The following is a 144179-nucleotide window of genomic DNA, read 5'->3' on the forward strand; positions in this document are numbered from 1 at the left end:
ACTACACTAGGGGGTGGGTGACCCAGCCGGAATGGGACTTGCGCATCTCCTCTTCTCTCTCACACACAAAGCACACGCCGGTGGAGGGAGCGCATCAATGCAGATGATTAGCACCAGACTTAGCCGCGGTTCTGTCCGGCAGGATCGACCGGCCCAAACCAGAGACTCGCGCCCACATTCTCGGCATTTGTGGATTACGGGGGGGGGGGGGGGGGGGAGGAGTGTGTCTGTTGTTGCTTAGGAGGAATGAAAGCTGACATTTTTCACTTTTACGAGAGGATGCAGGAGAAGCCTCCCCATGGGGGGGGAGGGGTCAACCTCCAGCCGCAGACCCCAGCATTCCTGCATGAGACAGAAACACCCCCCCCCCCTTCACCTCCATCCACAGGCGTTTCATTAGGCCTATCATCCCCCTCCAGATGGTCATCGAAACAGCCTGGCCGATGGAGATTCGCGGGGATGGGGGGTCTGATGATGGAGGGGGGTCTTCGCCTTGCCCCCCCCCCCCATTCATATTTATTTTCATCATCCATTTATCTGCATGCATCCATTCATCTTCTAACCGCTTATCCAGGTCAGGGCCATGCAGATGGATGGAGATCAGGAACAGCACAGGGCACATCATGGACATGATCATCCAGAGCGGTGACTCATCTCGACTGCACTGAAACTGCATTTCAGAAAAGGGGTGGATGTCCTACAGGTGACTGTATCTCAGCACTGGCTGACCCTCACTGCTCAAGCATGCTGCAGAGAAGTCCTCCTTCGCAGTGATGGGAGAAATGATGCTTTAGACTGCAGTGGGCAGGATCACCAATCACTGCCACCTTCAAACCAATGGCAGCCAATAAGCACTGGGGTTAAAGCTGTGAATGACAACCTTTATCCCACCCACTGCGGGATACGAACAGGGAAAGGGAGGTAGGGTCACATAGAGAACCTTTAGTGTCTATTTTGTGCAGTACGGTTTGGTTACATGTTGAAAATACTGGGATTTTTTACGAGTAATGATCATGGGATTTAAATGTGCTGTTTACTAGCGTTAGGATCAACAGAGTAATAACCATTGAGTAGAAGACTTACAGTTTAAACTGTAACATTAGGGGCGGTTCCCAGAATTATTTTAACCACGCCTGGACTAACGTTACCTATTATCTTCAGTACGAGCCTTTTTACGGACTGACCTCATCTCCGGCCCCCCTCCCGACGAGGCCGCACGGTTTGGCATCTCCGTGTTTATGACAGGCGAAAGCTGAGAGCGTGACGCCGGCTCGTGTTGAGGGCGGCTCCCTCGCCATCGGGCAGAGGAGCATGATGGGACTGAATCGGCGCTGGTGAACCTGGTGGTTTTTAATTAAAAGTATGAACTGAGGGTGAAACGTAGCTGAAGGCTAAGCCGCCAAACTTCAGCGAGGATTAAAAAAAAAAAAAACGAGAATTAATCATCGACAGTGTGGCTTTTATCTCAGTCCTGGCAACGTGCTGTTTATGTTTTGTTGTGAAACTCAAGGCTAAAAGAAGCAAAGGTGGGCGTATTTTGGCTTGGCATTGTTCTGTGCTTTTGATACATGATCGATAGCCGGCCTGGTCTGACAGTGATGCGGAGGTCAGGCAGATACCAGGCAGGTCACAGAGACGGGGGCGCCGGGGAAGGGGGGTTTACAAAGAGTCTCGTGTTTGAGTGACAAAAATAAAGACAACAGAGAACAAGACACGCTGGTTTATTTAATAGTCTCACTTCTGGCAAAAGAGTTGGCTGTTTTAGAGCAATGACAGGCTGTCAGGCCCACATGACTGAAGTCTGTTGCTATATTTTTAAAAAATTTTACAACACCTTCCCCTAACAACGCAGCCTCAAGCGGGGAGTTCAGGCACTTCGAGGACTTCGGACGTGATATCCCGATTATGTCAGTGCTGTCACTGAAAGGCCGTAACAACTGGAGGCGTGATAAATCATTTCACCCAGTTATGGGCTGGCTGCTTACTTTATGAGAAAGGTTGCGGGGAAAGACCGGGCTTTGATTTTGGAGGAAAACAAGCCTGCGTGGATCTCAGTGAGTGAGAAACTGTGTCGGCATGAGGCATTACAAAGTAGTCCGTCTCTTTTCAGCTACAGTTAGGGAAAAATAAGTGTTTCGATACACGTATGTAAAAAGTATAAAATGCCCCCGAACAGGATATTTACATACGTGGTTTTAAAAAACATGAAAACTCTTCACCGAGCCCTGACACAGATAAGAGACAACACAGTATGTAAACAAATCACCACTTCAAAGCTGAGCCGCTAAAGGTTAATGTGGAATTTGCATATTTTTTTTGGGTAGTAGTTATGGAATTAAAGCGATATGCTGAGCTTTAGTGTGCAAATTATACCTCTGCCCTGAATGGTCATATAAATGCTTAATCAAACGATATAGCTTGGTCTTGCTGGTGTTATTATAAGGGATGCATATGTTACGTTTAAGTGCAAATAACCACATTGTTGTTTAATGCATTCTTAACCAGCTGCTTCATTCTTATTGTATCTGTAAGCAGCAGATGATAGCTAATAGCTAATACTGGTCTCTGTCCCCTGTGTGTTCAGTCATATAGGGAGAGTAGCAGCCTGCGCCATCCACCCATCTGCACTGGGGGGCGCCAGTGCTCCCTCCGGCGCTGTGACGGGAGGGACGGGTTATGCATCTGAGATGCACGTCTGAATGCGATCCACCCACTGCTGGGCACTAGACGCATCCGCGGCGCAGAAGTTGTAGGTGCGCCTGGTGGTCTTCAGCTGAAACGACAGAGACTGTCTCAGAGACTGTCTATGCAAATGACAGCAAATAAGCGGAGCAGGGCTGAGGGCGGGGCCTCACGTCGAAGAAGGCCTTCTCGCTGATGTGCTTGGGTGCCCCCATGGTGGGCGTGGCCATCAGGACAGACTCCACCTCCGCCAGGTCAATGTGGCCCCTGCAGGTCGTGTCCTCGCCCGTGTCGTAATACCGCATCTGCTCGGCACCGCAAAGGACCATCAGCGCCCCCCAAACGGGCGTAAATTAACCCCCCCTCCCAATAATCAAAACTGGTCAATACAACTCCCCCCTCCCCCATATCACAAATGGGTAGAGACCTCAATCCCCACAGTGTTCAGCCCAATGTTACTGTCTTCACCCCACCCACAGCAAGCTGTCCGGAGGTGGAATCCTCCCCACCTGATGCTTAGTGACGTCCAGCACGAACCACCGCGGCTTCCAGCCCTTCAGCAGGGCCCCCCGCTTTAAGAGGACGCCCTCGTACGACCTGTGACCGCGAGAGCACACAGCTGACATGCGGTGACCTGGTGACCCTTCATTTCCCACCAACCCATTATAACCACACCGTCAGGAGCAGACAGTCTGTGGGTGGGAGCTGCTGTAGATCCCAGCGCTCCCTCCTATCGGAGACTCGACGCGTCTCGGGTTCCCGACAGCATACCGGTTCTCCTCGGTCCTGGGGGTGAACTGGCTGTAGAGCGTGGCTGCCCGCCGGTGCACCCCATTGGGGGCGGAGTGTCCCCCATCCTCGGCCAGGTTGTCATCAGCTAGGTGCAGCAGGGGCCAGTGCTGGGAGATGGGTGGGGCAGAGGCGGAGGCCAGGCCCGAGATGGGGAGGGATGCCTTGCGGATCTGTGGAGGGATGGGGCGTCGGGGAAGGGGGGATGGATGGGCGGGGGACAGAGGGGAAGGAGGGACGGGAGAGGGGGGAAGAAGGGGTGGGGCATGGGGGTAGGAGGGGCGGGGCATTGAGAGGTGGGCGGGGCATTGTGGAAGGAGGGGCGGGGCACAGTGAAGGGGGGCAGGGCATGGGGGAGGAGGGGCGGGGGACAGAGAGGAAGGGGGGACAGGAGAGGGGGGAAGAAGGGGTGGGGCATGGGGGTAGGAGGGGCGGGGCATTGGGAGGTGGGCGGGGCATTGTGGAAGGAGGGGCGGGGCACAGTGAAGGGGGGCAGGGCATGGGGGAGGAGGGGCGGGGCATGGGGGAATAGGTGCAATGGACAGAGGGGTGAGGGGGCAACAGGAGGGATGGAAAGGTGGGGCACCGGGGAGACACCACTCAATACAATGTATCTGTAAGCTAATCTCACAGCAAACCTACAAAAGCCGAAATTTTCAAGGTGAGAGAAACATTTTAAAAGCTGTTTATGCAATGACTACCTAACAAGGGGGGCAAATAAATACCCTTCCAAACACGACTACCTTCTCTGCCAAAAAAATAGTGTAAAGGAATAAAAAATGGCATCAGTTCATCTGCCTGGTTTCCAGACCTTTTAAAAATGCTTTCTAAACTGTGCATGACTCTACTGTCATAGCCAAAAATTTCATTTCCCTATCAAATACATCTAGTTTGAGGTTGCATTTATTACGTTACATTTATTTAGCAAATAATTTTGTCTAAAGTACAGGTGAGGACCAGCCAATGCCGTATTAGGGCCCAATCACATCAATCACGTCAATCACATCAAACACCTCACCATGTAATTGTGTTTTATGGCGCATGCACAATAATCACCAGGTCTTCAGATAACGGGTGAGACATTTGTCCGGACGCCGGCTTTTCGGTACTTATCAGACATTTACTCACACCCCACAATTTGGTTAGCAGGTTAGTAATATGCCTAAAATATTCATGAGATAAGTATCGTGAAGCCCAAAAGTCAGTAGTCTGTACAAATTCAGCATGTCCTTATGCTTATTAACGTCAGTGAGCGAAGCCCCATGCTGTTGTTTCAGTAAATCATTGTGGATATAGAAGGTCAGTGGTGTGACGGTGCTTTCTGCCCTGGCCATGACTACGCATGTGACATGTAACCCCGATTACATCCTGACGTGATCCCGAAAGCCCTGGGCCCAATACTGATTTTTGTATTTTGCCAGACATGGGATATGAACCTGTGACCTTCCGGGCAGGAGCGCAAAGCTGCAGTTTTTTAAGCTACACTCTGTTAGCATATTTTACAACATTAATGGATAACAGTGAAAAAAAAAAATTGCACACTAATGCTACCTTTAGTTCCTGTACAGAGCTGCCGTTTATTTCCATTTAACATTTTGATTTCATCCCAGACCAAACCCTTAAAATCATGAAGAAGGCTTAGTTTTATCAGTTCGGACAACTTAAGGGCAATATTTCATTGCTTCATCCGTTAAAAGACAATGCATAGCTATGCCAAGCAGAGAGCCTGGCGGAGGTGGAGTCTCTTTTTAAGTATATTAATGTTTTGGATTCTAGTATGACACTTTTAAGACCTTCTGTGACGTCTGAGATTCCAGAGCCTTCTAATGTATTACATTACACGCTTCAACACGGAACACCGCTATCGTCACAGAGGCTGAAGCACCGCTACGTGTTTAGGCACCGGGCTGCTATTGTTTATATGTTACTCCATTGTTTACATATTTTTGCCCACAGCTGGCAGAGAAACGCTCGACTATCATTGCCCCTTAGTCACAAACTCATGACCTTAACGTACTGGCTGAATGTTGCTAAGTTCCAAGTTGTATCTCTGTTAGTGAAACTCTTGCGTCTAGCTGAGTATCCTGCTAACTGAGCTGACTAGCTTTAAACAGGGTGATAATGTCTATAAAGAATAAATGCCTTTCACGTAGAAACACATCAAGATCCATCTGTCCCAGAAGCACATCGACTATCCTACACCGCTCCAACTCGCTGAATGCTCTTAACGTTACTCTGTGTCTGCTGATTGGAACAGTGGTCTTATTAGGTTCTTGCTTTGTTTGGGAGATGTTGTGTCCCTCTTACTCCAATCCAGCTTACACTCGTACCTGGGCATTCACTGGAAGCTCAGTCTAGCTGCGCTTATGCCTAGCTGACATCTTGACAGCTGTATGTTTGTCGTGTGCTATCTGTACGTCACTTTGCACAATAGTGTCTACAAAATAAAGCAAATGTAAAGTACTTTAAGTGCACCATGAGAGTCTGGACTCACCCTGCTCACCTCACGCAGTTCGTCCATGGCGGCCACCCTTGCCCTCTCCAGCGTGCTCTGCCAGCGCTCTGACGCCTGATGCAGCCGGTGCTCCAGCTTCTCCACTTCCTAAGCAGGGAGTCAGAGTCAGAGCAGGGCTTTGCGGAGTACAACTCCTTCCAAAGCAGGGAGTCGGAGTCAGAGCAGGGCTTTGCGGAGTACAACTCCTTCCTAAGCAGGGAGTCGGAGTCACGGCGGGGCTTTGCTGAGTACTACTCCTTCCTAAGCAAGGAGTCAGAGTCAGAGCAGGGCTTTGCGGAGTACAACTCCTTCCTAAGCAGGGAGTCGGAGTCAGAGCAGGGCTTTGCGGAGTACAACTCCTTCCTAAGCAGGGAGTCGGAGTCACGGCGGGGCTTTTCTGAGTACTACTCCTTCCTAAGCAAGGAGTCAGAGTCAGGGTGGGGCTTTGCTGAGTACTGCCCCCTCCTAAAGAAGGATTCTGAATCAGAGTGGGGCTTTGTTGAGTACTGCCCTTTACTAAGCAGGGAGTCGGAGTCAGAGTGGGGAATGAAAGAGCGTCGCGTGGCATATGGAGGATGGAAGCCTCCAGCAGAGGCCGCACTTACAGCCAGCAGCCTGCTGATGGCGTCTGGCTGGGCCCGGCTCACGCTGCTGTAGCAGGGCCACACGATCCTTCTGCGCCCCCCACTGGCCGCCAGCGTGTTCTCGCTCTGGGCATCACCCTCCAGGCTGTGAGCCGCCACCCTCCAGTCGTAGGACGGCCCTGTGGACAAGGTCTCCCCCGTGAAGTACTCCCAGCGAATGAGGCTGGGGATGCCCACACAGGGCCTTAGCACTGGCTGGATGGAGAAGTGGAGAGGGAGGGGGAGCCTTCAAACATCATGCAGAAAAGAACGGATGCCAGCTGACTTATACATGAAGGAAAGTAAGAAACATCTCCGATGTCACCCTGAAGCATGAATGTCCCTGGATGCTGATTTATGAGCCTGAACCCGCTGTTCACCTATCATTACAGACACCTTGTCCATGAGGAGCAAACATCTGAAAAAATCTTTCTTTACAGCTAAAGCTTCTCAGAAGCTCCTACAGAGGCGCTAATGTGTTTCAGGATTTATTTTAGAAATCTTTATTGAGCTGAGACAGAAATTTGCCCGGGTCAAGATCAGACGATGTTCTGATTTCATGAATGGTGAGAGCACGTGCAGCAGGGGAGGGGCGGGGCATGTGCGGCAGGGGAGGGGCGGGGCATGTGCAGCAGGGGAGGGGCGGGGCATGTGCGGCAGGGGAGGGGCGGGGCATGTGCAGCAAGGGAGGGGCAGGGCATGTGCAGCAGGGGAGAGGCGGGGCATGTGTAGCACGGGAGGGGCGGGGCATGTGCAGCAGGGGAGGGGCGGGGCATGTGCAGCAGGGGAGGGGCGGGGCATGTGCGGCAGGGGAGGGGCAGGGCATGTGCGGCAGGGGAGGGGCGGGGCATGTGCAGCAAGGGAGGGGCGGGGCATGTGCAGCAGGGGAGGGGCGGGGCATGTGCAGCAAGGGAGGGGCAGCGCATAGTGAGGCTCCATCCCACCTCAGTCTGCTTGGGGCTGTACAGGTAGTTGAAGAACACGGGGGATCTCCGGTGAATCCGGGAGATGCAGTCCCAGATGCAGATCCCAGTCTTAGCCTGTTTGGCTCCTTTGTCCTCCAACAGTGTCCCTTTAAGGACAAAAAGCAAGCAGCTGGGAATCAGAAAGTCTAAGTGAGGAAGAAATCATGGACGGCAGCCTACAGCAGCTTTTATGAAGGATATGCCACAGACACAGATAAAGGCGTTTTTGTTCACCAGACGGAACAATTCAAAATATACACAAGAACTGTATCACCTGCATGTTTATGAGAGCACTTGCTCTTTGTTCTCCTGAAAAATTTTACTTTCCTGCGTCATCAGGAAATTTGCACTGGAAAGCAAGCATTGCACCATAAATATTTTTTCTGTCATGTCCCACCATATGTATTCCCTGATTGACTTTTCTCTATAAATGTTCTAAACGGAGCAGTTATACAGCGGTGGGGCTATGGAGGCGGGGCCACAGGCCCCAACTGAATTGTGATTGGTCCCTGGAATGTCTCCTCCCCTGTCACTGATTCAAGACATTATTAGCCAATTATAAGATTGACCCCTATGTATGAATCATGGCCCTTCTTGTGCCTTAAGAAAAAAATCCTGCAATAGTCCCTCCCAGTATGTTATGATATCTATAAGGCACCTGGACTCTGCCCCTTTTTCTGAAGAAATGTCTATAAAAGTGGTAACGCTGACTTTCATCGGCCATTTAAATAACCATACACGCCTCTCCGACACTCACCGTGCTCCAGCCGCTCGTAGTCGGAGTCCAGGAGGAAGTTCTTGAAGCGGCTGGAGACGTGGTGATATGCTAGGAACTTCAGGTAATACTGGTTGAACTCAAACTCCCAGGGGTACTGGTGGTGGATCTGGATCGAGAGATGGAAGGAACAAATAGCACAGCTTTTCATGTTTCACTGGACCTGGCTTTGTGCTACGGCTAAAGTGAATTTGGCATGTCCGCTAAATGCCAAAATAAATAAGGAGAGTAATAATATGGTGTAAGACCAGGACGGCTTAGCCTCTGACATCATTATTCATAAGACATGCCCAGAAGACTCTCTTCAATAAGGCCACCTGGCTTTGCTTGCAAATGCAAAAGAAGTTTACAGAGAAACACAGGTCCTGTAGATGTCCTGCTTTCAAAACAACACTGGCTGTTGGTATGGGTTTGTATGGTGTCTTAACCCTCTGGGGAGTAGGGGTGGGGAACACACTCTCACTGACTGGGGCATCGTCACACATTTTATTCAATATCATAAACTTAATTCATGGCAAATAAATTATTTCTTATATATTTGTTTTGCCATTACACTCATCTTTATTTTAATGTATATTGTAAATATGTCAGATTTATGTTAAGTTTGTAATTTCACATCAAAGTATAGACATTACAAAATGCAGTTTGGAACACTTGCAGAAACATAATCAAAGTACACAGTAAGCAATGGTGGCAGTTTGTTTTGATCCCAGATATCTGATCACCAAAGTCTTGGCTACATGAAGATGACTAAACAGCGTAGTTGCAACATTCAGTTGGATAAATAAATAAGAAAAACCTAACTCCTGTCACTATTTCTGGCTCCTTTCATTGAATATGTAGCAACTCTCATGTGTATGCATCAGCCATTGACACCTGGCCACATCCCCCCCCCCCCCTTTTATGGCGCTGATGGGGATGTTTCTGGATCGCGCTTCACCCTTGCGCTGTTCAGCAAGTTACTATGCGAATGCGATTTGAATGCGCGCTAATGCGGCTATTTATAATGCGAATAGCGATCTTCAAGGTGACTACATGCCCCCGTAGCAGGTAAAACAAAGAAAGGTGACATGGTTTACTTTTTTGCGTATTTAATCTAATTTTAAAAACTGTAATTCTTCTGACAATAGACGGATTACGGATTTAGTCAGCGTTTTTTTCATATTTCTGCAATTTGATTTCAGTGAGCTATGAACTGAAATACACGAGAAAATTACACAGCCAGACCAGAGGAGCACAGGAATGGGTGGAAGGTAACAGTAACCACCCTAATATTGTGTATGAAGCTGCTAATCATCGCCTGTTTGATTTCGCACTGCTAAGTAACGCTTCATGCCTTAACAAAGCTAATCCCAGAGCAATGCGCTAACAAACACAACGACGGCGCTAACTTGAGTCCTGTTCCTGTAAGCTTAGGGTAGTTTTATTTTTGGTCCTCTTTTGAGCAGAAGGGGATTAACAGTTTGAAAACCACAAAATACCACAGCTATCTGTCACCCAAAATAATGGCCACAAGCCTGAGCACAACCTCTCGTCAAGAAACCGGCACGCCGATTGGAAAATGAAACTGAAGTGTGAAGTCGAGGACAGCTGTGGTTGTAGAGCGACACCCCTCCCGACCCCCCAGCCCTGTGGCGGGACGGCGATGGGGCATGCCTGGTGTACGCAGTCCAGAAACTGCAGGAAGATGGGCGTGAAGCCGCTGCCTTGGGTATTGGGGGCCAGGTTGCTCCGTTGGCTGAACTTGTGCCCAAAGGACAGCCATTCCTTCTCCAGTAGTGTCTGGAAGCCCTCCAGGGTTCGGTAGAAGGGGTCACTGAACAGCTGTGCCAGGGATGCCACCTGGGATTTGGGGGAAGACGGATGTTGTGTAACTCCAACTGGAGTTTACCGGAGATGGATTTACCCTGAGAGTATTGCGGCAGGTTGCGGTAGCCATGGCGATGCGGTCACCTGGGTGGTGAGGTCCCAGCCATCTTCCAGACCCAGCAGCACCGATGAGCCGATATCTAGTAGGGTCACTACAGCCAAAGCCAGCTGCAAGATCCGGTGGAGCTGCAGAGGATGGATAATGTTGGGCGACTGCCTAAGCATAGCTAGTGACAGTCTATCCGGGACGTCATGGATGCTGACCAAATATACATCCATTATGGTCAGTCCCTCTCACCCCCTGCAGTGAGGACATTACGAAGCTCCTTCAGCAACAGATGCATCCAACATGCACGAAGGAACGCTTCCACAGGTCCTTCATTCCATCTGCCATCAGACTTTATAACACCTCAGTCACCTTAAGTTCATAAATTGTGTCACAATCCTGTATATTTACATCACTCGGTGCAATCGGTATGTATGTGTATCTGTATGCATGTGTATTTTGGGTCTGTGCGATATGTGTAACTGTGTGCACTAATTTTATTACTTATTGTATTTATTTTTTGGTCTGTTTCTTTTCTATTGATTTTTATTTACTGGCTGTTGCAACAAGTAAATTATCCCAGTGTGGGATCAATACAGACTTATCACATCATGGACATGAACACTGACCCTCCACATTTCTGGTGGTGTCCAGCTTGGCGTGTAACGAAAATGATAAATGCCCTCTTACATCCTTCTGGTTGACGTCGCAGTCTAATACGACCATTTTGAATGCTACCAGGGAGGGTTTTACTGTGAAATGAAACCCTGCTTTTGCCATGGGTCTAGTGCGACAACAGTGTCCAGATGTGATCCATCTGCTAGCTTTTCAAAACAGAAAGTAGACAAAAAAAAAATCTTCCATAAAAACTCGGAATACTAAAACCGACTTTTCCTGTAAATTCTGAGATGTCCCCATCTGCTTTTAAAGACGCAAAAAACACACTGTCCTATCAAACCTTGGTGTAAAGCACCGTTAATGTGTTAAAGTACCACGGTAAGCCAGTGCCAGTCTCCTCGCTGAAGTGGAAAGTATTCGGGCTATCAGAGGAAGGTCATAACAGCGACCAGCGCTTTCTAATAAACACTGGGAAGTCTTCCACAATGCACTGGAGCAGTCACTGGGGACAATGGAGAGCCAGCATGGCAATAATTTCTTGGAAGGAAGGCTTTAGAATTAGTGATGGAATATTTGTGTGAGATTATAACTACTTAACACATACTCCTGATTATCCTCACACAGCTACAGAGTTAGGGTTAGAGTTAGCTAGAGTTAACTCCCGAGAAGGACTCACCTGGGAAAACCACTCTGACTCCTCTAGGGTCTTAAGGAATCCTTCAGGGGAGTCAGAGGGTGTAGAACTGGGAAGGCAAGCCCGCAGAAGCTTCTTGAAGGAAGCTTTTACCTGCCGCGTGTCCGCCAGGTCGACCGGAACCAACTCACAGGCCAGGGCTGTGTCTGGTTTGAAGCCCTGTGCCAAGTGACGATAAAAAAGTCACATAACCGCAGCCCTCGGAACCGTAAGCTTCTGGACAACCTGAGTCAGCTAATGCTCAGTTTCAACTTTTAAATTTGCCCCGAAGTTTATCTCGTAATATTCCGTTGGTATTTTTGATATTATGTAAGTCTTGGCAACTGGCACAAGCACGAGCACATTTAAGCTGCCCGATCTCATCATCGGCAAACGGATTTCCAAGCACATCACTGTCCGCTTGGTCCCTGCAACTAATTTGCGGAGACGTACATGTTTCAGAGATGCCAGTGGAACTGAAGCCTGTGGCTTTGGAGGGGGTGGGGTGGGGGGGGGGGGGCGGCTGGGGAGTTCTTCACCCATTTATTATATACAGGCACTGACAACTGAATAGTGTTTGCAACGCAGTGCTTTTCAACAAATACAAAGTGTGCTAACGCCTACAGCAGCCGATGACACACATTACTCCAGATGGGGCTTCCTCAGTCACTAGCTACCTGGCTAACATTTGGCAATGTAATATTTGACCCAGTTACATCTTTACATTTTATTTAGTGGCAGATATTTCAATCCAACGTTTTTTTTTGTGTGTGTGAAAGCAGGGTCAGACAGTCCTCGGATCAATTAGAGGCTTAAGGTCTAGCAGTGACATCACTTTGCCAAGCTGTAATTTCATCTGGCGACCTTCTCAGTACAGATACAGTGTCCTAATCTGCTGAACTCACTCAAGTGAGATGCTGGTGAAAATGGGCCCTATACAGACCATCCCAGGTCCTTGCTGGTTTGGAGGAAAGGGGGGTAATAAGGTAGTAAGGCATTTCCTGTACCTTTAGGTGTGATTTCTCCCCGAACACGTAGAGAGATGCCTGGCGGCTTGCGAGGCGTGCATGTGACGGGGGCAGCCCATGCAAATAGTCCTTCCCGGCGAGTCTGGCGCCAACCTCGGCCGTGGTCGGGTGCAGGCTGATCCGGTTGCTAGAGCGGAGGCTGGACCAAACACCTGCAGGGGGGGTCGTGGGTTATAGGAGAAGCATACAAGGGGCGGGGCGGTCGCGGAGAACTGCCTGATGATGATCTACTGAGCCAGCAAGCTTTCAGCTGGATAAACATGCTCATGCAGGCTCTATCAAATGAGTTTCATTTGCACCTGTTCCAGGCTACTCAGCTTAGTGAGAATGACGCAGCGCCCCAGGTATGCTCAACAACACAGCGTCCCCCCCTCCCAGCTCCACCCGATGACACACAGTAGGCCTTTGTGTGTTAAGGGGCTTAACTGCGGCACGCCAACACCCGCTACGAGTAGGCCGACACGTTCCCCAACACAGGCTGCGAGCAGGCCGACACGCTCCCCAGCACAGGCTGCGAGCAGGTCGACACGCTCCCCAGCACAGGCTGCGAGCAGGTCGACACGCTCCCCAGCACAGGCTGCGAGCAGGTCGACACGCTCCCCAGCACAGGCTGCGAGCAGGCCGACACGCCCCCCAGCACAGGCTGCGAGTAGGCCGACACGCTCCCCAGCACAGGCTGCGAGCAGGCCGACACGCCCCCCAGCACAGGCTGCGAGCAGGCCGACACGCTCCCCAACTCAGGCTGCGAGCAGGCCGACACGCCCCCCAGCACAGGCTGCTAGTATACAGACAAGAGGGACGATAAAGAGAGAAAGAGCACAGCGCACCCTGGTTGTGGATTCTCCCTTTCGAAGCTGCTTTCAGGTTGGAGTGAGTGAATAGTTTGTCCTTGTATCCAAGCACTAGGAGGAAGAAGGAGCAAGTGAGGATAGAAACAGAGAGAATAGGAATCTAAGGCAGGGGTAGGCAATCATATCCAGAATGGGCCATTGTCTATGCAGGTTTTTAAAAAGTAACAATAATAACAGTTAACAGTGAACTATACTGGAAATTACTATAAAATCCAAACACAGTAATTGTACACAGTGAGATTTAAGCCTAGAACTATGAACAGAGAAAAAGGTTCAGCAAATCACCAACACAGACAATAAACCAACCAAACGATCTCTATCTGTAAGTGGTTTACTCAGGCAATAGTTGCTCAGCCTCCTTGAGTGGAGGACATCAAGTAGTACACCTTGATCAAAATGAAAATCCCAAGATTATCACGAGGGATTCTACTCTAAGTCAATGGCTATGATCCTTGTTTCAAAACAAACTTCTCATCTAGAGGCCACCTGGTCAGATTATGGCTTGGTCTGGGATATTGCTTTAGATAAAGGGCCCGTGCCAAATAAATAAAAATGTAAGTATTCAACTGGGGTAAAAACATTAAAGAAAAAACGGAGGATCAAACATAACTGTTGATTCTATTGACAAAACGGAATTATTCCTCCGGTGTGAACTGTGTTTAATGTGTATTATAGTACATTTGTACTCCATGTACTTGTCTAGGAGGTACCATTGTTTGGGAATCATATGTCACTTTATCATAAAGCAAGAGTTTGAATTGGGCCCAGGTTGTCCACCTTCCAGTAGCTGCACAAATTGGGTTTCAGTGCCAGGGTGCATTGGCCAGGCTCAGATCACACGAACCTGGAAGGGCGATGGGGTTTGGGGGGGGTGGGGGGTGGTGGTTGATTCCCAGCCTCCATGCCCCCAGCTAGTCTGAGATCCATAAACAGTGCAACCAAACACTTTTCAGACTCCCTCCATCCATGTTCTGTAACTGCTTGTCCTACTCAGGGTCATGGGGGGTCCGAAACCTATTCCGGAGGCTATGGGTTAGGGTTTGGGTTGGGGTTGGGGTTAGGGTTAGGGTTGGGGTTAGGGTTGGGGTGCCAACTCATCGCAGGGCACAGTCACACACCATTCACACATACGCACACACACACACAGGCTTGTAATTATATCTTTGTGATGACCATAACCCCTACCCAGCCCTAACCTTAACCATAAGTAACCAACCAAAATACGACACTTTTGGCATTTTCCTTTTTTGATTGCATTCACAAATGTTTGTGGGGACCTGAAAAATTATCCCCACAATGTCAAAATAACAGGTTTTTATTACATTGTGGGGGACATTTGGTCCCCACAAAGTAATATAAACCTAATCCACCCACACACACACACACATGCACTCCTATGGGCAATTTGGAAACTCCAAGGAACCTCAGCATGTTTTTGGACTGTGGGAGGGAAACCGGAGTACCCACAATAGTAATAGTAACCAGAGTAAACCCCACAATGACATGGGGAGAACATCCAAGCTCCACACACACTGTGCCACCATACCGCTCACTCAGACTTTGGCCTGATATTTAGATGACAGTCTCATCCAGAGTCACATACGAGGCCACTATGGAAAAAAAAAGAGTCAACACCATGTTCTACTTGAAAACCAGCCAGCCTGGCACAGCAGAACACCGATACCCTACTCTAAATCAGCTTCCTGCCAAATGTGATCCTGGAGGTCCATCAGCGTTCATTTGGACCAGTACAGTGCTGGAAAGCAGTGCACCATTATCCATGGCATCTCAAGCATGAAGAACATCTGGTGGAGTCTCACATCTCAGAAGCGTCTGACATCTTTGAAGTCATTGTTGTGAATCCCTGATGCGATAAAAATGGACAGTAGCCCGTGCGTGCGAGACCCAAGCTAGCGCGGCACGCTGCACATATTAGATATTTACACAGCCACGGTTCCTGAGAGCTGAAGCAGCTTGACCCAGAGCCGGCTGGCTACGCTCACTTGACGGAATGCGATCTTCCTAGACCTGGCCGTCGTGGCAGATCATGCACCGGGCCAAAACAGGCAGGGATTGGAGTGTAATGTGACCCATGGGGTGGCAAGAGAGAGTTACATCCTTCACACGACATGCCAAACTGGATCAAGAATGCTAGAGAGAACAATGAGCTGCTCGTAAAAGCCCCATTTCAGCTTTTCTCTGTTTCCAGCTACTGGCCGTAGTGTAATATCTCCAGCGATACCCCTGGACGGCATGCACGAATCTCCACTCACCTCCTTTGGCAAAGCTGTTGGAGAATGGAGCCTCCAGGTGAACGGGAGTGACCTTGGGGATTCTTGACACTCGCCTCTCACTGGCTGGATTAATGCCATTGAGGGATGGGAGGGGAAAACAACAGACAATGAGGCTCAAATTGGAGACAACAGCATGTTTGATAAATGGTACAGGCCAGATGACGGATCCTATTACCGACACCCCACATTCTCCAGGCAAGCCTTTGCATCTCCTATCAGGCGAAACACTATCGCCATGGAGATGGCGTCACCAGCTCCTACATGGACCTTTGAAGTTAAGCTCAGCTTAGGTCAGCCTTGTGCAACTGAAGGTTTTTTTTTAGCTGGATGAGTCAGGTACAGGTTAAGTTACACTGCCAGGAAAGTACAGAACAGGTTCTATAAATTAAGGCATCACCCCTGCAAGTGCTCTCAATGTCCGGGATCACTATTTCTGCTATTCCACTTTACCCTTGCTCCTTCACTGATCTAAATGAGTGCGTTAGTGGGAGGCAGAATGATTCCATGACATAAGATGCTAGCAGCAGTGGTGGCATGAGGTTTTGGGTGAGACCAGTGGTCACCAACTGGTGGAAACTGGACTGATATGTAATTGAATCTGGAGCATGTGATCGATCTCCCCTCGGGCAGAAGTGCCCGTGGCTTTGTGTTGCTGATGGAATTTAGCCCACTGGGAAAAATAGCTGGGGAACCCCCGGGCTAGATAAAGGCATATTGAGCCTTTATCACCTCTACCCTACCCCCCACGCCAAGAGAACAAGGAAATAAGACTGCCCACATGGCAAGGAAACTTAAGGAGCTGCACAACAAAGCAGGAGACGAGAAAAGTGCGAGCCCGGTGAAAGAGCAGAAGGTGCCGTGGTGACTGACAACAAGCTGTACCTGGAGAAAGACCAGCTAGGGAGCGTGAACTCAGGACGCTGTGACCACTCGCTTTCGGCTGATTCGGGATGGCGCTCAAGATGGCCTGGAGGTACTTCTCCTGTTCTAGGCTGGAGGACTCGGACGATGAGGTTGGCGCTGGAGAGCAGGAGCAAATTATCCTGATCTAACGCCAACACATGCCATACACCCAGCAGCATTGATTTTCCACCTCTGAAACCACACTTTGCTTGGGGCCCCCAAGGCACCCCCCTGCTGGCCACAAACAGCCACTACACTAGGAGGGGGCCCTAAAAGTGGCTTAAGTGGTGCCCCAGAAACAACAAACCGGCCCCTGCCAGCACCTAGGCTGCATGGCGGAGTCGGGCACCTATACCTACAGAGGTACACACCTGCGGAGGAGGGGTTCTGGGACTTGAAGAGGCTGACCACACCCTTGCCGTGGAAGCCACCGGAGCGCATTAGCAGGGCCTTGGTCTGAGGGTGCTTCCAGCTCACCACGGGCAGCCGGTTGTGACGGTAGCAGCGGGCCACCTTCTGCAGACTGCTGTCCGGTACGGTCTGCGGCACCACGAGCAGTGCGGGATAGCTGTGTAACATGGGGCGTTTCTCAATACCAACAACACAAAGATTGCACTTGTGGTCGTGGCAAGACCGGTCTTGCTAACGTGTCTACCAAGAATGAACTTGGGGCGCAATGAATCAGGGGCTTGGTCCCGTTTGGTGAGGATGCAACCAGTGTATCCTTGATATTTGAAGCAGGGCAAGAACGACGTCTGGGGAGTTTTACCATCCTCCGTACTTCTGTTCTTAGCACTGGAACTGGTCTTTGGCATTGGAAGATGATGTAAAATGGGTACAAGTATGGTCAAGTACACATATCAAGAAGTACCCATGGACACCACGCTAAACACTTAGACTAGAACCTTGCAGCTCCTGTCAGACTTCCAACAACTAACATGTGCACTGTGATGAGAATGCAGTAGAAGTAATATATCTGTGAGGACTGTCCCACAGTGATTACTGGAGAAGTTGTGTCACAGCTGTTAGACCTTCCAACACGATGATTAGAGAGTACAGACTATATAATGTGGTGATCCCTGCTTATCTGATGCTAACTGGTGGTCACGTGATCTGGTGACACAGAAACAGGAGCGGCGTTCCTGGGGCTGACCTGCGACAGAGCGAGTACATCCTGTTGACAGCAGTGGTGCGGAATTGCTCGCCACTCTTGGAGCGCGTCGAGCTGCCGGTGATGGTGCCAAGGCCCAGGCGCTGGTAGTCCCGGAAGCAGGCGTGCTCCACCAGCTCCTCCATGGTGGACTTCTCCGAGGCCCTCAGCGTGGTGGCTGAGGGCACCTCCCCGTCGTCTGACACTGCAACATACAACGAATGGGACTGGAAAGTTCCAGAAAGGGCGGCGGCCCCTTTAGCCCCACCCTCTGCCTTGCGTCCCCACCTGAGACGTCATCGTCCTCGTTCCACGTCGACCGGCTCCCTCGCTCGTTTCGCCTGATCACACTCTGACGGCCGATGGTTATCTTTCCGGCCTTCTTGGCTCCTTTGACAATGGTCTTCGAAATAGTGCTTTGGATGCATAATTAAATAACGAAATCATTTTATTTGCTTTTTGCACAAATACAGACACAGGCACACTGGATCACCACTGGAGCATTTCGGGGGGTTACGGGTCTTGCCCGCGCCCACGACTCACCGAAAGCCCGTGTTCCTCTCCTTATGCTTGGTGGGGAGCTGGGGTGTGGCCTGGCCAGCAGCAAAGGCGAAGGTGCTGAAGATAGACTGCGGGAATCGCATGTGCTGAAGGTGTTTCTTGAAGATCTCCACCATCTCTGAGCTCACCTCCTCATCGAAGGCCACCTTGATCAGCTTGATCACACAAACATGTCGAGGTGATAGTGAAGCTTGGGGTCTGGTTGAGGGTCAGCCATTTATCCAGCAGCCCAGAAGTTTGTTTCGGGGGGGTTATGGGCCTTGCTCACGGGCCCAATGGACATGTGAGTCTTCTGCCGAGGAAGGGATGCATCCCACCAAACAACACTGGTGCATCATTCGAGGTAAAGATGACTAGTCCATCATAAAAAATGGGACCATTTGGCACAATTCCCCTATACCCTACGCTACCTCTATCAGCTCCACAGCTCAGTGTCTCAAAACAATGTCCAAACAGGACAGGTGGCCCAGCACAGACTGCATAAAACACAACCGCCCTCTCTTGAATATGTTTTTATCACCAGTTTCGCAAAAAAGTTAGGAATGTACTATAAAATCTTCACAACGCTATATCTTTGTGAGTCCCGGCACATGTGTTAGCTGGGAAATTTCCTTCCTCTGTTTAAAATCTTTTTTTCTAATCCTTATGTGTATTCCACTCTACCCTTCCTGCAAAATAACACACAACAGATTCATTTTCAGAATGTCATGAAAGTGGATTTATTAAGACGAGGCTGCATTGAAACCCAAGCTGGTTGATACACTTTATTTTGGACCCTTTGCCATTTTTAAACAAATTCCACAATTTTTACTATTCATTTATTTGAGTTGCTTACCAGATGTTTTTTATCTGAGTGGACTTTCGTGCCTTATGTACCTAGCTAAACATCCATCCAGAAGTAACTGGTGTTAAATACCCCACCTGAAGGTACAACAGCTAGTCCCACCTGTGGACCGAACCCAGCAGGACCCAGCAGGCACAGCAAAGGCACTACCTGGAATGAGGCGGACCGCATCTGCAGGCCCTCTTGCATGTTTTGCTGCAGCTGGTTTTGGACGGTGATCTTCTTCTCCTTGGTCAGGGTGCAGATGGGGAAGCTCCTGATGACCACCTGCTCTCCCACTGCCCCAAGAAGCAGAGAAACGCAGAGCTAGTTGTGTGACAATCTAAAGGACGGACTTCATTTTTAAAGGGTAGAAATACCATTTTAAAAGCCAGAATCTGAGGAATTCAAAACTAAAGAGACGCGGCCGTTTAAGGAAGCGAACTTGCAAACCAGGCCAATCACTCCAGGTGCATAGAAAACCCTATAGTGCATGAGGGAGGTTTTCCTGCATAAACACTCTGCAAAGTCTGCCTTTGGCATCACTTCCCTAGCAGATGCAGTACTATATAATTACACATTGCACCAAAATATGCATGAAGTGGCCTGCACTAAGCAGGCTTACCCCAAGAGCTGATGTGTATTTTACATAATTTAATATCTGGCCTTTACACAGAGCGTCTATTTACCTGTTTATACCATCACACTTAAACAAGTTCAGCTTCTTAAGTACCAGGCAACCTGCCGGCCGTATCGAACCAGGCAGGGTATTAGGACATACCCAGCGGGTCGTGAGGGCTGCCCTTGAAGATGACACGGTAGCTGGTGAGGAAAAGCGCCCCCTCAGCGGGCAGGATGTGTGGACCCCCCATGGCCCCTTCCCGTCCATCGGGATCCAGCACTGCACGCAGCCCCTCCGACACAAACTCCTCCCCCGGAAGCAACATTGGCTTAAGGATCTTGGGCTGCAGGGCAGAGGAGAGTCCTACCTGTCTGATTGGTCCCATGAGAATATCACATGACCTAGACCACACCCCCTCCCACACTGCAAGACACGTGACACACACACCATCACTGTCACGGATGCCAGTGCTGGTGTAAATGTCCTGTCAGTTAAAATAACCTCAAATATTATGCGGCTCTTAAAACTATACTTCTAACAGCAGCATCTTGCGCTGTTTTCCTGAAGGGTAACACTTAAGGAGTGAACAGTAAGGGATTTTCCTCTCTTTGCTGCATTCAATCTGAAACACATGAACTTCAGTGCTGTTAAATTTCCTTTCGGTGAACCCTGAAATGACTGTTTATGCAAGAAATTAAAGACCACCGTGGAAATTCCAAAAGCCAGAAGACTGACAGCCAGCGACCACGCCAAGGCAAACATCATTCTGGCACCTCACGGCCGGACGGGTAGAGGGATTATACTCCGGATCAGCGCCGGCGGAACAAAGGAACACAGACGGGCTGTAAGAGTTGACCCTTGCCCTCTCCCTAGCGGCATTAGCATGGTGCTAACACTGCTCTACCGATGGCTTGGCCACATCTCCCCACTAATCCCCAAGCTAGCATAACCACATTAGCACAGTGCTAAAATGTGTCTTTAGCCAAGTGGCCAAGCTGCACAAGTATGATCGCACTATAATTAACAGTGGGCCAGTCCCTAGGTGGGGGGCCCTTACCTTCTGGATGGGGGGAAGTCTCCTGCTTTCCCCGTGAACAGCCTCCACCGCCTCCATCTGCATGGCCACAATTCCTGCATGACGCGAGTTACATAACTGAGTGCACGTGACAAGAGATGCGGGCTCTGCATGATTACAGGAGCTGGGGCTCGAACCTGGGATCATGCTGTGCAGGGTCTTGATGTGCTCCTGAGTGACGGAGCTCTCCGTGCACACCTTGTCCACGAAGCGGGCCACGAAGCGCGTCACCGCGTTGGCCGTGTCGCTGCCCTCCGCATCCTCGAAGCCACTCTCTGCGTCGAAGCTGTCTGCCACGCTTCCGGCGATGCTGTGGGGCAGGGAGGGGGGGTCGGATGAGGCCGCAGGCGGCACACGTTGGTCAAACTCCCCGGCTCACTGGCAGCGCGTCCGGCCTGATCTCAAGGTCGCCCTCACATGGTGGAGCACACAAAAGTGTTGCAGATCGTAGAATCTTTTCTGAATCTTAAATCAAGTCAAAATGCTGTTACTGGCAACCAAAGTAAAGCCCTCAGTAACTCAGCAACATTCCCCTAAATTCCGTGTTGTTTTCAACTCCGGGCCAGGATTATGATGTCATCAATATGCTGTTCTGGGGGCTCCCTGACCCGCTTGGTTTCGTAGACGGTGCCTCCCAGACAGCATCCAACAGGCAGCCCTGTTCCCTCCTGAGTTAGACGCACTCATTCCTGCAGTCACACTGCACTTTAGTTGGACTAATACAAAAGTTCCCAATTTTTTCTACCCACGACTCCCAAAATAACCGTTCCAGAGATTCACAAGTCCCATTAGCTCTACATCAATGGTTTCTAACCGTTTTCTTTGCAGTATGAGCTACTTTTACAAAGGAAATAATCTGGGGAGCTGCTGACAGTTGGTTGTATGAGTAATTGAAAAATGAGGCTATAGCAACCATGATGGGGAGAGTTGGGTAATTCAGGTCCAGACCAACCAGTTGAGCTTAAAGAGCCACAGTCACAGAATACTCAACTGGTTGGTTTAAACAAAATCTCGGTCTGGATTTTTACTCTCCGGACCTGAATTACCCAACTCTGATAATAGAAAAAACTCCCTCTGTCTTTCACTTAATGGTTTAACCCATTTTCTATTGGTAGAGACTGACAGTCCAAGGTAAGTAAATAATGCCTTTTGTAGCCTTTGTAGCCTGATTTTTAACATAACTATATATAATCTACTTAACGGTACTTAGAGTCGAAAATTCCCACCACCCCATCATACTGTGAGTCCTCCTGGCCTCTAGGTGGCACTTGCCTGTTGGTGATGATGCTATTGCTGCCACTCTCCCAATCAGCTCCGGGCCCAGAGCGTAGCAGCTTGTTCTTGCTGGCATCCAAAGGCACCAGCAGGTAGACCATGAGGCTGGCATAATGTATAGCCTGGCTGAAGACTGTGCTCTCCTCATTCTTGACCAGTTCCTGCTGTTTCTCCTTGCTGAGGCTTGACCAGGCACGCAGCTGTTCTGCCGCCAGGTCCATGGCAGTGGGCTCTGAGTCAACACTTGCAGCTGGGACAGAGGAACCCCCATCCTGATGGAGAAGGTGCAAGAGCATTAAACTTACAGATCTTTCCATAATATCTGGAGGAACATAATGAATACCCAGCATCAGGGTGCAATACATGATGTTCAAAAACTACAATGATCAGGAGGTGCACTGTCACCTTCGTCTTGGAAATCATGCCCAGCTTCTCCTCAGGTGAATTAAGATAGAGGGCACGGATTTGATTCTGGACTTCATGGTAGAAGGTGGCCTCCCAGAACTGCTGGTTTGTCCAAATGGGATGGTCTTGTACACAAGTGTAGGCGAACTGGTTCACCCCTGGCGCCAGTTTCTTGTTGATGACAGATGGAGTGGAAGATGAATAGAGACACGGTGATATCTACTACACAAAGCTTTATATTCCATTCCAACCCCCCACTAGAGAGATTAACTAAGCCAGTATGGAAAGATCCAGACTGTGGAACAGGTCTAGCCACAAGGCAGCTAAATGTTAACAGTCCCTGAAAATCGCAATTTGTTTTTGTATTCTGCTCTGGCCACCCAGGCCCCAGACCGCCAGACTCACTCCCTAGAACAGCTCTGACAGAACGCTCCAATTTTCCAAGAGCTGGAATACCGGTACGTTGCTGTTGGTACACCAAAGGGGGTAAACCCATGTAGGTCTGACAAACAGGGATATGTGCCAGGACTCTTTACTGCAGTGTTCAGTAGGAGCAAATCACAGAGGCCAACCAAAACAGAGGTGAGGCATCATGTGAATCCCAGAATCCCCTGCTAATTGGCTATTAGAACGGCCCAATAGTACCTTATAAAGTAACCAGTGGGAATCAGGATTATTTATCGGGTGAATGACAGTAACACAATAACACTACCTGCTGTGTTTGGACACACCACCAGCACTGATCACAGGCACAAAGGGCTATGACACGTTCTGCAGCTACCCTCCCACTAGGGGGCAACGTCGGACCGCCTGAGGCCACTGGCTGTCATCCTCGCTATGTAAGCTATGCTCACAAGGGCATTATAGGCCAAGTGTGATATAAGCAGGGAATTAAAGGGGTAACATTAACCCCAATGCCTGACATCCTGTGGGCTTTACAGAATGCATATAAATTATCAGCTTAAAGATCAGACAAGGTGACAAACCAACCCCATAATGTCAGAACAAAAACATGTAGGGCCAGGTTCTCCACTTTCATTTTATGGTGTAACTGTCTGTTTAACATGCATATGACAGATTTATTAATCTTAATCTAAGGCCAGATTTAGGAGGCCTGTGCTCTACACAAGCTTTCACACAGCGAACACACCACACACATGCTTCTATACAGTGAACACACCACGCACAAGCTTCTACACAGTGAACACACCACACACAAGCTTCTACACAGTGAACACACCACGCACACGCTTTCACACAGTGAACACACCACGCACAAGCTTCCACACAGCGAACACACCACGCACACGCTTTCACACAGCGAACACACCACGCACACGCTTTCACACAGCGAACACACCACACACATGCTTCCACACGGTGAACACGCCACACACACGCTTGCACAGAGTGAACACATGCTTACACATGAACACACCACACACGTTTCCACACGGTGAATATACCACACACACTAGCACACCGTGATTTCACTGTGCACATGCCATACACGTGGCACCAGAATGGGCTGCCCTGAATACTCAGCAGATCTTAGGCATCTTCCTGGGATGGTGATGGAACTGGAGGTATAACCAAAGTAGCAGGTTTAGCTCCTAAGAGGAAAATCGCCGGTACACCTTTGATGCTGTCATTCAGAAAGTGTTCTTTCATTATACATAAGAAGTTTCTTCCATACGGTAGACAGTCCACAGGCAATCTCAGGGGGTGGCAAAGGGGGGTTAGTGAGGGCCCAACAACCTTTGCCATTTCCCGGAAACCAGAGGACTGAAACAGTGTCTATCCTTGGTCTCTTAGGAATCAGCTAAAATTAAATTAGCTGAATGCTTCTGTTAGGGAAGTAAATGCCCTAAAATGTTTCAAACAAAAAGTGCATGAATATATATATATTTTTTTATTTTTTTATTTTTTTTTATGTAACTATCAGATATCAGGAAGCACAATCAAAAAGATCTTTAAAAACCGCATACTCTGCACAAAAGTTGCAGGTCACTGAGTGATGGGGCATATTTTGAAATTGAAAATAAACACGTAAAGGAGGAATGAGACTCTTAGCATCTTACATAAGATGACGGTCAGCTCAAGCACTCCTATTTAATGTGAAACAGTTAGTCTGTGTAGCTCGCCAAAAGTCTAGTTTCCCCTGCTGAACAAACTGGAAGAAAGAATGCAACTCCTCCTCAGCCTGAGTCAAATTCGGACCTCGACTGCAAGTCCCATGGGCAATATATGTACTTCAGAGTGCCGAGGCCAAGTAAACTGCACTGATAAGGCATCCCACGCATGGCTGTTCCAATCCAGGGACACGAGATGCTGAGTCCAGTCAGACGGGAAGACAAGTATGACTCTATGTAGAAGGGCACAGCAACACCTAAAGGATCAACCTTTTCAGAAAAACTAAAACCAATACGTTAATTAGAACATTCTTCATGGATAATTTCAGACGTCAGACAGATTTTTTAAATAATTAAAAGCAGATTCAAGTTGATTTTAAGGTTCAAGATGGTTCCTAGCTGTTAGGATCCGTGTCGGGCGAGCAAGAAGGAAGCGGGGAATTAGGAATCGAGCCGACTGAGATCCAGAATACAGGATTTTAATAGGGAAAGCACGAAATACACAGACCACACGGTACAAACGTCAATGACAGACCTGGCGAAACAGACTTGAACGCGGACTAAATACAGGATGTGACCTCAGAATAAACGCAAGACAGCTGATACAATGGGACTTGACACGGGGTTAACGAGGAGGGCGTGGCACACACGAGGACTGGACGCGCAGGTCATGACACTAGCTATCTTTTTTGACAAGTCAGATTAAACTCATCACAGGTCACATGACAGTGGAGCGAATGGGGGAGAACTAATCTGACATCACAAAAAGCTCAATGCCCTCTCTCAATCTGTCCAGTTAAGAACTGGCCACTGCTCCCCCACAGCAAAGTCCTGCAGTGGAACGTCTAGAAGAGCAGGATGCAGTCACACAGTGTACCTACTGATGGGATTTACAACTGCTAGGTTACAAAGATGCTAAGGTGCAAAGATGCTAAGAATGAACAAATACAGGAAAACCAAACCACAAGATGATCTTGTTATGTGATCTGGATCCTAGAGAAGGTTTACGCTAAGAAAAAGGAATGAGGAAGGGCAAGTACACAGCAGTCAGCGAGGTGTTGAACAAGATAGGGTTGGCCGTGGTGGGGATGCATTGACTAGTTCCTTCAATGCATATTCAATATTCTCCATGGCTCCCTTCCAGGTGAGCTAACCAATGGAGGAGAAGGTGATCTCCCATTGTGATCAATCAGCAACTGTGGTTGGTAGCAGACCTTTACCCCCATGATTCTGGAATCCTATGCTCTTCCTCATTGAGTCATTTTTGTAATATAATTGTGAAACCCAGGAATTACTGAAAAAAATATTATCATTATCATTGTTATTATTAAATGCCGTCAACTGGTTGGACTTGGCGACCACAGAGATGGCGTTCCTACAGAATGTCCTGTCTAGTGCCTGGGTCTTCAAGCTGCCCAAATGGCATGTTCAGTATTTTATCATACTGAAAGAAAATATATCAACCATATAAACCACTTTATTTATCAACAGGGAGTTTTGTCGGCTGGAGGAATCCTGCTGGATAAGATCTGAAGTATGACTAAACTACTTCCGATGATGTTAGTGAAAGGGAGACTGATGTAGAGGGTTTCATATCGGCACTCGAAGCCTCTGGATAAGCCAAGTGCTCAATGCGGTTTAATGCCTTCAGAGTGCAGGCGGCCAACATGCTCCAGCAAAGACCCTAGTCATCAATCTCAAGTTAGACTGTCGAAACATTTTCCTTTCCATCCGCTTTGACAAACAAAGGCCAGTGAACGCCGTCCTCATGATTCTGCAGTCCATATGCAAGACGGCTGTGAGATTCACCCAGGAGGTGAGGAAGAGTGGGACGTCATCAGCCTGACTAAACAAGGAGAGTACACAAACCAACACATACAGCCATTCTCAAGGGATCATGAGCCACCGCGCATCCTGTCTCTGTCAAGCCCCTCCCACAGCTCTGTGTGCTGTGATGCTTTCCTAGACATGGACATCTGTGCATCCTAAGACTCAACATCTGTTGACCCTTGCGCCATTGGAGCATGTGCCTATCGACAAACCAGGACAACTGATCTGCTGCGGGAGCTTGTTTAATGGGTTTTGGTCCTGCTCCGGTCCTTCTCTACTATGTGACCTACGTACAACCGACTAGCCCAGCTACTTGTGGACTTGTGGATCTCATCATCATCATCATCATCATCATCATCATCATCATCATCATCATCATCCTCTTGAAGCAGCAGCCGCATGGTGAGCCACTACCCAGCAATCTAAGACTCAACCAGCACCATGTTCTGGAGGGGTACTGGCCCAGATCATCCTGAGGGAGCCAAAAGCCCAGTCTAGTTTCAATCACAAAACTGGGGGAGGGGTTTTCTTCTCAGTAACACAACACTCTTATCCCCAGTGCCTGTTGAAGCCCATACGGAGCTCTAAACAAGCTTCACCGCCAGTTTGCTATGTTGGCACCCCCTCGGAAGATGGGCTGTCTGTGTCGTTAAATGGGTTGACTGGCACTTCAATCCCCCAAGGAACTCTGTCAGCTGTGTGAAGGTCTTTGCTGTCTGTCAATTGTGTTCCATCAAGATGCACGGAGAAGTTCAGGCTGCATGTTTATCTCAGCCGAGCTCCATTGTCCTCCACCAAATACACGTCTGGAGACATTCTCTTAATACCCAACGCCACTTATCGTTTTCATCCGTTTTCTTTGTTGCCAGGCAACCTTCCTGCCACATCTAAAAATCAGGAGGCTACACAGGCCTAATGGCCAGCAATATGAAGGAGTGCTGCCCCTCCCTCACTCTCAGAGAATGCCCCGACCTACCCAGGCAGGATGCCCCCAACACCACAGACTCACCGGGGCACTGAACGCCACCATGAACGCCACCCTGAACACCACCCTGAACACCATCCAGAACCATACAAAAATGCTCCGTCTGAATGCCACAGACTTGGGCAACATACTTATCATGTGAAAATTACCCAGAATTGATAATTAGCAAGCAGAAAGAATAATTGACTCATCGTATTACACAGGATGAATAAACAAGGATGAAAAGAGGACATTATGAGCTAAACAGAGGAAGAAAAAACAAAAGCTTAATTCATACACAAATCACATCAGCGGAACATTCTGTAATCTGTGTCTACACCCAGACCCTTCAGGCTAAGCTCGTATAGGTGGGTGGATGCAATAAATCCTATCCTTTATATTCCGTATTTTATCTGTACTGCTATGTTTAAGTCTGTAGTAGACTGGTATGAAACATAATTACAAAATTAAATAACATAATCTGGCTGCATTTTTAAGCACAGTTGACTGATGTTCTTATGAGTGAAATTGTGCGTTTTAATGGGTGATTTTTAACATAATAAAAATGCAATACACATATAAATATCCCCTGGGGGGATGGGGTGCATAGTTCCCTTGACAGATCAGCACCAACAGGACCCCGCTGTCTGTTTCCGTAGGCATAGGTTAACTGGTTATACACTTACCCGGTAAAAGGCGGTCGTCAGGGGCAACAGCGCTGCGGCAACACTGAACTCCTCCGAGCTGGAACAGTCCTGTGGGGAAGGCCAGGAACTGCATCGGAACGGCAATAGCAGGACTGCCCCCCCCCAACCCGTACCGGTCACCATGAAGGTCTGCATTAAAAGCCCTTCATCACAGGTCGACTGATTTCTTTCTGCCAGTGTTACATTTTACATTTATTTTTATTTAACAGATGCTTTTCTCCAAAACACTGTACGACTGAGGCAAATAGCACATTACAAGCATTCATGCTGTCAAGGAGTGGACTAGGTTTAAGTGCAGCTAGGTTGAGCTTCAGTCAATTTCCCAGGTACGAGTGTAAGCAGAACTGGAGCGGGAGCTACACAACAACTCCCAGCACGAAGCAAGAACCTAAAAACCATATTCAGTGACTTTTAGTTTCACACACCTCACAGACCACAATGCTAAAAACGCCCATTCACCATCTCTGCAAGGAAAATGGAATTTTTCATTTAAAAATCTGATAGATCAGTTTCTACCCACAAGCCATCACTCTCAGGAACAGCTGACCCTCATGCACTCTTACCCCAGCTATGATATCTCACTCTTATATATAACTCACTGTACTTATTGTATTGTATTGTGCTTGCTTGCTGAATTTATTCCAAAATTCCTTGCATTAACATGCACTGTTGCAATTCTTTATGTTCTTATCAACCACAGATGCATGTTGCATATATACAGTATATACACAGGACTGCAGGCGACCACTGTCTTCTTCTAACTGTGTATGTATCTGCTGTGTTTGAGAGCCACTGACCACTGGAGACAGTTTCCCCGTTTGTCTGTGTGAACACACTTGGCCATTAAACCTTATTCTGATTCAGGCCCAATCAGAAAACACTTTCGAAGACTCAATTACTGGTAAAACGCCACCGGCAAATAAACGTCATAGGATATAAGGTAACCTCAGTACCCCCTGGACACAGACGGCACCTCCCGTTTAAATCAACCATGCGTCTCATCGTTTGGCGTCTGCTGCGCCACAGCGCCCCCACACTGGCGTCTAGCGCACCCACATGTGCTTTCAATAAGCTTATATAATCGCCGCTCTGAAATCGTCACCCGAGTGTTACAACCTACAAGCGATCCGCAAGCGTGTGCATTCCGAGCAGGTCGTAAGATCTGGAATGTCAATGAGGCTCGACGGGGGGAAAAAAAAAAAACGGCGAAACGTTCAGGATTCGCACGTCCTCCATGTCCTCCAGCGAAGAGTCGAGATAAACAAGTATATTTTTCATATTTGCACCAGGATAGCCATGCAACTTATTAAAACCAATTAAGTAATACATATTTCCCCGCATCTTCACACGGGGGGAGGGCAGCTTTTCATGGCGTCCTCGAGGAAGCATGGCGCTCTTCAGGTCCATGGAGGAGACCGGCAGCCAAAATCTCAGGACCCTCCTGAAGGAAAAAGGGTCCCTAATTATAAAGCAAAAAAGACTTTGCGGGGACTGCAGAAAACCTAATGGCTTCCGGAGTGTGCCAGATCTACGACAGTGGGAAATGGCCGCTAATCTCGAGCATTGACGACAGGAAATGAGCGCTAATCCTCAGGACAGGGGGGCACAAACTTTGGTCAAGTCAAGAAGCAGAAGGGGACAAAGGAAACGTAAATCAGCATCAGAGGCACACCAGGACCTATATTGTTACAGGGTCCAGAGTTGCTGACGCATTCCTGCACACGTATGCATGCGCACACATGCAAGCATGCGCACACACAGATATGCATGCACATGCACAAAAACACACACATATACATGCATACGCACACAAAGACACATACGCAAGCAAACACATACACACAGAAAAACTCAAATGCACGCAAACCACATGTAGAGTCACATGCACCAGTGTGCGTACGCAGACACTTGTGGCAGTGCACTGATTCCAGAGATTTCCGCACACGTTGAGGTGCACAGGGAGTTAATCGCATGCCATATCCTTCTCCCCACCTTCCTCACAGATGGAGCAGAATGAACGCAAAGCAGATGCAGGACATACTCGCCTCAGCGAAAATGAACCACCCCCCCCACCCCCGCCCCCCCGCAGAAACCCCCCATGAACTGCACAGCATTCCTGTCATTTTCAAGGGTTAATCCCCCCCATGAGACGCCTGTGCTCCCGCTGTACAAACCGCTGTGAGGTGAATAAATCCAGCGGCTTGTTTACGCGCTTCACGCCCCAGATGAGGGGGGCTGATATTTCCCTTCGCTCTCCAGGTGAAAGGTCATAGATCACTCAGTCACACCTATCTCACCCTTCAGCCTAATTGTGTCAGGCCCCCTCCCCTGGCATAGCAGGAGTCTGAGTCAGGCCAGCATGATCTCTTTCCAGCAGTTAAACACGCCAGTTTAGGGGGAGTGGCTCGATGGCATCAAGTCCCGACCTGACAGTACCGCTTGTTTTTCTCCTGAGATGCCGTGACTATCAGCTAGAACCGCGGGCCGGCCCAGTGCCAGGGCCATGCGACATATCTCCCACTCCGGCAGCCAAGCTCGGCATTGTTTCTGACAATCAGACATATCTTTGTGGTGTCGCTAAGTCGCCTTGGGATCCAGCCTGGAACGGCTCCACTCTGCCGAACAGCCCGTGATGGTTCTTTTTTCCAAAGCCGAGGAATTTGAAAAGGTCAAACATCTGTACAACAGCAAATCTGGTTATCACTACAGTGGTAGATCTAGACAATTGTTTTTTTTTTTTTTTCTTTTTTTTCTAGACAATCTAGACAATTGTACCTGCAGATCTGGATATCAGTACAGTGGCGGATCTATACATCATTTCAGTAGTAGATCTGGGCATCAGTAGAGTGGCAGATCTAGACATCACTTCAGCAGCAGATCTGGGCATCCATAGAGTGGCAGATCTAGGCATCATTTCAGCAGCAGATCTGGGCATCGAATCCTTGGGAGACTGAGCTTCTCCTCAGCTCCGATCCACAATGCTCAGGCTCAGGTGATTTGCTACATCACTCTTACTGATACTTACTGAGCTCCTCTCGAAAGCCACTGAAACAGCAGGAGCAGCACTAACACAGCAGGCTGTGAAGCCATGTGACTGTGCTCCTGGTCACGGTAGTCAGTGTTAACAGGACTCATTCCTCTGCCCAGCTGCCTGTCCATATCCTCAACTCCAGGAACTCTCGCTCTACTTGGGAGTTCCTTCCATGGAACAGCTGACACAGACCCCAAAGCCATCTCTTGTCAGTGTCACAGCTGCCTGCAAACGTTTTTCATTTCTAACTGGCCCTTCGAACCAAAAAAGGTTTTGGAGATATTCTAGCTGAGATAAAACCATGAATTTCCATGTAGACAGTTTCACCATCAAATTGAGTTACAAAAATGCCAAGTGGAAGTTCAGATAGATGGAGACTGAAGAGGTATTAACTTCGAACCTAGAACATTCTCCAAAGCATATAACTTAACAAGCACTACGAGAGGTCCATTGGGGGCTGATAATTAGTGACGGTGGTAATTTCCCACTCCCTGGTCACACCCCCGCAGTCTGTGCCAGGGGCTTTAATTGACATGCCGAGCGTGTTTCCAACCAAGATCATGGGCCCCCCGGCAACAGTAAACAAGAAATCGCTTTGGCCACTAAACCTTCTGACAGGAAATGGCTAACATGCTAGGGTGGTCTCTGTCTTCATGCCCCTCCTGCATCTAGAGCCACAAAATGGCAACAGCTGGGGGTACCGGCGCTCCACATGGAATGAGACGACAAACAAACAACCATGGGGAAATTCCAGAGACGGCAGCACGGATGCGGCGCCTCCGAGCGTGTCACAGGCCGGAACGTCCGGCTCCTGGGGCAGGGAGGAACTCAGGGGAACGACTCAGAACACAAGTATCTCACACGAGACACAGTGGGATCTTCACACATTAGTGTGACATCACTGTGACATCACTGTGCCTTCATGTAAACATCTATCATATCAAGTCAAGTGGGATTTATGAACTAAATAATAATAATAATAATTGACACTTTTATTAATCCCCGTGGGGAAATTCTTTTTACGCCTCCCTCAACTTGCGCTTTGTAGAGCAAGCTGTCCGCGAAGGGCAGCCACCTGTAGCGGCGCCCAGGGAGCTGGGGGTTGAGGGTCTTGCTCAAGGACCCGCAGACGTGCTGAGGCTGGGCTTGAACTGGCGACCTTGTGATTACAGGCACACGGCTTAGCCCATTGAGCCACACGCTGCCCCCCAACTAGGACTGTATGAGAAGAAAAAAAAAAAATTAATAACTATTCAGAAACATTCTATTTGGTATCCCTTCTCAGTGAACCACAAACAAAAGTGAAAAATTCACAGGTTCTTTCAATTCTTGCATGTACTTTCAACAAAAGTAAAAATCTAACAACTCCTGTAATGTAGCCTTGATGGAACAAAATCATAATTACAGCATGGATGACATGGTGAAGCTCAGATCAGGCCTCCACAAAAAATAACTGCCCAGGCCTCGTCGAGATAAATGTAGAAGGATCTAGATGAGCTGCTTTAAACGGAAGGCCAGACAGCACACGCTACAGTACACCCCCAAAAGGTGCTTTACTCCATGTGACCTCTGCGTCACATATAGAAACATCCTCACCAGTGGCTCCAGCTAGCAGGTAAGCGCAGTGGGTTGACCCTCCCTATAATAATGCTGTGGGTTGATGGACTGAACTGACCTCACAATTGGCGTGTTGGTCTCACAGTCATGGAAGAGCTATCATTTCTGAAAGATGAACACTGATGATCGATCGTGCTGTTTGTAAACGCTGCAAAGCAGCACAAAGCCGTCGCAGAGTAATCTTCCCTATGTCCTTGTGAATGAGTGCAGCTCCTGTTATTTATTTGACTAACTCCTGTCTCTTCACGTCTCTCCACCTTCCACACACCTTTTAATGAAGCAGCAGGTCTCCCGATACCCTGAGCTCCAGAAACACTAAATAAACCGGTCCCCACTGAGCCGCTCTGTCATCGCAGGAATGAGCGGTGTCTGCTATCCTATGGCCTGACTTCACGCTAACATGGCACAGAAGATCATCTCATCACTTTGTTCCAGGTTCACTCACTGTGGGGAGGGAGGGGGGTTCTGGCCTGGGTCCATACCCTGGGGCAGTTACAAGCACCACCAACCTGTCGACAGCATGCAAACACCCCCCCCCCCCACTCCATCTGGTTGGGGTGCTGAGGACCAGAAATAGCAGGAATGTGTAAGTAATGGAATACGATCTGGAAATTAGCAAAGCCTCCAGCATCGATGGCATGTTAATGCGGATGTTTACGCCTCGCCCCCGGTTTTACCAGACCATCACTCACACTGCTGGATGTGCAGCTTAAAACCCCCACCCCTCCTGGGCCTGGAACAGACAACCCTCCGGGTACGAGTCCAGGTCTGTAACCCGCCAGCCAAAAGCCCGCAGCAGGAACCAAAGGAACAGTGTGGGGGCACTCCACACAAAGCAGGCTGGGGGGTTCTGCCACACTGCAAATCAACACAACAATAAAAATCCGACATGCACTTAAGTCAAAAAAACACGTAGCTGTTCCCTTTCTTCCCCACTTACACTTATTGCCCATTTACTTAGGTCTGAGCTTTAATGCATGCTTAGGCTAGATACGCGCTTTCTGTGAAGAAACACCAAAATATGTATGTGTCGCATATTTTGCCGCATTCTGCCACTGACTTAAGTGTACTTAATTGCATTATTAACTACGTACAGAACTACCTGAGCAAGACAACCACATAATTGGTGACCGTTCTACACTTAATGAGGAAGATGTGTGGGTTTTTAGTGGCAATGACTAGCAACTGGTTTGAAATAATATATCAGTCCACACTGTAGCGTATATGCTTGTTTGCTCTATGCAGTTGATTGCATTATTATTTCATTAGCAATGCACTCTAACCATTCAGTCCCTGTTACTAACATGTACATCATATCTGTTGGTTAGGCATATTTGCTTGTTTACAGAATTGTTCTGAATGAAGAGCGGAAAAAGTATATGGATTCATTTTTAACCAATACTGGTCATTCTTGCAAACTTAATACCGTATCAGCTTTCTCAATTTTTTTAAAACTAGTTCGACGACAGAATCACATTGTATTAGTGTCCAAAATTTCAATTTTGCCCCTGGGGTAGTTAATCAGTTGCGGAGTAGAACAACTGACAATACAAAACAAGTGAAGAAATGAACATACTTCTTATTGTATTAATTGACTGTCTGTTGCAATGAAGTTGAAAGACTTATATAGTCTGTGCTGTTTGCTACGGTAGAGCCTATTTGGGGAAAATGGTTGAGGGCTTGATGGGCCGAATAGCCTCCTCTCATTTGTAAATTTCTTATGTTCTTATGAGGGATCATTAAATAAGAGCAATAAATGACATAATTTTAATATACCTAATAAGGAAATGTCAATTGCTCTGCACAAAATTCTAACGCTGTAACATTTCTTGTCAACAGATTCTCATGATGACCAAAAATAAGTGTAGCAGGTTTCCACCATGCTTTCAGGTTCAGTATAAAAGGGTTTCTGCGGACTTCAATTTGGTTCACAGTGTAAATTGTAAATGTTCCACATTTTGCTTGTTGCCAAAATCGAGGGCGTAACCCCCTTTTTTTGCTTGAATTAAATATCCTTCCTTTTCTCCTTCTTTTTTGGGTTAAGCACAGCTGACGAGGGGAGAATATGCTTAACTCAAAAGTGCGTAACTTTTTAAGGGATTTTTTTGACTTAAGTGATTAATGGGAGAATAGAGCTATGGGTGTGTGTTCATAAACACGAATGATCAAACTGGATACCTGTCTTTCAGCTTTTGGAGTCTTCAGTGGCTGTATTAAACTCAAAAGGTATCAAATACTAAGGTGGCAAGGATCAGCTGGAGGAAATGCTGTTAGTATTTCAGCACATTATAAAAATACAACAAAAACCAACCACAAACGGTGTGAAAATATTGGGCATCACTTGTTAGTAGTTATAAACAGAGATGGAGATTTCAGGTCCAGAGAGTACAAATCCAGACCAAGATTTTGTTTTAACCAACCAGTTGAGTACTCTGTGACTGTGATTCCTTATACTCAACTGGTTGGTTGAAACAAAGTCTTGGTCTCGATTTATACTCTCTGGACTTGAAACCTCCACATCTGCTTATTAAACCCAGGAAGTACCAGTAAGAGGCAGCAGAGGTTCTGAAGGATCCCAATTGGCCAGAACAGTAAGCCACATAATCACCACATTACTGCCACCCAGCCACAAATACCACAAATATACAAGTACTTACAAGTACTACTGCAAAAACATGCCCATATCAACATTGGCAAAACCAGCTGACAGATTAGATTTTTCTACATGTGTTCAAATCATGGAATCAATGTAATACGCATAGGCCAATTGATAGCTTCATTTCATTCCGTTTATATGTAAAGATGAGGTATAAAGGTTTAACCTACAGGTGCATTATGTAGAATGCGTGTGTATTAAATTAAGAATCAATAATTAAGAAATTGAAGGTGATTCAAATAATCAAAATCACATTTTGTCATAATTTATTGAAATTATCCTCTTACACAAAACTGAATCAGAATTTTATGTACTGAACTATCATTGGATAGAGTTAATGGTATTAATAAATTAGTCCACGGTTAAATATCACAGCTTTAAGTGCCATTTGGAAGAATAGTGGCTGCCTACATGTATTCAGATACTCGACATAAATGGAATATAAACACATAAACATGAATTTGAGTGAAGTCTAATTAATTAAGGTAAATCTGAATATGCCTGTTTATAAAAGCTGCTGGGTCTTTGGTGTTTTATTGACTTTCAGGGCAATGGCCTACCTGCAAAGCACAGTTCATCATGCGCACAACATAGTCGAACTGCTGGTGGTTCAAGATGACCCGGTTCTGCTGTACATGCTGGCCCAGCTCATCAGTCAGGCACTGGCAAGCCACCTTACCCTTCAGGGCACGGAGAGCTGCAGGAAGGATCTGCAGGAGGAGATACAGTCACACACCTACACACTAAGGACAACGTGAAACTTGTTTATTCCCTGTCTCTGAACTCTGGTCAGTAGGGGTCCTGTAGGTGCTCATCAGCCATTACTGCCATCACACTGTGACACCAGCCAAATGTCCAAATGTGGAGAACATCCATGAAAAGGGGAATGGAGAACTCAAATACTCAGTAACACAGTGCTAGGCGAGGACTTCACCTTCTCCGTCTCCAGAGTCTTGTTGTCGAAGATGGACGTGATGCAGGTTCTCACCACCTCCAGTCTTCGGGCACTGTTGAAGACAGAACCCGCCTTGCCAAGGATTGGCACTGTGCAAAGAAGACAAGAAAAGGTTAACAGTGACAAACTGGTCTCCTTGGAAACTAGTGCCATTCTTAGGTAGCCAATAAATCCATTTCACACCAAGCTTCTGCAGCCTGAGAACAACCACTGAAAGGATGAACTGAACTCAATGTAGATGGAACAAATCCATTATGGATTGGACCTGACACCCCATTAAAAGAACTGAAAAGATCGACCTTCAAGAAGATGGTAGTTACCTGTCATACGCAGGTGGAGGACTTACCCACAGGTTGGCCAGCAGGTACTACACACTTCCTCATAGGACGACTACAGGGAACAGGGGCACCTTGATTCTTGACCAATCCCTGCTGTAGAAAAGCCTCAACACGCTCTGGGTCCAGCCTAGGGAAGGGTACCACGTGAACCCGCAAGTGTGATCCCTCGGAGGGTCGCGGAACCTTCTGGAAAGCTGTATGGGGGCTGGGGTTCTCCTGTAAGGTAGAAAAATATTCACAGCTATTCAATGAGCCTCAATGAAATTTGAATGGAAGTTGGGTGCTCTCAGTAGACCACAAGCAATATGACATTAAGAGGACATTCTCCCTATCACTCACGTTCTTGTACAGATGCTCAGCGAGTTCACGGATGTGCTTCTGAAGCTTAACTGGGCTCTCCTCATCCTCCTTAAACCGCTCAAAGTCAAAGGCGACCAGCTGCATGGAGAAAGAGAAGCATTTATTCTAGTCTTCTGACCTTCGACTAATGAGAACCTTGCAAGGACCATCTTAAGATGGACAAAAAAGCAAACCCGTCTCTTTCTGAACAGGGGAAGTGTGTATACCTCATCAAAAATGTCGCACGCCCTGTAGGGGGAGCCCCTCTCTGAAATGAAGCCACTGAAGGCCATGCTATCAAGCACTTTGGTGAGTAGATCATTCTCGATCAAGCCCCTTTGGCACAGGAAGGCCGTCTGTGAGAACGGGCATGGAGGAAACAGAAGAGACACATGGGTTATCACAGAGGCATAGCTGGAAGACAGGAAGGTTGAGATCAAGTAAAGATAGGTACTGTAGATGGATTCTTCATTAATGCCAAAGAAAACTGCAGAGGTCAAGTGAGAGCTCATATTACAGCTCAATTAAACCATCGAGGACCAAAGTACTGAGTCCATGCAAAAAAGCCGAATAAGTAGCTTTCTAAAATCCATCCATCGAAATGTGTATCCTGGACAGGGATGGCGGGGTATTCCAGGCAGCATAGAGCATAAGTCAGTTCCAAATCCAGTTTTCCATTGTTTATACCACAGAAAAGCTCTGTATCTACTCACTATGGAAAAAAACATGGACATACTTCTACTTTACAATCTATCACCGGCACAGAACCAGCTTTATTCCACACAAGAATCTCAATCAGCTAAGAAAAATACAAACAGCAATTAGCAAATCCTTCCCATTAAGCCGGACCACAAAAGCAGACAAATGCCACATCAAAGCCTCGTGCATGTGCTAAAATAGGCAAGGCTGGGGGCCGTGGCAGCAAGCAGCCGGATCTCGAGCTCTGCCCAGAGCCCCCGCCAGACCTGGGGGGTGACTTGCGTGTGCACACAGACATTACCAAGGATGTGCTCACATAAACAAAGGGAAACAAACACGTCGCTGGGGGAAAAGGCCAGCCCCGTCCAAGAACATCCATGAGACGTGTGTGTCTTACCTTGTGGAAGTGGATGACAGGCTCAGCGTGGATGCGGGTGAGCTGCAGGCAGGACCTGTAGCCCTGGAAGAGCTGCGCAAACAGTCTGAGGAAGACGGCACGTACCTCCTTGTCCTGTAAAACACAGGGCAGAAATTTAGACAGTCCCAGAAGGGAGAGCGGGAACCTAGTAAGGTCAGAGGGGCAGAAACTGATGTATCTGTCTGTCTTTGAGTGACTAGGTAGAGATGGATGGATGGATGGATGGATGGATGGATGGATGGAGAGATAAACAGTGACAGTGCAAAGAATGTTAGAATAGTACACAACATTTAATTTTTTAATAAACAGAAAAGTCTAACAGAACTCACAAAACAAAAACACAACAGAGGTTAATGTTCGGGTTTTTAACCTGTGTACTGAGCAACAAACAACGTGTTACATGCCACCAGAAGCCAAACTGTAGATCTTAAAAGGGCCAGCATGGAGGCACATTTGTCCTGCAGTGTCTTTTGTTTGTTTTTTTTAAGGCCAATCACATCCACATCATTAGCTCTGGATGCAAGTGTGATCATGACCTACCAGAAGTTTCATATTGGAGGAGGCCGCTGGAGGTGGGGGGAAAGCCTTATCAGCCATCTCGAGGTCTGGGTGCAAAACCTTGCAGGACAGGAGAAACATTCAAATGGTAACACTCAACAAATTCACATGTTGGAACAGCACGATGCCTTGGAGATAGAGACTGCATGTTGGGAGGCAAACACCTGGGATCTTTCTGGGGTTCCAGCCAGCAAATATTTATTCTTGCCATTGACTGTCATGCTACCTGCTGACACCTCCGAAAGAGGAGTGAAATGCATGCTGGGACATTACCATCGACAGGGCCGCCTGGGTCTGATTCAGCAGGGGCTCAGGGAGGTGGGACAAGTGGATGCACTCGGGGATCTTGATCGTCCCTCCATCCAGGTCAGCAATGATGACATCCAGCTGAGAATAACACAGAAGGACACATCTGAGTAACATCTCAAAATCCATGCAAATTACTGTCAACTTTTCCATTTTTCTACATTACATTTCACTGTATACTCAGGTCATAATGAGAAACAGCACAAGACCTGCATCAGATATAAACATGAACTGAAATACATCCAATTCAACTCAACCCAACTCAACTCAACTCAAATCTAATCCAACTAAATCCAACCCAACCCAGCTATAATGAATCCAACCAGTACCAAAATAAAATGTTTTTTATAGGAAGTTGGATCACAACAACGTGGAATAATAACTTCAACAGGCAAACCTTCAAAATGACTTTTTACTTTTTGCTGTTAGTCTTGCGCTCTAATGACTCAAGGGAACCTAGGAATGCATTTGACACTGTAACAAAGCTGTCTGAGGCCCTGTAACAAAAGCCATCAAGCCTATAGGCTTATTTTGGTACATGGACATATCTGCTTGTGGAAAAAAAAAGGAGAAGGGTGATTCATCTGAGCATATTCTTCCAGTGCGGTCAGGTCATTTTGAGTTGTGTGTTCGGCCTTGATTAGCCAGTGCTCAGATACCACTGGCTTTTGCCCACAGTTGCCCAAAATTCCAACATCATCGTTTCCACTGCTTCTTGTGAGGCATTAGCAGCCCAAGCAGTCCTGGTCACTAAAGCTCCTGCCAAACATGGTGCTCTATGTAAGCCTCTCTCAAAGTCACTAAGATGCTTCTAGGCATGATGGAATATTCACTGCTTCATCAACTCAGATTTGTGAAAGTGCCTGATTTAACGTTACAGTTTCTATCTCACCATGTACTGAAATGTTTTGCTCAAGTTGAGTTACCTGTAGGCAGAGGTGTAAATTGCAGGTCCAGAAAGTAAAAATCCAGACCAAAATTTTGATTCAACCAACTAGTTGAGTACTCTGCGACTGTCACTTTGTATGCTCAACTGGTTGGTTGACACAAAATCTTGGTCTGGATTTTTACTTTCTTGACCTGAAATGTACACCTCTGCCTATAAGTTAACCCAGTACATCAATGACACTACAATGGAACAAAGCCTGCACTGCTCCAGGAGGTCTTACCAGGTCCTGGATCTCACTCTGGAAGACAGAGTGCACCCCAATGATGAAGGGTGTGGGTGAGCTGAGCATCTCCAGCAGGCAGGAAGGGAGAATGGGAATGTAGGGGTAACTGGGTGCACAAATCAGAGAGAGAGCACATTCAGGCCCCATGTCAATGAACAAATTCTCTCCAAGGCCTTAGCAAACCTACAGACATGCAAATGCAAAATACACAAAAATCTATTTATACATTTCAATATATATTGACTAATACTGACAGTAGCAATAATAAAAGCTTAGGTCTCATACGCGAATAAAGAGACCACAAACTTTCGTTTTGGCTCAGGGTAAAGTTTTACATAAATCCTGAACAGATCGGGGAAGAGCCAAAGATGGATTAATGAAGTATTTTCGAGCTCCACTCATGCCACATGGGTATAGCAGGTTTGCCTAATAACACAGTCAGATCTCGACTGATGCAAGTAATCCGTTCCACAGACGATTACGTAAGTCAAAAATGTCGGATTTACCCCCCATACCATTGAAGACTCATAGCAAAAAATACATTAGCTAAAAATATATATTAAACAACACATATTAAATCAATAAAAAGATAAAGTGTGAATTTAGTTATATGTGTTTATCGTCTTTTTACATCTATGATGCCATGATCTCTTTGAATCTTGGATCTTTTTTTGTCTAAGTTCACATTTAAGATAGTCGGTTTTATATAAGTCGAGAGCTACTTGTATTCCATTTGGGTCATCTGAACTGAGGTGGCCCTCTGTAACACAGAACCAGGTCTAGCCTTAAACCTAACCACTAGGGGGCGATATGCTGAGTCTCAGACTTTATAAATGGGCCACTCACCTGTACTTGAGTGGGAACATGAGGGATTCCAGAGCCCTACAGGCGTCGCTAAGGCGCTGCGAGCTGGTGGAGTGAAACAGAACCCGGTGTTCCGTCAGGACAGCGGAAAAGAGGCTGAGAACATTCTGGATCCCTGACATGTGGAAGAGGCGGAGGAGCAGCGGTTGAGCAACAGACGCTGTTATTGCACACGATTTTATCAAGAACATTCTCCGATGGAGAATACAGAATGACACAATGTTTATTTTTAACATCAATGTAAAATTTCACTTTCGCCAAATTCAAAGACCCGGGGCTGGAAATCCGTGCAGAGATCATCAGTATCAACTTGAAAGGTAAACAGATAATACAATAAAGATATTAAACAAAACACGCTAGACTAACCAACATCCCAGGCATTAGTTTGGATAAAGTTCGCTTCATACAGGAAGCACACATGAGAGAGTCTCTCAAAATATTTCTCACATTCTTTCGATACAAAATAAACCTTGAAAAAAAGAAAATACCAAAACGGCAATGAAAATAAGTTTCAGGTCTCCTAGTTCTTCCCTTTTATCATACTGTCAGTGGGATAATTAGCGAACAAAAATACAGAAGAATACAGGAGATTACAAACAGAGAAATATCTGTACAATTACTGTGTTTCTAGGCCACATTATATCTGTGTCAGGCTTGACATTTACAATACAAATAAATTGGGACTTTTGTGTTCATTTGAGAACTAGGGGATAATTAGCCTAACAAGACCCCTGCCTTTATTCTGCTGTCAATAGGTCAAGGCTTTAGAACTAAGCTAACAAAACATTCTGAGGGTACAGAAGAACGTAAATATTGCTAACAAGAGCACTACTAAGCTCCCCAAAACCCTTGAGGGAGAGAATGTTTTCATTGTTCTGATCTAAAGTGGTCCATATGTGGCTTTGTGTTCATGAATCAGTGCTACTGGAAAACCAGTCAAAAGGCTTGACTTTCTCTTGTTTTTTTGTTTTTTTTTTACTTTCTCTTGTCATGGACATGTTGTATGCTTGGATTACATCACATCCTTTTCGCAGGGACCTATCAGCTCTCAGGAGGATGGTCGATGCTATACACACCACTCCACGTGAAGTTTTCGTTTGCAAGCACTTTGGTCTTTAAACCAATTTGTTGTGCAGAAATTGAATCCATTGCGTAAACATTGAAATCTTCCTCAGTATGTGAACATTACTACTTCCATCATTAATAACTTTGAATTCATCCTTCTTGAGCTTCCGCTTCCACTAGTCTGTCCAGTTTCATTTCAGGCCTTTTCATGGCTGATACTGGAAATTTGAAAAATTCTAATTGTTTAGCACGACTCATTTCATGTCCTCGTTTTTGTGGTTTCTGGTCATATTTATTGTTTTCTAATCTAATGTCCACTTTGAAAGATAAATACTACACAGCTCAACATTTAGCTAGACAACTTCCATCTCCAACCAGTGACCCAGATTTCGTTGCTTGCCGAATCCTTTATTTCATCACTCCAATATTAATCAACAGACAGTTTGCTAAATTGCATTACTGTCTGATTTAAAGCAACAACGATGTATGAAATTAAAGTAGCAACAACTGATTCTAAAGACTTAAACAGTAACTTGAGGTTGCACCAGACAGGTTGGTTAATGGTAACTGTGCCTGTTCTGCCTGTCCCGTGAAGCATTTTGTATAAGGTAAAAAAAAAAAAAGCTATTCAATGGAGTTCATATGTTTTTAGTGTCCTGGAGATTATTTCAAAGTAAGGGAAGCAGATCTATGTGGTTTGCTGAAAAGAATGAGGGCTATTGGGGGGCGGGGGGCGGGGCGGGGCGGGGGGGCATTAACATACAGGTGAAAGAGACACTCGTTCAGTTCACCAGTCGCTCCTAATGGCTATGCTGGTGTCCCTTCTTTGATTTGTTTAGATTAGCTGGATCTGTGTATATCAGGGGGTCTCAAACTCAGATGACCTAGTGGCCATTGGCCAGAAGGGCTTCAGCTCAAGCGGGCCACTTGAGGTCTTTCTGAACCAAAAGAGGAACGAAGGAATTAAATAATGTTACACCGGTGATCCGTTAATTGGTGGCACTGCTGCCGGCGGTGAAACTTGCGGGGGAGGGGGGTGGGGGGGGGTGTGTCAGCACTGATTAGTGAAATGACGTTACATCGCTTTATATTCTCCATGGATAACAAAAGATCGATCTGCAGGCCAAGTTTAATAATGGATTAAAAACATGTCGCGGTCTGTATGGAACCATCTGACGGGCCGGATCTGGCCTGAAGGCTGATACTTCGAGGCCTTCGGATCTATATTACGCACAGCACCAGTGAACGGCAGTGAAACTATGAACTTGAGCCATCTTGCAAAGGAAAGTGATGGACAACTTGTTTGGGATGGACTGAAGAGAACAGTCGAGCGATCACTGCACATGAGCTGGGAGGGCGTGTGAGGTGATTACACTGCTTAAAATGGCAGTGGTAGACTAATGGTTAGGGAAGCACACTTATAACTGAAAGATTACAGGTTTGAATCCCTGACCAGCAAGGCACCCCTCCCTGGGTACTGAATTAGCATTTTGTTGTGTGTCAACAATGACAACTAATCACTTTCACTTCACTAAACTCAAACGCCTTGTGTCTGTGATGTCTCGATCGACGATGGCTATTTCGAGGAATTAGGAGGCTTTTCTTGAACACTGCTTCAGTACGTAGGCTGTGTAAATCGTAATGCGTTTTATCAAATTAAGGTTTTCACAGAAAAAAAAAATTAGCTTTCAGAAAGTGTACTCAACCTGAATACTGTATATATCTGTACATTTATGTATGTTATTTAAAAATCCAATCAAATATTGTGATTTTTAAGATAGCAGACCAAGTAAACCAAATTATGCAGACACTGTCCAAATACAGTAAAGTCTACATGTCTGCATCACCCCGGGCTTGTAACAGAACACAGTCTTGCTATTTACTACAAACTAATGATGAACGTCTGAAGATGGGCAGATGGATTAAAGCAATGATCAAAGATTATAAAGTGGCCAGAGTTCTGTTAAGTAATAACATTCTAAGCCAAATATTTAACCATTAATCACTCTGTGGAGAAGAAAAGGATCCCCGCTTTCATGATGGAGTTAAACCCTCTTCAGCAGGCCTGCCCCCGTGCCTGTACTGGTTGCCATGGAGCCCAAAGTAAGGTAGAGAAAGCATGGCATGTGGCCAGGCGACCAGAACCCTTTATTTCACACATTCCTTCCTGTGCTACCTTATACTGCATAAGAATCATTAATTCCATGAAATTACTAAATTTCGCTCTGAGCTGTTGTGGGATTAAAAACAATCGAGTTCTGGATGCTGAGGAATGAAGGAGGTATCAGCTGAAGAGCCAGTAGGTGCAGAGGCACGGACCTCCTGCAGGAGGTACGGGACATGGCGGGCCTCACGGATCTCCTGCAGGAGGTACGGATGCCTGGTAAGGTGGGCTGCCCTGCATCCTGTCCAACCAATCACAGGCTTCACACGGGGCTAATCGCGGATCCAGCGAGGGGTCGCAGCCAAATCTATCACACATACATGTGTAGTTAGGGGTGGAACTACTAGCCAACTGGGCTACTTCAGTAAAAAAGTATGCAGCCCCTGTGCAAATACAGCAAAGTCTATGTCTGCATCACACCGAACTTCTAACAAAGCTGCGACCTCTTCACCACGCCGGTTGACCAAGATGGGGGGAATCCAAGAAGGAAATTAACTTCCAGCATTATTCCGTGCACCTCATCCCAACCTGGCCAAAATGACCAGCCACAGCTTATTAGCAGCATGTGGCTCAGTGGGCTAAGCCTCTGTATCTGTGATCGGAAGGTTGCTGGTTCAAGCCCAGCCTTGGCACATCTATGGGTCTTTGAGCAAGGCCGTTAACCCCCAGCTCCCTAGGTGCTGCTATGGGTGGCTGCCCTTCACAGCCAGCTTGCTCTGACCTACAGAGAGCAAGTGGGGGAGGTATAAAGAGACTTATCCATGGGGATCAATAAAAGTATCTATTAACAGCATTTACACAGCACCATGTTCCCATGTGGGTTTACCGCTCTTTTTGACCGGCGTTTACAGTGAAGCTATTGCCTGCAAGACCCTGACGACAAGGACCAATTAAATCGTGAGGTAAGAGCAATTCACAAATGCACCAAATCCATCAGAACAACAAAACAACACACTTTCAAAAATCAAAACAAAACAAAAAAAACCACAAAGTTACAATCCAAAGAAAATGAAAAACTTGATACTTGAAAAACTTAAGTCTTTTTCTATGGAAATGCTGACAGATCTATGACTAAATAAACACATTACTGTTGCCTGGCTCCAACCTGCATACAGTCCCACCACAGCGGCAAGAAAAATGAAATCCAGCCTTCGCTGCACTACTGCAGTTAGAAATATTCATTTGAAAACCGCAGATCACCACAACCCAGCGACGGGTGAGTGGTTATGGAAAATGGACAGATTGGTGTACATCTGAAACTATTCAGTAAGAGACAATAGACACAACATACAGCTATTTAAAATACGATACAAAGACACTCACTGTAAACCATGTCAAATCTTTAGCATCCGATGGAGAAGTGTATCTTTGTTTCAGTACTCTGTGAGTACGTTTCAGTACTCCATGGGCATGTTTCAGTACTCTGCGTGACCATGTTTCAGTACTCTGTAAGTATGTTTCAGTACTCCATGGGCATGTTACAGTACTCTGCGTGACCTGATTTCCTTTGAAGAAATGTTTTCTTGTAGTTTTTAGTTTTCGTTAACAATAATCCTGCTCTGCTTGAGCTTGTTTCAGTACTCTATGTAAGTGTGTTTGTGGTCTGTGTGTGTTTCTGTACTCTGCGTGAGCATGTTTCAGTTCTCTGTGTGCAATGTCTCAGTACTCTGTCTGTTTCAGTACTCTGTCTGAGTATGGTTCAGTATTCTGCATGAGCATGTTCCAGTCCTCTGAACATGTGTCCGTGGGTTGCAGACCCACCTAGCTGCTGGAAGAGCAGGCTGACAGTCCTACCGCTGACCGGCAGGTTGCAGTTCTGTGGCGTCTGGATCAGCTGCCGGTCTCCCGCCCCCAGGGAGAAGAGTTTCTGTGATGAGAGACCCAGCAGCATCCATTAGAAAGCAGGCAGTCTGCGGAGGTCCCCGTGATAGCGGTGCTTGGTTAGAGTAACACTGCACGCAAACACCAAGAGTTTTGTTCCCTGTCCATAATCAATCAGTACAGCTGTGTACTGGGTACTGCTCCCTCCGTCTTACGCGCAGGGGTTGATCTCATTCTTAAAGGAGATGGGTTAATGTGTGAATGCCTCCCAAGTCCACTACTGTCCAGATCAGACACAAAAGTACAGTGAAAATAATGACTCATCTTTGAGTGAAAGGCAGAAGATCAGTGGACAAGGAAGACCCGACTAATGGACAACTCTGTTTCTGAAAAACGCAAGAACTAGTAATATATTAATATAGAGTCTACTGCTTCACTCAAATAAAAAAAAATGTATAGCACCACTTATGGGTTCAACTGTAGTTAATTATACCAACTTTGAGCAAAGTGCAACCAAACACATATTTGAGAACTGTTGTCTGAGTCGAATCATTTAAATTATTTCAGTAGCAACCCATGGCAGATAATCGGAGCCATTCTTGATTAGTTAGTCATGAATGTGTTTTTGGTAGGTGGTTTAGAAACAGAGTTTAAGAGTTTGCAAACTAATTACAGAATGCTAAATCCAAGATGGCGGCCATATATTACTCAGCCGTACCTGGAACAGTGTACAAGACCATTCTTGAGTTTACACATGACCACACATGTTTACACTTCCCGAACGGTTTACCAGTTACATGATGTCTCGTGGCGTAATGCTGAGGGTATGATTCACACCCATTTCATTAAGTAGAACACAGTGAAATTAACTTTGCAGTTTAAGGTTCTCATTTTTGGTAAGTTCAGTGGCCCAGGAAAAGACATGCATAAACTCATTTGCATATCATGCTCCAGGGATGTAAGATAAATGGCTGTGTGTGTGTGTGTGTGTGACCCTGAACTCAGAACCCAAGCTTCACTATCTATGTGTGTGTGCACTTTAGAAAAGAGAGCATTATGGGATATGTGAAAGCTACAGCACTTCAATGTACTTATGCAAATAAAGAGTCATAATTTAATTTTTTAATTATTTAATGAAGGTTTCATGCCTGCAGAGTAAAACCACCAAGAAGGAGGAACAGTGGAACACTGGAGTTCAGGGTGACAGCCATAGCATGTGACCTACAAAACACCAGATTGACCGGAGACTGCAACCCATACAGACCAAGGGAGAGGGAGGTCAGAAAAGGTGACCTGAGGTGGAGACAGGGGGTCCCCACCCTCAAATGCCTCTTTCACATGGTCAGCAAAACCCTGCATGGTTCAGCTGGAAAGAATCGAGGTCCCCAGGGCGATGCAATAAGACGGACTGAACAGCTGGGCTGCACGCCACCATCACTAGCGGATGACACATTCTTTCAGAAAGGCCAGTCCTAACCAGAACTGGCCCTTTTTCAAAGAATCTTGGCTCTGGGGGGTGAAGGGGGGCGGGGGTGTTTGGTTTAGAAGAAGTAACTGATGTGGCTGCAGGACATTCTTCCCATCCAGCAATCAGAGCTAATTTTAGAGTCAAGCACCCCCCCCTTCCCCCCCAAACTACATGATTGACTCGAGGGAGACGTGCTCAGACAAAGAAAACAAAGGAGAAGTGCCGGATACATTAACACCATGTTTGTGCTGCATTAAGAGTAACCTGCCCGAGTGTGGAATTAACCCAGGTCAGTGGGGGGCGCCACCGGAGCACGTGGGCCTCGGGGAATCATGGGTCAGGCCAACAAGGAGGGGTCAGAGGTCAGGTATTCTTGGAATGGTGTCGGGGGACTCACCTGGGACCCGGCGGCCAGGGGGACAAGGCACGTGAGGAGAGAGGCCACCAGCGCCTCCAGTGGAGGGCTAAGGCTGTCGATGTAGACAGTGTACAGGAGACCCAAGCAGCCCTGCAGAGACACACAGAGCCAGTGCTGGACAACCCACAGTGCAAGTACTGTACAACTGATAGAGCAAGTACTGTACAACCCACAGTGCAAGTACTGTACAACTGATAGAGCAAGTACTGTACAACTGATAGAGCAAGTACTGTACAACACACACAGAACAGGTACTGGACAACCCACAGAGCAGGTACTGTACAACCCATAGAGCAAGCATTGTACAACACACACAGAGTGAGTACTGTACAACCCACAGAGCAAGTACTGTACAACTGATAGAGCAAGTACTGTACAACACACACAGAACAGGTACTGGACAACCCACAGAGCAGGTACTGTACAACCCATAGAGCAAGCATTGTACAACACACACAGAGTGGGTACTGAACAACCCACAGAGCAAGTACTGTCCAACACACACACAGAGCGAGTACTGTACAACACATACAGAATGAATACTGTACAGCCCATACAGACTGAGTAATGTACAACACATACAGTGAATACTGCATAACACAAACACAAGTACTATATATCAAGCATCAACTACAGCCGTCCCTGGGCAGACATGCGAGTGTTGCCACAGCGGCCCTGTAACTACTTAATAGTTGGAATCACAGGAATCACAAAGGAGATGCAGACAGCCCTGCTGGGAAGCTCTGACTGCATTAAGTGGCCACTATCAGCAGCAATTCCAACAAACAACGAGCTCGTTCTGTGAAAAGGCTTCAGTGACGGGCTGTCGTTTGGGGCTCGGCGAGTTACCCGAAATACTTCAGGGAAATCCAGCCGGGAGACGAGGACGAGGCTTTTGGGTGCAAACAGCACGGCCGGCTGGATTAAACCGTCTTCCTCTGGCTCCTCGTCTTCTTGGTCAGCTGAGGACATGGCCTTTGTTCCCTGCAGGAGGAAGCATAGAAAAAGAAGAACTTAAACCCATCAGAAAGACTCAAGAGGCCTGCTAATAAACAGCCCAACATACAGCACCGGGTTCTGAGCATCACAACAGATCAAGAAATGTCCAGGTTCTGGCCGAGAATGTGACTGTCTGGAAAGACCTAGATGTCCAGTTAGACTGAAAATCATCACAGAAAATGCATGTTCCGGGTAGAGCGGGGAGAGGTCCAGCTTTCCTCCAGTGGAACAAATGCATCTGCCCCACCAGGAGCAGGCAGCAGAGGGGCAGTGATATACCCCGGATAGGATGCCAGTCCATCGCAGGGCACGGGGCTCAGATACATCCTGGATGGGATGCCAGTCCATCACAGGGCACGGGGCTCAGATACATCCTGGATGGCATGCCAGTCCATCACAGGGCACGGGGCTGATACACCCCAGATAGGATGCCAGTCCATTACAGGGCACGGGGCTAAGACACACCCTGGATGGGATGCCTGTCCATCGCAGGGCAGTTACATGTACTACGGGAGAGAACCGGAGTCTCCGGAAGAAACCTATATGACTGAGAAGAAACCATATCAGATTCTCTTCCAAAAAGAAAACAAAATTGCCCAGGACATCACTGAAGGACATTCTGTTTGACCCATCTTCCACCAGAAGTTCTGAGATCAGGGATTCCTGCAGAAACTGCTGTAGGGTCGGTGGTAGCAGATATTTCAGTGCGTGTGTGTGTGTGTGTGTGTGTATGTGTGTGTGGGGTGGGGGGGGGGCGTTATCACAGCAGGGGGTTATATTAAAGACCAGGCATTCCAGGGAGAACACAACCTCATCTGAAAACTATGATGCTGCTCATTAAATCAAACCGTAGGCTCGGCGACACGGTTTCCAGGCCAGACCCTGTAACGCTCTGGCACGAGCCCTGGAGTATAACTGCGCGTCCACACACTGCATCGCCAAGAGCCCTTGGCTTCTGACAGTCCAGTGTGTCTTCCATCGGTCGATGAGTTAATGCACCTCAAAGCAACATTCCCGCCTCGTGCCAGTTATCCTAAACCCTGGTCCAGTCAAGGGAAATCCGCAAAAAGTCTAGGAAGGGCAGTAAAAAAAAAACATACAAACCACACACTTCCGGCTATCAGCCACACTGCAGTAATGGTCATAAGAAGAATCTCATATCATTACAGAGCGTAGGTAAGCATTATTCCATGTAGGAACACCACGGGAAGCGATCAAATTCCAGGAAAATTCCCAGTTAAGTACCAGTCTGAGTACTGAGAAGCGTAAGTCGATGCTGCCAGACTGTTGGGTCCCCGCTGAGTCCACGCTGGCCGAGGGCCCCCAGACAGACCCTCCTGAGCTTAAACCCAGCCTTGAGAGCAAGGAAAAAAATGTGTTTATTAAAGCTTGGAACAGATTATAATCTGTTTAACTTAATTTCCTGAAAAACTGTGTCAGAAGATGCAATCGTAATGCAATAATGACCGAGCTGGAACCCAAGTCCACGATCTAAGCCGACAGAAACCGAAATAAGCAGCTGGGTTTCCAAGAGCCGCACGGGCCGGAACACCGGGAAGAGCCAAAACGGGCTGCGAGGGTTTGGGGATGCTGAGACTCGGGAGGGTCTCTCCTGGAACGGGACATGGGAAAGGCAGCAGCCAGCCAGCAATGTTCACTCTGCTGGATTACAGGACTCTCCAGATCCTCCCGTCACTTATAAAAAGGAAAAAGCAAACATCATGTGTTTCCACTTTATTTTATAACAAAAATATTATATATAAAAGCTTCTGATCTGAGTATAGAATTAAATACTTCAGCGGGGCCTGAGAGGTTAAGCCACGCAGCACGAGAGCATGCTGGCGCTCGTACACCTTGCCGACTCACAGGGCCAGGCGGAATCCCTCTGCTGGCCACTGGCGGTACTGCAGGCAGCACAGTGCCGTCCATGTGCCTGGACTCTCCAATCTGGCTCCTATTACGCCATCCGGGAATGATCATTCAGACAGCAAAGATATGCACCTTTCAAGCCCCCCAGCTGAGACAATTTATATACAAAAAAAAAAAAACACAGACTAACGACAAACATGCTGCTGTTACGTGCAGGATATGGTCAGTAACACAAATACAGAGTATTGTGTTTAACATAAAACCATGACTAGTTTAGCTCCATTATCACCCAGCATCATACTTATCAATGTCGCACATTTACTCCATTTTCCACGCTGCATGTTTTTAGGTTGTGCCCAATGGCTCAGCATCAGTGTTGATGCCTTAGATGTGTTCTGTATTCATGCACAATTCAGTCATTCTGTGGTTTTTAGTCAAGTCAGGCATTTCAAGCATCTATGCCAAAGCTACAAATCTGGAGAAGCCTTAGGGCTGTGAACTGACAACCTTCTGGCATCCTCCACCTACAAGCACGAGCTAATGATGTCACTGGAACTTCAGCCTACCAACACATATAAATTTAAGCATAAAAGACTTGCAAGGCATTGTGGGACTTCTGCACACTGGTGACTACTGCCTACAGGACTCTGGCATTTCTTGGTGGTCAGTAACTCCAATTCCAACATAAAGAATCACAAACAAAATGTTTACGCGGCGTTTGAATCAGGCCGGATGTTTAACAACACTGTGAAACAACGAAGTAAATGATGCAAATTCCACCTCACATTCGCTCAGCACTGCTGAATAGATGAGCCTAGACCCGTAAACTGGGAAGACGATCAACACCGCGCCACGCTTATGCGCCTTCTGCCAGCCACAGGTCGACTCTTTAAAAATAATTGGATGCACCCCCTGTGGAGAAACTTGGCATTGCATTTCTGACAGCTGAGAGATAACTTAAGGACAAAGCCTGACCTGAACTCTCAGACTTGCTGGGAAGGGTGATACCAAGGCACGTGTTCCTCATCATGCCCCCCCCCCCGCGACACTCAATGTAGAAGTATGCGTTCGTTATACATACTGAAGCCCCCGCTGCTGACCAGGTACGTGTGGGGTCTTCTTCCTTGGTGATGTCTGTTGTTTCTGGGTCCCACTCAAAAATATCACCCCCCCCCCCCCCGCAGAAGATTCAAAAACAAAATAAACAGGTAAACCGTAGAAAGAGAACCATAGCTAGTTAGCGGATTAGCGTAGCATATTGCTTCTAAATAAGGAATGCATTTATGTGATATTTAGTGACTGTTTTGATCTGACTAGCTTATCTGATGCCGGGCTGTAACAATTCTCAGCGCCTGCTGGAGAGCTTCCTCGCACTGGCTACTGTTCACGCAGTGGAAGCTCAGGCTTACAGCACTTGTACCTGAGTTGGCTCCTCGACAGCCATATGTCTGCGGTGCATTATGTGCCCCCACTCAAATGTAGCTTTGAACTGCAGTCAAACCAGCTACCAAATAAATATCCCCCAAAGTGAATCCTTCAGTGGTGTAATTCTTAATTTACAGAGTGTCAGAGATGGACTAAGTATATATTTTATGGGGGGGGGGGGGGGGGCTTTGTGCAAGAGAACGAAACAGACGCAGGAGATGAGGCAGTTGCACAATATCTGTGTGCTAACACCTGGGGGGGGGGGGGGGGGGGGAGATGTAAAAAAATGGGCAACCGTGTGCTGCTATGTTGCCATGGTGACACTTACAGGTCCTATGTGGTCCAGGTCATCTGGGCCAAATGTTCACTTAAAGCCAGTCAACCATCTCTTATGGCCAATGACATTTATTTTTTATTTTTGTTTTTTTCATTCACACCCCCCCCCCCCCCTGCTTGCTTTAACTACCCAACAATGGCGGGAAATGAGATATCAGCCACTTAACAGCACATATTTCACCAAGCAGTGTCTCGAGGACGTTCCTGACTCATCCCTATTGCTATGTGTGCTCTTTCTCATGTTCTGGGAAATACCTCTTGGCTTGCATCCTTCTCCCTGTCGATGGCGTACGTGTACCTGCCGCACCCACCTGAAGGTTTATGTCGGCCTCATAGAAGGTCAGGCAGGAGCAGTAGTGGCGGTCGGAGTCGCTGTCGGTCAGCACCGTGGTGAAGAAGGAGGGCTGCTGCCTCTCACGGGAGAGCCTCCAACCACTGGGCTGGCAGAACTGGAACCAGAGAGACAGAGAGGCGTCAGTGAGGGTGCGCAGAACACCTGTTTTTGCGTGGGGCCCCCAAGGTTTGGGGCCCCCTGTTGGCCACAAGCAGTCACTACACTGAATATTAAATGCAGACATTCCTTGTTTAGGAGATGCTGAAGCAGCATGTTCTGCTAAGCAGCTAGCTAGCTATGATCTTCTGACTCTACTCAATGGCTATTTATTTAGTTTTTTAAACATCTGGGGGGCGGGGGGGGGAAAACTGAGTTTTTGAGAGGGGTCCTAGAAACAACATACGTGCCCTGGTCCACGCACACGGATATGGGTTTATAGCCTGTGCTGTACTGCTGAACATCATCTATGCCTGTTAACGGCACAATAAAACATCCAGCTGTATAAATGGGTCAAGCAAAAAGTTGATGAGTGAAGGACAAAACAACGAAAGGAATGCAGCACAGTGACACGGCACTTTAAGGAACGAATCAAATGACCTGGCAGGAGCAAATGGCGTGTGACATCTGCGAGCGCGGCACACCGCCTGCGAATGTGACATCAGGAATCTGCACAGTGAATTCTGGGAAACAAAGGGTTCGACCGGGAGGACGGCGCAGCCAGAGCACATGTTACCCTTCCGCATTTCGACTTCCTCCCGGGGACTCCGGAATGCCACCCTCTGACGCAGAGCTCTGTGGCACTTGCCATAAAGACAAAACAAAGTTTTACGACATTCTGGGAACTGGACAAAAAGAAAAACAAAACCATCCGCCGTGTGCAATTAACCGGACAATCCCTGAGGGGCCTTCAAATGGACGCCCCTTGTCCTCTGACAAAGAAGGTTAAGAGATGGAAGGTTACTCACCACATCATTCTGGTAAAAACTTTCAGACAGTCACTGACAGTCTGTACATCACTGTGCATCATCTCACATGCCTAAAAAGGACCCCTGCTCTACACCAGCAGTCCACTTCAGTATATTTCAGTCTCACGTTTTCATACTTCTATACTGTTAGTTTCATATTTAAAAGAGAGATGCACGATCAGTTTACATATCGGTATCAGGCCTTCTTCATTCAAAATCAAGACATCAGCATAGGCCCAATGTGTAGGTCGTGATCGATATTGCCGGCTGATATTTAGAGTTTAGTTAATGGGGTCCTATTATCCTTTTCTGGTTTTTCCCTTCCCTTCGGTGTGTTATATGGCCTTATGTGCACGTAAAGCCTGCAAAGCCTTAAGACCCAAAGTACATGCCACAGGGAGTAACACTCACTTCTAAGCTGCCTAAAAAGCCTCATTCGATTTCCGGCCCTTTTTTCCATGACATGGTGAGGTCACCTCGTAACACAGATATCAGCAGGCTAAATTAAGCCCTGAGCCAATGGGAGCGAATGGGAGGAGCCTCATTCCTTCTGCCGCCTACCCACAAGGATCTGTCTGCAGACTGCATGAAAGGGGTGGAACGTGTAGAGCAGGGTTATGCAAATCACGGTCCTCGAGATCCGAGCCCTGCTGGTTTTCCAGCCTTCCTTTACCTGTGAGCTGGGTGTGAAAAGCCTCTGACCAATCAGAATCAGTAATTATTAAACTAACTACCTGGGAGAACTGAAAACAAGGCCTGGATATGGAATCGAGGTCCAGATTTGAAGAGCCCTGATGTAGACCAATCAGAACACACTGGGCTCATCGGGAGTGGGACTTAAAGCTTTAACAAACAGTTTGAAAGTTATAGACAGAGTGAATAGAGATGTACACCCCACAAATAACATTATCAACAGTGAAAGCATAATAGGATCCCTTCGATATTCAAAGTTAACAGCACTAGACCTAAAGACATAAATACTAAAATAATGCAAAAGTCTGCAATGGATGATCAGCCATTTTCCGTAATGGAGGATGAGGGATTCTGTCACCTCGTTCACCACTTAGAACCTTCCTACAGGCTCCCAGGTCAACACTGTCTCACTGGCGTCTCACTGCCTGCAGTGTATGATGTGGGAGCTAAACACAATCACAGTAACATCACTGACTTCAGTTTCACTGCAGAACCACAGAGCTCAGAGGTTGGCCAGTTATCGGTATTAGTAATATCAGATGAAAATATATTCGTTTTCTGTATCAGCCAGAATTTCAGTGCATCCCTATTCTAACTATAGTGGATCTGTTGGTTCTGTTTGCTTTTATGTGCTCTTCCTCCCATTGTCTTCCTCAAACCACGCAGCTGATCTGCTGGTGTCAAGCACAACACTGAATGACTAAAACCGGGTGCCTTACAACTCGGCTGCTCTTACAACGTGAGCAGCGCCCAGGAGGAATGAGGCTCCTCCCACTGGTTCCCATTGGCTCAGGGCTCAATTTAGCCCGCCGGCATCTGTAAATTTGTTTCTGTGAAACCCGGATCCTGCCGGTCTGATGGAGTGTCTTTGACCCGTGTTGTGTATGTTGGTTAGCAAAGGCAGGAGATGATGCACCTACAGTCACCCATCAGGAATGCCAGAGTTTACTCCTTGTGATGTTTTTTAGGCTGAAGAAAGAGACCAAGAGACCGAGCGAGACAGGAAAGCACATTAGGACCACAAGCTGGAGTGGCGTGCGGCCCAGCAGGTCCGGTCTTCGCGTCTATGATCGGAAGGCTGCTGGAGTCCTAAGTAGAATAGTCACATCTAAGTCCCTTAAGCCTCTAAAACACTCCAGGGATGCCTGTATTCCCACCCCAAGCTTCAATCTCATCTGTGTGTATGTGTGTGTCTCAAAGGAGAGCATGATGGGAAATCGGAGGCATTCCACTGTAACTGCGCTACCATGCGAAAAATAGCTATCAATTACTCTGGAAAGACAGTGAAAGCCAGGACAGCAGCTCCCCACTTGGATCATGATCAACCAGGCTGAAGGTCTTTGGGCAGGTCTGGATAGCCAAGCCTCATGGCTGAGCAACTATGATTCTAGAGAGAAGAATGTCTCAATGAAGGCCTGTGTGCAGCACAAGCAGGTCCGGCAGGACACAAGCAGGTGTTCGGCAAGTCAAGAATCGCACAGGTGTCTTTGACGACGTAGTTCCAAAATGAGCCAATAAAGCAGATTCATGCCCAGACAAGTCTCTCTAAGTGTGATATTTCCTGGGGGGGGCAGACTAGCAAGGTAATGAAGTACACTTGGCATGGTGCACCAGACACAGGAGAGCTTTGATGAACAGGCTTACCCAGGCTAAAGCACTATGGACAAACCTTGTTTGATACAACTTTTACCACCCTCACCCCCATTTGCTGCACGACAATGACACCATCATAGAGTTTAACAGCTCAAACAGCCCAGGGGCCTCCGACCATTTTAATGTGCCTCTGCATGAACATCTGGAACCAGCAAACTAGCACGCTGTGTCCAGAAGAGGGTGGGTTTAGCAAGACTGATCCAATCAGAACCAGATTGAGACAGGTGGGGTTTTTAAAACCGGGAGCCTGACCCCTGACCCCCAAGCCTGACCCGCCAGGTCCACGCCGCTCCAGGTGTGACCCATTTTGTGCTTACTCAGGCCCTGACCAGCAGAACAACACTGCACATGCCAGCACAGATGAAAGGTCAGGAAACACTGAGGGAAAGACCGTGAACAGTTTGCGTCATCTTGTAGAAATGGCACGCTTGTAGAAATGGGTTTTTTATAAAAAATGATGATGCGTACTTCGGGGGAATCCATCCTAATTACACTGGGATATCCGGATAAACGATCAGGAGTCCTAAGCCATCATTGACCTTGGTGACAGCTGAGAGTCACACCTCCAAACCAAGGAGAGGTCATCAATCCAGGGCAAAAACTGACTGTCTGCTGAAGAACAAGATGCTGCTTCAGAACCGATGGCGAACGGCATGCGCACAGCACATGGGGGGGGGCACACGGGCCATCCGGATCGAAGGAAAGTCCGGGGAATATCCGTGGAATGCTGTTCATGATTATGCACAATCCACAAGGCGACTGGAACTGCAGAGGCTTACTAAATACCAGTCACGGACAGGAAGTGGGAATGGAATGCGTTTACAAGGCAAAGAAATAAATTGTGAAAACGTGAAAGGAAATACGATGGGAGTAGGGGGGCATTCAATTAATCAGAGGTAAACAGCGATGAGCAGACATGTAATCGTGATGGGGGGGGGGGGGGGGGAATTTCCCACAATACTCACAAAACCTCCCAAAAACCTATTCCCACTCATCACAAAAGCATTTAGCACAGCCCAGAGGCCCGAAACCAGTCCCAAAGTCATTCACCCCCTTCCCCACCCCTCAGTACACCAGAGATCCTGACAGGACAAAATAACTATTTATGGATTATCCATGTTGACAAGAGCCTATCTACCTTCAGGAGACAGAGAAGCTCCTCACCAACAGGCCTTGCTGTTTACCAAGCCCCGCACACGAGCCGCGATATTTGGTTCAGCATAACAGCATAATTACAGGTAACAGAAGGATCGTCTGACATGGGCCTAAAACATCGCCGTTGTAACAGACAGGCCCGATAAAAGTGTGAGAACAACACAGCCGTCTGTGCACTGTGCTCTGAAGACTCTGGCTCCAGCCTCCTTCCAGTCCTCATCCCAATCTACATCGGCCCTTTCCCATGTTACCACATCAGCAGCACCATCATAATGGGGGGGGGGGGTGCCATGGCTCAGCGTACTCCAGGCGACCCCTAAAACTGTAATTCATTCGGGAAATACTTTATAGGGGGAAAGCACCAATATCGATGTCCCAATAAGACATCTGAGAGTGTTGGATGGTGAGCTGGTCCGGAAGAGACTGTGATTCAGAGGAGAGGCATGCAGGGGAGGACAACTCAAAGCCCCCCCCCCACCACCCAGGACCATCAGTCATGCTGGGGAGCCGAAGAGATGGAAGCCAGCCAATCAGGGCGGCCGAACCCCCCCCCAAGATTGGCGGGAGCTGGCACATACCGACCATAAAGAGGAAGGGAGCTGGGGGTCTATTCTGGGACTGGGGGGGGGGGGGGACGACCACTGATGCGATGTTGCTTCTTTAAAACGCCTCCGCAATCTGCAGGAAATCTGCAAGATTCGGAGGACGCAGCAAAACAAAAACAAACCAAAAAACCAGCTGCAAGAGAAGCATCACCTCCTGAAGTTCAGGGCCTGGACGTCATAGAAAAAAAGTAACTGGCACATTGAGTCCTCGCCCCAACCTGCCCCCTCCACAATCCCTACCAAACTGTTTCTACCACCAGCCCAAGGCGTGCCTATTTCTCCCAAAGCTCACCCATCACACTCAGGACTAGCATATTCTTTACAGGACCCATCTCTCACAGAATGTTCAATGTTCAATGTTCCACTTATCCATCACAGAACCCATCCATCCCTCACAGGGTCCACACTCGACTCACAGGACCTGCCCATTCCCTACAGGGCCTGCCCATCACTCACAGGACTGGCTCATCCTCACAGAACCTGCCCATCACACACAGAACTCACCTATCATTTACAAGACAGACCCAGCCTTCACAGGGCTTGCCTTCGGAGGACCCCGATCATCACTCACAGGTCCTACCCATCTTTCTCAGACTCCCCCCCACAAAGCTCATTGTGCAAATTCGTTCCCACCCTCGAATATCAAGCAGCCAATTAAAATGGAGAAGATGGGTCAACTCCATTCCCTCTAACTCTCCAAATGCTTCGATCTGGAGTTCATAAACTGGCAATAATAAATATAAACTTTAACATTTAATTTGAGAAAGCACTTCTTTACACAGCGTGTAGTTAGAATATGGAATAGTCTCTCTATTAGCAAGCTAAACCCTTGGGTTCCTCTAAATCAGAGCTACATAAGATTTTAACAACTATGAGCTATTGGTTGAGTTCTCCTCAAACAAGCTTCGTGGCCCGAATGGCCTCCTCTCGCTTGTAAATTTCTTTTGTTCTTATGTTTAGTGCATTCTGTGAATAACCCATCCTCCACAGGACAGCTCAGAGTAGCCAGCCACAGAAACCACCAGGACGTGAATTCACACACAACCAGGGCTGGAACCCAAAAGATCAAGAACACGACGTAGGAGGGTCAGGAGCCCGGAAAGGGGTCGATCTCCTTCGGTACCTCTAGACGGTAACTTCGCAATCATGTCCAGCTTGCATGGACTCACTGAGGTCCACCACAGTGGATCATCACAAAAGCTCTTTAGATTCTGATGATGCACAACTTGACCGACATTAGAACATTAGCATTAGGAAATGTGACTTTAACGCGGATGGGTCAGTGCACCAGAGGACAGCGTGGATTTTATCAAGTGGTGTATCTGTGCCCTTACAGACAATAATAATAATCATGGGCGACATTTGACTCTTGAGTCAGGGGGGGCAAGAAAAACATTTTAACGAGTAGGTATCAAAACAACATCCTACCTTAGTGAAGGGCTAAACGTCGTCCACCAGGCGCGGCATCAAAGCGATTAACGGTCTTATCCAAATCTACGTGAATGGTCCGTTCAATGTTAAGTACTGCAATGTCCGAGAGTCTTTCCTGGCACATCAATAAAGTTTGCAGACATTTTTGGTCCGTGAACCGGGTCTCGCTCTGGATGCGTGCTGTCTGTGGAGGCTTGGCTAACTGCTCCAAATTTCAGCGGGTTTGTCATCTGCTCAATTAACGTTACCTGTCTGTCATCAGCATTATCTGTTTTTGTTTTTTTGGAAAAGTACTTATCCAGCGTATTGGGACGCTTAGCCATTTTGCCCGATCGATTGTCTAGTTTTCTCTAATTTTCATACCAACAACAAACTAACTTAAAAAATAAAGACGCAACCTATTGCTTAATTTGCTGTGTCGCCCCCTATCAACACGGAGACCTACAACACATAAAATACATATTCTGAAACAGTATTTTAACAGTGAATTCTAAAATTCCATGATCGGGATATAGGGGGGGCACATGCCCCCCCTTGCCCCCCCCTAATGTCGCCCATGATAATAATAATAACAGGTTTCACACGCATTTAACATTACATTTACATATACCTCACACTTTCATCCAAAGTAGTTATTACAGTACAAGGTTACAATTTATAAGTGTTCCCTGGGACACACACACACACACACACACACACATACACACACAGTCATACATTTTCTGTAAATTAGAGACATCAATTAGACTGGATGCCTTTCAACTACAGGAGGAAACTGGAGAACCTGGAGGAAACCCACATGACACGGGGAGGACATGAAAATTCCACACATAACAGTAATACCCCCGCCCCCCCCCCCCAATGCCCAATGACCCCCCTTCATCTGGCACACACACACACTGCTGCCCAACAGCAGCCGTCCCTGGTTCCTCCCTCTGGGCTTCCAGGAAAAAAAAAAGAGGAAAAATTCCTCAAATATCCTGATCTTCACAGTTTAATCACCATTTTCCAGAGAGCCATAAAACTCAAGGCAAAGGGGTCTGTTTATCACCTGCAAACATGTTACATAATTCCATGCCTGTAAGACAATATTACTGTATAATATGGATTCATCATAAAATCAGTGTTAATGTCTCACAGAAGCAGTTTTGACCAAAACTACAGAATTTTCCTTCGACCCCAAGGGGATATTTGCAAAATTTTGGATAGTAGGGAATTGGAGAATTGAGGTGGCCAAAACAGAGTACTCACCATTTCATGTATACTCTAAACAACTACATGATGAACGGATAGTTGGAGCATAGTTAGAGTATGGCCAAGCTGACCTTCGACAGCGGAGATCACTGATACTTTAAAGGCTGCGTCAGAAATTTGTTCAAAGTCTTCCAAGATAAAGATGCATTTCGAGGTAGAGGTCATACCCAGTTTAATTGTATTCACTATTGCTCATGACACACGCAACCCAAATAAAAAACACTTCTCAGAAACAGCACCCATACTAAACAGCCACGTGTCTGATGAATCAGTCAATCAGGCAAAGATTAAATCGCTCACATGACACCAAAGTATCAAGCGATTGAGAAGTCGCCACTTCTCTACGGCGTACAGGGGAGTGACCGTGTAATTTGGCGCTGCGTTTCAGCCCGTTTTTTGTTTTTCCCTCAGAGAGAGCCATGCTGACAGCTAGCTGTCTCTATAAAAACAGAGCAAAAACCCCTGTGCTGCTTTGCCAGTATCCCGCTGCGGCTTACATCAGCGCGCGGCTTTGTCCCAACCTGCGACCGCGCAAGCCTGCAGCGGCAGGTGCTTCCTGCAGGCCGCTCCCAGATTAGCTACAAACAAGCCGTCACCTCCTTTGCTGTTTTTTTTTGTAGTCTGTACAGGTTAAAAGGAAGATAAACAAAACTACAGCAAAGCACTGATGAACCCTTCAGAAACCAGAAGCCCGGAAAAAAACAGCCAATCGGAGTGCAGGTCGGCTGATCACAGCGGCCTGGGGATTACCTCGCGTTACCCTGAAAGGGTGCTGCCCCATTTCACAAAGCCATGGCCCGCTCTCGCTCGTGTGCCAATACACCGCAGACGAGGTCACTCGTTGGCTGTGCAAGCAACCCTGGCTGGGGACCCTTTATCCTTCCGCCTGACTGGAACCAGTGGCTCTGACTGGATTCTCTCCCCCCCCCCACACCCCGCATCATTTTTATCGCTTTTCTGGATAACCAGCAGAGACTGTTTTAGCTTTGTATGCCACCCTGATTTCCCAGAAGAGCCACAGTGCCCTGACATGTCCAAAAGAAAAAATAAAACTAAATAAAACCTAAACAGGCACTGGGGGGTGGGGGGTGGGGGGGGGGGACAGCAAAGTAGAAAGGTGAAAGGGACATGACAGGTCATCCAAAGCAACACGCATTTTTTTTGCTTTTGAGAAAGCTGGGGGTTAAGGATCATGCTCAAGAGCCCAACTCTGCTGACCCTGGGATTTGAACCAGCGACCTACTGATTACAAGCACAAGCACCCAAACTCATTGAGCCACACATCATCCCTGACATAAACAGCACAGCTTGCGGGGGCTCGCAGCAGAAGGAAGAACACAGAGCAGCAGATGGGAAAGAGGCTCACGATGGGTGACACCTCTGACTTCAGCGAAACACGAGGATAGACAGAGTTCAGACATATTACACAAGAGCAGGAACGTTCCTCAGACCAGACAGGACTCTTTCAAAGCGCTCCTCTCAAATGCACTCTCTGGGAGGTTTTGTTGTTCCTCGAGAAAAAACATGATAAAAGCAGAGTCGGCCCCTTGGCCAGACAGTCCGTAGAAGGAATCACGAGAAAACGCTGAGCCTGTCAGGCACAAGGCACCCCTCCCCCCCTGTTATTGTCCCCATGTCCCCCACCTCCCCCCCAAAGCAGTGAGGTGTTTACGTCTCGCTCCAGTCTATGTTGTTTTGACCCAGGCATTGGCTCACGGCCCCCTGAGGCAATTTCCCTTTCGTAGCCATGACATTAAACCACAGGAAATAGTGCTTCACGCCACACACCTCCCTTCCCCCACTTTGTTTGGATCCATCATCTCCCCCCACCCCCGAATGGCTACACTCCAGCCCCAGGACTGACCCCTCCAGGTCACAGTGTCCAGCCTGAGATTGTTCCCCTCAGAGCATCTTTGAGGACATGCTGTCCTCCTCAAGTCAAAGTATGATGATGGCTATAATAAACTATATTTAATAATAAACTACTCATGATGAACCACTCCCATTAAAAAGATTACTCTACAGAACTGGGACGTGGTCTAGGCTGGGTGGACGGCATTAATGTAATCAAGCAGTAGATGGGTAGGGTCATTGGACAAATCACGAGGTAGGAACTATGCTGGGTGTAGATTAATCATGGGATAGAAACTAGGCAGGGTGGGGTCATTACACTGGACATGGAGTAGGAACTATGTTGGGTGTAGGTGTTAGGCTAATCACGGAGTAGGAATTAGTCTGGGTGTGTCCATTTGACTAATCACGGGGTAGGAACTAGATAGGATGTAGTCATACTAATCACAGGGTAGCAATTAGGCTGGGCGTGGTCATTAGATTAATTACAGAGTAGGAATTGGACTGGGTGTGATCATTAGACTAATCACAAGGTAAGGACTAGGTAGGCTGTAGTCATTATACTAATCACGGGTAGAAATTGGGCAGGGTATAGTCATTAGACTAATCACAAGGTAGGAACTAGGCTGGGTGTGGTCATTAGACTAATCACAAGGTAGGAACTAGGCTGGGTGTGGTCATTAGACTAATCACAAGGTAGGAACTAGGCTGGGTGTGGTCATTAGACTAATCACAAGGTAGGAACTAGGCTGGGTGTGGTCATTAGACTAATCACAAGGTAGGAACTAGGCTGGGTGTGGTCATTAGACTAATCACAAGGTAGGAACTAGGCTGGGTGTGGTCATTAGACTAATCACAAGGTAGGAACTAGGCTGGGTGTGGTCATTAGACTAATCACGGGGGAAGCATGATGTCAATCTAGACCTTCAGAATGTAAGTACCTGCTTGCTGAAGAAGATGTCAGTGACTATGATCAAACAAAATATATTGTTTGAGAGCATGTGTGGGTGTGTTTGTGCATGACAGCGGATCCCTCCCCATCTCACCAGCATCAGGACCTAAAGTGAAAGCCTTTCCCCTCCCTCATAATCCCCCCTTCCATCACCCATTCTATCCATCCATCCATCCATCCATGAAACATCCTCTGGTGGTGCCAGCATGCCAGTCCATTAAACAAACTAGCATTACCAGAAGTCTGACACCGATTACCAGAAAGTGTTCCTTCCTGACTCTGCACGTTCCTGCCAGGGTGAATGTCCATACCTACCGCTATCAGGTGAGCTCACGGTGTTGGGATTACCTCAGGGAACCCCTTCCCCCCACCCCATTTGTGTCCCAAGTACTCAAAGCGTCAAAGCCGTCCGAACAACCACACTGTCTATTCATTCTGATATGAAAGCTGTTCCAGCTGCTGGAATGTGGCAGTTTGTTTTAGCGCGTTTCATGTTACACAAACATGATGAAACAAACGTGCCACGAGTCACATCAGCTCTTGTTGCTCCTGACGCGACCCCCGGTCACCTCAAGGAGGTGCTCATCTTTCCACACGTAGCCCTACTCTGCACCCAGCGGGTTTTGCACATCAAACATCTTCTGGCACCGTCGCATCGAAAGCGCAGCCGGGAGATCTGTTTTCAGGTGGCTCCATCAAAGCTTTGAGAGTCCTAGGGACCTGAACCAACATAAAACCAGCACAACTTAGAGAAGGTCAAGCAGAGAAAGCTTCCTCATTCCATCTATTTGTGTGATGCCAAGGAATGAGTTAAAGTTATAGTGGCCTGAGATCTTTTCTGGGCAAACCCAAGCAAAAGGTTTTTTGAAGTCGTGAAAGACATTGACTTGGTCTCGAGCTTCAAGACGCGAAAATTCAAGAATCAGCAGCCTGTACTGGCAAGAACAGGCCAGACGCTGAACATGTTGTTCAGTGTCCTGAAAGCATAGCAATGGAATTCAGAAGGATCAATTGAGGTTAAAACTAACATTCTCCTGTCTTTGGGGAGAATATTATTCACAAAATGTTATCCGACATTAGAAGGTTCCAAATGATACGGACAATTTGACACAATAATATATATATATTTTTTTAATTTAGGGTTGTGTAACTTGTCACATTTCTGCCATAAGTGAACACAAACTCGTTGCATTTTCCCACTGATAAATTTACTTTTATATTTTTTTTATAATCATGAAGCAGATGTTCTTCATTTCCGGGGCTGAAGTAAAGCCAGCCGGACTCTCGCAACTTTTACACCTGACCAAATATCCGCTACGTGACAGTGGCGTTCTCATTCCTGATTGGTGGAGCCCTCCTGCCGGCTGATAGCGATCCCCGACGCAGCCTGTAGATCACAGCTGACTCTTTGTGAATCACGCTTCCGTGGATCTGGGCCCTCCGGTGGCTGCACACAATGCACCACGTGTTCTCATTGTCTTTAACATGTAACAATGGGAGCAGTCCCCCCCCCCACCTTTTTCCTGGCCTTGAATCAAAAGATTCTAAAGCAAGCCCTTAAGCAAAGTTTCAAAATAATACATGCAAAGGAGCAGTCTGCAACAGTGCTGAGGGCAGGTGAGGACCTTCCAGACTGAAACTGAAACGAGACGGTCGACAGGCCATGCAGAAGTGTAAGGACGACGTTGGCCAGAAGGTGGCAATAAAGAGGACCCTCAATTAGAGGATGCACCCCCTCCCTTGTGTGACGTCGGCTCAGTCCTCACAGGCAGGCCTCCCATGCTGGTCGGCCTTGTATTTCGGCAGGAAGTTACATTGTTTATATCCTGAAAGAGGCTATACTTTGCCGCTGGGATCCGAGTGGGCGGATGCACTGACAAAACTGCCCATTTAGTGCCTCTGCATGCTAACCAGCACCACAAAGTAACTGGCTTTCGCAACAAAACCGGCATTTCCCATGGGAGACACATTTTAATGTGAGGACTCGCACACCTCAAGATGAGCAGAGGAGATAGCGCCCTCTAGAGCCACGTATATGTCCTGCCTATGGTGAGAAGGATGCACATGCTGGGCGGACCACAGTGCGACATACTGCTCCTATCAGCGGGTTAGGCTGCTGTACCTGCGATAGGAAGGTCGCCGGTTCGAATTCCAGAGTTGGCGGCATGATGTCACTGTTGGGCCCTTGAGCAAGACCCTTGCAGCCAAAATGGTTCCCTGGACTGGCTGACCTGCTTTACATCAACTGTACATCATTTTGCATAAAGGCACTGGCTAAAAAAAAACCATAATGTGACAAACAAACCACAATTGGCAAAGGAAGGATTTTCACAATACTTATAGTGTGAAGGACAAACCTCAAGTCGGACATAAGGGTTTATAGATATAATGCAACCACCAGAAAAACAAATCGCCACTATTTGCAGATGGAGCGATTCCTTCACGCAAGTCCCTCAACTGGCTCTGATCCCAGTAGCTCTGTTGTTCCGCCAGGTACCCCAGGGTGCTGATTGCCACGACTACGAGTTATGGTTCTCCTGCGATTGGTGCTCGGGGCGTCCGCAAGGCGCCGTGCGATAAGCGTGTGCATGGGAGGGCTGCAATGGACATCCATCAGCTACAGTCTGATAAATAAACAAAGGAGAAATTTCCCCACTCACTCTGATACAGATGCAAATCAGACAGCGCCGTCACGTAAAGCCTTCAGCCAGCCTCCACGGGGGGTTGTTTTAAATTAAATGGGCATGTTGGAGATCAGCTAATGAACATCAAAAGAATTCCAAGCACGCCGGCCTAATTTATGTAAGACATTCCCCATGTTGCGTGCATTTGACGTGTGGACAGTGAGTTCAAATGGCGAAGGGGGGCCGCTGATGGGGGTGGTGTTCGGGTTATAAAAAGACTTACAGAAATGAGTCTAAGCGAAACCGTTGTAGCACACTGAAACTGTCATGAACGCCTCAATCCAAAATGTTCCGCTTTCCCTCTGATAGTAACCACGTTTCCATTCAAGAGCGGTCATGGAGGTGAGGCGTCATTCACCATCGTACAAGAATGAGAACAGGTACACTGGGATGCGTTCATTTTCTCATATCCCACAAATATACATAAGTTTGGGGTCCGAGTGCAGAGTCAGCTGTCCATCTAGCGCACCTGGAGGGAGTGTTAGGAACCTTGCTCAAGGACCCAACAGAGACATGGCTACAATGCCAAACAAGGGATTCGAACCAACGAACATCCAGCCACAGAAACAGGCCTAATCTGCTAGGCGACACACAGACCCCCATAGATACTCTCCATGAACAGACCATTAAAATCTGTGGTGACTATTTGGTCATGGACACAAAGGAGATGCCACAAGGCACAGGTACGACCTAAACAAGAAGCTTCTGGAAAATTCTAACTACAGCTCAGGCTCACCGCAAATGTCGAGACCCTGACTGAAGCATGAGGAAGGCTGGGCTGTATAATGTGAAAGAGGGCCAAGCAAGCAAGGTCAGCACAACCCCCTTCCTGCATCATTACAGAATAATTCAAGGGGAGTTTAAAAGCCCCAGAGGACCAGAAACGACTCCTAGAGGTCAGACCCCAAAACAGAAAAAATTATTTATGGAAGCTGGGGTCTGTTTTTTTCTGTGCTGCGACAGCTCCTCAACGAAGGAGGACAGACCGAACATTTACATAACAGCCTGCTAATCCATCACTGGTTCTGACATCATCTGTCAGTTTGACAAAGCGGCATCCTACACGACATATCCTGCGACGCATGTAACATGTTTGTTTAGTAGTGTGACAGCTTGGGAATCTGAGATGCTTATCACAGCACCAGAGCAACACGCACCGGAAGACAGGATGGTAGGGGAAGAACGGGAAACCCAGAATGTTCCTCCTCTACAAATGAAAGAGAACTGGTAGAAGAAGGCTGTATGTTGTGGGATGGACCAGCGCCGAGGCCTCGCCTATACACAGCCTGCCTGCCAGAACACACTCGGGTCATCACTATTCTTAGTAAAACGTGCAGTTGTTATTTCTGAAAATACTCAGGAGAGGTTTTCTGGCCATGCATAAGAGGCGGTGTTGGCAGTACTCATACAGGGACAGCGCACATGGAGCATTTGCTATGCTTATGGAACAAGATCTGAAATGGCTTTTTCGGGTAAGGTAACGACGTTCCCATCCAGAAAGGTGACCAACTGAAACCATGTGACATCACCGGCACCTGAGCGGAATGAAGGCCTATGATGGCAGCTGTGGAAATTAATTGCTTGGTCCCACCAGTTTTACACCTCCCTCCGCCCCGTAGTCTGGGTCTCCGAGCACCACCTGCAAACCTATATCATGTGGAATTATAGACAGACACAGAACCAAGGCACCCCAAGGGGACTCTGACCCTGACTGGGAGTCGATATCCGCTGGCCACGTGCATCGCCCAGGGCTCAGCAATCTGCGGCAAGGTTTTGGGTCATATTCAGATAAGAATATTTGGTCATTACCAGGGATGATTTGTGACAGCAACCGACCACCACTGGCAGTCCGCAGCCCCTCTGTCCCCCCAGAAAAAAAAATCACTAATGAAAATGAAACAGTAGCAAGACCAATACTGAGCAGCATGATCTATTTAAGTTACGGGAGGGGGGTCTCTCAAATATAAATGAGGTTTAAACAAGATCTCCTATAAACAACCATTATGCATTTGTTGACACAGGAAATGCCAATGTCAGCTATGAGTAGTCAGTGCAGGAAGCACATTCCTGATGCCCCACGGTTGCCATGGAAACTGTCCCCATCCCTGTCCCCAAACATGCAACATGCCGGTACATCTCGACAACTGAACACCTCAACCCGTCACCAACAATCCAAGATATAGACAAACTCTCATCCGTGTCACTCTAACGTACCACACCGCCTGATCCATTCCACTTACTCCTCAGCATGCACTTCCTCCACAGCTTCTGGAGTTGCCATCCACCCGAGAGTTCACACTACGACAGAAGTACCGTATGACCCAGCTGGCATAGGACAGCACTGCTTCTCGAGGCCAGCCTCATGTCCAGAACTTTCTTCCCCAGACACTCACCATTTCCAGTCCCTGAGGGCAGGGCGTGCCATCCCAATCCTTCTCTGGAAAGCGTTGCAGAATCTTCCCACGTCCTTCTCCAGGTCCTGGAAGGAGACCAGACACAAACTGGATCAATGCGGAATCCACACATTGATCCAGACACACACACACGCACCGTGTTGCTCTGCCTATCGCCGTCTATTAATGTGGCTGCTGATTTCATTGGGAAAAAAACCCAAATGGCAACGAAAACCACTCACTAGGTGTCCTTACTAAAGGCTAAGTATGACTGCACAAGCAGCCAGATGAGGGGAAAATGGACTTGCATTTGGCAAATAAATTCTGGAGGGCAAAGGAATCTACCATGGGAGAAGACGGCATGGGCTGATCCTTGAGTTGTGAGGCAAAGTAGTCTTCAAAACAGTGAGTTAACCTGCGATGACCCTTGCCTGCTTAGCAAACGGAAGGGAAGAGCAGCATGCTAGCAGGCTAACAGTGTTCCTAGTGAATAGAAACCCTCCAGAGGTCCAATGGTGACTCTGTGGCATGTGGTCAGCAGGCCGGACACAGAGCACAATGTTTTATGTGAAGCACCCCTAAATCCTTCACAGTTACCATCCACATGAAAGATGGATACGTAATAGATAACTAGATCGGTAATGCAGAAAAAAAAACTAGGCCTTCAGAGGATACACACACCTAGAACACAGGGTTATTCCAGCATATTGGATAGAACCACAAAAAAGTTAATCAAAAGGTAGGAAGCTGGCAGGAAAGAGCAACTGTGGGCCCAGTGCCCAGATTAAGTCAAGCTATTTGCAGGGACTACAGTCAGAGCTGAGGTGTGAGGGAGAGGAAGAAGAAAACATGACAGCTAACAAAAAACAGATCGTCAGGACAGAGGCTACGCGTTCTCCAGCAATTCGCCTAACAAGCTGAAACTGTGTAGGACATCGATCCCCAGGGCCTGACAGGGGAGGGGGGGTTCGGGGGTTAATATTTCACCCGCTCGCCAAGCGTCTTTCCCTCAAGGAGTTTGTCAGGCACTCAACAAAATATCAGAGGCGATAACTTTCCCCCGTAGGGCTTATGACTTGCATGTCATTGCACAGGGCCCGTCTCACCAGCATTTGGCTGAGAACCACAAGTGATCGTCCCCCACTAGGGCGGCAGTGCAGGGAGGTGCCTCCGGCTAGACGGAAGGCGGGACGCTGCCTCCCACGAACACCCCAATCTGGACTTGGAACCAAATCAAGACTCAACAGCAGATCTAGAGAGATACCAAATTATAACCATGTTTCCTCTAAGAATGTGAGGTCAGTGTGTTGTTTTTTGCAAACTATCATTATAGTATTAAATAAATTACTTATTGTAATGCAGAAAATACTTCCCAATCTTATTCTATCCCAACAAAAATGTAATAAATAGCAAAAGGCAACATTTTTTCACACGTGCTATTTAGAAGAAAAACTAATCGCACAACAAGAGGCCAGCCAAACGCCATCTCAGAAGCATGCTTCATCAGTGAACTGGAAACATAATAAATGGAAAACATTTATTTGCAGGCCTAAAAAGAATTTCTTTAGCAAAAGGCCAACAACAACATCATGGAGCTGTTTTTCGACCAAGCACATACGGTCCTAGTTTGACACCAAGAGCTCGCACATGGTCAAACTCCCCCTGAGTCACGCAGACCATCTTACATCTCCTGAGAGGCCTTGTATGTTGAAGGCGGACAGTGTTTGACTGGAGAAACGAGGTTCAAAAACCTGTGACAGGTGGAATTAGCGAGCACAGCTAATCACTGACTCGATTAAACTGATAGCGACCCAACAGGATCCAATGGGAGTCCAGAAAAAATTCAACAAGAACCAATGGGAAACCCAATGATGAACAAATCAAAGGGAAGGGGATTAAACCTAGTGATGACAGGTACTGTGCAGAAATTCTATCTACACCAGGTTCTGAAGCACTGTTTCTCATTTTTAATAAAAACCAGGGTTCAGCAGGGTTATTCACGGAGTGGCCAGAGGACACAGACGTACTGAGATAACACAACAATCCCTTTGCACACCATTGCACACACTCCCACATGCAAACCACAAACTCATCAGAAGCAATCAATAATTCAATCTGCATTCCTTACACTAAACTCCAAGTCACTTGGTCCCCGGTTAACCTTGGACTTGCAAAAAGTGTCAGATGAGCTCTGACAGCCTGGAAGCAGGTGGCCTCCATTTGAGATTACTTGAGGGCGGCTGCGGCATCCTCAACTGCAAACCTCCTCACTGAAGCAGCCGGGACGGTGGCCTGCGCAGGCATGAGCCTGAATACCACCATCCACGCAAAATACCACTGTTTCAGGCTCCGCCATGGCGCAGTGACAGAAGGCATTGTTTGGACCGCTGGAGGACAAGAGAACACAGTGTTCAGAAGCGACATCAGGGCCGAAGCGTGAGACAGTGCTGCAGTGCTCCAGTGTGGTCTGCGAATGCTGACACTCCAGATGAACACCGCTGCAGGATCTTGCCTATTATTTTTTGGGCCTGAAGCCGTGGAGGAGACAAAACGCTCTGCTGCTCATTTCCTCCTCCTCTCATGCACCCCCTGTCTGCTTGTTTGCTCAGAACTCGGCCTCTGTGGCGTCCTGATCCCCCAGGGTCACGTCTATGACGCGCATTCCACTTCCAGCCGGTGGACGGGCATCTGTGGACAGCAGGGATTGGGTCTGGAAAAATAAAATTCCACTGTGTTCCCCACTGCGTAAGGAAAACATATCAGCTGGTGGGGGGGAAAGGGGTCTGGGGGCTCAGTAAACAAACTTCGAGGAAATCATTATTTGAGGCTCAGAATGGTGAAGAAATGAGATACTGAACAGCAGCATACAGGAAGGAGGGATGTGTCAAGCATAGAAATGTTTGGATGTCAAATAAAAGTAATTCTATTTGGCCTGAAAACTGCTCCAGTTTTTGTGAGACATAGGAAACCGACCTAAAATCAACACTGTTGAACTGACAGCTCTCATGGGGAAAGAAGCATGGTTGAGCTGCAGAAGGGGACCCCCCCCCCCAACCCCTCAGAGGCGGCACAGTAGTTCACTGGCAGCCCAGCACCAGGGAATTCAAGCAGCTTGTCAGCAGACTCCTCAAACTCTGACCTCTGGCAGGTATTTAGAAAAGTGCTGGGTAATTAATCTTCCGTAGCCCATCCACTGCGGCCACGAGGGGCAGGGGTGGGCGGGGGGGGAGGGGGAAGGGGGGCATCCCACCACATACTCGCAGGCATCAGGTGTCACTGAACTGCAAGCTAATCAAAATCACATTGCCTGGAATCCCAAAATAAGCACAAGCTCCGCTTTAAGTCACCAACGACAATCATAAAGGACAGAATTCCAGGCATTCCGGCAGCCTGAACAATTAAACCCGGCTCCTCTGCCAGCTATTATCACCCCCAAGATAACAATTAAGTGCCCCGGTTACCACTGGCTTTGAGCTCCACATCAAAGCAGACACTGGCAAGACTGGAGATTCCCCAAAGGATAACAGCCTGCGGCCACTTACAAACAACTAGGATTTTCCACCGATTTTTCAACCTTTTCTGGTTCGAAACCCTTATGCGCTCCAGAGTCAAAATACCATCAAATAAATTCCACTAATCCTAACTGAACAAGACTGTATGGAATTTACACAGCAGCTCAGCCTTGTGTATCGCACTTCTTATAATTCACATAAATAATATAGCTTGTCTGAGAAAGACAAGATGATATTTTTCAAATTTGAAGATTCTTAATAGGAATATCCGGGGGGAAAGGATAACTAAGGCCATATTCTCAAGATTTTATGGGCAGTCAAACTTCACTAAAAAAAGATTAGGTCTCATAGGACAGCACTTTTGAGCTAGACTTTTGGGGTATTGCCTGCAGAGAGCTGAAGTACACAGAGAACAAAATTGAGACTAGACCTCATGGTATATATGCAGTATATTTAGCTTTCACTTTACACTTGGCAGATGTATGACTACAAGACCAGATCACAGATGTTTGGAAAAAGGATGAGATCATTGCAGACTCATACTAAAAATCTACAGCTATGTAACTGTTCCTTGAACATTCCTTACAAAATAACAGGCTTGTGGAGGTCAACTCTTTAGAGTTAAGCTGTGAAGAATTTGCACAAATCAGAGTATAAAAAAGATTCATGCATTAAATCTACTGTTTCCTAGTCGGAATATCTGAGGTCATCATTATGTCACCAGTGAGGGCCAGTTGGGCTGGTAAGCTTTGGTACAGGTACAAAATCACCCCAACAGTGTACCTGTTTCACTGGGAATTCCAGTGCCATTACAAAAGACAAAACGATACAGGGACCTCCATGGACCCACATCCTGTATCCCAGTCAGAAAATTAGGCTGTTGAGAAGCTGTTGAGAAGCCCTGCATCCCCCTCATTTTCCACTCTCCAGGAACTGATCATAGGGATCAGATGACAGGGATCATCTTTCAAGGAGGTCGAGATGCAAAGGAAACACAGCAGGTCCAACCCAGTTTCTCCATGTCTCTTCAGCTCTCTCTGAAGGTTCCCTAATCCACACATGTATGCAAGTCATACATCTTTACAGGCCTAATCCACTATAACTCAAGCAGGTCTTTGTTCAGGTGTGACAACCTAGCAATCCTCAGTCAGATGTCTGCAGAGAAGCCCACCTGCCAAAACAGAAGGGGTGGAAGACCCCACCTGTGCCCTCATGATGCTCCCCATCTTATGCATATCTGTCATTTTCTCAGTTACACACAAATATGATTTTATTATGATTTAAGTCCAAAGGCAAATACACTGTGTACTCCAACTGCTCACGTCCATAAATCTTCTTTCCAGCTGAGAAACAACGTGCAATGATATTAAGATGAAGTGTAGTGCCACAGAACATAATCCATACAAGAAAACAAATGAAATTTCTCCACCTTTACGAGATAAAAGCAAAATAAAAAGCAGCTTTGATATCTCATGCCATCACTCCTTTCCACCTCACTTGGCACACAGCTTGTAAACATTTCCTCTACACCTTCCGATGTTCTCATGAAACCGAGTGCCCACAAGGATGAAAAGACGGTAGCCTGTGCCTCCGAGGTTCCCCAGTAAGCACCACTGGTATCACAGTCCAGGATGTGGAGAATGTGGTCAACAGGAACCATGCAGGGACAGAGGCCAGAAGGTCCGAAGCTCAGAGTCTCATTCAGAAACAAGCCAACTAGGAAGAGTGGAGTTCCTGAATATTACAAAATATATTTTTATCAAAACAGTCGGCTTCATGTTATGCCAAATGAAAGACTACGCTCTAAATCAGGCAACACTGCATAGCTATGTTCTATGGCAAGAGCACCAAGTCAACCTCAATTCCAGACAAGACGGAAGAGCTTTTTCAAAAAGCAAATATATATGGTTTTCCATTGGGCTAGCTTACAGAGATCTTGCTCGTGCATATGGAAAAGATGAAGGATGACAGCAATGTAATTGATTCTTTATTGATGCATAAAGGGCAGTGAGACTCATCTGTCCACACTTTACCGCTCGGAACTAGACTGGTTCGCTTTCATGTTCCACATGGGGGTCGAGAGATAGCAGTGCATTCCAAAGCTCTCGGGTCAGATCTGGAGACAATCAACCATATTAAAGTGAAGCAGGAGACAGGCTTGTGCATGTGAGACAAAGGGGTCCAAGGAAAGAGAAAAAAATCAATTTTACAAGGGAAGTTTGGTTGGAAGACTAAGTGAAATAGCAGGATATAACTGTGATGGAGGCTTAGAAATGAGTGTCCAGATTAGACTGCATGCCATAACATTTAATGACTACAGTAAATGGACTCATACAAAGTACACATTATTCTGACATTAAGCACCAGATTACAACCAAAGAATGAACTGTCACAGAGGAACCCAAAGAGATCCAAGTAATAAATGATCATCCGGGATTCAGGCCAACATGCAAAATTTGTGGAGATGGCCAGAGATTACAAGAGATGGTTCTGGAACAAACACCTCCAGAACCATCAGAACACGTCAGTAAACTTCAGTCTAGAAGATATGAGAGTCCAAGGCCATGGTGGCACCAAAGGGAATGAAAGGCCCTCACTCAAAGAGCCTCTTAATGTCAATTATATCAAGAGAACGCTTGGTCCATGCTGAAGGTTCCTTTTCTCTGTGCCAGAGAACCAGCTCAGACGGAATGCAGCACTTCAACTTGCAAATTCCTGACTGGCCTGTAGGAGGAACTGTAGTCGTCCCTGGTCCTAGAAATGCTGCAGATCTCTAACACCAGAACTTGGAAGCCTTTACTGGCTAAACGCTGTCAGACAGCAGGGAAAGAGAAGCGTTTCCTTGGTTTTCAGTAGTGTGGTCATGCAAAAACAATGAGGAAAAATTTTCATTCACAGACAGATTGAGAAGCAAATGTAATCAGTCTGCTAGTCACTGGTTCCTTAGATTTCATGGTCATACATGAGCATGGTTGTTCTGTTTCAGGTATCCGCCTCTTTGAGTTTGCATGTTCTCCCCATGTCATTGTGGGGTTTACTCCGGTTTCCTCCCACAGTCCAAAGACATGCTGAGGCTAATTGGAGTTACTAAATTGCTTATAGGTGTGAAATTTTTACATTCATCATACATCGACCCATTTTTACATCCATCATACAAAGCCCTGGTGATTACTGTGCATGTGCACATATCACAATTATATCGCAACGTGATATTGTGCAGCCTTAGTGACAAACAGCACACTCTGTGGCAGCAGCCAATTCCTGCCTGTCTATTATAAATAAAACCTCAAACTGGCAACCTTTAACCATATTTTTGTGGGGACCGCTCATTCAGGAGACTGGTCCCCATAAGGTAAAAAAAAATGATCACATGGCGGGACATTTGGTCCCCACAAGGTAAGGTAAATCTGGACCACACACACACAGAAACTAAACTCGGACCGAGATCCATGGTATTTTCACAACCATGGTGGTGCGAGGCCACAGTGCAATACTACTGAGTCACCCACAATTTTAATTTTAGGTAGCCACACACAATAAAAATACACAACGATAAAATTTTGGGAAAGAAAAAAAAATCTCACCCATTAAAAGAAAAGCCAAAGAATCAGAAAAGTCACGACAAATAAGAAATCGTAGCTCTTGAGAGACAAGGAACTAAGAATGGTTTTGTTTACAAAGACATCCCATAATAAGTACCTAACAAAAAAAGGCCTGGTTTAAAAGCATTAATCAGCTAAAACGTCAAAACTGAAAAGCGGGCAAAATCGGAACCATGCTGATGTCAGGCGCATGGAATGTTATCGGGGACCTCTAGAATTTCCAGGATATGGGCCTTTGTAATTACAGCACTTTCCGTAATAACGACGCTTTACTGAAACGGCGCGTCGCACAATGCTGGTGGCATCATGGGGACCAACAAAGAGCAAGGAGGAATCCGGGGAACTCGCAGGAAAAAAGGCCTTTCAGCTCACTGATTAACAGCACGTTCTCCGAGGTTTTCAGGAGAAATGCTTCTGAAACATAATGAAAGCTGACTTTTCACTGCAGGGTCCTGCAGAAGCGTGCTCTCCACGTGCTGATCACGGGGTCAGTGGAGGGGGGCACGGCCCTGTCGATGCTTCCCCCATCTGACCTGAAGTCCCTCCCCGGAAAGAACAAATGAGGGGGGAAACATGTATGGATATCCTCCGTCTGATAGATGAGGCTTGTCAAATATTATTGTTTTCCATGAATGTGATGTAGGGTGATGTTTCTCATGTGGGGGCCCAGTACCGTAGCACAGCCCTGGCACCTGCAAACCACACAGGGGTTGATGCTGAGGTAAAGCTGCATCGCATGGGATGGGATGGGACTGGAAGATACAAAGGACCAACCTTCACATGACCTGTCACATGACCTTTGCATCACGTGACCTATAAGTGAAAGACCCTGATGGATTCAGGGGGAACTGCTGTTGTAACCTTACATGTGCAATAACCTGTGATGGACTGGCACTTGTCACTCCTGTATTTGATGTTAGTCCGTCTTTGTATAATTTAATTCTTTAATTGTATGACTACCTACATATATTGTTTACTTTTATATATTGTTTACTTCTTTTGTATATTTGTTACATTGTTTATGTATCGGTTTACCAATTGTATCTATTGTTTGCTTCGTATTTCAGATTGCATGGGCTTTGGGCGTTCCCAGTGGATCACAATGACAATAAAACCTTGGAAAACAAATCTCTACATCACGTTCAACAGAAACAATGGGCAAACAACAAGGGATACCTGAGAAGAGAATCACTTGAAATAATCATAATGGGAAACAAAGGCAAAGAATTCATCTCGGCATTTCAAAACAGTGCCGTGACCTGGGTCCCCCTGTCCACAGATGACGGGACTTTGCAACACAGCAAATGGAATGCAATTCTGTAAAAACGCTATGGAACATTACATCTAAAAGGCTTTGTTGACCTGAAGCCCCTGAAGTGAACTCGGAGGAAGGGGCCTTATGACGTGTTTGCGGTGAGAATAATAAAATGGGTCTCAGAGTTGGACAGAGAACACACTGGTTAATTGGACTGGAGAGAATACAGGGCTGCTCTGCTTTTAATTTCTCTTAGCACACAATCCTGCTGTTTATGCTAAAAAGGAGAGAAAAAAATGCATACACACTCTGACCCACATGAACCTTCACTGATAGCCTCCTTACATAACTGTACCACCCCAGTGGGGTTTTATCCCTAATCACGCCTCAGAGAAGCTGAATAAGTACCATGTGCGCCGAGGACCTTCCAATAAACGGGACAGTGATTCCTGCAAACCGGACACTAAAGCCACAGGCACAATTCTCCCAGCACCACGAGAGGAAGCGAAGAGTCGTCACACGTGGGAGAGGAATGTTTCATGCTAAGCACAAATTGGCCTCAAATTTTTAAAAACTTATTTAGCGAGACAATTTTATCCAAAGCGACATACATTTTTTTTAGAAAGCAGGGGTGCAGAGGTGAAACGATTTTGCCGACCCTGGGATTCGAACCACCGATCTTCACAGGTATAAAATCCTGACCTGCTGGGACACACACTGCCCCCAAAAATATTTACCATTTTCCATTTACTTAGCAGATGTTTTCATGCAAAGTGGTGTATAACTGTGAAAGCAGGGTCACACAGGCCCAGGAGTTAGGGGCCTTGCTCAAGCACCCAACGGTGCTGACCCTGGGATTTAAACTAGTACCCTTCCAATCACAGGCACCTAGTCCTAAGCGACTGAGCCACACACTGCTGCCCCCCCCCCCCAAATGACAAATGACTCATGATTCATGATGTTTGATCTGGAAGGTCAAGGCAAACCGGCTGCTGCATGCATGCTGCCCACTGCTGGGACATGGGTGACTTCCTGTCATCTCCACATCCCCCCCTACCGACTTCCTACACGCCTGGCAAACTGGGGACCACTCTCACCCCAGTCACTCCCAAAAAGAATAGGCTAAACATCCTTAGCTCCGTTATTTCCAGGATGTTTCATATCCTTCAGATATCAAATTAAGATACAAACACAGAATAACTTATTAAAACTATGAGAGAAGCAACGCATTAAAAAGACACAGGCGGGCAGAAAATGGATTTCCAGTTGCTTGGAGTGTGACTTGCAAGGAAATGCATAGATTCGCTTAATTGTTCCAGTTGAATGACTCGATTAACCTCCTAAATTCATCTCAATGACCCACTGTAACTCACAGCAAGCCGTGTAATTAAATCACATAGCAAACAAAGGCCCACTTGTGCAGAAGAGTGGGTTAGCCCAGAATGGAGCCTGTTTATTCAGATTAAGATAAAAATTACCCATTATTTGGCTAAAAAATGTTATTTTTTGAAATGTACTGTGCACTAAAAGGACGCATTCACATGAATTAAATTATATTGGTCAAGTGTACAAACGACCCTAAATTAAGACATCCAACCACTCATGTTCAACATCCACTAGTCCAGTACAGAATCCCAGTGGGCCTGGAGCCTATACCAGGAAGCAAAGGGCACAAGGCTGGGGTCCACCCTGGATGGGACGCAATGCAGGTCACACACAGCCACGCATTCACACTATGACCAATTTAGTGACATCAGTTCACTTCCACTTGGAGGAACCCACGTAAGTGCAGGAGGAACATGGACCTCCACACACACAAACCCTAGACGTGCAAGGCTACATTTCTAACCCCTGGGGCTGCAAAATGGTATTTTATCTGTCAAATTAAGGTTAATTTTAGGTAGCAAAAACACTTCCTCAACAGTAGATGTCACAACAAGTAATCCCAATACAGTAACAGTCCCAAGTAAATCAGTAATAAAGATCATTACAACCAGCGAGATCAGTGTCATTTTAATAATGATGCCACGCGCCAAACAAGAATACATGTAAAACTTTTTCATGTATCCACATCTTAAGATTAGTTTCCAACATTTTATCCTGTACAAATACTGTCTGTCAGGTATAAAGTGAAAACAGGGAGGTATAATGATTATTCATCTTCAAGATCGGCACGATCGGCAGATTGTGGTAATACCATGTCAATGCAGCAAATCCGGGACACAAATCCACTAAATTGAATTTAATCCTCCCGTTGCAGTGCCAGGCTACGAATGAACCTTTAATTCATTCAGACAGCTTTGGTTCGGCTGACACAAGGTTTGAAATAAGACAATAAAATGAGCATTGCTTTCTGCTTTTTACAAAACAATGCTTATATCAGCCGGTTTACCAAAAATATAAATATGCCTGTATTTAAACACCTAACTAACTGAACTCATCTGCACTGTACCTAAGCACATTACATCCATCCATTATCCATCCATCCATTATCTATTTATTTCTTTATTTATATTATCCACAGGCTTGACTCAACATTGCACATCTCCTGTAAAAAGAAAAAAAATCCTTGTACCTTTACAATCCTTGTACCTTTAAATGTTTATTTGTATGTGTGTTTTGTTTATGTCATGATGTCACCCGCACCAAAAGAAATTCCGTGTACTTCTCTGTACTTGGCGAATAAAAAAAAGATTCTATATAAGTAAGTTTTTTTCGTGCCTTGCATGCATTTACTTGTTCACATGGACCTGTCCATATAATACTTTTCAACGTTACATTCCTTTAGAATGAAGGGAGCTGCAGGGAATGGTTACAAAAGCCGAAGGAAGTTGTTCGTGGGCTCAGCTTTGTCCTGGTGCAGTAAACGGGTCCAGATCACACGCCTTTCAGGCGCCCATCGAGCTGCACCGACCCTGAGAGCAGCGACCCTGCGACACGCACCAGTCATACGCGCAGAAATCACTGCCTGTGCAGAAGCGAGGGATCGCCAGCAAAACACCGTACAGTAAATACAGTAAAAGACTTTTCAAACGTGTGACTTGCATCGATTTGTGTAAGTGTGTAAACAGAGTTCCCCCCCGGGTTTTTCCTGCTCCCCTTTGTGAGAGCGATCCCGGGACGTCATTCATTACCCAAGCAGGATGTGACAGGCTGCCTCCAGGAAAGTTTTACCCAGCGCCGTCAACTATTTAAATGCGTCTCCCCAGTAAGAAAAGTGAACAGTCAAGCTCAGACAAAGGCGATATGGGGCCGATGGCCGTCCAGCATCCCCAGAGTCTCCTGTACCAGCATTGGGACGCAGATCCCACTTCCCTAATGTATGCGTGAAGTTTATGCATGGGTGCCGGAAGCAAAAACTCACCCGCCTTCTCATGATCATATCCCACGACGATCAAATAATCGGCCAGCCTCGCCATGATCGCGTCCCTTTCTCACGGCATCTATCGGGACAATTCAGCATTTTGGTCTTCCTAAGAGGACAGCCATGTTTGACACTGGTGGCGGCATTGCGCCTGCGTGCGACAGGACAGAAGCGCAGGCATGGGCGTGGGGTGTAAACGGAGGAAAAGCCCAGCACCGGGTATCCCAAACCCGCAGACGGAGTACGGTGGGGGGTTAATATGCCAGGGATCAACCATATGGAGGTGCATACCGAAGTAAAACACTCAGACTTTGCATGGGTTTGAGAAAATGTTTCCTGTTACAAGTGGATGGGGTAATTACAGTTGGGAAATTATTTCCTTCGAGGGGGGTGACCGTAATGTCAGAATGTTTATTTAAATTATAGCTATCGCTAAACGTGAAGTGGCCGATTCATAACCGACTATGTAATTAAATAAGCAAGAAAAGTAATTTTGTTTATATGTGAAAGTATTTGCATATAAACGTACCCGAAGATCTAATTGACTTCAGGAACGACCCCGCTGTTGCCCCTGACACAAATACACGCTGTATCATTCCTTGTCATAAATCTAAGTTGCCAGCAATATTTTATTAGGGAATATTTCGGGAAAGCAGAGTGTTCACAGCCTGAGGGGACTCCTAATTGTTTGCAGAAAGGTTTGCAAAGTACAATTAGATGTAATTCTAGTGTAGCTGCAAAGAGTAACAGGCAGATCTTAATGAATGTCACTTATAATGTTAGTGGGTTTTAGTGAAATATTCATAAAATTACAGATTAACAAAGTTTGTCCAACCAATAGTTTTAAAGTTTATTTACACTGTTAATCATGTAATAAACATTTAAATCACATCCACAAACTTTTAAATTTTCTTTTCCCAGTGAGAGTCTTGATGACAGACCAGCAAATGTGAGTTAAGGGCCATAATCAATCGGCCATCAATGAATTCACTCTGCTGAGAATGGGATTTGAACCAGCGACCTTCTGATTATGGGCACAGCATACCCACACACCGCGCCCCAGTGGGACGTGCCCGGAACAGCTCCCTTGGGGGCCATCCAGGTGGCATCGTTATCAGAACCACCTCAGCTATCTCATCTCGATCTGAAAGGGCAGCAGCTCTTTTGAGATCCTTCCATGTCTCTGAACTCCTCACTTTATCAAGGAGAGTGAGTCTTGAAGAAGCAATTCTGAGGGGCAACATCTCCGCCAGGAGACTCACAGCTACTAAAGTCAAACCCACCAGATACCGGCACAGTTTCTCATCCCTCATTAATAGTAATTAACAACAGACTCTTTGCCCTTCAGTCAGCTGTAGAGGTGGAGATTTCAGGTCCAGAAAGTATAAATCCAGGCCAAGATTTTGTTTCAACCAACCAGTTGAGAGTCACAGTCACAGAGTACTCAACTGGTTGGTTGAAACAAAATCCTGGTCTGGATTTGTACTTTCTGGACTTGAAATCTCCACCTCTGGTTAGCTGTGATCCCATAACTCTTCCTGTCACCCTGTTTACTTGATTTCACTAGTCATTCATTTCACCGTTAATTCCATCTCACGTTCCTTCTGACTGTAGGTAGGCAGTCAAGTATTAAAAGTCTTTGTAAAACTCTGTGTTTCGTGTGTACATAGTTTAAATTGTCTTAATTGCTTCCTAAGTTATGTTACTCTAGGCCACACCCACCATGACACACTCCTTATATGTTTAATATAATTGACCAATAAAAATCTGATTCTGATAACTCTACTCCCACTCCACCACCAGGGTCCTCCCCACAGAACCAATTCTCCCCCCTCACCCAAAGGGAGCGACCCCCTCTTCTCTGACAGAGCCGCTCTAATGTGGCCACGGACTTGGAGCCGCTGATTCTCACGCCTGGCACTTCACCCTCAGCATCAAGGCACTAGGGTGAGACAAGACTCACCCCTGCCAGAGGCCAACACTGTATACAGCTTTGAGTTTTGGCAGAGTTTGAGGACACAACTCATGCTATATTCATACACCCAGTACCGCTTTTCAAACATTTTATAAAATTGCAAGATATAGAACTACTTAAAAACCCAAAGATAAATACATAAATTGAATTATTGATTAAGAATAATAATCAATGAATGTATACCAAAGTTTCCAGTTCTCTGTCCAGGGTGTACCCCAGCCTTGTGCCCCTTGCTGCCTGGGATAGCAACCAGCCCCCTCCCCATGCCCCCATGATCCAGGATAAGCAATCTGTAGGTTGGATGGATGGACAGTCAGCCAGACACAGAAGTCTCCGGTGATGCAGACAAAAGGTTCTGTTTTCCCTTATTTTAATATTTAGGCAACCAATCCGAGTTCAAATTAATACTAAGTTAATTAATATCGTGAATCACTATAAGCAGCAAATAAAACTCGCTTGTGTTTACTTAATTTCACTAATGAGTCATTTTCCAAATGATTTATCCTCTGAAACTTTTAAATACACTGCTTCTTGCAGCCATGAACATGTCGATGCTTTACTAGACGTACGAAGAACGCACAATGTTTTGATTGAGATTGCAGTTGAACTCTTAGAAGCTGCTGTTGTTGTACTTTTATTTGTTGACATTCCACTGGAATCACTCAATCTAAAAAAGCCTTTAAAATATTTTCTTCTGCATTGTTCAGAATTACTAGTTGGTCTCAAAAGACTACAGTACTGTTTGCATATATAGATAATTATTTTGCAATATGCAGCACCTCTGTTATAACAATACAATAAAAATCACATGACTGGTGATTAGGTAAGTTCTTAAGATACTTCCGTGATTACCAGAAGAGCTTTATTCTAGTCCTTACATGATTCTTTATCCAAATGTTATGCTTATCACAAAGAGGCAGCCTATTATTCACAGGAATGACTAGATGTCCAGAAAGTGATCCAGAGGGGGACTTCAGCCAATGATGTATACTAGAGGGTGAGTTAGATAGAGCAATACAAGTGCATGGATGATTTGATGTTAATTTGGAAGTTAGCAGAATTTTTTATGGATATTAGGTTAGAAATTATAATCTTTGCAATGAATGTCAGTAGAAGATCTCATTCATTTCAGAATTTATTCTGTCCAGTAAAGGGAATATCTGTCAGCCTTCTGACCTCAGGGACAGGAACAGTGAAGCCCTGAGCTTACTGAACATTCAGGTGCTCAGCTGGAAAAAAAAAAAAGATTACAAAAAACAGATACCATAAAACATTACAGTTGACAAAAATCCCAGAGAGAGTCATTTCAGCCAGTCCTGTGCAGACTCGCGCCCCCTGGAGGCCAGTGGGCCTCACTCCCAGAGCAGAGCAGGACCCTGGGGCCAGGCTGCACCCATTCAGTCACGGGGCACGTGCTTACGATGCAGTCATTGCCAGGGGAGCCAAGCAAACAACAGCTACATAAACACATCAGAAACAATTGCGCAAACGCACAATCGCATACCATATAAGGGTAAAAATCACTTGTACACTCAGATATTACCGTTATGCTGGAGGCAGCTGTAATTATAGAATTGTCATTGAGTTATTATTCAGTCACACAAAGGATTTTTGTTGTTGTCTCATTCCCGTGTTGCAGTACAAATCACTTTCTGTGAAATATGTGTTAAGGGCGGGAAGGTGCTCTGTAGAATGGGGGGGGGGGCTGTCATTTCAGCACAAACAGGGTAAATTTGAACGTTTTTCGACAAAACAAGTTTACAGACATGAAGACCCATGAGGGCCCTTGTGGACAAACGGGACATGCAGGACAGGAAATCGTCTGGCCGCGAGTATTTTTTCCTGCTTGGAGCAAATTTATCAAAGCTCTCAGTGCACAAAGAGCTTCACGTGCCTCTGGCATTTCCACACGGAACCAGTAAGCAGCGTTTAATGGCAAGAGCTGCTCTAATGTGACAGTAAACCTTTCCCCAAGGAATTCCACAGCAGTGGTAGTGAGCGTACCTTCAGTGACTGGCACTGTACGCGCTCCAGTGCATGTACCGCCAGGGGCTTGCGATCGACATGTGCTGTACGACCTCTGGTGACATATGCATTGTTATACTCCTAAACACGTTCCCTGTCCATGTCCCTGACAGCCATCTGCCCCCACAATGGCTTTAGCTCACCTGAGAATTCACTCGATTTCCAGCATGATCCATTACGGCCGGCTGTTTTTCTTGGGCGTTTTAGAAGCGTGTGTTTCTATCATTTAGCCGTTAAAGCCAAAACCACATGCTGTACGGACCCGGAATGCCCGCCGTCTCAGTCGGTCCCTACAGGACTTCATTCATTAATGACTTTTCGCAGTAGCACAGCAAATAAATACTAGTTCAGAGAAATAGTGGTCGAGGTAGATAAGATGGTGTTTGGCCCATATGAGTCAGAAGAAATTCAACATATGTGATTCCAGTATCACCTGTAAATGGTGTCGGGTGTAATGGGTTTTCACCATCAGGTCTGCAATGCTCCCTTCCCAAGCTGCAGTCACATGACGGCATAATCATTTACTCTTAAACTTGCTCCCTGCAGAAATTGTTGCACCAAACATTTTTGAAATTGTCAAGAAATGAGTCAGTGTCCTAGATGCTTCATCAGGTGACTAAGGGCCCCCCCCCCTGGTCACCCCCCAGCCTCTTCTAACTTTCGGTACCAGGTTTCAAGCTTCATTCATTTTTTTTTTCCAGAACCTTCCCCAAATTGCAAGAAGATATTTTTGTCCTCCCCATTGATGAAACATCAGTAAATAAAAAAATAGGACGGCAGTCAGCGCGATGCATTTATAGAATCAACAGTAATGAAAAACAGAGCCGTGGAATGGAACCAACACGGAAATAAATGCACTCTACTAGAAGATCAGCCTGAAAAACATCCAGTATCCAGACGGGAAACTCACAGCGGAGTCGGCTTTAAATGACCCGTAACGAGGCATGAAGTCACTTTCAGCTGGAAGAAAGCAAAACTGCATTGCGCGGTGCGTGCTTCACTGACTCAGAGCCGCGGCCCCGGATTCCTCTCAGCGGAGCCGCGATTGCATCGCCTCATTGGCTGGGAGCCATGTGCTGGCTGTCCGTTACCGAAGCCCCGCCCACCCTGCCTTTAAAAGCTCAGGCGTTGCTCAGCGAGCTTCAGACCTCTAGCAGAGCGGAGCAGCCGCCTCACACTCTCTCCTCTATACGGACTCCATCCATCCATCCATCCATCCACCCATCCAGGCAGGCTCACCCTCACAAGCCAGGTACGTCTCCTCCTACTCTGAGCTTCTGCCACTGCGGGGGAAACCGGCTGTCTTACTAATCAGGATGTGCATCCCTGATCGCAGGAGACAGAGGTGTTTATGTGTGTGCTGAGGGGGGTTATCCTGTGTATGGTATACCTAGAATAGAACCCCCCCCCCCAGTTTAGCTGTGCTGAAGTGGCAGGATGGAGGGAGCTTCATGAGGTTTCCTGACCCTGCATGGGGGTGGTTTCACATGACAATGCATAACTCCAGCCGCAAGCAAACATAACAACATGAGTGAGCAGCTTGACTTTTGAACTGTGATGTGTAAGCAAATGTAAGGACTGGGGAGAGACTTAGACTTGTCCTAGATCTTTCTGCTGGTGTGTCGGTGCCTGGAGGTCGGGGATAATGTTGTTCTAATCAATATGTCATCCTGTCTCACCGTCACAGAAACAAGCAGCTGTTCAGGAGGCTCCAGGCGAAATGAGACTTCAGACGGTGCTGTTCCTGCTGCTGCTGGTCAGCATGGTGGCAACGCTGGGCGCCGCCACGCAGAATCTGGGCTCCGAGATAAGAAGCAGGTGAGCTCGCGGCTCTGTTTCTGCGCCGGTCTTCCCGCCGCCTGCCGAACCCGCCGGCGGTTCCTGACGACACGTTTTCCCCTCTTTCAGATTTAGCGTGTGGTTGATGAGCAGAATGAAAAGACACTCGGGGAAGGTGCTGGCGATGAGCCAGGAGGAGCGGCCGGAGCTGCTCGTAAGAGGAGAAGACGTCAAAGACACCTTGGATCTCCATTCCAGGTAGGAATATTATGGTCTGCTGGGCTTTTTTGAACTCATGTGACACCTCTTAGAAAAATCTAGTTAGGAAACAATAATTTTCTGAAGTCAACCCTCACACAGAACTTGTAGACCTCTGAACCATCTAAGAAGATGTATATTCTTTCATATGTTCAATATATGAACATATTATGGATGGCTGACCTGTTATGTCTTATACATGTGGGTTAATGTCCTCCTCTTCCTCCCTCCTCTTCATCACAGCCCCTCTGACTTCAATGTCCGGGTCAGGAGGTCCAAAGGCACCTCCAACCAGAGCTGGAGGCAGGGCTGTCCCATCGCCACCTGCACTGTGCACATACTAGCACACCGACTCAGCGAGCTCAGCAACCATCAGAATGCTAACAGCGCCCCCTTGGAGAAGATCAGCCCAGGGGGCTACGGCCGGAGACGGCGATCGCTGGCTGGGGGTCGCCGTCGGGGGGCGTCATTCCTGCAGACATGAATTACGGATTGCCAGCGCAGAGCCGAAACACAACCCAATTCCACCACCGGGGGGAGGCTGGGCACAAGGACTACCCCATAAGGTGTAGAGGAGCATCAATGCCAGAGGACTGAGGGACATCTGCTCCCCCCTCCGAGGAAGGATTGGACAGCAGGACTCTGGGATGCTGTCTCACGCCCCAGGGCTCCACCCACACATCATGTGACAGCCTGGACCTCACTGTCACCTGATAAGCATCTCCTTGGAAGGACAAGGCAGACCTTATATAGAGACTCCAAAATGTGCAATGCATGTTGGGACGGGATCCTGGAGTGAATCGCAGAAAGCGACCTCCAGGCCGGCGTTATACTTGAACTTATTATTTCTGTCAAAGAATGTGCAATCTGTCTGTATATAAATATATTTTATATATTGACCTTTTATTGTATATAAGATGAAGTATATTAATAAGTCATTATTTATATGTTTTATATATGTCACTTGTACTCACGGAGAACTATTTTTATACATGAAAGATCTATAAGGGCATTGTATCATTTGAAGTTTTTTGTTTCATGGAAATATTGTTTAAACTTGTGATAATCCAAAAAGCATCATTGATCTACTCCATCCTGTGTACACGTGGTTTATCCTAGATGTGTCTGCCATTAAACTTTTGCTGAATGATTGACCTGTAGATGCCTGTGTTGCTCTGGTGTCACTGTGCACCGTATTACACCCCACATGGATCATGTGATATATACAGGGATGTTGGACATTGCATACACATATGTGTGTAACCCCCCCGCCCCCCCCCCCCCCCCCAGACAGGCTGGCTGCATTCCTGCTCCGCATAGTGCATATCTGCCCTCTGCCCCCCCCCCCTAAACACATATACACACACAGACACATACATCCTAGTCCTCAGCCAGACATAACTAGTCTCATCCGGCCTCAGCCGGCCTGGCAGCTTCTAGGAGGGGTGGGGGGTGGGGTCCTAAATCGGGGCGGCTTCATCCATCTATGCCTTCTCCTCCCTGTCTGTCAGAGGAATGCTGTGGGGTCCTGGTCTCACTTTCCCAATAAGTCAGTACTCCTGTTTACCAGCAGGGGGCAGAGCACTGAGCACAGGAGCTGCACTGGGGCTGTCGTTCATCACGACAGCATCTGTGTAGAGTTTTCCCAAAGCCTGCAAGCGGCCTGAAAGACTCTGCAGTGTGAAGCAGAGCTTCACTCGGAACCAGGAGGTGCAGCGATGGCAGATAGGCCATTCAGAGCTATGACAGTTAGCCAAAGAATGTAATATAAGTGAGAGGCTCCATTGAGGTATATAAGTAGCAGAGTTCTTACTTTTGGTATGTCATGAATACATCCGTTATGTATGTTCATAAGTCAACGGGGGGGGGGGCTGATAGACATTATGCCCCCCCTTTGATAAATAAGGCCACCACACAATCCATCTGCTGGCAGGGAGTTTAAGTGTCTTTTCTGAACCACGCTGAATATAGGGTCAGGCACCAGAGGGACTGTAACGCAACATAAACCGATTCTCTGAGCAAAAGGTGTTGGACAAAGGCAACAGCAAGCCTACAGTGCCCTCTATCTTTGGTTCTTATTACTGCATTTGATGTTATTGTTCCTGACTCACTGACTTCACACCTCAGGATGCTCTGGTTCCCATTGACTTCTGGTGGCTTGGGCTCACGGGCCTAAATTATGGGGGGGATGGGGGGGGTTGTAGCCCCCCCAATAAATCAAAACCAGCTAATACAACCCCCCCAATAATCATGGAGACCTCAATGCCCCCCCCCCCCCACCCCACCCCCAGTGTTCCAGCCAAAGTTACGCCCTTGCTTGGGCTGGAAGACTGGGGGTGTTTGGACAATGCCGCCTTCTCAAACTACAGGCTGCCACCCCACAGAGCAGAAAATGGCGTCCTCTTTCCTCACCACATCTTCACTGCAGATTCATTCTGTTTTTAACTGTTGGATTATCAAGGGTAGAAGCTCCAGACCATTTTTTTCTTAGGGAGTGAAAAGATATATCCATCCATCCATCCATCCATCTTCCAACCAATTATCCAGGAGTTGGAGGAGATCCTAAGTGACCCATTGAGGGATTAAGGTGATGTTAATCTTTGCAAAGATATTTTTGGCTCAGGGGCTGGGAAACTGCCTGTGGTCAAGACCCACAATGACCGAACCAGCAACAGTCTGCAGGCTTGATACAGATTTATGAGAGATCTCAGAACTGGGTCCTTATGTCCATTGTTACAATAATCACATTACTGCTCAACTGGGAACATGATCATCCCAGTCATTTAAAAATGGGTCCAAATCACTGCAAAATTTAATTATGTGAATGAAGTTTGGATCTGATTAAAAGTGGCAGCTGTTATGTAACTATGGTTAAGGGCATCCGAGGCTCACAGCCACAGAAAAGCAAGGCTGAGAAAATTGCCAGTCTTGGGGTCTTCGGCTGACTTGTTCAGTGTCCTTTGCTGTATCGTCATGGTTACACTGCCACGTACTCTGCGCCACACTGACCGTCTGCGGGAGGCTGCAGCGTTGTGCCTGTGTACACTTTCAGTGCACTTATGGACTCTTCAGGGCAGATGCAGAGCAGATCCTAACTGTCACTACAGTGTCATGCGGCAACTTGACATAGGTCCGTAATTTATTACATTTATTGCATTTTTATACATTAAGAAAATTCTGTTTTATTCTCATTTTAATTTTATTTTCAAAAAGGTTGAGATCTGCTTATTAAAAAAAAAAAACACTAAGATTTTCAGATTTAATTTTCAGAGTAGCACAAGTTGTCACTCCACGGAACACGTTTCCACTGCTCCAGAGTCAGTGGCAGCGCGCTTTACACCACTGCATCAGACACTTGGCACTGCGCTTGGTGATGCGAGTGTTACAACACAGGCAGGAAAAGAGTGATGATCCACGAAGGGTTTGTTACAAAATAAAACACACTACAAAACCAAAAGGACCACAAAGGATCAGAAAAACAGGAAACGATGAGGAATAAACTAAATCGTAGAGTAAAGATAAATAAGGAGCTAAGAGAACGGAGGGAACAAGAGTAGGGAAAAACACACGCAGTAACAAACACTTCTGAACACGAACATGCATCTACAATGAACCATCAAAGAACAAAACAGGCACTTAAATACACACAGAAACAATGGACAGGTGTAAATTGTAATAAAATAAACCAATAACAAAAGAAGCAGGACAACGAGCAATAGGTGGGACAATTAACAATCACAGAACTAGGGAATACTACAAACACCAAAACTAGAAAATATTAACCAACACTCTGGGAATACAGCAGGATAATTTACAGAACCAAAATAATACAAACAAGACCAGAAGTGAACAAGAAAACAGCAGCGTGACTTATAACCACAAAAACAGAGAAGAAAACAAGAAACACTGGGGAACAAAACTTATAAATAATAAACAGATGAGACCAGCTTTGAACCGACAACTAGAGGGTTAAAACAGTCTCTTAGCCATTTACTCAGCCCACTGAGCTACATGGGGTTCTAGGGAGCAAGTAAGACACACTAGGGACTAAGACAGGGGAGGGAACAGACTGACCAGCAACACCTGCTGGCCAAATGGTGAAAGGCTACAGAAGGTGGGGTCAGATGGGCACTGACCCTGACAGTGAAGCTTGCATGCAGCTGCTGGCCATGGAAGCTGATTCCATGAAGCTCCAGCACACAGATTGTGTACTGGGGTTGATGCCAGAGGAAGTTTATAACTCTGCAGTTAGTGAGTCAACCAAGCGTTGGTAACTTTTACACACTTAACGCCTCAGCACTCGGCAACCCACTCTGTTACTTTACATGGCCGGCCATTTCGTGGCTGAGTTTCTGTTGTTCCTAAACACTTCCATTTGCAATAATACCACTTACAGCTGACCATAGAATATCTTGCAGGGGAGAAATTTCACAAACTGACCTATTACAGAGGTGGCATCCTGACAGTACCATGCTTGAATTCACTGAGCTCTTCAGAATGACCCATTCGCTCACAAAAGTTTGTATGGGTTTGTATGGGACTGTGTGGGTAGGAGCTTGATTTTATACACCTGTGACAATGGGTCAGAATAAAACACCCAAATTCATTGACTAAAAGGTGTGTCCTAATACTTTTGTCAATATATTGTGCTGTTTCTGAATAAGTGTTTAGGCAATAAATACACAGCATGTTAATATGGAAAATAAATATTCATCCATCCATCCATCCACCTTCTTACTGCTTATGCAGGTCAGGGTGATGGGCAGCACAGGGCATGAGGCTGGGGACACCACAGATGGGATACCAGAGCACACACACAAATTCACATAAAGAATCATACTTTTATTTAGACACCAATCAGCCTGTGTTAGCTGTCATTGGACTGCAGGAAGAACCTGGAGTACTCGGAGGAAAACGTATGCCACGTGCAAACAATGCAGAAGCAAATAGAATGGGAAACAATGAGAAAACAAGAAATGTGAGCTTTAAATGGCTGATATTACAATTCAGAATGTGATTTAGTCCGGTGCATTAACTAGAGAGCGACAGAAAAGCATTTTAATTCTCACGTAAATGGTACATTTTTTTAATCTAAATTGAAAATGCGCTTAGAAGTAAAATAAGTTATGCATTAACCGTTTTCCTTGACGTTTATGACATGTGATATCCTGTAATGACATCACATCACCTGTAGATGGCACACCAGGCACGTTACACTGATGACTATGTAAAGATAATTTTTAATGGACAGCTACACTGTAACAACAACTGCTTTTCAGGAGTTGCGTAGCTGTGCATATCTTTATATTCGTTTCTAAACCCAAACAGGCCGATTAGATTAAAATTACGGTTGATTTTATTGATCTCCGGAGGAAATTATACTGCATTACAGTACAGCAGCAAGAACGTAGAGCACAGACGAACACAAATACAGTGCACAGACAGTGTACAGAGTGCAAACAAGTAAATGTAGTGCAAACAAATTTAAAATGCACACATTCCGAAAATAGAATATCCCGAAACAGAATATGGTTGTATTATAGAAATAAATGAATGTTTGCAAATAATAATAATAATAATAATAATAATAATAATAATAATAATAGAGTGACTTTTGAATTTTACTCTTAGGAAAGGCGCTCCTTTAGCTGAGAGTCACTGCGATGACAGTGCGGAAGTGAAGGGGTTAATTGGGTGCAACTTGCGGCAGTACAGCAAAATCGTTCCTGTCTCACCAGTTTTCACCTGTCCCGTCTCACTGCAGGCACGGAGAGACACTGGTAAGTACTTTCATTGTCATCATTATCTTAATTAGCCGGAACCCTTTAACGCCGCTGTAATGTCCGATGAGCGTCTCGGACTCCTTCGCGTACCGTTTCCCACCGTTTCTCATTTGCAGCTTTAGCCGCCTGTTGCTTTATCTGTCCGTACGAAAGCAATGAGTGATAGGTCTTTATTTTTGTACGTGATCAATTCATGATTTATAATGACAAAACAAGGGCAATAAAGACGTTATATATTTTTTAAGAAAGTAACTTTTGAAAGAAAGTGAAGTCAGGCAGTGCGATGCAGGAAGTGACTGTGTTTACTGTACAGTATTACAGTATGGTGGAGAAAAAAAGGCTTGCGCATCTACTAAGTTACGTGGTTTGCAGCAAACGTACTCTGAGGCTGAGAGAGTTGGGCAGGAGGTCAGCTCTCGGGGCCGCTGTGCCCGCTGGAGAAAGTACCCCCCGTCTCCCGGTCTGAGTGTGAGGTTTAGCGCCTCCAGTTCCTTACCATTACCATGGGCTCGGGCATTGCCCAAACACGCCTGCCAGTGAGGTAGAGGACCCCTAAGTGCCTTCTTCAGATTCCATCACTGAGTTCCCCCTTCCCACCAGGAAAAATGAGTCGACCAGACGTCCCCTTTACCAAGCAGCTGTCCATCTCCAGCTTCATGAAAGGTAAGCTTCATCAGTCTCACCATCAGAGTCTCTGACTAAGTAACATACTAGTTAAGCAGGGCAGGATTGCAGTGATCATACAGGTTATCCCTTGCAGCTCCAGGGCAAGAGGGAGTGTCAGACCCTGCAGATAAGCTGCAGTTATGTTTTCCTGTGTCTGTGGAGGTCTATGAGAAATGCAGCTTTACTTTGGATTAGTACAGGTACAGACGCGGCTACTTTGGAATATGTTTGGTTTTGACATATCCCATCTTGCTGTTCTCTTTAAGAGGTGAGAGTGTAGCTTGGGGCCTGAGCACAGATTCAGCCGTCCATCCAGCCCCCTGGAGCATTTTTTGGGGGTTAAGGACCTTGCTCAAGGGCCCAACAGAGATGTGGTACTCTGTTGAGGACAGGATTTGAACCAGTAACCTTCTGCTTACAGACACAGGGACCTAACCACCCTGACCCATCGTGAACATGTTTCTAAGTCACAAACCGAAGACTTTCCGCAAGCAAAGCGAACGTGATAATAACCACTAGGCTATGGAAATGAAAGGTGGCAGCATGTTTGGGGAGCATATTGTGACTGACTGTGAGCCAAATTATTCATTTCCATGATAGTCATTGTTTATAGGGTCAGACGCTGCAAGCTGGAGGCAGCACAGAGTTGAAGCTTTGACAAAAGTGTGCAGTTTTACCTCTGATGTCTGAGTCTGTAAGCAGAAGGTTGCTGGATCAAATCCCAAGGTCAGCAGATTGATGTCACTGTCAGGCCTTTCAGCAAGATCAATAGCCCTCAATTTTCTCAAAAATGTGTGCGTTGCTTCGGATAAAAGTGTCTGTTAAATAAATGGAAATATACAGAAATAGACTGTCAGACCGTGAGCTGACCTCGGACTGTGGACTGTTTTAAGTGCAAACATTTACAGTTTTGCATCATAAATTGTTTTAAAAAACAATTACAATATTAAAAAAAAATAGTTTAGTTTACAAAGGACAGACTTCTCTCTGTGTTCACTTCAAATATTTACAAAAAATTGTTATTCTTTTAGTGTGCTGACTTTGTCCAAGTCCTTGTCCTGCTGAGCAGGGTGTGAATGTGGATCTGTGGTGACATGAGACTGCCACATTGCTCTGAGAGCTAGTCAGCCATGCTGTTGTGATAAGAGTCCCGGTTTGGAGGGGGAGGGGGTGCATGCTGGTGCTGATGCACAGCCCCCGTGTAATGCAGTTCCCCCCTTATCTCGCCTGTTGTTCGTTCCCAACTTCACTGCTACCCAACATGGCTTTGTGTGAGTGTGAGTGTGAGAGTGCCGTGCAAACGCCAAGCTTCCTGTGGCATTGAGGGCATTCCGTGAGCACACTTGTGGTGTTCAGGAACTCAGACGAAGACGTGGGTTTCCTTCCGTCAGGCGGCCGTGTGTGTGTGTGTGTGTGGGGGGGGGGGGGGGGGGGGGGTTGGGTGACTGTCCGCCGCGATATGGATTTACACTAAACCGTTAACCCTCGAGAATTCCGCATTTTAATTATACAACAGCATATTTATAAAAATAAAGCATTTTATTTTCTTCAAAGCTTCATTTGTAATGTAAATACTCGTCGTTAAATAGTATATATGACCGGTTTATCTGCGTTGTGTCAATTTTCTATTAAACGCATTCCGACAGTGTTGCAAGTATTAGCAAATTAACAAATAATTATGCACATTTAACAAAATAATCCGGTATGTATGTGTGTGTGTGTGTGTGTGTGTATATATATATATATATATATATATGCAAATTAAAAAGTAAAACATATATGCGCCGCTGCCTTCATGCAGGGTGCGTGGCCACTTAACACTTTAACACTAGAACCTCCCGTTTCCCACATCAATGGACGTCAAACGCTACTTCAAGCAAGACTTATGTCGGCGCGGCGGTCAGCCCTTTGTTTGCGCTAATGAGCCATTAGTGTTAATAACAGCAGCGAATCTAACAAACAGCCGTAATGTTCCTAAGAGAGCGGCTGCTCTGTCCTGAAATCCTACAGCTGAAAAGTTTCCAAACGCAGTTTTTATAAAATGCTGGATAAATGGACATGGATAATTGGTATTTTTATGTTCGTCAACGATTAACTTTTTTTAACAGCTGTATAAAGTAATATTATTTTTATACAAATCAACTCGTGAAACAAACAACGTACGTCTTCAGGATTGCCAATTGTCACGCATCTGGTGTGACACTCAAGCTTTCAAACTCACGCTCACGCTAGAAATCTTACGGCAAATATAAATTATTCCATTACAAACCTAAAATTGGGGCAGTTTGCAAACCCTACAAACTATTTAGACGGTAATAAAATGGTTACATACATGTAAATGCGTTTGCATGTGTTTGCAGACTTGTCTCGAATTGAAAATCTCGCTCCAGCCAGCTGACTGAAGTTGGCAACCCTTGAACCCTGCGTTTTATTTGAAAAGAACTGTAAAATGCACTGTTTTAAAATAAATATGAGAAAACATTACCTATGACACATTTTATGTATTTTCGAAAGTGTACTTAATATTATAAAATGTTTTTTAAATTTACATAAAGTGACATACTACTCCTCCCAAAACTTGCAAAAAAGTAACCTCGATTTAATACCGTCACCGTCCAAAAAGTGAAAAATACCGCGACAATAATTTGAGGTCACATCGCCCACCCCTACTGGCAAGCTCCATACTCTCCGAGTGCCTCAGTCACTGCCTGTGCCGCATTTCAGCGAAGACAAGAAACTTTTCATGATTGTGGCAAAATGCGTGTAGACAGGGTAGGGAAGGTGATATATTCATTTCACAGCTGAGAATTATGGGTATAACACCAGCTGCAGCACCCCCCCCCCCCCTCTCTCTGTAATTTGTACACTCTATAAGACATAAGACTGTGTGAAAGAGTGTTTATGTGAGTCACCTATAATAGCTGAATAGACCTTCTTGGTTGCCCTGGCTTATACCACAATGGAACCAGGTGGCACCCTTCACTTCCTGGGGTGGGTTCCAGGTGATTCTGATGGGATGGCTTTTGTAAGGTGGCTGTTCATGTCAGCCACATTGAGTCTGACAGACAGAGCAAGGCAGTCCCAATTTAGGTTTTATCTTAAATGGCATGCAGTGCTCAGAGAAAGTCTTGGGAGGTTTACTTAATTCAGTAAAGTTATTGCAAATTCATTGGTTTTATAACAAAAATCATTACTTTGTTTACAAAAACTACACTGTATTGCCAAAAGTACTGGGACACCTGCCGTTACACAAATACATTCTTAATACATAGGCTTTAATATGGAGTTGGCCCACCCTATGCAGCTATAACAGCTTCAACTCTTCTGGGAAGGCTGTCCACAAGATTTAGGAGTGTGTTTATGGGAATTTTTGAACATTCTTCTAGGAGAGCATTTGTGAGGTCAGGCACTGATGTCAGACACGAAGGCCTGGCTCACAGTCTCCGCTCTAATTCATCCCAAAGGTGTTCTGTCGGGTTGAGGTCAGGGCTCTGTACAGGCCAGTCACGTTCCTCCACATCAGACTCCCTCATCCATGTCCATATGGACCTTGCTTTGTGCACTGGTGTGCAGTCATGTTGGAACAGGAAGGGGCCATCCCCAGACGGTTCCCACAAAGTTGGGAGCATGAAATTGTCCAAAATGGCTTTGAATGCTGTAGCATTAAGAGTACCCTTTCACAGGAACTAAGGGGCCAAGCCCAACCCCTGAAAAACAATCCCACACCATAATCCCCCCCCCAAACATTACACTTGGCACAATGCAGTCAGGCAAGTACCATTCTCCTGGCTGGAGAAATGGTTTGGGAAATGGATGGATGGATTACAGAATTAGGCAAGCATCAAGACTTTCTGTGAGCACTGTACATTTTTATTTTTGGGAAAGCAGGGTCAGATGGTTCCTGGAGCAACTGGGAGTTAAGAACCGTGCTCAAGGGCCCAACAGTGACATCACTCTGGTGACCCTGGGATTTAAACCAGCAACTTTCTGATGGGAGTCACAGTGTCCTCAACTGTCCCGACCCACGGATCCACACAGCGGCCCGCTGTTCGACTGTCTGCTCACCAGTTCTGCAGATGAGTAAGATGTGACGTTAGAACATTTGGAGCAGGGCTGGTTCAATCAGCTGGCTGCCGTGAATTGTGGGCGGAGTCAGTGAGCTTCGTCTGAAGTCCCAAAGGGCCGTTTGTGGGGACAGTGAAACTGCGCTGGGTGGAGAAGAAGCAGCGATGCCTCCCCACCCCCCAGTTCACATAGGGTCTCTGTGCTGCACTTTCTACGGAAGGAGGGCAGAGAGGGAAGTGAAAGTGGAAAGGGGGGGGGTGAACAGGGGCAGCGGTGAGGCGCTGGGCTCAGTGCATAGACAATAAGGAAGTGGGTGAACATCTGAGACAGCTGCAGCTGGCAGTCGATGTGTGTGAAGGAGAGAGGGGCTTCTGTGAGGGAAGCATGTCTGTTTCTATCTGCCAGAAAGTATATAATTCTGCTCCTTTTCTGCTGGGCGACTCGCATAGAAAGTTTTGATTTATGGCACTCATCCTGGTTGTTATGAGACTGTTGATAGCATTATGAGCTGGGGCAGAACTAACTACATGCTAAAGTGTGATCCAACCTGTTTTGGTGATCTATGTATGGAGGGGGGGGGGGGCATGTACTCTTGTATAAGCTGAAGAATCCTTTATTGCGCACGATGAGACACGGTGTACTTGCGTTTAATGATGCACCTGCCCCGTCAGTTATGAAAGGAATGGGTAAGCATACAATACGAGTCTTCATCATGGAAATAGGTCATGGGAATCTGCGCATGAGGCCTCCTAGTGGCCAAAGGTTAGCATTGCTGGGACTTAAATGATAACAGAAACATGTTTTTTTTTGGTGGCGCTTTCTCTGGGAAAGCAACCAAGATGCCTGCAGATGTTTTGCTGGTCTGAGTGGCTGGCTAAGATGTTCCTGGCAGAGAATCACAGGGCACAAGGCTGGGGTACATCGGAGGAATCCCATGTGACGCGGGGAGAAAATGCAAACTCGCGAATCAAACCCCAAACGCTGGAGGTGTGAGACAACAGTGTTACTCTCTGAGTCACAGCACCACCCCCATGTTGTTTGTGTCAAACAATATTTGCTTTTGAAAGCAAACTCTATTGTGTGTTTTTACCACACCTTAGGGCAAGGCTTTGAATGCTCTCTGGCAACCTGGGACAAAAAGAATAAAATCACTCCAAAAATGTCAGCTTTTACAGTATAATTTTACAGAAATGGGCATTTCAGTATAACCTCCATAGCGCTAAGCACCATACAGTCCATTTACATTGTGCTTTGCAAAACATAATAAGCATTTGCAGTCCTGTTGCAGTTACAATTCAGTCCATTTATACTATTGATACTAGTCATACTGTTTGAGTAAGACTCACTGCATCTTACTCAGCTGCTCACTGAGTTTTTTGTGGGCATCAGGCATCGTGGAGTTATTAACAGCTGACCGTAGTATTACACATCACACACGTCCCCCGTGGGTGAGCTACCTCTCGGTAGGGTCCGTATGCAATTTATTATGAATTAATTTATGTATGCAATGAATTTATGAGCCCTTTCATAACTTCCAAAGGTCTGCCGTTATATTTTGTCCTACGGTAGATGGAGGAGACCCTAGGAAACTGCCCTTTCCGGCACTGCGTGAGATTGATGCTCATGTCTGACTGCGGCCGCGGAGATAACAGGGGCTGTTACTGTGGATAAGTCCGGATGGTGTGATGAGGCCGTAGCTTGATGTGTTTCACATGCAGTGATCTGATAACAAAGTCCGTTTACATATTTTCATGATGTTTGCCAGCAGAAATGCCTCGGTTTACCAAGCTCTCGCTGGACGAGGTGGATGCGGACGTACGCCAGCTGGCTGAGACGGGCTTCAAGGGCATCAGGGAGGCCATGGTCCTGTACTCGGTCCCAGAGGAATGTCCCATCAGTCTGAAGCAGGCCAAGGAGAGCGAGCTGCGAAAGGAGCTGGCTGAGCAGCGCTCCAAGGAGAGCTCCCAGAGGTGGGCTCCGCACTCCCACCTGCCCCTCACACACACCACTATCATACCGATGTACTTTATGTATGTTAGTCTACTGCACCATATGTTTATATTCTGTCTTATGTTTGATCTGTGTCAACTGTGCCCAGACAGAACATGCAGGGCAATGTATGGTGTAACTGACTGTTTTACTGTGCATATGACAATGAGATTTCTTAATCTCCTTAATCCTCCTTGCCCTGCCTGTGATTCTAACAATAAAACAAGTTGTAGCATGAGCCTAAGATGTGACATGTGGTTCCATGCTGGAGATGTTGCCACAAGTTCTGCTTCAGGATCCCCTTCACATTCGCCAGGGTTGGGGGTGGAATATCCCCGCAAATGTAAAAACTCACGAATAATACATGAGCCCCCCCCCCCTCGACCTTAATCCATAACAGTCTGCTAGTCTGAACGATGAAATAAAAAGTCTATTTATTAGCAATTTCCAAACAGACAGTATTGTACTGTACACTCTGCATGTCAAATTACTTTGTAACTTCTAAGGCCTTTTTATGTAATATATAAACATCTAAATTATGCCCCTGTATGTACAGAATTACTACTTTTGACATTGTGGACACTAAGTTTTAGACTTAAAAATTAACGGCACTGAGAAGTTTAAACGTTACTGCGTGAAATGCGGGATTAACCCGAGTGAGGCTGGTTACTGAGACAAAGATGAGTGTCGTACCCAAACCAAGACTTTTAATATTTAAGATGTAAATGCTTTTACATTAACAAATATTATGTATTACTATTATTTATATATTATATGATTTTATGTGACCTCAATCATTTTCAGTACTGATTTTGACATCTGCGAGTTTATGTGATTTTTCAGCAAGTTCCCGTTTCATTGTTTACAGCCAGTAATCATGAATAATCAAAACTGCGGATGTCGAATGGAGGGATGTGAAGGGGGTTTTACTGTATTTCTTAATTTCTGTCAGGGCTTCCTATTAAGCCACTGTGGTTCCAGTACCAGGGGAAGCTGAATTATCATTGTGAAATATATCAGTGCACCTGGGCTCTCTCTCCTAAGACCTCTTCACCAACTTTGTTGTTACAGGAAGAAGAACTTCCAGCTGAAACGGTCCCAGTCCATATCGCTGCAGATGACAGGTTCCCCTGACATCTCCAACTATGTGGAAACTCCTGGGGTCACTTCTGACATAATCATGCCACACGATGTCCCAGAGTACCAGAGGGTCACCATCAGTGGGGACTACTGCGCTGGGGTAAAGAGCACCCCAGCCTGCTACACCTTTGTTTCCCAATCCGGTCCTCTGAGACTCACAACCAGTCCACGTTTTTGCTCCCTCCCAGCTCCTTGTGAGACAGTCCACATTTTTGTTCCCTCCCAGCTCCTTGTGAGACAGTCCACATTTTTGCTCCCTCCCAGCTCCTTGTGAGACAGTCCACATTTTTGTTCCCTCCCAGCTCCTTGTGAGACAGTCCACATTTTTGCTCCCTCCCAGCTCCTTGTTTTTACCACAAACATGGACTTCTGTGGATCCCCAAGGACCGGATTGGGAAAGACTACAATATACCCATACCTCGTTATCCCTTCAACCAGTTACATGTTTCCCCAGATCCCCGGGGGAATAGGGCCGTAACTATAAATCAGTATGCTTTGACACGTAGAGTCACCTGTACTCTCACCATTACTCTCATACTCTCACCATTACTCTCATACTCTCACCATTACTCTCATCCCCAAGTCATTAATTTTCCAGTTTTGTTCAATTTCTGCTGAATCAAGCTGTACTGTATCAACAAGCCATATTATTTGGGACATCTGATAAGGTTTAATACCAGTTCTGTGTCATATTCACATTAGGTTTATGGGTTCCATCCCACCCAGATGTGGTCAAGTCCCAGAACTGGCAGACAGACACAGTCTAAACGTTTTACTGCAGTTGCAACCTCCTAACCCATTAGATATTTCCTCACTAAGTCATGGTGCTGAAACACAGGTGTAAATGAAGGAGATACCCCTTTTGCCCCCCTCCCCAGACCACGGTGGAAGATTACGAGCAGGCCGCCCAGGGCCTGTTGAAGGCGCTGCAGATCCGGGAGAAGTATTCCAGACTGGCCTATCACCGCTTTCCCAGGATCATTGCCAAGTTCTTATGCAGCGCAGGCAGCAAGACGTGGACAGTGGAGGACGAAGTCCTGCCAGGTGCCTGGCCAGAATGAAACCCACCACGTGTGACCACAGCACCCATATCCATGACATCACTGGGTGACATGTGACTGTGCACTGTCACCATATTGTTTTGCTGTGTGTCCTTCGCAGACACCTACACCTCTCTTAGTGAAGGAGAGGACCCATACAGCATGGAGGATATTCCAGAGGACCTGCACTACAAATTGCGCCTGCAGGATGGCGTGGTGCACGTGTACGAGAATGCAGATGACTTGCAGCAATGCCAGCCTCGCTGCCTGCCCTATCCTGACCTCCAGACCTTTGTCCTCGACATGAGCCAGGTGCTCTCCATGATTGCCGATGGGCCCATGTGAGTGGCGTGAACACTTGTGAAAATGTATACAATCATCAAGCTGGGCGGCATGGTGGTGCAGTGGTTAGCACTATTACTCTATTACTATTACTATGGATCAAAAAGACATAATAGTCATTTAAGCAGATACACAGCTTGACGTGGTATATGGTTACTCTTGCTCTGATTCATAGGTAGAATCTAACTGAATGTGATCCCACCTCTCCAGCACACTGAGACCTTGAAGCTGCAGTCTTAAACACACTAATGCAGTTGCTGCTCTGTACAGAAGGTCGTAGCAGATGTGAGGAGGTGATACGTTTAATCCCACTGTATCTGCTTGCAGTAAGACCTTCTGCCACAAACGCCTGAATTTTCTGAGCTCAAAATTCTACCTGCACGAGATGCTGAATGAAATCGCTGAGCTGAAGGAGCTGAAACTTGTGCCGCACAGGGACTTCTACAACGTCAGGAAGGTCGGTGTAAAATACCTCAGAGACGCAGAGCTCAGTGCACACAGAGACTTGTTGATAGTGAAAGCCCAATGAGATCCAACTGAAAGATTCATGGCCCATTCCAGAAAAAGTCTGGAATGGAAAAAGTAGATCACAATTACATTTACAACCTTCTGGTGAAATTAACTTCCTGGATCCACGCAGTGCAGATTTTTGCTCGTAATTACCTGAACAGTAATTAGCTTTATCTGACATAAATTACTTGCTAAGTAAAGGATGATTGTGGGATTGTATCCATCAGTTACTGGTCATGTCACTCTCTGGTTTTGGAACACTGGTGTCCTGGCCTTACCATGCCATCCTACTTACCGGCAAATGGTGTTGGAAACTCACAGGTGGACACCCACATCCACGCCGCTGCTTGCATGAACCAGAAGCACCTGCTGAACTTCATCCAGACCACCTTTCAGGAGGAAAAGGACCGCGTGGTTCTGGAGAAAGGGGGCAAGAAGCTGTCCCTCAAGGAGGTCTTTGACAATCTGAAAATGCATGCCTACGACCTCACAGTGGACTCCCTCGATGTTCATGCTGTGAGTACAAATGCCTGATCACTACCAGACTTTTTTGATAACACTTTACTTAAAGCAGTCGTGTATAGTGCATTATAGGTACCTTCATAATGAATTATAAAAACAGCTATAAACCTTTATAAAAAGGCATAACACATTATAGCCATGTTTATTATGCATTATGAATGCTCTATAAAGCTGTCATCTATAATGCACTATAAATACCTTCACAATGCAGTACAAAGCATCCTTAATTGTCAAACTGACCATTATAATGTATTATGAAGGTATCTATAGTGCATTATTGATGAGAGCTTCATAAAGCATTTTTAATGCATAGTAAACATTATGTGCTATATCTTTTTATAAATAGTTATAGTCATGCTTATAATACTTTATGAATGCATTTTGAAGGTATCTATAATGTATAATGATGACTGCTTTAAGTAAAGTTTTACCGATTTTTTTTTCCGCTGCACATCAGCACCTGAAACTATCAGTAAAAAGACTCACATTTGGCGGAGTTGCTCATGTTATAAACAGCGAGCTCTGCGTTTTCCTTCACTTTCAAGTGGCCATATTGGGTCATAGTTCCCTCTGTCTTCCTTCTCTGCTTCCAGGGTAGACAAACATTTCATCGGTTTGACAAGTTCAACTGTAAATACAACCCCGTGGGAGCCAGTGAGCTGCGAGAGATCTACTTGAAGACCGACAACTACATGAACGGGGAATACTTTGCCCGCATGATTAAGGTACCGTTGTAGTTGGTATGAGACGCCACAAGGTCACATGCCCAGTCTTCAAGCGCGAGAGCCAGAAATTCAACATGCGAACAGCGCAACTATTGGATCGGTCAGTTTTTATGGGCCGACTTCATGTAAATAATTTCCTGTTGTCTGTTTGTCGGAGTGGAACTTGCTGTTTGAGAGAGTTGGATAGTATTTCCAAAGCCAAGAATTTGCTTTGAAGAACATCCCAAGCCATTTGCAAGATTACTCATATACTGTACATTTACCAGTGGGAGTTCAACAGTCGCAGACTTTAGTGTTAATCCGACCACATGGTTATGCTTCAGCTCCTTGAGTACCTGCTATCCACACTGTCACGATTTGACCTTTGACCCCTTCCACGACAGGAAGTGGCCCGTGACCTGGAGGAGAGCAGGTACCACTATGCAGAGCCCCGTCTGTCCATCTACGGGCGCTCTCCAAGCGAGTGGCAGAGCCTGTCCCGCTGGTTCATCCAGCAGAAGATGTACTCTCCTAACATGCGCTGGATCATCCAGGTGCCCAGGATATAGTAAGTAGTTTGGTTCCAGAGAACAGATGCAGAGAACTTGATGGAAATGCCAGTCAACTCATTCGGAGACATAGGTGGCTGCATAGGGCACCTATTTCTGGGGGGGGGGGGGCAATTTCATTTTGTCTTTGATGGGAGGAGCTGGTGGTAAAACTTGACTAGGGTGCCACATGGGCCTCGGTCAGTGCTGCCTACAATTGTTAAACCCAGATTTCTTTGACAGTGACATTTTCAGAGTAAAGAATTTAATACCGAACTTCGCAAAGATGCTGGAGAACATCTTCCTGCCCCTGTTTGAGGCTACGGTGGACCCACAGCAGCACAAGGAGCTTCACGTCTTTTTGAAATACGTGAGTTTAAAAGAACGCAAATCTCCTCGACTCTGCTAGTGTACCAAAAACAGGAAGGAGATAAAGAAGATGGACGAACTTGCTTATGTTCTAACACCCAAACCTAAACTGTCATAGTTTTTTTGTTATCATTCAGACTTTCTGTTTCAAAGCAGCATAACAGCTCGCCTATCTTTTGCTCTCCAACTGTAGGTCACCGGCTTTGACAGCGTGGATGATGAATCCAAGCACAGTGACCATGTATTCTCCTATAACAGCCCAAAGCCAGAGAACTGGACCATGGAAGATAATCCACCCTACAGCTACTACCTTTACCATATGTATGCCAACATCATGGTGCTCAACAACCTCCGAAAGTAAGTGGTTGCTGCTTGCAGGCTCTGCCCATCCTCACAAACATCTATTGGTCACAGACTTTCATGCTGAACTAATACTGATCAGAGCCATGCTTGTGTGATTTGCTTTAAAATCTTTCACACCAAAACAGTGCTCCACACTGTTGCTGGGTAATGGGAATTCAGACTAAAACAGGCCCACGCCTCTTATAGGGAGAGAGGTCTCAACACCTTCCAGTTCCGTCCACACTGTGGTGAGGCTGGCTCCATCACCCATCTGGTGTCCGCCTTCCTCACCGCCGACAACATCTCCCACGGCCTCAATCTGAAGCAGGTATGTGCCTCCTTTACCTCGTTTCCACCAACACGGTGCCGGTGCCTGAGCTGGTGCCGGTGCTAGGCTGCTTCTCACTTGGTGCCTTTTGAGAACCTGCCTGCGTTTCCACTGGTTTCAATAAAGAACAGAATACAAATGTTATGGAGAGTAAAGTAAAGGTTCATATGAATTCCATTTTTTCTGATTTATTTTGAACCGTTTCGGATTTTACATTTTATAAGCTACTGAACCAAAACAAATGAGCCATTAATTCTCTGAGTTTTCAGAGTATGACTTGTTGTGCTCTGTCTCAATCCCTATATCTACCTTTGTCTTCGTAAAACTCCCCCATCTCGCTCGTTGTTTTTCCGCTGTCCTTTTAAGGATTATGCGATAAACATCTGCTAAAAACTGAACTCTGCTGTCCGCCTCATGATCTCTTCGCCACTCAAGTGTCGCAATTTATTCGACCTGCGACATGCTTATAATGTATTATTAAATCTGGCCAGCAGATTGATCTTTCATTTTCCACAGAATTAAAAAAAAAGATCTAACATCAAGCCGGTAATAAGCTGACAAATTGTTTCACTCCCAGCACCGGCAATATTAGACAAAACTATATCAGTTATGGATTGAATTTTCCGGGTATGCAGAAGATTTAGACATGATAGCCTGTCTCGCTTTCGCTGACGTTGCGGTTCCAAATTCTGAGACCAGCATTTTTGCGGTGCCATCCTGGACCTGTTTTTTTCAGGCCCAAGGCCAGTTTTTAGCTGAGGAAATTCGCAGAACCAGTTCCAAATTGGGAAAAAGCCTGGCACTAGCTCCGGCACCGCGTTGGTGGAAAAGAGGCACTTGTGTGCAGACCAGCACTGAGACACCTATCATTCCAGCGCAATCTGACGGGCCCAGATCACATCCTATTTAGCAAATGTGTCATGTGACTCAAGTTCCTGAAGCAAATAGTGAGAACAGCAGAAAAGATCGTAGGAATAGCCCAGTTCATCACACATGACCCATCTCACCTGTCAGCCTGTTCACCCCCCCCCCCCAGTCCACCTCCAGCAGTTTTTTGCCCCAGGCTGTTTCTCATAAATGAACATTTACAGAGCCGACTGTCTACATATCACTGTCAGGGCCGGATCTATGCACAGGAAGACAAGGCAACTGCTTAGGGCACAACAGGGCCCAGACTAAGTTACAAAACCTACCTGCCTCTGCCTAGGGCCCCTGAAAAAGTAGATCCGGCAAAGTGACTGAGTGATTGAGCAGTAATATCTGCTGGTCTGTTGTGTCAGTTAGATTATGCACGTTCTTATCAGTTGATCTGTACAAAGCTAAGCGGCCCATACAGGCAGCTCTGCGGCAGTGAATGCAGATATGGTCTGCTCGTAACCTAGCAACAAGGTGACATTCAAATAGTTAGGACGTTTTACACAAAACCAAAACATAGGTGCACGTGCCCTTACTGGTGTTATATAACTGATTAGCATTATCTATGACAACTACACGATTAACGGCTTTCCAGGTTGGTTTTATACAACCCTACAGTCCTGGTTAAGAAACTTTCTTGGCAGATCCACAGCACAACGGGCAAGCTTTGTCACTGTGCCACATGTGTAACGGCTACGTGTTCCTCTGCGCCCAGAGTCCTGTGCTGCAGTACCTGTACTACCTGGCCCAGGTGCCTATCGCCATGTCCCCCCTGAGCAACAACAGCCTCTTCCTGGAGTACTCCAAGAACCCGCTGAAGGAGTTCCTCCACAAGGGGCTCTGTGTCTCCCTCTCAACGGATGACCCCATGCAGTTCCATTACACCAAGGTGAGCGCTACTGCCATGGGATCGGCCCGTTGTGACTCTTCTCACGGATCGAACAGCCTTCATTCATGATTGTGAGACTGGACGCAGTGGGTCCTTCACACTGAACGAGCTTATTATGCAGCGCCGGAAAGAGGCTGGGATGTGGTACCGCCTGAACGCACAGCAGCCAAGTGTAATGTCACTGTCCCTCCTACAGGAGGCGCTGATGGAGGAATATGCTATTGCGGCTCAGCTGTGGAAGCTGAGCACCTGTGACGTGTGTGAGATCGCCAGAAACAGCGTTCTGCAGAGCGGCCTTTCCCACGAGGTAAACAGCAAAAAATCCCTGGACAAGCCACGTCAAAACTACATGATATTCATGCTGTACCATAGCAGGGCCTCACCACTAGGGTTCACGAACCCATCAAAATTAGGTGTAATATCTAATGGGGTAAAGAATGGCTATGCACAATCAACAAAACAGGAAGACAAAATAATACTGCAGTTAATTTGAACCAAGCATGAAATACAAGATTTAAGCACTATTTTGCCATTTATAATAAATTTGTGATCATTATTCAGCCCTGTTATCCTGTTCTCAATAAGCTCAGAGAGGGATAATCACTACATAGATGAATTCATCACTTCCACTGGTATGCAGAAGATCATTGCAGTGAAGAGACACATGTATACAGAGGCACATAGTATGTTCTGCAGGCGTGTTCAGGCACAGCGTCTTCATGCCCAGCAAGAGGAGCTTTGGGCCTGCGGCGGTAAAACAGGGAAACCTTCATACATTCACAAATGCGTAACATCTGTATGAACAGCCGCAGTGTTGCCAGAGTCATTAATACTGACAGTAGTGAATGTTTCTGGAAAACTACTGCAGCCATTGCTTAGACCTTAAGAATAACAACTCATATAAAACACAAATATGTCAAAAAGCAACCATAAATGTTTTGGGGACCTTGTCTTTTAACTTTCTGCTTGTTACATCAAGTTCTTGTCCTGGCAGCACAAATGTTGCACATGTGGGCCGTGGCAATGCTGTGGAAGGTACTTCTTATTACCCAGTTTAGACATGTTAAAACACACGCAGACATGCGGATCACATACTGCCGTCGCTGGAAGTAAACTGCTCTGTCCTGCATGTGACCGTGCGGCTGCCACATGCCGATTCAGCTCCCATCATGAACCTTTGGGAAACGTACAAGAAATACCACAGAAATCACACACATACAAACCAGTAATCATATCTTTGTGGGGACCGCTTATTCATTTCTATGAGAAAAATGCTAACTATGACAACCTTAACCCCTACCCAGCCCTAACCTTAATCATAAGTAACCAAACAAAATACTAGAATTTTTGCATTTTTCGTTTTTTTTTTTTGCAGTCACAGATTTTTAGAGAATTGAGTTTTCCCTTATGGGGACCAGAAAACTGGTATTCATATACTGGGTATTCATCACATTGTGGGGACATTTGGTACCCACAAGGTAAGGTATATCTGGACCCCAGACACACACACACACACACACACACACACACAGTTCATACATTCCATTCATTTCTATGGGCATTAACATTAACCCTAACAATCATAACAGTAGCCCTTTCCCAGCCCTAACCATAACTGTAAATAACCAAACAAATATACGAGACATTTGGTTATTTTAGTTTATCGATTGCATTCACAGATTTTAATAAAAATTGAGGTTTATATTGTGGGGACCCACACAAGCTAAATAGTAACAGATTTACCCCCCCCCCCCAAAACACACCCTTCATAATGCTCTAAAATGATTGTTTACTAGGCTTCCTGTTCTTTTGCAGTTACCAACCATTTCCTGTTTTCCAGTTGCTTCCTTTGTAAATGTCTGTTCTGCTTTGCGTCTGCCCTGTCTTGTCCGCTTTCTACATCGGGGGTAGTCTAGCATACATTTTCCTCTTCGGGTATACTCAAATGTACGCTTTCTGCTTCGGGTATACTCCAATGTACGCTTTCTGCTTCGGGTATACTCCAATGTACGCTTTCTGCTTCGGGTATACTCCAATGTACGCTTTCTGCTTCTGGCATACTCCAATGTACATTTCCTGCTTTGGGCATACTCCGATGTATGCTTTCTGCTCTGGTTATACCCTAATATAGGCTTTCTTCAATCGGTATACTCTAGTATACACTTTATGCTTTGGGCATACCCTAATATAGGCTTTCTTCAATCGGTATACCGTAATATAGGCTTTCTTCCATCGGTATACTCTAGTATACACTTTATGCTTTGGGCATACCCTAATATAGGCTTTCTTCAATCGGTATATCCTAATATAGGCTTTCTTCAATCGGTATACTCTAGTATACACTTTATGCTTTGGGCATACCCTAATATAGGCTTTCTTCAATCGGTATACCCTAATATAGGCTTTCTTCAATCGGTATACTCTAGTATACACTTTATGCTTTGGGCATACTCCAATGTATGCTTTCTTCTTTGGGTATACCCTAATATAGGCTTTCTTTGTTGGGTATACATTGCCAGTCCCATTGGTCCCACCTATGAATGGCAGACCTGAAGGCACTAAAGTTGACATTGTTTGCTCAATACAGGACAAGGGCCTGAATTTGGGGTTAATCTGCACTTTCCCATACTTGGCTCCTGCAGGAGAAGCAGCGCTTCCTGGGCAAGAACTACCTGGACGACGGGCCAGAGGGGAATGACATCATGCTCACCAACGTGGCACAGATCCGAGTGGCATACCGCCACGAGACGCTGTGTAACGAGCTCAGTCTGCTGGTGGATGCCAGTTCCATGGCCCCAGCCTCCACCTAGAGGAGTGTGACGCAGACACACTCCAAAACGAGGACTCACCTTCCACTCTGTCCTTTTGTGTGAGATTTCATTTTGACGTAAGGTACCTTCTGTTTCTATAAGCACATACTTTTCTTTTTTAAGGTTCGATATTCCCCAAAAAAGCAAATCACCTACTGTGAATGCCAGCCAAGAACTGATAATTCACTGTGAGTAACATGTAAAACTTTCTTCTGTTTCTAGTAGTCAGGTATTGTGGGGAAATAAAAAAAATCTCATATCAGGCACATCCAGGACTGACTCTTCCTACAACTTCACTGAGTGAGTCAGCCTTCATAGACAAAGAAATGTACATTTCTCAACATAGGTCATGTTCAACATAGAAATAGGCTTCTCTGGTCCAAATTTCACACTGGGCCACAGATAAGACAACTGGGGGCATGTTAGAAGACATATTCCTGACAACACGGATCACCAAGGATGGGTTTCAGCCTTGAACCAGTCAGCTCTACACAACATGCTGTAGCTATCCAAGTTCCAGAGCCCTGCTCTGAGAACTTATGGTGCTTTTCCATTGGCATACCAGAAGCAACCCGCACTGCGAATAGAGACAAGTTACAACACGGTTCCAGCTCACTCTGGTTTTCCACTGCAAAAGGGTCGGCTCGTTAAAGGTTTTGCCAAGTTTGGAGAGCGACAGTGACTCAAAACCAAAGAGATGCTTATTTACTGTTTACAAGGTGCACATCATGATTTACTGCATGCAATTATTATTATTCTTTCCCATGTGCTAATTTCCACTAGCACATCTGTGAGAATCGTCATGTTATGCAAGTATCAAGCGCTAGAGGAATTATCATCTGCTTGTGTAAATTTACATTACAAATCCATTCTGTTCAGCAGTTCTACAGTACTTTTTTTAAGTAGGAGTTTGGAAATTTTCAAGTTTCGAGCTTTTGGGAATGCCTCACCATGTGCAATACTACTAATAATGAATAATAAATAGAATACACACTCTTTCCTTCAGATAATCCATGCACAGAACAGCGGTATCTCCGCACGTTTCGAGAAATCAGATGGTGGCGATGCAACTTGGTTTGGTCATACTTTCGGCCCTGCTACTAAGCAAGGCCATGTCAGAGCGGGTATGGCTGAGGTACGGCTTGGTTCCTGGTGGCAGTGGAAAAGCGCAATTTGACCACAGAGAACCTTCACCAAGTAAGGAGCCCTGGGGCTGATGGGCGCCCTCAGGAAGTGGCAGTGAAGAAGAACCTCCACAGACTGACAGGGTCCAGAGGTGACAGGAATGCTCTGAGATCTTCAGAGCTGAAGAACCTTCACTGGATGATGGTTCAATGTATGGAAATGCTGCAGTTTTGCTGCAGTTTAGCTAAAAACCAGCAGAACAGACGTCTCCTGTAACAGGTGCAAAGTGGAAATACTGTCTAATCTTTTTAAGAGACAGTACAAAATGTGGCAGGGGTGCTGGTTTGGACATGAAAGGCAGTAATCTGATAAAACTGTACAGTGTTAAGTTAAAAAATCTAAGAAGGTACAGAACTGTCCTGGACAACACCAAGGTCCTACTCACTGCCAATACTGGCCCAGTCTGGCCCACGTTTCTGTCAACAGGTGGAAAATATTTGGTGTGTAACTTGTTTCAGTCTTTTGCCTGGGAAGCAGATTGTATCTGCATCTCTTTTAGTAACCAAGTAGAATCCAGCCAATTAAATAACAGACTGAATATTATTCTGAGAGACCAGCCTGAGAATGAGGAAAAATATATTAGTACAAAGAACACTGTGAAGTATTAGGAATATTTTAGATTTAACGTCTGAGGAAAGTAATACATTTTCAGATTTGTTCTTTAGTTCTATGCAGTTTATTTAAAGTGCTGTAAAGGGGGGGGGGACTAAAACCTTATGAACACATTGTGAAGAACATATGAATTCAAACAATTGGAAAGTCCAGAAGCAGTGTTGAATTGCCATCAGCGCCATCTGGTGGCCACATATGGGCAATGCCTGTCCTCCAAGGCTCAAAAGCAACCTGAACTAACAAACCAATGAGAATGTTTCTATTTCACTCAGTTTGTCAGCAGGTGGACTCTGGGAGTATTACTGCTTTACACCACAAATTAATAGTTACTCATGTTTCAACACAAATTACATGTACACCCTGTTTAAAGTTCTTAAGGGTGAAGATAGTTTGGCTAAATGGTGTCATTAATAAATTTGAATTACACAACACGTACAGGAAACACATATCAATCGATTTAAAACTTTTAGTGGACTGTATCTGACACAGATCTGGGTCTGTCTGAATCTGTGCTTAACTAAAAATCAACACTGCAAAACATGCAAATTCTGACGCGATGTGTCTAAACAGGCAACTGTTAAATTTGTCACCATGATAAGTTTACCACAATTTTCCATTTGGATAACAGACAGTTAAAGGTAATAGGTAGTTCATTTCAGGCAGTAAGTTATGCAAAGCTTTGTTTTTTTCCATTAGCACACATCAACAAGCAAGTTTAAGGAAGGAAACAAATCCTTAATCCGTCAGTTATGGTTAAAAAATATGTATAATAAAAAGCAGTGCACTATTTAAAAAAAATAAAATAAAAAATCTAAAATTCTGCTGCTTGCCATCTAAATACAGCCTGTAATCTCCGGAAAGAAAGGCTACACAAGCCACAGTTTAATCCCACAAACTGCAGATCCCATCTTTACACCATCAGCACACAGCTAGCACTCGTTCACAAGTGAACAATTTCACACATTCATAGACTTTTTAGTGATTCAGCTTATTTCCTGCGCACGCAGTACAATAGGAGCGCCCCTAGCCAAAGGGCTATTAAAGACAGATTAATCACAGAATGAAGGCCATGGTCTAATTACACGCTAATCTCTTAGCAAACACTGCTGTTCCCAATTACTCCACTATCTTATCAAACAGCAGGGCTTTAAAAATGTTATCGCCTCATGGAATGTGAAACACAAAGGAATATAAAGATCAGTTTCATTTTTGGTCCAGTAACTACAAAATCCAGAATTCACACAACAGAATATCAGTCTGCAACTACATAAATATATCGCGATTTCTTGTGAACCACTACAGCAGGGAATCGACATGTTAATTCAGTAGGAGATCACACTAAATTATATATATCTACAACTTTTATAAAGGTCATTTCCAGGTTACTATGGCACCATGGTTGGCTTTATGGCCTGAGCGGTTGACCCGCCTCATCAGCCAAGTGCAGGATGTGATTGGCTATGTCCTCCTCTGTCGGGGCATCGGACATGACCCAGGATTCGCCAACGCCGGCCACCTGCAGGCGACAGATTGGACAGTGCCGGCTGCGGTCGCTCCTGCAGAGGGGAAAAGGGGCAGCCCTTTACCATCACCTGCAGGGAAGGCATTCACAACAGGCTAAGGTATGAGAACCGGGCCATTTTCAATACACTGTGAATTCAGAACCACTCCATAAGACAGGGCTCTTCAAATCTGGACCTCGATTCCAAATCCAGGCCTTGTTTTCAGTTCTTCCACGCAGTTAGTTTAATAATTACTGATTAAGATTGACTGGAGGGTTCACACCTGACTGACAGGTAAAGGAAGGCTGGAAAATCAGCAGACCTTGAGGACCGTGATTTGAATAGCCCTGCTTTAACATAAGTCATCTCTTCATTTACCACCCGAGCTAGTGGGCATTTCTTGGGGTCCATTTGGACTCCAGGCCCCCATGTGCCAATGGTGCGAGTCTCTGGACCCCCGGGGCTGCCTGACCCACTGCCCGTCACTCACCACTTGTCGATGCACTTCTGGCAGAAGCTGTGCGCACAAGGCAGTGTAAGGTCGGCTCTGCCCTCCATGCAGATACAGCACTCCTCCTCTTCCGTCAGCTCCTGCACTCTGTCCCCGAGGGGAACAGCATGGCAAGCATCAGGCAATGCATCAGCCAGCCACAAAAAAGCAAGTACATCGGTTACCCTGGGACTATGATACATGGAGTCGTTGGTGAGCTGACCTGCCCATCCACATGCTGGCCTGGCAGGCATCCGCAGAGGCAGCTTCTCCGGACGAGGTCTCAGCGTCACCCTGTGAGGTCATCACAGCCGCCGCCTGGCCTGTAATGTCCTTATACAGCTGGATAAACTGGTACAGGTTCATGATGCGGGACGCCTCCACCAACCCGTTCTCTTTGTTGATCTGGCAGCAAAAAACAACACACGACCTCGGCGGATGACGGCAGCTTACGGCGATGTGCAAGCACAGCTTGAGACAAGCGTCAACTTGAATGGATCCAGAGGTTTGCACATCTACTCGAAGCCTGAATCCCTGCTACCAAATGAAGAATCGATTCACAAGCTTGTGCATTTCGTTTTTTTTATATCATGCACGGTCATAAATGCTTGAGAGCAAAAGTTCTTCGTACTACATCTTGCCAAAAGGATTCAAAAAACAAAACATGGTTTACGTTCTTCCGAATTCAGAAAATGTGTACTGGTGGAAAAACAACAACGAGTAACAACAAGCAAAGACTGACAGTGAACGTAGGGTAAGCCACCCCCTCACCTTGGTGCAGACTATCCTCACAGACACCTTCCACAGGGCTGAGGCGTCAGACCCAGGCTGAACCTCGAAAAGCAGATGCTTCTGCTGTCCAGCAGCCAGCTTGGCAGTGCTAGGGAGACGAGGTTCAACAGGCAGTTAACGAAAGCTAGTTTGAAGAGATCTTGATGAAGGCCAAGCATGTCACCTCCACTCCATGCATGGATGTAAAGCATTTAAAGAGAGCAGTTTTACAACAGTGGATTTTCATCTCAGAAATGTATCCAGCATGCAGGAGTGTGGAATGTGTGAATCTGTACCTGTACAATGAGGTACAAAAATATATTATAAGTTTTATCATCATAGTCTTTTCATAACCGTGTCAAAGCTTCTGAAGTCCACCATGGTGGCTGAACACCCTTACACGTCGTTAAGCTCAGCGACTCTGCCCAGGAATTCCTCGTAGCTGAGGTAGCCGCTTTCTCGCAGCAGACCCCCATGCCTCGCCACTTTTTCCGGAAGCCTGTTGATGACTGACTGCGTCTGGCTGGAGATTTCCTGGCCCATCCTGGGGACTTCTCAGAACAATGCACCCTGGGAAATGTATGCTTCATTCAGAACACTCAGGGTCCCTAAAGCAAAGACAAACAGAAGCTTTCTTGTGGGAAAACAGTCACACACAAACAAGACAGTGAAACACTCACGCAGATGGTCTCAGTCCCTCTTGACCTACAGATTTGCAATTATAATTCTGGACAAACACGGCACTGGTGCACCTAATCCCCCTGTATTAATGAGCACAGGATGGCATCACACTCGCCTGTCTGAGAATGAGGGCCGGACACGGCTCTCTACAAAAAGCGATACAAAAGCCAAGCTGCTCCCAGTGGGGAGGACACACCCTCCTCTGGACCAAGCTGAACACCAGAGACACAGTGCAGTGACGGAGATGCAGTCTTTTCAGAGTCTCCCCATTATTAAAGACAAAGGTCTGAACCAAGATGATTATTAGATCCAGCAGCACTTACCAAATAGGTTGCTGGCCCACATACATATGCAATGGTCCCCATGCCGCATCAGAACAGAGAGCAATTCAATAACATCCCAGAATAATAATAGGCACCAGAAATCATTTATTTCGAAAGATGATATGTTGGTGTTGAATGACAGCTACCTTTCCCAGGTGTACTCCTCCATAGTGGTGGTTGATTTGAACCATTTAGGTGCCTAGATAAGCATAACTTACTAAACCCTGAAGAGAAATTAAGGGTTTCAGTCTGAGACCAGTACTGATTTAACCACTACTTCTACAGAGATTTGCAAAACTGCGGTTTATAAACCCATATCCAGGTATAAACTGGTTTTTGCTTGTTGCTCTATAACCAAGCGGTATTTGTGGCGGGCAGCTGCGGTTTATCCCCAGGACCCACACGCTAAGAGGGAGACATAAACGGCGTTAACCGGATGACTCATATAAAACCTTGTTTTTAAAAGAATTTATCCTACAGGCAGAACAATTCCTACTCAGACAATGATTCCTAATACGGACAGCAGGTTGCATAATACAGCCCGCAACCTGGGGGGTCCCGTAAAGCGCACCTTGTCATGTCTGTAGTTACCTTACCTGGTTAGACAGCCACAGCCTGTTAGGTGAACCACCCATGAAACGCATTAATCACTGTACTGTATAACCGCGGAAAGCTACAGCGGGAATCTCACACACATCCGCTAGGGGTGTTTCCACACGACCCAGGGCTGCCCCGCCGATCCGGTACACTACCGCTCGGAACCGCACAGGCTCCGTCCGTGATCCCGGGGGTCGAGCAGCTACACGGCACTTGCGTCCCCGCCAGGCGCGGCGTCTTACCGGCCACGTCTGTCATGTTTAACGGCGGCGGATGGAGGCGTCTTAATGCGCGCAGAATAGCGCAGGACCACTTCGAGGAGTATAAAAAAAAACAGTGCCGCCCCGCCCCCCCGGACACCAAAACCAAAAACACGAGCCGGAGCCCTTTCCCCGTCGCCTTTTAATGACGTCTGCGGCTCCAGACGCGGCCACACAGTGCCACCTGCTGGTCGGTCCTGTGTAATTAAGTTGATCGATCAAGTCATTTTTAAGTGAGATGCTGCCTAAACGAACTATGCTGTACTTTACAGATGATGCGGAATTCAATCTGTACTTGTAAAGCAGCATGGCTAGCTATAGGGGTATAGACAAATGGGGTATATGCTCCAAAACACAGAAAATGTTTGACTTATGTACTTAATATTCAGATTTTGTTTCACTTACCTTGAATATATGGCAACATTTAACATTAAAACTCAAACTAGCCTCTGGACTAAACGGCTTAATAATCCAACTGAACCCTCCGAATATCAACGTTAGTCAGTTTGTTATGTAAGTTGATAATAGGGAAATTGAACTTTTTGGGAATCTGCTGCAGCACCAGTAAAAAGGGAACATTATTAATTTTTCACAACAAAATGAGCAGTTATACAATTTTGGAATGATACTCGATTTATCAGTATTTAATATTCACTCTTGCTTTTGATTGTTCAAGGCCAGTGAACAGTGCAGTGAGTAGACGCTGGAGACAGTGTATCTTGAAAGCTGTCATCTAACCTTAACTTTTTCATAGACAGAATGAAAATCCCATGATTACAAATAGTATTAATTCCTTGTGGTTTTCATGCAATTTGAACTCACATGTCTTGCAAATGAGATATTTGGCAATGGTGCTGCTGTTGCTACAGTAGGATTTGGTTTCTTATGTAATGTCGTAACAGTGCTCATGTTAATTTTTCACCTTTAGAGGCGCCATTCACTAAGTGTTTATTGCAAAAGACCCATCACCGCGGGCTGCAGTCAGAAAAACGGGAAGTATGACGGGACAGATTTGCACCTCTGCCGCGAGAGCGCAGTGGCACTGTTCAGCCACGCGTGCCATCTAGAGGCAGCATTTGGTACAAAACTGTTCAACTCAAGTAATTAATATTCACGTTATCATCGCGTTTTGCGGTTATGCATTTCATACCTGCTAGAAACTCATTGATAAATGGATGAGGCAAATAATGTGGAAAATGGTTAGTATTTAAACCCATATAAAAGCATGTATGTATAAATTTCATTCTTATATCTACAAAATTTTGAATGCTTATTTCACTTATATAAATACCTTTCAAGCTGAATAGACATTAGTTTCACCAAAATATGGCGTCCATTTTTAAGGTAATTTGTCATGTTCTGATTTATTTACAGTATAAGAGAAGATTTATCATGCTTTTCTTATTTATTACGAATCCCTAAACCTCGCCATCTGTCAGCAGGCTCCCCCAGAGCATGTGAACGTTTCCTGCTGAGCGGTAACTGTCGCCTCACTCTGCTGAGTCGAATAAATATAGTAAGTCGATGGTTCCTCATTCGCTTTACACCCGACTAGGCCGCAGAGCGCGCTCCCCGCCAGGCCCGCCCACGTCTTTAAAAACGCGCTGACGTCACCACATTTGCATAACAAATATGTCGTGTCCAATGGCCGAATTTGTATCCCAGAAAATGCAACAATTCTCTGCAGGTCGCCCACCCTGCAAAGGAAAGGCAGCCAAATGCCGATATTACAATACATCCCAGTCTTACGTTAGCTGTGTAGGGGTCGGTGTTAAGTTCTTAGTGACCTACTCGTGTATAAACTGTTTACTACCCGCTACATATCTGGAGTTTTGCATTATGTTTACATTTCACTATATGTTTACATTGCACTGTGTTTATGTATTTTATGTCATAATTTTAATTATGTTTGTTTTACTGTAAGTACCTTAATTTGTATCTGTGATTTGTGTTTCGTGTTTGATTTGTGTTTACCAGTGGTGGGAAGGACAGGCAAAGTGAGATTTTCATCACATAGAATAGCTTGCTGTTTACTGTCCATATGACAGTAAACTCACAACTCTTTTCACATGTTGCAATGGAGAGTCACATGTTTGCTGAGCTGATTTGAGTGCACCTGCAGAAAAGGGCCGAATGATTTGCATAATTTATCTCCCGTCAAATCAGCATTGTCTGGCCTGACCATTGGAGTTTGTCAGCCGTGAACTAAGCACCAGGGACAACGAAAAGCAAATCCTTCATCAAGAAATAATTATTTTCAATAAAAACACATGTTCCTCAATTATTGGCACCCCTGGAAATTATACTGAACACAATGTAACTGAAGCATGTTTCCCATGTGAATTGTACATCTTTGAGTTGATTGGACTGCATAGGATCATTCAAGCTGTAATCGATGACTTCCTGATTAACTGGGGTACAAACATGAGGCGACACAGAGGCCAAATTCCCTTAGTCATCCATCAACACGGGAAAGATAAGAGAACATACAAATCAAATGGGGGAGAAGTGTGTTGACCTTCATAAGTCAGGGAATGGGCATTAAAAAATAGCTACTCGCCTTAAAATGCCCATTTGTACTGTTAGTGCAATAATGAAAAAGTGGACAACAACTGGAACTGTTACAAACCTGCCTGGAAGAGGACCCAAGTTTATTTTGCCCCCACATACAGTGAGGAGGATCATAAGAGAAGCAAAAATTCCCCAAAGATCATTGTTGGTGAATTATAAGATCAAGTAAAATTTTGGGGTTACCATGTCTCACCATCAGACGCCACCTTCGTGCTAACAGATTATCTGGAAGTTATACCAGGAAGAAGCCTTGCCTGTCAATTTCGACCACAAGCATAAGTGCCTGGAGTTTGCGAAACGCTACTACAACTTTGACTGTAACCATGTTCTTTGTCTGATGAAACAATTTTTTTTGGCAATAAACATTCAAGGTGGCTTTGGCAAAAAAGAAGGATGGCTATAATGAAAAGAACTTTATCCCAACTGTACAATATGGTGAAGGTTCTGTTATGTTGTCGGGCTGTTTTTCTTTATTATTATGGACTCCATGAAATACCAGGACATTTTCAATCAAATTCTGGCTGCTTCTGCCAGGAAACTAAAACTGGGCCATCATTGGATCTTCCTGCAGGACAGTGATCCTAAGCATATGTCCAAATCAACACAAAAATGGTTAGCTGGCCGCAGAATCAAGCTTCTGCCATGGCCACCTCAGTCCCTTGACCTGAACCCCACTGAAAACCTGTCGACTGAGCTGAAGAGGAGTGTGCACAAGAGATGACTTAGGACCCTGGATGATCTGGAGAGATTCTGTAAAGATGAATGGTCACAGATGCCCTGCTCTGTATTCTCCAGCCTTATATAATGTTATAGGAGAAGACAGTGCTGTTATACTGGCAAAGGGAGGTTGTATCAAGTATGAAATGCTGGGGTACCTATGGTTGTGGCATTTGTGTTTTTGTTGAAAATAATTATTTCTTGATAAAGGATTTGTTTTTCTTTCAATACATTTATTTCAATGAAAGTTTGGATTTTTCTAATTTTTTCTAAAAGGTAGATGTTTTTCTAACCCTTTTTACAACCCTCTACAAGTGGTGCCCATAATTGTATATGGCACTGTAAATGTGATCAATAAAAAATATGTAGAAATTAATACTCAGCTAACAGCATCTGTCTGAGGGTACTGACGCTGATGTGGAACATTTTTTCTGTGTAATAAATGGGAAGATTTACTTGTTGATTAGCTGCCCTAATTTATGAATCAAGCGGTTTGCGTATAAAGCAGGTGATACTTTCTGGGAAGCTTGTGTAATTTTTTGCATGATAATGGCCATACTGGCTGGAACAAGCTAGACACTGCAGCCGGCCTCCTACTGGCCCAGTCTTGTAAGATTACTGTCTCAATTCAAAAATGGCTTCTGAGAGTATCGTCTTTCAGCTGAAGGACAGGTGCCTCATAGAGGCGGTTGCCAGGTTATTGTTGCCCTTAGATATGGAGAGGAGCTGACTGGGATTTCACCAGCATCCTGAAGTGTGTTCAGAGGGCCGGGTGTCTGCAGAGCTTCCCACGTGGGTGAATACAGACACCGGCTCCTCATTTGCATGGCCGATGGTGTGGATGCAAACGACCCAGCTGGCTTTCTTTAGCGTTCCCTTTTAGCAGGTGGACTCGGTGCAGAAGAGGGAGCAGGTGCACGAGGTAGGAAAAGAATCGCTAAAGGCTTTAGCAGTTTTATGCTAAAAGATGACGGTAACGATTCATTATGCAGTGATTCTTAGGACACCTTGTTTGTGCTGCTCGGTTGCAGGCTTGGTTCACTGGAACCTGAGATGCCGTTCTGAAATCTCGTGCTATACAGGTTCCAGTATCTCATTCTGCTTCAGTAATCCTGCAGCTATGAGCAAACTGCAGATATAAGTGTGTGCCTTATTTATTTATCTAAGGAGCCATTGGTTTGGGTAGGTGGGTTTATCTGTAATTGGCATGTATGTTGTCTGCATGTGTCATGAGTAAACAGCCATAATCTACTGTCCCCCTGAGTGACGCTCCTGACACAGTCCTGTAGAGCAGCCTGTATCGGACAGACGTGTTGCGGGTCGCAAAGTTCATCCTCCCAGGAAACAAACTTTATGTCCACCTTATTGTTATGATTACGTTTTTTTTTATCCACGGCAGCATGCAATTTTTCCCATTTATGGAGTTGGACACTTATTTCATGTCATGTATTTTGCTGAGGGCTACTTAAAAGCAGCAGCCTCTTGGGTGCCCTTTTGGCCCTCGCTTGATGGAGATCTTGCTCCTCTGAAGGGCTGGTCTGGATCCTGGGGGAGCCAAACCAGGAGGGGTTGGTTACAACTGCAGGAGCTTTGGATCCATGATGGATCCTCTCCTGAGGAGCTGGAGTTGAGGACGTCTTTCGCCCTCTCCGTACTTCCCTGCTGCTGGACCAGAGCGACTGCAGACTCACCTTCTGGAGGCTGGTGCTCAGGATCAGAATGAGTCACAGGGTGGGAGTGAAGGGGAACATCCGGGGAGAAAAGGCATGTTTTGAAGGATAGAGCCGCGGCAGTGAGAGGGACCTGTGAATGGCTGCCCTTAAATGGTAAAAGCTCTTGGGACAGGGGGAGAGGCCAACTGAGTGGGGGATGGTGTGTGTGTGGGGGGGGGGGGGGATAAGGGAGCCAGGATAGTCTGACTTCAGCCGAAAAGTCTCTGAATGCAGGGAGGAATCTGTTGGACTTTCCTGAGCTGAGGTGACGTGTGGTGAACCGTGTGTCAGGCAGCCGTGCTCCGTAGCCAGGTCAGTGTGCGTCTCGCTTACTTACCGTAGCCTGTTGCACTCCTGTGGGGGTTCGTAACGCTTGGGGGAGGGGGTGGGGGGGGTGGTGCGGTTTGCCCTTCTGAGCCTCCGCGTCTGGGAGCTGCTGTCAGTCTCGGTCACTGTGGCTTTGCACATGCCCTCATGCATTCATTTTACATCTTTAATTCAGAGTCATGGGAATCTTGTCACAGTCGTGAACCTGAACGCAGATAACCTGAACACGGTTAACCTGAGCACATTGCCAGTGCAGGTGTGGGATGAATATGTATACCTGAGGTCGGTCATGCCGCTTTGCGGATTGCGGTAGCCTGTGCAGTTGCTCCCTTTCCCACAGTATCTCTTCATGGTTTCCCGCTGCATGACAGTCTTGAGAAAATCGCCCTTTAGCATCACCGCCTTGATTCTCACACTCCTCCCCTCCTCTCATCTTGTCTGCTATCAGCAGCACTTGCCCTGAGCTGGTTCTTACTGTGCAAATTTTAAACAAATCCAGCACTCTGGAACTTTCTTACAGCGTACACATGGTCTGGTTCTCATGATGGCGTCTGGCCGCAGCTGGCCCCAGGGTGAGAACATGGGGTTCAGCATCCTCTCCAAGTCTGTTTTCCTTGGAGAGTAACACCCCGTGTGGTGTCCCAGATAGGACCTCTCTAAATATAGCTGTGGTCAGTGAGAGGTCCTCAGGCTGACCAATGGTTCACGGGAAACGACTAATTCAATTACTCTCCTTAAATGTCATTGCATGGATGTAAGTTCATGTTGTGAAATTGCATCATCTGCTTGGATGTGCTCCCTGGAGAACACCGTCCACAAGGCTGTGACAGGACCAGGCCTGGTCCCTCTGTGACGACCCACCGCATTCATTTCCTTCCTGCTCTCCGTCGCTACATCCTGTTGGCAGCCAATGCTGCGACGCACCAGCCAGTGAGGCTCCACACTTGGATGGAGATTTTTAACATGACGGCTGGGGAAACTCAGCCCTATTTATGTCGATGTTGTCCTCAGGTGTCCTCGTGGGCATGTCTGTCAGCAGCTGCTTGCAACCGTGTCTGAATGAATCAACATGCAGGGTGAAACTCAGAGGGTAGGTTTTTCCATGAACTGAAGCTTTATTTACCATTTGCGCAAGCACTGGTGTATAGGAGCACTTTAGCTTTCACATTTCCTGTAATACACTCCACACACATATTGAGGTGAGAGTGAAGCTTGGGGTCTGAGCACAGGGTCAATCATTGATCATGCACCGCTGGAGCATTTTTCTGCAAGTTAAGGGCCTCACCCAAGACTATTCTGCTGAGCATAGGATTTGAAATGGCAACCTACCACTCACAGGCACAGAGGGCCGACCTGCTGAGCATAGGATTCGAAATGGTGACCTACCACTCACAGGCAGAGAGGGCCAACCTGCTGAGCATAGGATTCGAAATGGCAACCTACCGCTCACGGGCACAGAGGGCCAACCTGCTGAGCCACACACCATTTTTTTGAGGGCGATGTCAGAGATGAGGCCCACTCCCATAAACGTGATTATTGAAAGGTATATAGACTGTGCACGATACTGAGCAGAATTAGCGGTTAGAAGACGGATGGATATGAACTTGGCGGGATGGACCCAGAAGCAATGGCCCAGCTCTCTTTGGACTGCAGAATGGTGCTTTTGTAAGTAGTTTGGTCTGTCTACTCATCACACAGCTAAGATGCTGATAAAATCACCCCGTTCCATCCTCTGTGGATTTGTCCGCCATATGGAAGGTTCAAGGATTTTAGCACATATCTTATGGTTCTTCTACACCTCACACAAATATTCTCCTGAGATCCAGGGCAAAAAAAGGCCTTTTCAATTTTGATTTCTTTTTTACATAAATTAAGTGTTGGGATGGTAAATAGCATTCCCCCACATATGTGATGTCATCTGAAAGCCCTAACTGTCAGGACCTAAAAGAGTAGCATGTATAGTATGAAAGATATGAGCAAAAATGTAATGTCCTCTACAGAAGACGAAAATGAATTGCTGGATCTCAGGAAGTTATATCGTTTATATGGTTTATTTCCTGCTGCTGGGCCTCTGAGCAGAGCACTTAACCCCGAATGCCCCCAAGCGCTGGACACTGGATGCCCCCAAGCGCTGGACACTGGATGACCCCACACTGTTACACTCAGGCTTGCTCTCCAGCGGAAATGCATCTGTGTGTCTCATGGAGAGCATGATGGATGGAAGGACACTTTTCCCACAGGGCTCAATGAAGTATCACAATTCTATTCAGTATTTCTCCTGCCTTGTGCCCTGTGTGTTTGGGAATTTGCTCCAAGTTTTTTGTGGACCTGTATATGATGGATGGATGGATGGATGGATAGATGGATGGATGGATGGGTGGATGAAGGATATGATTTATATGTTTAACCTTGTCCTTCCTCAAATTTATGTATACTTGTGATAGTTCTGAAATAGTCCTTATGTTAAATTAGGGTGACCAGATAATCCATGTCAGGGAGGACACTCTGAGCTAGGACAGGATTTGTAAACTACCATTTCAATTAAAAGGACCTGGATTTCACTTGAGCACCGAGTTCTTACTGTGTGCTAATTGGTCAGTCTCCTATAATCATGCATGTGTCACTAGAAGAAGAGCTGAACTAATTAGCCGAACACAGGAGCCTTTCAGTTTGAAATTAGTTTGTAAAACCCGAAGTAGCTCAAAGTGTCCTCCCTGACATGGATTATCTGGTCACCCTATGTTAAATACTATGCCACTTTCCTTTGTAAAAAAGGAAAACTTGAAAGCCTTACTGGTGATCAAAACTTTATAGGTTTAGATATTAACGTATTCCCTTCCAACAGACTGGTATTACCAATTGCTGCAGAATGGACATGGGCAGTTGCGATCATGTGATGCGTGATGCGCGATCATGTGATGCGTGATGCGTACACTCATGGGTGTGGCTCCTAAGGTCTGTGGGAGAACTGTTCTAGAACCAAATAAGCCTGTAACAGAATGCGAGCAATTTGAAATGTGACATTTTAACGTGCTTTCAGCTGCAACAAAATAATTTCAAAATATTCTTTTTTTCACTCAACACATCTTGCCAGGGGCCAGAGGCAAACCAATTTGACCACAAATGTTCCACTAAGTCAAGATTGCAATAATTATTCTTCATACGCTCTGTTATTCTCTCTTATTCACACAACAGAATAATTTCTTCCTGTGTCTTCATTATTAGATGTTTTTTTGCCGGAACATTCTAATATTTGCAGAACAGTAAACCAGTATGGAGTTAATCATGTGTATTATTAACAAGAAAGAGCTCTGAGTAGCGTAGCAGTAGTGGTCCTATTAGTGTGTGTGTGTGTGTGTGTGTCATGTGGAAATTGGAAAATGCACAATATCTGACAGTAGCCGGGGGAAACAAAAGAACTAGGTTTTTCGGAACATCGTGATGATGTCAGAGAGGGCACTCCTGCTGCCCCAGCAGACGTTTTCCAGAACCTTGATAAACACATTTTGCCTACCCATAATTCCACAGGGCCTCCCACTTAAATACAACCTGCAGTTCTAGGCCATTACAACTGAGGGGGGGGGGGGGCAGATGCATTTGACCTTAATGTTCTCCAAGTATTACTTACACTAGATTGCCAGCATTAAGAGGCAAAAGCCAATTTTGAAGACTGATAAGTTGTTTATGCAATGCTTTGCAGTTACGTTTTACAGTTTTTATAAATATGTAACTCACTCTGATTTCTTGTTTGCACAAGCTTATGTTTTTCTGTCGTTAGCTCCTCATCTCACCAACTGAAATGACTCGACCACCTGCCGCACCCGTATTAAGAGTCCATCAAGAAAATGTGCTTACATTTGTGTTTCGCCTGGTCCCAGCGCACAAAATTTTAGCCCACAAATATAAATATAAATAATAATAATAATAATAATAATAATAAAACATTTATTTCAGACCCAAGTAGTATACATATTTAGGGGGGGCACAGGGGAACTGCCCCCCACCCCCGCTCCCCTAGAACCGCCCCTGTCCTGCACGTTTGTATATAGATATTTAAAACAATGATTAGAGTGTTCACAGTGACATGCAGCCATACCATAGTAACCCCGCCCACAATGTCACCATCAAACAGAATCAGTTCTGCCACATGGCTGTGCAGATTCTTCAGGAACTGTTGCTTATCCAATAAAAGATTAGATGATTGCTTTTGTTCCAAGACATTATTTTTGTCTCTCAAATAACAAAATAGGGCAAGTTCTGCATGTTCTATAAAATCAAGATTCTTATCAGGCAAATACTGCCAACTATAGCCCTCAGATAATATGGGCACATTTGGTGCTGTGCGTGCTATCGATTCATCACCATCTGTGTGTCTTACTTCCTCTAAACAAGCCCTTAACATCCACACGTCTGTTGTAGGGACTTCCTACTTCACATGCATCTGCCACCGGTTCTTTAACAGATCTGAACCTTTCCTCCGGAGGATTCTTGGTCCGTAAAGAGGGCCTCAGATGGTACCAGTCGCCTGGAGCCATGTCACCCATGACCAGCCCGTAAGAGCCCTTCCAGAAGTGTAAAGTAAGTGTCTGTGTGCTGAATGGAATCGTGGGAGTAAGTTTGTTCATGCGATGAAGATTTGTCTTTGTGGAGCCTATGCAGAAATATTTATATTGCTGGATGGTGTTGGGTGAGAACCTAAGTCTTAACCAGGAGTTCTGGTTAGAGGGGGGTAGCCTGACTAGACAGTGTAGATGGGCACAGGAAAGCATCATAAAGCCTGAACTTCCTGAATCTTAAGAAAGTCTTCTCATGATGTTCTCTGTTGCCAAATGCTATGGACTTGCCCCTCGTGTGGTTAGTGTCTCTTTACACCATGACTTCAGCAGGTTCAGCCACAGCGACAGCTGTCTGTTGGAGCCAGCGGGGACCTGAGCTGAGCCGGGCCGGGCCGGGCCGGACCATGTGCTCTCAGCCCTGCTGACACACTGACGGTGAGTCCAAGCTTGAAAATGCTTGACCAGCTGGCCTCCGGGTCCAATTCCAGAGGGTCCTGTGTTCGCTACCTCACAGTCCAGCCAACTTTTCTGGCTTACTTATGCTCGTTAGTAGTATGGTAGTATAGTAGTATAGTGGTATAAGCGGTAGGGGGGTTTAAGTGACAAAAACCCAAAGCAGACAAGCGTGAGAAAAGACCCATATTCCTCAACACCAGGGACAGTGTTAAACTAAAAGCCACAACACGTATAATGCATTTGCTCTAAATGACTTTAAGTAGTAGACCCAAAACTGTACGCTTCACAGTAGTATAGTAGTAGTATATTATGGACAAATTACTGTACAGATTACTCCCACTTACTAACACTGTAATACACTGTTCTGAAACCTTCAGGTGCAGCATTGATTTAAAAAACATTTGAAATTTTCTTTTGAATGTGTCAATTTAATTAAGGAAATATCACTGGAAAATGCACAAATTACTGTGGAAATGCATTTGACAATGGTGTTGAAAGATAAAACCAGCCATTTTTGTCTTCCTTCGGTTAATAACGCATGAAAGGAGCGAATTTGGCCGTTTGCTTCCAGAAAGGTACTATGCAGTGACAATGTGATAGAAACAAGAAACAGCTTCACATGACCTTAGTAGAACAGCTGTTACGTGTTGTGTAGATGGCAGTTACTGTAAGACTCCCTATGGTAATGAAAGCTTAAGCTTGCGGGCTGGGGTGTCACAGGGCCACGGGGACCCTGGTGGATTCAGGGGGCCCAGCGCGTTATAGGACAAAGAGATATAGATAGATGCTTCATTGTCATTGTAAGTACAATGAGATTTCGTTTGGAACACGCCAGCAGATGCACAGTATATTTACAATTAAATAGATCTGAGGCATAAATAGAATGGGAGAGTATGTCAGATGTACAAGATATATATACAGTAAGGTGCTAGGAGCCCCAAAGTGTGCCACTGGGGGGGGTCAGAATTTCTAGCTATGCCTGCTTGTGGCTACCATTCAGGGACTTAGAGAGCCCTGTGGTGCCTCACACATCAAAGCAACATTATCTGTCACACCTGTTAACCTTATTTTGTAAAATTAATATTCATTCCGAAGAGAGTATGTCGGCAGAAATTAAGGCATTGTGTTTTTTTTACAGAAGCCTGGATGTTTTAAGATTGTTCCAAACAATTGCTACCACGCTACAACTGTTTATCTTGAATTAGTTGAGTCTGTCTTTTTTTAGAGTAGAATTCCTTGTCATTGTACAACAACATTTCGATCTCTGCATCTCATTCTCCGATGAAGCACACGCAGATATTTTGGGATGAGAACAAAGCTTGGGTCAGACCTTTGGCTGCCACCCATGGAGCATTTTTTCGGGTTGAAAGCTTTTCTCAAGGGGCCACAAGTGGCATGAATCCTCTGCCAGCCACAGGATTTGAACCAACAACCTTCCAGACACTAGCAAGGACTCCCAACCCATTTTCTAATGCTAATTAATTAATATTTTCAATGGCAGTTCAAATAAGCAAGTTGTACATTATATAAATTGATACTGTAATTGAAGCACGAAAGTTACTTTGCACAAGCAGACCACCGTTTGATCAGTGGGCTAAGAACCCAGGCCCTAGAGCATTTGTTGTCCACCTTGATCATTTGAAGCTGATTAATCCATAGGCTCTCCTAGGCTATAGGCTAGTGCCACAGTAAAATGTGGGGCCCCATTTGGCAAAATCAGAGGCCCCGCTTCAGAGACAATGTAACGGTTAATCTGGCCCATCGATTCGCTGGCACCTACTCCCCCCGGCCAATTTTCCTGCCAAATTTCCTGTCTCCTACCCAGGTGGAGGGAGACGATCCAAAAGTCCTGAGAAGAAGCTGCTCAATCACCCCCCCCCCCCCACCATCACCACCACCACCACCACCACCAGTAAATCAGGGTCTGCTCCCCCAGGACCATGTCTACCCTCCTGGGAGTTGACGAGGACCCTGCTGGGGAGACGGCCAGCACACTGCCTGCTGTATGTAGATGCAGAGACACACAATGTTGGCTGCAGACACACATTTATCTCAAAGTCAATGTGTTTTAATTGTCCTCTTTAGCTATGTGATGCATTGATGATCATGACGCAGAAGAAAATGTATTTAATCGACTATAAATACGTAAGACATATAAACACAGATATTATACATAAGACCATTAAATAACGCAGTGCTACTCGAAACCCCTGTGGCGCCCTAGAAAAGCTTGACCACCAGCGCCCCCCAACTGAGACAAAGTGAAATCGCTAAGTCAACATCCTGTCAGAAGATGGCACTTTAGGTGCCCGTCTATGTCGCCTGATGGGCTGACCAGCCCTGACTGCAGGAACCCGGCTGCTCATCACATTCCTTCACACATGCAGATACACACATAGCTAAGGAGTTTAGTGCTTTATGTATACGCACTCTTCTGGAATCTTCCACTGTGGAGATTTGAAGTCACATGGTAGACCCAGAAGCCCACGCTTTCAGCACCGTCCAAGATATATGCTTGTGTTCCTCTAGTACTGCCGACCTGAAACCAAGGTGGTGACCATAACCCTGTCAGGGTCCTCTGTACCCTTGTCAAGGCAGGGTACCGCATACAGCCAAGAGCCTGGAGCAGTAGAGCAGGCCAGGTAAGAGCTGTCGCGTTTGGTTTCATGCTGCTCAGTCCTGCAATGTGTTAGGAGGTGGAGAGCTTGTTTATAAGTGAAATGTCATTAATCCTAAACACTGCTTAAAACAACCATCTACAAATCAGGCAGCTGGTCAAACATACCACCTCTCAGGATGCTGGCACAGTGCAAGATGTGATTCACTGGGTAATTGTAAATGTGCCAAGGAACAAATGAGCGTGTAACTAAATTCTTCCTGAGTTCTTGAATGTTACTCGAGAGTGAAATCATCACATGCGAAATCCCAGAATAGAGATGCTTTGAGCCTGATTTTTTTAGTTTTCAGCAAATCCCGATTCAGGTCGTAGCATCTGCAGTGTCTTCTACTGTCAGCTGCCTATAAGAAATGGCTAATATAATTCAGCTGTTTCTGCCAGGGGTGGAAGAAAAAAGTCAATTTACATTGAGCTACCTTCCTCCAGCAGGACCCACAGGCCACGAGTATCCCAGAAGTCCTCTTCAGGAAACTACATCACCACAGTTGGTAGGTTCAATAAACACTACAGATTCAAGGAAACATCTTTATATGGTATTCCAGCTCTGTCCTGAACTGTGCACTGACTAATTCACAACTATGTCTGGACTCATAGCAGTGGCCTACAGCTATATCGTAGGTCTGGTGATGAAGAATAAAATCATGCAGCTTTATTTCAGCTTGGATTTGTCATCTATAAGTGAAGAGCTGTTCATTTTCTGATGATCAAATCAAAATCTCATTTGGGTTAACTGGGTCATGGATATTAACGTTTACGTGATTAAAGTCTGATGATGACTTTCTTTATAAATAGTTCAGTTAAGCAATTAAGGAGACCAGGTCCATAGGCTGTCATATTTGGTGATCAGAAGGTATCTGTAGATATCTTTCCGTTAGCATGTACATCTGCATCATCCCCAGATGGCCAAGGCCATCTGATAGACCTGGCAAAGGACCAGCTACCTGACATGCAGCTCTCTGAAGAGGACAAGAGGAAGAACCTGGAACTGCTGCTGGAGGCCAAGGAGGTCAGCGAACGTTTCCTCACACGCAGAGGGAGAAGGTCTACCTCCAGTATCTCAGACTCCCCTACAGGTAAGCCCAGCCCCCAAAGCCATCCAGAGAGGGCACCTTTCAGAGCTTACATTCTTCTCAGAGGACATTCATGGGGAGACATTTACATAAAATCCTATGATAAATTATGAAAAAAATTATAATAAATAAGATTTATTGTGATCACTGTACATAGGATCCAACAATAAAATACAATCTAATAATGTCATTCATCTAAAACAAACATTCAAGTTGCAAATGATAATAAATAAAAATGAGCGACTGAAGGAGCTGATCCAATCAGAAATGGAAATTTACTTCAAAGGGTTGGAAAGGCAACTGCAAAGGCACAGTCACTCTTAGATTATAACCAAGACCACAGGACTGACAGCAGTAACTGCAAAGGCACGGTCACCCTTAGATTACAACCAAGACTGTGGGACTGACAGCAGTAACTGCAAAGGCACGGTCACCCTTAGATTACAACCAAGACTGTGGGACTGACAGCAGTAACTGCAAAGGCACGGTCACCCTTAGATTATAACCAAGACTGTGGGACTGACAGCAGTAACTGCAAAGGCACGGTCACCCTTAGATTACAACCAAGACTGTGGGACTGACAGCAGTAACTGCAAAGGCACGGTCACCCTTAGATTATAACCAAGACCGCGGGACTGACAGCAGTAACTGCAAAGGCACGGTCACTCTTAGATTATAACCAAGACTGTAGGACTGACAGCAGTAACTGCAAAGGCACGGTCACCCTTAAATTACAACCAAGACTGTAGGACTGACAGCAGTAACTGCAAAGGCACAGTCACCCTTAGATTATAACTGAGACCATGGGACTGCCAGAAGAAACTGATCAGAAGTAGACATCAAGGTTCTGACAGAGACTTGCAGTAGATCGACGATATAAGACAAGTCCACTGAAGGCTTTGAAGCAAACAGTAAAACCTCGTACCTGACTCTAAAATTCACTGGAAGCCAGTGCAAACCAGCTTGATCCGGTGTGATATGATCTCTTTTCATTGTGTTAGTCATAACCTTGCAGCAGCATTTTTTGCTGCCTGACTGACTCCTGTGTATAAAGCATTAAAATAGTGTATATGCCCAGAAATGAAAACATGAGTAAGTTTCTCAAAATCATAAAAAGGGAGAAAAGACTAAACCATAGCTATTAATGCTCCCCGTGGGGAAATTGTCTTTTTGCTGATCCCATCTTGCTCTCCATGAGACACACATACAGGTGAGAGGGAGTCACAGTGCAGAGTCAGCCAGCATGCAGTGCCACTGGAGCAACTGGGGCTTAAGGGCCTTGCTCAGGGGCCCAATGGCAGCATCAGTCTGCTGGCCCGGAGATTTGGACCAGTTATGATCACAAGCGCAGTGTCCTAACCTGTTGAGATACACTCCAGCCCCTACTAGTTACAGCCTCTGGTTGCTCCATTTGTTCAGACTACCTTGTGCAGTATTTAAGCCTTTTTAGGCTGACCTGTAGAGTGCCACCTACTGGGCAATATCAGAACCCAACTGGACAGCCAAAGGCTCTAAATGTATGTAGGTCCTCCCAGGTGCCCCTGGAATGTCACGTACCCTGTTAGGCAAAACCTAATTAAATCTGACTCCAACTTTAATTAAACAATAAATGTGAATCTATTTATTTATGATCCCACATTTAGGTTGCTCTGATTACTTCTAGGCTTTCCTTACTTGTGACTAACTTTGCTTGTTCTGAGTTGCAGTGCTGCACTGGATAAACTTTGGCCGATAAATCAAACCTTCAAACACAACATCTGACCGTTTGGTCTCAATTCAGGGATGAAGGGTGGCTACAGACTAGCGCAGTGTCAGCTTTTCCGGCCAATCGGGTTTAGCTGTTCAGTTTAACCGAATGTTTCACCACGGGGTGCCTGCAAACTCTTGTGTGTCATTGAATGCAGTATATTGCTGCAGATTATCATTACATGGCAGTTTATTGCTACATGGCAGTTTATTGCTACATGGCAGTTTATTGGTACACTGCAGTTTATTGGTACACTGCAGTTTATTGCTACACGGCAGTTTATTGCTGCACGGCAGTTTATCGTTGCAGGCAGTTTATCGCGGCACGACATATCATAGCCGATGAAACTCTTTATATTTTATCCGAGTCAGACGATGGTCAGGTCTTTAGGGTCTTCCGGTGGTAAGGTGCTATGTCTAGTGCGTACTTAGTCCTGGTTAGGGCTCATGCTACACTGTTCCCCTGGAATGTACTGCAATTAGCAGTGTCAGATATCCAGGAAGAGAGGGGAGTTTAGGGGAACAGAGTTTATTCAAAAAGTATATAAAATATACATCAATCATGGTACAACAAGAATGCAGAAATCAATCTAAGCCTAATCTAAGCGGCCACACTATTCTATAACTACACCAACTCTATGTCAAACATTACAACATCAAAATAGTACATACTCCAGCTGATTGTGCACATGGGAGTTGTGAGGGAGATCTGGTTACAGATACTAGTCACGTTGAACTATGTGCGAGCTCTGACTGCAGAGTGACTATTCAAATGAGACCAAATACGGGTAGGTGTGTCGCTTGCAGTAACCTGGGGCGACGCTTCAGGTCTTATCTGTAAACTTTCTGTGACTTGGCACAGGGGGCAGAGGACAGGAAAAAGGGGAGAGGGCAAGGTGGGTTTCTGGCCTGTGGACTCGTTTCCCCTCGTTAGGCTTTGATGTGAGATCACTGATGTCTGAGGCTGTTGGTCTAAGCCCCGTCATGTCGGAGCCAAGCTTCATCACAGGCTTTGATAGAGTGCAGGATTACAGGGGCCCACAAGGGCCCGCAGTCTACAACTGCAAGGCAAACCGGGCGTCTGCACCGAAATGAGCCGGCGCAGAACCGTAACCCGAATCGCTGGTGTTCTCTGCAGGCGCCGGTCCCACTCCCAACTCCTCTCCAGCACCGTCCCGAAGCAGCTCGCTCAGCGCTATGCCTTCCGGTGAGTCGGTCTGCCTCACACACGCCGTGACACGCGCCAGCAGGCCTCGGGAGCGTGACCCGGCGCTCCACTTGACTGTGGGATGTCCTGACTCAGTGATGTTTTCCTGCTTTGTCTGCAGTTTCAGCAGCGGATATGGCCGAGGCGAATTACGTCAGTTCCCCTGTTGTCCAGGTAATGACCCCCGTTGGCATCCTGTTATTGCTGTGTGCGGTGATGTTTGTGCAGAACAGAGCTGCTGACAAGTCCCTCAAACCCGAGGACATCCCATTCATGGGGTCATTTATCTGCAAACATTCAGCTTTGCTTTTACCAGTGATGTGTAGGGTCTGAGAGTTCTGCAGAGACTGTTGCCAACGGAAACGTGTGACATTGAGTTCAGGAGATGGTTCTTGTGGTACATAGTCAGGACTTGCCGATCTTCATCTTTGTTGCTGTATTTGCGTCTCTGTGACTTGGCCTGCAGTTTGTTCCCCGTTGTCCTGTTTAAAGGTCACATCCAAGCACACTAAGGCTCAGTCCGTCTTCCTGTCATTGTGCCCTGGTTAAGGGTCTCGCTGTTGCCTTTCTGATAGAATCAAACAGTCCTTCAGCCAGGTGCCAGAAATGCTCAAAAACTAATGAAATTAATGACAATTAGATTGAACTTGCAGGTCCCAAACACTTCAAAATAGTGGACAGTGCCTCAGAAAAGACCAGGCTAACCAGATCCTCTAGACTATTGACTTAACAGTTTATTTACTTTGAAAGATTGAATCAACATGTATAAAAAGATATCACTGCCTAATCTGCTTCTGACGTGTTATGTAAATGACGCTGCAGGACTCTCGGACCCTGAAGGAGGTGCGGCCTGTGAGCCTGGGCCCCGAGCCACTGAGTCCCTTACTCCCCGGGGGAACCAAACTGTCTGGGGTCGGCGCTGCCCAGAGAATGGGCCGCGACTCTAAGAAGACTGATCTAGTAGAAGGGGCCTCAAGTGGTGCCAGGAAGGATGGCACAGGGCAAGGCGAGGCCTCTGCCACGAGTTCAGCCCGGCCGGTGCCCCGCAGCGCCCCCATGAGGGTACCCTGCACCGCTGAGATCAAGACCCTGGAGGCCTTTCCGCCGCTGATGCGTGCGGCCTCCTGGGATGCGGCAGGCTCCTCCCCCGAGCTCGAAGAGGAGCCGCCTTTCACGTCTGAGCTGCTGGAAGAGGCCACCCCCATGCAGCCTGCAAAGATGGAGAAGCTGGCCAGACTGCGAGAGGTAGGGCCTCCCCGACTGCTGCCAGGTGCCCAGCAAAGCTAAGATCCACTCCGGTGTGTAAGTGCTATGTGTGGGTTTTGCCCATATCCTGTCTCTGGCGAGAGAAAAAGCAAATTTGTCTTACAAGAGCCCCCTGTGTTGGTCCGAATCACGTGACCATCTGATCTACATTTTCAGGAGCACAAGCTGCTCCGGCACCAAAGCATCATCGGATCCAAGCTCCCGGACCTGAGTGAAACGGCCGAGCTGGACAGAGGTGATTCTCCTGATTTTGGACGAGGCCACAAAGCAGGAGCACCTTAGAGCACTCGTTAGCCTTGCTGTTTACATTTAAACCAACAGGTGGCGTGGATGGGACATGCGGATGCTGTTTGAGGTAGCAGGAATGTACTGGATATCAGAGCAATGTTCGTTTTGTAGCTCATGTTATGGCAGCATATGGTGCAATACAGTCAAGTACTTGAGTAATTTGACTTCTGTGAATTCTGCTTTCGTAATACAGCTTGACCCAGCTTTCTCAGACCTCCATATCTGCTATATGGCGTCACTTGCCCGTGGTCAGATGGCCTGTGTTTGTGCCCCTAGGTCCTTCTACGAACAAGGAGTCCAGGGGTCAGAGGTCAGAGGTCATGCCCAACATCTCCGATGTGATGCTGCAAAAGCTGAAGCTGCACCGGGCTCAGACGGGCAGGTGTAGATGGGGGGCCTTGTTGTGGGCGGAGTTAATGTGGGAGGGGCCAACCTTTCGTTGGCATGGCTGTAAGGGTCAAGGAAACTATGGATCGAAAATATCAAAATCTGGACTTTCTGCTGAAAACGTAGGGGGCGATCATTGTTGCAGTAACAAATGCGATTAACCTGCAAGCATACTAGTTCTTGCAGTTCCTAAAACGACTGTTGTACTAACTTTTACTAAGAAATCAACATAAACTGCTTTACTCCACACACCAAGCAACATAGCTTAACTATGTGTAATGTGCTGCACTTGTTGGCCTTCAGAGGAAATCCTCATTTGCGGTGTTTCCTAATTCAGTCTTCGGGGACCCACAGACAGTCCACATATTTGCTGGAGTTGAGAGGGAGCAAATATGTATGCTGTCTGGCAGGAAGCTCAGAGGGAGCAAAAACGTGGACCGGCTGTGGGTCCCAAGACCCGGATTGGGAAACACTGCTTTGGAATGGAGCCAGGGCCTCCTCAGCATTTGTTCCCCAGACAGGCTGCAGTGTGTAAACGGGGGGCCACAGAGAGGGGCTTTGTTTGCACTGCAGAAATGTGGCACGGCTTTAATCCCATGTGCTCTCTCTCTCTCTCCATTACAGCTCCCCCCCGCTCACAGAGAGAGAGGTCGAGGTTGGTATCCGATGCGGCTCGATGATAAACCTGCACAGCTTAAGCTGTCAGCACTCTGTGTATACTTTGCTTGCGGTGTGCCTCTGTGGACCCTCGGGGGGGAGGTAGTGGGAGACCCACACCAATGCATTCTGCCGTCCCGTGAAAGAGAGTTCGGGTTGGGTCACTTATAAGGAACTTTCTGATGAACTCTTCCTGCAGCCAGATACCTGGTACCATGAGATTAGGCCTCCTGGGTGAACCTTCAGCTTGTTAGAATAGAGATGCTTTATTCGCCCCAATTGCCTTCGCTAGGGACAGGTGAGAGCAAGCTTAGGGGAGGGGGGTCACAGCACAGGGTTCAGCCAGCGCCCCTGGACCTGCGAATTATGGGACTTACTCAAGGGCCCAGTGACAGCATCAATTGAGTCAAAACTACCTGGGCCACATGCCACACAGATTGTACGATACCACAGGAGGTAGCCCAGAAGGCGAATGGTCACCAGTGTGACTCCCAAGAGAGATCTGCTGTGGTACCCTTAAGAAAGACACTTTTAACTTAATTAACTTTTAACTTTTAACAGGGTAAAGTGGTGCAATTGTAAGCTGCTTTGGGTGGAACTGGGAATTTAGCAAGTCATTGACATTGAGGTTAACTTGATAACATGGGGCCTTGAGCTGCACCCATCTTCCTGTCAGAAGGAGAATTCCACTGATATGGGAGGTGGAGGAAGGTGGAGGTTAAGGCTTCTCTTCCTTGCCTGGTCCCACAAAGAACCATCTCCTAGCAACAGATGCCATCAGGACACAGGGAAGATCTTCCAGGCAGCCCTGATCCCTCCTAACAGCTGAAATTGTGATTGTTGTGTACATTCGGGTGAAGGCCTCATTTCCGGCTCCCCGTCAGAAATTAGTACAGCAGTGATATCTTCTGAAATGGTGTGCTTTGTCTCTCAGAGGCTCTAGAGTCTGCTAGAGGCCTCACAGCTGCCTTTTTACATGGGAAGAGTGAAAACAGTTTTCCACTTGAGAAAGACCGTCAGCAGAACCTTCAGTCGTGGCTGAATTTGTATTCACTTCTAGTCGCACATTTATTTATTTGCCAGTTAATGTTTGCTCTGTTTACTGCCTTGGTTGGGTGTGGTGTGTGGACCAGTGGTTCAGGTTGCTGTTCCTGTTATTAGAAGGTTGCCAAATCCCTGGATCAGTAGAATTATTTCATTGTTAGGTCCAGTTGAACAAGACCCATAAACCCTAATTGCTCTAAGAATCCTGCTTTCTCAGAAATGTGCATCACTTTCAATATAAGCGTGTGCTAATTAAATTAAATGTATTTGAAAATCAGTTTGATGTTGAATTCCAGTTTAAGTTACTTTACCCAATTCCCCTGTCCCCCATTTCAATGTGTACTGTGTAGATGTAGCCACTTTGGAAATCACAACGAGATGCATGTCCTCTGTCCAGAATGCATTTGTGCAGCTCTCGTTGGCTTTCCGTAATGACAACTATACCCTGGACACGCGTCTGCATCTGGCTGAGCGGGAGCGCTCCCTGACCGAGGAGAACGCCGAGAAGGAGCTGGAGGACTTCAAAGGCTCCCTTCAGGTCAGTCCGCAGGGGGCGTTCCCAGGGGCCACCCTCCCCCTCTCACATGGTTCAAAAACTAAATAAGCCAGCGAGTAGAGTCAGAAGGTCATAGCTAGCCGGGTGGTTAGCAGAACATGCTGCTTCAGCACCTCCTAAATAAGGAATACGTTTATTTAATATTTAGTGTTGTGACTGTTTGTGGCCAAGAGGGGGCCCCCAGACTTCAGGGGCCCCACATACATGCATGCTTTGAGGGCTGGTAAACACAACCACTGGGTGTACCCTGGGTAATTATTGCGGCTGTGCATCCCTGTAGAAAACTGCTGTGCTATGGCAGAGCCAAGAGCACCGGGAATCCTACCAGCGCCTCCTGGAGACGGTGGCAGTACTGCACCGGCTGGCAACACGCCTCTCCAGCCGGGCCGAGATGGTCGGCGCCGTGCGGCAGGTGGGGCATGACATGTGGGATGGTTATTGGGAGAAATTAGCCTCCACACCAGATCAGTCCATGGGATGAGGTCCTTGAGATGTTCCAAAAGAATTACTTTAGCTCTCTTAACCATATCGATGGGGTGGAATATCTAAGTGTTCATTCTGTAAGGCAGCATGACAGGGACTCTGTTATATTTAATTCTTTCATCCATTCATCCATCCATCCATCTTCCAACAGGTTATTCTGTGTATATTAGCATCAGCATATTTCATTATGGAGTCCAAGCCATTTTAAACAAAGGAAGTTCACCTTCACTAATTGCCTTGGATGAGTGGGGTTTTGTTTAGATATTATTCTCCCTGTATTAATCACGAACGATCCATTCAGTGTGCCGGTGATTGTTTGATTAATTCGTTTATATTAGAATCAGCCACAGACATTCTGATCAGTTGTGGGCCAAAGTGAAGAAGACAGTGTCCCCCCCTCCCCATACACGTGTCACAGGAGAAGCGCATGAACAAGGCTACTGAAGTGATGATGCAATATGTGGAGAACTTGAAGAGGACCTATGAGAAGGATCACGCTGAACTTATGGAGTTCAAGAAGCTGGCCAACCTAAACTCTGGCCGTGGCTACGGCACATCTGCAGATGCAGGTCAGAGCGTCGTGGGCAGCTTTCGGCATTTAGGGTTTCTCCCGGCGATAGATAAACTTCTATTTGGAGTGCTAAGTTAGAAAATAAGTCAAAAATGTTCTGAGGGCAGAACGAAAAATGATTGGTTCAGAGAGATAACCAATTAGTGTGTAGATGAGGTGGGTCCGAGCAACTAGACGAGGCTGGACATCGGATTGGTTGGTCCCTCCTCCTCCTCCTCTACAATCTGATTGGTTATCTCTCTGAACCAATAATTTTTTTCTTTTTGCCCTCAGAACATTTTTGTTTAAGTAAAACTCACATAAGCAAGTGATATCAACACTGCATAAAAGACTTTTTTATTGTTACACCCGCTGAACACTGCCTTTGAGTGGCTCCCCTCCAAACGCCGGCTCCGTTGTCCTGGTTGCAGGACACAGAGGAGGAGGGCCACCTTTGTTCCTAAAGCTGTCCTTCTTTTGAACTCCTGACACCCTCCCAAACCCACCATTATCACCTCACACTCCCATCTGCCCCTCCCCCCTACAATCCAGACCTCCTCAGATCTGAGTCTCTCACTTTTTTTTTTTTTTTTTTTTCCCCCCCACTTTCTCCATCATGCATACTATTGCCTCTGTACTTTTAGTCATTTATTATGTTCATAGTTTATTGTGTGTCTGTGTGTCATCGGTTGCGTTTAATGTTACTACTGTTATTTGTGTGCGTTGCTCCTCTATGCCTTTTAAATTGCCCCTCGGGGACAAATAAAGTTTTTTGAAATTGAAATTGAAATTGAAATTGAAATATTTATTTATTGTTATTATTTATTTTTATTGTTATCTATGATGACCCATCATGCTCTCCAGCTAGTTCTTGAATTAGTGTTTTAATGACTAACCGCAAGGTTTCAAAGACTACAGGGTCTTGAAGGGCCTCAGTCTTGTATGTGATGCTTCAGTAAATGCCAGTCTAGAAATGAAACATCACAGATGAAACTGTAGAACAAGCACCAGGTTTAAATGGTCAGGTATATGTGCTTCGGGCCCAGCAGAGATTCTCCAGTACTGTGAGTGGAGACCTGTGTTATTCAGGATCCAGAGAGTCTAAAAATTCCACTGTTGCTCACAACGAAAATACAGAAAGTGACTAAAAACATATTTCAGTGTGTTATTGGCACCTACTGAGTAAATACTTACATCTTCTGTAAATATCCAGTGCGCTGTCGGCAGCGTGTGTATATATATGTCTGGGGCTTGTTAGTCAGAGTAGGGCCAATGTTTGCATATGAAGGTCTTAAGTGCTGTTTGTGACACGTTCCTGCGGACACACTGCCCTCCCATATTGGCCTGTTTCCTTAGCATGGGTCCCCTAGACCACACAAGGATGCCTCAGACTGGTGATATTTTTTTGTATTATGCCTTATGGCATCATTTGAGGTGTGTCAAGCAGAGGCTCTTTAGGGCTGTCGCGATATAATCGTGATCATATGGCGCACACGCAGTAATCACCAGGGCTTCATATGATGGCCGTAAACATTTGTCCAAACGGCAGCCTTTTGGTACTATACAGACATCTACTAACGCCCACAATTAGGTAAGCAGATTAGTAGTGCGCCTAAAATATGGATGAGAGGCGTATTGTGACGTCCAAAAGTTACTCATCTGTATAAATTAATAAATGTATTGGACTTTAAACTGAAAAAGGTACCGTCACACCACCAACGTCTTTTTACCTTGTTTATAAACAAGATCTCCTCTTTTAAAAGAAGTTGTGGCTGTTGAGCTGTCCCTTTCTTCACCGCCGCTTCAGTGCTAATAAATCGTTTCAGTGATTTACCAAAACAGTAGTACGTGGCGTGCTCCGCTAACTGAATTTAATAAACATATGGATACAGCGAATTCATACAGATTACTAACTTTTGGACGCCACAATATACTGCTCAATATTTTAGCCGTACTGCTAATCTGCTTACCAAATCGAAAACATTTGTATAGCACCGAAAGGCTGGCATCCAGACAAATGTTTATGTCCATCATACAAAGCCTGGTGATTATTGCACATGTACCATATTGTTGCAATTTTATTGCGACAGCCCTGCTCCTTTTTTAAGGAGGAAGATTGTCTCCTGAAACATCCTAAGGCCCTGAAAAAGCTGGGGTCTCCTATGGTCATGTTTGAGCTGAGATGCTGGGTCATACGTCTTACCATGCTCTCTCCTCTGTTTGGCTCAGACGATGGCGTTCCCCGTGCATTGCGCTCAATGTCGCTGACCATGGGAAAGGTATCGGTGCCGCTCTTCACTCATGGAGGCAGAGTTGCAGCCAGCATCCATCACTGGTGGAGCCAGTCCCTCTGACCACCTGATTCTGCCCCCTAGGCCGTGCCTCGGAGGAGAGTCAGTGTGGCCGTGGTTCCCAAATTCAACCTGGTCAGCATCCCAGGCCAGGCTGCTGTCGCTGCCAGACCCATGGTTCCCATACTGGTATGTCCCCACCCTGTCAACTCTGACATTAATCTTGATCTATGATCTCCTGCAGAATACTCACATTGCTAATCTCTGCTCTGATCTAGTGCACCGTGTTGTGGTGTGGTCTGCACGATGCGTCAGCGTGAGGCCAAAGCATCCCCTATGATATTCAAGGCGTTCTGAATATGTGCGTGTATTTCAGTGTGAGGCCAGCGATGTGAAAGTCTGCCCCCCCGCAAGACCTCTACTGCAAGCCACACCTGCCGACAGGTGAGTCTTTGGCACCTGGGCATCACCATTGCTGTTGTACCGCACTGAGGATGCCAGCTTGGAGTCTGGCGGAATCACAAGCTACACACAACCATCTCTTACGGTGCATGTATAGCAGGGATGTGCATCTCCATCACTGAAGCCGACGCGACACATATCTCAGTGCGTTGCCATTAAAGATACATATGAAAGAACTGCTGATGCGATACGATGCGATTCGATTCGACGCAATACAATGCGATGCAAAAGAATATGATGTTATGTGATTCAAAATGATACAGATACAGACATAGTTAAGAGAGGGGGAATCAATCTAAATATAAAATTATTGGTCAAAAATTCTGAGTTTATAAATAATAAAGGAATGGGACTGCAACTAATAATTATATAGTAAAAAGTAGTATTGGTGTAGGGCTGGTGTGTGGATCGGTCATCGGTTCAGACTCTGTCCTGAGTAGAGTGGCATCACTGTTAGGTTCCTTAGCAAGGCCCGTAACCCCAGTTGCAGCAGAGACTGGCTGGCCCTGCTTTCTCGATTGTATGTAGCTTTCCGTAAAAGCACCTGCTAAATGAATTAGTGTAGAATACGAATAATCTGAGGAAGTTTATGGATTTGATGCAGGGGCTGCCTTCTGCATGTCACTGCAAAGCTGGTTATATCCCTCCCCCACCCCCTGCCTCTGATTTCCACACAGGAAGAGGGTGGGGATGGTTCACAGGAAGGCTGGGCTTGGGCAGAAGCCTTCTACTCATGTGCAGCTAACTGATGGAGATTCTGAAGCAGACTGGGTGCATGTGTTTGTCAATCGCCTGGCTCCCATTAGTGCCCGAGGCTCTCATGTGCAGGTTGCTACCTGTCCCACCACAAAACAGGGGCAACTTTGGCTCAGTGAGGTAACCCTCTGTGCCTGTGATCAGAAGGTTGCTGGTTTGAGCCCCAGCCTTAGCAGAATAGTCACATCTGGCCCTTAACCCATCCCCCCCCCCCCCCACCCCAGCTCCATGGATGTTACTACAGGCAGCTGCCCTTCGCTGCCAAGTTTGTTCTTGCCGACATGTGTGTCATGGAGAGCAAGGTGGAGTAGGCGAAAATAGAATTTCCCTATAGTGATCAATAAAGTATCATTATTCTGTTATACTGAAATTACCCTGTTCCATCTACAAATCCACCAAAGTCCTGTGTACGTGTTTAGGGAGCATTTCCTGACATCCTGGTGTAACCATTCGTGAAACACGACATCAGCACAGTGCCAATGACCTTTATAATGTGTGAGTGCCCTTCCTGATAATGTCACTTCTTAGCGATAACCCTCAGTATCAATGTCCTTCCTCATGCAAAACCACACAGCAGAAAGACCGCAGCCGAACCAGAACAGGAAACATCGCCCCCTGCCAAATCGCCCAGCTCCGCAGAGAAGATTTCCTCGGAGATGAAAGCCAAGATCGAGGAGGAGGCCTACAGTAAGGGGTGGGTGAGGCACCCCTCTATCACCTCCTACCAGCAGGGGGAAATCAGCCCGGAACCAGCTCCTTAGACACCAAACATGAAATTTCTCATTCATCTAGACATTTTCAGCAAATAGTGGTCTTGTAGTCTTTTACCCTGACCCATTTGATGTTGCTAATTTCAGGTTTATGATGGAATAATATAGATTTGCTGTAAGATTTCTTGGTGTGAGTGTCATGTCAGATGCGTGAGAATCAGCAGACTTGATAATCAAGCATCCATTTAATAACCTCCTGGCCTGGTCAGGGCCGTGTGCAAATAAAAATCAATATACTAACATAATATAAGTGAAAATGTATCAGATTTGCTTACTTTGAGGGAAAGGCCCTTGTTGTAGGTGTCCTCATAGAGCTTTTGCCAATGGCCTAACTCAGATACCAGGAGGGATTGAGGAGAGTCAAAGAGATGCAGCAGCTGGAGGAAGAGGAGGAGGCAGAGGAGGAGGAAAAAGCAGAGGAGAGCCAGGAAGTGGTCCGAAAGGAAGAGGAAGACTTGGAGGATAGAACAAGCCACAGGTAACTTCCTGACTGACTGGAAAAGCACAGACAGCAATCAGAGGTGGATAGTTCCAGTCCAGAAAGTAAAAATCTAAACCAAGATTTTGTCCTGAAGCAGACATGGACAAAGGGGCTTGTACTATTGGCCTGTATTGGTCGTGTCACATACGGGGATGGAGCAGGGCTGATTATCAAAATATAGAAATTACAGACGCTCCCCTACTTACGAACGTTCAACTTACGAACTTTCAGACATACGAACGAAGAGGACTGTACTTCCAAATTGTGTTCCTTGGGCTCCCATTTCCTGTCCGCAACATCAATTTTTTTTTTCTGCCCGCCAATCCCGCCTAGTACGACTTCTGGCCGCTACTCCCGCCGCACAGCAGCGTAGCGTGCGTACTCCCAGCATCCTACTTCTTTGTACTTCCGTATACCCTTAAAATGATGAATAACGACTTACGAACATTTCAAACCCGCAGGTCAGACTTAACAATGTTATGGGCCGGCAGTTTGAGAACTCTGTGATAGGTGATGGTAGCTTATCTCATTGCCAAGGTCCTTGCTTTAGATGTTTCCAGAGAGTCTGTTTTGCAGAGACATTGGCATGAAAGTAGCTTCATCATCTTTTGTCTCTCTTCTTATGTTTTTGCAGCAGCAGATTCAATGGTTTCCCGGACGTCTTTGGCCGGCTGCTTCCAAAGGTTCTCAGGCAAAAACGGTTCATTTGGACGGCCATGATAGTCCTGACTCTGCTGGCAGCTGTTTTATTTGCGTTTGGGGCTTTCAGCTACTTCTCTGAAAATCAAAGAGAGTTACCTGGAGTGTCAAGTTTGTCTTCACGCAAGAAGAGGCTTGTGGGGTGGAACTCGGCACTTGAAGATAAGAATGGAAGCCCAGAGTAACAATACTCTGTCAACACCCGCTTAATTAATACTGAGACTATCAGGTGTTGGGAGATGTAATGACCTGTATAGCCTGCATTGTTTCCATGAGACCCCTCAGTTATATGAGTAGGAAAGGACGATGGGTGTGATGAATGATCATTTTAACTGATATGCATGTGAGCATTACGATCTCGTGTCCGTTGACACAGGTGATTTGTTTGTGATGAGGTTCCTACCGCCAGTAATGAAGACAGCGGATACTCCAAGGGAGCAAAGGGGTCACAGGTTCGAATTCTCATGATCGGAAGTCATAACTACCTTTGCTGTACTGGGATTTGATAATAACTTTAAAGAGGTTTATTTTTTGAAGAATTTTGTTTCATTGTTTTGTTAGAATACTTTGTTGGGTGCATGTAGTTCGTGAGGTACTGGAGTGGGTGATTTCTCATCAGTCGTTTATCTTTATTTCAGCTGCTGCCATTGTATGT

The 144179-nt window shown here is 46.2% G+C and overlaps 5 protein-coding genes across 15 annotated transcripts in view; 3 read left to right on the top strand and 2 right to left on the bottom strand.

The window, feature by feature from the left end:
• Positions 1–1705: 1705 nt before the first annotated feature.
• Positions 1706–80556, bottom strand: LOC111850521 (myotubularin-related protein 13). 3 transcript variants are annotated; one of them, XM_072698499.1, is made up of 42 exons: positions 80376–80556; positions 68643–68728; positions 52984–53121; positions 48893–49027; positions 48023–48133; positions 46098–46203; positions 41090–41222; positions 40241–40349; positions 39039–39152; positions 38748–38825; positions 38187–38300; positions 37318–37446; positions 37091–37189; positions 36760–36967; positions 36393–36502; positions 36019–36168; positions 28134–28202; positions 22522–22692; positions 22114–22388; positions 20979–21151; positions 20824–20897; positions 19926–20109; positions 19316–19443; positions 18304–18476; positions 18049–18176; positions 17764–17965; positions 16982–17178; positions 16590–16727; positions 15687–15770; positions 13390–13464; positions 12542–12714; positions 11538–11714; positions 10282–10383; positions 9985–10170; positions 8311–8437; positions 7533–7660; positions 6571–6804; positions 5975–6073; positions 3454–3644; positions 3192–3279; positions 2856–2987; positions 1706–2773 (listed from the first exon to the last, which is right to left on the bottom strand). In XM_072698499.1, the coding sequence occupies exons 1-42, from the start codon at positions 80428–80430 to the stop codon at positions 2675–2677; spliced, it is 5682 nt and encodes a 1893-aa protein (XP_072554600.1). In that variant the 5' UTR covers positions 80431–80556; the 3' UTR covers positions 1706–2674. The 3 variants fall into 3 exon arrangements, with proteins under 3 accessions (XP_072554600.1, XP_072554599.1, XP_072554601.1); XM_072698498.1 differs by having other exon boundaries at positions 5966–6073; positions 80376–80555; XM_072698500.1 differs by lacking the exon at positions 13390–13464 and having other exon boundaries at positions 5966–6073.
• Positions 80557–85486: 4930 nt separating this feature from the next.
• Positions 85487–87563, top strand: LOC111850528 (pro-adrenomedullin). Its single transcript, XM_023824495.2, has 4 exons — positions 85487–85627; positions 86063–86193; positions 86284–86412; positions 86656–87563. The coding sequence occupies exons 2-4, from the start codon at positions 86096–86098 to the stop codon at positions 86894–86896; spliced, it is 468 nt and encodes a 155-aa protein (XP_023680263.1). The 5' UTR covers positions 85487–85627; positions 86063–86095; the 3' UTR covers positions 86897–87563.
• Positions 87564–92040: 4477 nt separating this feature from the next.
• On the top strand, positions 92041–109640 carry LOC111850535 (AMP deaminase 3-like). 2 transcript variants are annotated; one of them, XM_023824522.2, is made up of 16 exons: positions 92041–92192; positions 92796–92858; positions 98695–98896; positions 99987–100155; positions 100934–101099; positions 101217–101436; positions 101765–101894; positions 102269–102463; positions 103063–103194; positions 103578–103741; positions 103965–104091; positions 104284–104447; positions 104640–104760; positions 106391–106564; positions 106761–106871; positions 109207–109640. In XM_023824522.2, the coding sequence occupies exons 2-16, from the start codon at positions 92801–92803 to the stop codon at positions 109372–109374; spliced, it is 2301 nt and encodes a 766-aa protein (XP_023680290.2). In that variant the 5' UTR covers positions 92041–92192; positions 92796–92800; the 3' UTR covers positions 109375–109640. The 2 variants fall into 2 exon arrangements, with proteins under 2 accessions (XP_023680290.2, XP_023680289.2); XM_023824521.2 differs by having other exon boundaries at positions 92049–92192; positions 98692–98896.
• Positions 109641–111212: 1572 nt separating this feature from the next.
• LOC111850523 (RING finger protein 141-like) lies at positions 111213–115939 on the bottom strand. Of its 2 annotated transcripts, none has more exons than XM_023824482.2 (6): positions 115778–115939; positions 114335–114542; positions 113935–114043; positions 113387–113568; positions 113164–113271; positions 111213–112727 (listed from the first exon to the last, which is right to left on the bottom strand). In XM_023824482.2, exons 2-6 carry the CDS (start codon positions 114475–114477, stop codon positions 112577–112579), a joined length of 693 nt encoding a protein of 230 aa, XP_023680250.1. In that variant the 5' UTR covers positions 114478–114542; positions 115778–115939; the 3' UTR covers positions 111213–112576. The 2 variants fall into 2 exon arrangements, with proteins under 2 accessions (XP_023680250.1, XP_023680251.1); XM_023824483.2 differs by lacking the exon at positions 115778–115939 and adding an exon at positions 115535–115764.
• A 4028-nt stretch (positions 115940–119967) lies between these two features.
• mrvi1 (murine retrovirus integration site 1 homolog) overlaps positions 119968–144179 on the top strand; it is a 24481-nt gene continuing 269 nt past the window's right edge. Inside the window, exons 1-22 of one of the 7 annotated variants that reach the window (XM_023824525.2) lie at positions 119968–120005; positions 125585–125700; positions 126006–126113; positions 127960–128137; positions 128664–128776; positions 129238–129299; positions 129711–129884; positions 132766–132834; positions 132956–133008; positions 133657–134079; positions 134257–134335; positions 134665–134770; positions 135400–135430; positions 136874–137014; positions 137313–137444; positions 137934–138084; positions 140295–140344; positions 140441–140545; positions 140733–140800; positions 142149–142268; positions 142682–142822; positions 143460–144179. The exon at positions 143460–144179 is cut by the window's right edge and continues 269 nt beyond it. In XM_023824525.2, coding sequence (XP_023680293.1) covers positions 128075–128137; positions 128664–128776; positions 129238–129299; positions 129711–129884; positions 132766–132834; positions 132956–133008; positions 133657–134079; positions 134257–134335; positions 134665–134770; positions 135400–135430; positions 136874–137014; positions 137313–137444; positions 137934–138084; positions 140295–140344; positions 140441–140545; positions 140733–140800; positions 142149–142268; positions 142682–142822; positions 143460–143709 — 2331 coding nt within the window. In that variant the 5' untranslated portion in view covers positions 119968–120005; positions 125585–125700; positions 126006–126113; positions 127960–128074 and the 3' untranslated portion in view covers positions 143710–144179. Of the gene's footprint in view, positions 120006–120835; positions 120910–120969; positions 121108–125584; positions 125701–126005; positions 126114–127959; positions 128138–128663; positions 128777–129237; positions 129300–129710; positions 129885–132765; positions 132835–132955; positions 133009–133656; positions 134080–134256; positions 134336–134664; positions 134771–135399; positions 135431–136873; positions 137015–137312; positions 137445–137933; positions 138085–140294; positions 140345–140440; positions 140546–140732; positions 140801–142148; positions 142269–142681; positions 142823–143459 lie in introns of those variants that run through there. The other 6 variants (XM_072698501.1, XM_023824523.2, XM_023824528.2 and 3 more) reach the window with 6 other exon arrangements.

The sequence above is a fragment of the Paramormyrops kingsleyae genome, chromosome 13 (assembly GCF_048594095.1).
Source record: "Paramormyrops kingsleyae isolate MSU_618 chromosome 13, PKINGS_0.4, whole genome shotgun sequence".
Taxonomy (NCBI): Eukaryota; Metazoa; Chordata; class Actinopteri; order Osteoglossiformes; family Mormyridae; genus Paramormyrops; species Paramormyrops kingsleyae.

Bases quoted from the DNA above. Each gene is read 5' to 3' on its own strand.
- LOC111850528 (XM_023824495.2), top strand. From the start codon at position 86,096: ATGAGACTTCAGACGGTGCTGTTCCTGCTGCTGCTGGTCAGCATGGTG. The intron at 86,194-86,283 runs GTGAGCTCGCGG...CCCCTCTTTCAG, and splicing joins GGCTCCGAGATAAGAAGCAG to ATTTAGCGTGTGGTTGATGA. The intron at 86,413-86,655 runs GTAGGAATATTA...TCTTCATCACAG, and splicing joins ACCTTGGATCTCCATTCCAG to CCCCTCTGACTTCAATGTCC.
- LOC111850523 (XM_023824482.2), bottom strand. From the start codon at position 114,477: ATGGGCCAGGAAATCTCCAGCCAGACGCAGTCAGTCATCAACAGGCTT. The intron at 113,569-113,934 runs GTGAGGGGGTGG...TTTTGCTGCCAG, and splicing joins TGAGGATAGTCTGCACCAAG to ATCAACAAAGAGAACGGGTT. The intron at 113,272-113,386 runs GTCAGCTCACCA...CCTCGGGGACAG, and splicing joins GCCAGCATGTGGATGGGCAG to AGTGCAGGAGCTGACGGAAG.
- LOC111850521 (XM_072698498.1), bottom strand. From the start codon at position 80,430: ATGGCGAGGCTGGCCGATTATTTGATCGTCGTGGGATATGATCATGAG. The intron at 22,389-22,521 runs GTGACAGTGCAC...CTTCTCCATCAG, and splicing joins GCATGATTTCCAAGACGAAG to GATGGGGGTTCCTCTGTCCC. The intron at 2,774-2,855 runs GTGAGGCCCCGC...CTGTCGTTTCAG, and splicing joins GCGAGAAGGCCTTCTTCGAC to CTGAAGACCACCAGGCGCAC.
- LOC111850535 (XM_023824521.2), top strand. From the start codon at position 92,801: ATGAGTCGACCAGACGTCCCCTTTACCAAGCAGCTGTCCATCTCCAGC. The intron at 101,100-101,216 runs GTGCCTGGCCAG...TGTCCTTCGCAG, and splicing joins GGAGGACGAAGTCCTGCCAG to ACACCTACACCTCTCTTAGT. The intron at 104,092-104,283 runs GTGAGTTTAAAA...CTCCAACTGTAG, and splicing joins TTCACGTCTTTTTGAAATAC to GTCACCGGCTTTGACAGCGT.